This window comes from Rhinolophus sinicus, chromosome X, assembly GCF_036562045.2.
Source record: "Rhinolophus sinicus isolate RSC01 chromosome X, ASM3656204v1, whole genome shotgun sequence".
In the NCBI taxonomy this organism is placed as follows: domain Eukaryota; kingdom Metazoa; phylum Chordata; class Mammalia; order Chiroptera; family Rhinolophidae; genus Rhinolophus; species Rhinolophus sinicus.
This window is the reverse complement of record NC_133768.1, coordinates 30,002,021-30,146,199: the sequence shown is the minus strand read 5'-3', so window position 1 is coordinate 30,146,199 and position 144,179 is coordinate 30,002,021. Positions and strand designations below refer to the sequence as shown.

Below are 144,179 nucleotides of genomic sequence, written 5' to 3'. Positions count from 1 at the left end.
CTTGGGCTGGCCCAGTGGCTCAGGTGGTTGGAAGAATCTTAACTCACTGAATTTCCACAAAGAAGCTTGAGCATTAAGGCTAAGTGTGTTTACTTATCAAGAAGCTAGCAGTGGGGTGCAGATGAAATGTCATAGTTTATGCCTCTGTCTCAATTATAACAGGGCTCTACACTGGGTTCTCTAAATCTGTTACCCTTATCCTCATGGTAGGAAGGTGGCTGTCCTAGCACATGGCATCACATCCTCATACCCGCATCACAATCAGAATGACAAGACTGAGGGCAAAATGATTTCTTTTCATAAATCTCATCACTTTATCCAGCAAGTCAAATTTTATAAGAAATCCAGAGTATTTCTGTTTATATCTGAGGTCAAAACTCAGTCATGTGACCATTCCTATCAGCTGGAGAGACTATACAAACAAGCATCTTGAAACAGGAAAAACACTTTCATGATTGATTCAGACTGATTATAATTGGTGCCAAGGGAGCAGACACATTATCACTTCGAAAAATCCAGTGTTCTTTTAGTAAGTAAGAGGGATGAGATGGCTGTTGGATGAGCAATCAAGAGTGTCTGTCATACTCTCTTTGCTGAGGTGCTGGATTAAATCATAAGCACCTTAGACTCAATTAATTCAAGCAATTGCTATCTCTACTGTCAAAGGCTTGTATTGGCAGAGATTAATGGATGGTGAAACTGCAGTGTGCATTTGGACATACACAAACAGTGGAAATGGTAAAAATACTTGGCAGTTTTAGTTGAACTTAGGACCTGTTACTATGGACAAAGGTCAGCAAACATTTCAGTGAAAGACATACTACATACTAGTAAAGAGTTTAGGCTTTGTGGGACATATTAACTCTCTCTCTCTCTCTCTCTCTCTCTCTCTCTCTCTCTCTCTCTCTCTCTCTCCTACTAACTACGTTTGTAGTGCACACCCAGCAATAGGATATATGTAAATAATTGGTCATGGCTCAGCTCCAATAAAATTTCATCACAAAACATAGCGAAACTCACACAAAGTTCTTTTGTAGATGTCAGCAAAATTATTCTAAAGTTGGTATGGAGAGGCAAAAGACACAGAATAACCACCATAATATTAATGGAGAAGAATAAAGTTGGAGAAGAGACACTACCTGACTTCAAGACTGACTGCAAAGCCATAGTAGTGGAGACAGTGTGGTATTGGTAAACACATAGCCCAGTAGTCAATGGAACAAACTCTGAAAACTCAACAATAAGGAAACAAACAGCCTTGTTTTATAAATAGCCCAAAGACCGTAACAGACACTTCAGGAAAGTAGATACAAATATGTCAAATAAGCACATGAAAAGATGCTCCATATCATATGTCATTGGGGAAATACAAACTAGAACAACAATGAGATACTGCTACATAGCTGTGAGAATGGCCAAAGTTCAGAGCACTTACCACACCTAATGCTGACCAGGATATGGAGCAAAACGATCTCTCATTGATTGCTGGTGGGAGTGCAAATTTGTACAACCAGTCTGGGAGACAATCTAGTGGTTTCTTACAAAAATTAACACACTCTTACCATCTGACCCAGCAGTCGTGTTCCCTGGTATTATCCAAAGCACTTGAAAACTTACGTCTATGAAAAGACCTGCGTGCAGATGTTTATGGAAGCTTCATGCACAATGGACAAACTATGGGAGGAACCAAGATGTCTTTCAGTAGGTAGATGGATAAATCAGTTGTGGTATATCCAGACAATGGATTATTAATGAGCTCGGAAAAGAAAAGAGCTACCAAGTCATGAAAAGACATGGAGGCAACATAAATGTGTATTACTATGTGAAAGAAGCCAATCTGAAAAGGCTATACACACTGTATAAATCCAACCACATGACATTTTGGAAAAGACAAAAATATGGACGCAGTAATCAAAACAGTATGGCATTGGCATAAAAACAAACACGTAGATCACTGGAACAGGACAGAGAGCCCAGAATTAATCCCACACATATATAGTCAATTAATTTATAACAAAGGAGCCATGATTATACAGTGGGAAAAGAACAGTTTCTTGAATAAATGATATTGGGAAAACTGGACAGCCACATGCAAAAGAATGAGAATGGACCACTATCTTACACAATATACAAAAATCAACTGAAAGTGGAGTAAAGGTTTAAATGTAGGAGTTGAAACCATAAAACTCCTGGAAGAAAACCTAAGCAGTAAGCTCCCTAACATGGGTCTTGGCAATGGTGTTTTGGATTTGACACCAAAAGCCAAGGAAATAAAAGAAAAATAAACAAGGGGAATACGTCAAACTAAAAAGATCTGCACAGCAAAGGAAACCGTTGACAAAATGAAAAGGTGACCTATTGAATGCGAGGAAATATTTGCAAATCATACAGCTCACAAAGGGTTACTATGCAAAATATATGAAGAACTCAGTTCAATAAGAAAAACAAACAATCCAATTGAAAAAACGGGGGAGGATCTGAATAGGCATTTTTCCAAAGAAGAGGAACAGACGGCCAACAGGAACATGACAAGGTATGCAACGTCAATAATCATCAGGGAAATGCAACTCAAAACCACCATAGGATATTCCCTCACACCTGTTGTCAAAAGGACAGGGAAGAACAAGTGTAGGCCAGGATGTGGAGAAAAGGGAACCCTTGTGTACTGTTGGGGGGAATGTAAATTGGAAAACAGAATGGAGGTTCCTAAAAAATGAAAAATAGAACTACCACAGGCAGTTCATCAAGAGCGAAACCTAACTTAAACTATGGCCTGTGGGTGATTATGATGTACCAATGTAGGTTCAGCAGTTGTAACAAATTAACCACATTGGTACTGGATGTTCACAGTGGCACAGAGTGTGCCTGTGGGTGCAGGAGTTATGAGGGAAATCTCTGTCACTTTCTCTCAGTGTCAGTCAGCACCTAAAACTGCTCTAAAAAATAAAGTGCAACAAAGTTTGAAAAAGCAAAACAACAGATGTGGGCCTGACTTGGCTTGCAAGCCACAGTTTGACAACCCATGTTATAAGACTAACTAGTTAATGATAAAACAAAATGAGAAAGAATCTCTTTGTGTTTGTGTGTGTGTGTGTGTGTGTGTGTGTGTGTGTGTGTGTGTGAGAGAGAGAGAGAGAGAGAGAGAGAGAGAGAGAGAGAGAAAGAGAGAGATTGTGTATTACATCAAATGAGTGATTTCCAAGTCGCTTTGGATACTTGCAAGTTTGATCATTGTTCTCTGAAATAAACGAAGAAAGAAAACAGAAATAGACACATAATATAGAGAACATTTGGATGGTTGCCAGATAGAGGGGTTGGGGGTATAGGTGAAGGGGTGGGGCGATTAGCAAGTACAAATTGGTGGTTACAAAATAGTAATGGGGATGTAAAGTATAGCATAAGGAATATAGTCAATAATTTGGTAACAACTATGTGTTGTGTCAGATGGGAACTAGATTTATTGGGGCGATCACTTTGTAAGTTATATAAATGTCTAATCGCTGTGTAGTTCACCCGAAACTATTATAATATTGTATGTCAAGTGCAATTGAAAAATAAAACAATTATTTCAAAAATTGTACTTGTTGAAGTTAGAGTACGTTTTTATGATGTTTCGTTCAGTACTTACGGGGGGTATGGCCCAGGTATTAAAATAGAGGCATGGGTGTTGTTTTCCAGCACCCCACGTGATTCCAAAGTGCAGCCCTGTTTAACAACCAGAGTGCTAAAGGGTGCTTCTCAAAACTCAGTGTTCATATTCATCACTTGGGGTCTTGTGAAATGTACATCCTGATTCAGTAGGTCTGGGGTGGGGCTTAAGACTATTGTGCTTGTAACCAGCTCTCAGGAGAGGCTGAAGCCGCTGGTTCACACAACACTCTTCCAGAGGCTGGTTTTCATTGCCAGGGAAGCCTAGGTCCTGCCCCCGAGACTGATGTAATTGGCCCGGGTTGTGTCCATACCGAGAAGAGTTTTAAAAGGTCTGCAGCTGCTTCTAATGTACAGCGAAGCTTGAGAATCTCCATGCGAAGTACATAGTGATTTACGGATTGTAATGATTATTGTATCAGTGGCCGAATGCGGTCCCCTCCTCCCATTCCGCCGCACCCTGACTCCTCCCTCTCCTATTCAGGTCCCAACATGCAGATGATGGTGGGATCAGGATTAGCACTTAATCTGTTCACCCTTTCCCACCTCTGGGGAGTCGGATGTAGTTCCTGCTGGAAAGAGGAGGCTTAGGCATTTGGGCTTGGGAAGAAGAAACAAAAAGCGTTCTAGGGGGCGATTTCCAAAAAAAGCTGGTTGAAGCAGAATGGCGCGGGGATTACCAGGGAAACTTGTCACTGGAAAACTCGCCTCTAGTCTGGGGCCTGACTGTGCAGCAGTGGAAACAGTGATCTACACTCCTGGGTCCTGGCAGCACCTGACAACCAAGCAGCTGTGAAGGATTTCTCCTCCTCAATGGCAGGGCGACAACGTGGGTGGAAATGCAAGAGAGACCTCTAGTGGTAAAGAATAGACATGAAATCATCTCCCTGAAGCATAAACCCCACACAGCAATCCGGAGTAGATGATTATGATGATGACATGATGACAATAGATGTCCGCTTAGAAATAATATATGTAGTGTATGTGCCGGGCACAGTTGTCAGCATTTTAAAAATATTAACTCATTTAAATCCTTGGCAACCAAATGGTATTAACAATTGTATTATCCGTATTTTATGTGTGAGGAAACTGAGGCACAGAGACGTTAAATAACATGCTGAAATTCACGCAATTTAGTGAGTGGCTGAACAGGCAATGTGAGGTTCAGCAAACACCACATGAAACTGCCTCTCCAATACAGGAAAAAAGAGGATTGTCAGTCAATTTACAGTTATAAACACATAGAGGTGCTCGCCCTGTGCTTCCTCATATCTGGAGAAGAACAATAATTTATATATCTCAGAGGAAGTCAGAGAGAGGAGTTGTTCTCACTGCAGAGAAAGAGAATGAAAAGGTCAAGTCTGACTAAGAGGACGAAAGGGGCAAGAGCATTTTCTGGAAACTAAGTTAAAGGGACATAACCCTCACTTAAAAGAAAGTATTAAAGTACAATAATGGCAAATGTGAAAAGTAATTACTACTGTGTAGCTAAGCTTGTCTATATATTAGTAAATGTTCAAATCAATATACAAACTTTACACAGACTTAAGCTAGCCATGTGTCGGAGGTAAGTCATGCAAATGTGTAACTTTTTTTTTAATTTTAATTTTTTTTTTTTTTACAGAAGAGTTATTACAGATATGAGGAAGGTTGCCTGGGCAGTCTGCTGAAAACTACTGCAAACTACTTCCGCAAATCTGTAAGTTTTAACTTTTATGTTTGTAACTACACCGGGCAGAGAAGAAACCTGTTGTGACTTTTTTCCCAGGCAGGAACAATCTGGGGGTTTGTCGTGCGGGGCATCCGGCGGGGTCTCTGGTCCTACTCCCCACATAAGAGCGCAGGATGTGGCCAGGCCCAAAAGGAACACCCACAGAGCCACAAGTAGGGAAGTCATACCATTATGATCTCACTGGAGGCTGGATTCACATGACGTGCGACCTGCTGCCTGCTTTTCTGTCAACCGACCGACGACTCTCCTCCACTCTCCTCGACTCTGCTCCTCGACTCTCCTCCGTAGCCGCAGCAGTTATATTAGTGGCCAATGGCTCAATAGTTACACCTGACGGCCAACCAGCCACAGCTGACGGCCATCTACCACCCGAGCCAGCACCCCTCCATATGAGGCCGAAAGCCTGGAAACTGCTCTTTGGGGCTCTGTCCCCACAGGGTTTACAGGGGTTCATGTTTCATCAGGTGAAACAGAGTGGACAGTGAGAGAGGCTGAGTTTTTAAAGGGGAAGAGGAAGAAACAACAAGCACATCTATCATTACCTTAAGAAATCTTTTCAGTTTTTTAACTGAGAAATTATTTCTTTTTTTTTTAAATTTATTGGGGTGACAATTGTTAGTAAAATTACATAGATTTCAGGTGTACAATTCTGTATTACATCATCTATAAATCCCATTGTGTGTTCACCACCCAGAGTCAGTTCCCTTCCATCACCATATATTTGATCCCCCTTACTCTCATCTCCCACCCCCACCCCCCTCTTTCTACCCATAGCCATGAAGGGAAGGTAATAAGCTAACTCCTCTCCACATCCTGCAAGGAGAAACCAGAGGGCACACAGAGGTTAGGAACAGGCTGATTTCGAGATAAACTCTGAGCAGACACAGCTGGCCGTGGTCTGGAATGAGGTCGGGGTCCAGGTGGGGCCAGGAGTCCCCGGGCTGTTCCAACACCTCAACCCATCCTCTAATGGTAGCTGCCCTGGGCTTGGGGCTGGCTGGGCCATGCTCTCTCTCTCCACTCTTTCTGATGAGCTTATCCAGTCACGTGACCTCAACGCCCCCTATAGCTGATGTCTCCCATATGTGTATTTCTAAAGGTGACATCCCACTTGAGCTCCAGATTCATTTTTTTCTGGCTACCTGCATGACATTTCCACTTGGACGTCTAATGGGCACCTCAGATTTTACAGGACACGCCTCCCCACCCCTCGTGTCCCCTGCATATGTCCCCAGATTAATAAATAGCAACCCCTTCAACCCAGGTGTTCAAGTCAAAACACCAGAACATGCATTACTTTCCTCAAGTTCCCCTACTCACCTCTGGTCCATCAGGAAATCTTGTAGATTCATCCCAACTTCTCTAGAATTTGTCGATGTCTCCTCATTTCTTCAGCCTCCACTCCAGTTCAACCCCCATTGTCTCTCACCTGGACCAGCTGTATTATCTTCTAACTGCTCTTTCAGCTTTCACACACCACTGTCTACATTTTTCAAAGCAGCCAGAATCACTGACTTAACATTCAGGGAGATTTATTCTACTTAATATTCAATATTCAATATCATAATTTTGACCTCCATCCATGATTTTGTATTTTCAGCCCTCTGGTGATAATTTCTCATATTTGTTTTTGTTATTTTTGTACCCTGTTGCTTTATAGCAAGAATTGGTACCGTTGAACTAGAAATCTCACCTACCCGTATTCTAATACACGCCCAGCATTGGTGCCCACAGAAGTCACCCCCACATCTATGGGAAAGCCGGCCCTATCCACAGGTATGTTATCACTGCAGCCCAGGGTGAGCTTGCCGAAGAGGTACTCTGGCAAGCTGGCTTCCAATGCCTCCAATTTGCTACCTAGAGTTAACTGATAACATTTCAGATAAAGGGAAGAACCCCTTTATTTTGATCCCCGCCCAATCCCATTCCCTGCACTCTTCCTCCACAGGCCACCACAGTCGTGATTTCAGACCATTTTTTAATCAATTTACTCTGCACACACTTACAGATACCAGGGCCCCAGACCACCCATCTCAGCCCACCCCCACACACCACCTTGTTTATAATGCAAAGCTTAACTGTGCTTATCTGGGACCCACGCAATACCTTCTCCCTCCATCCACGGAGATCCGGAGCTGCATGTGGATGGGGCATGCGTGGCTGGAGATGTTCCTGGATACTTGTTTTAAACCTGAGACAGTGACAGTTTTGCACACACCAATCACCCGGAGACCTTTATTTGTTCAAGAACTGTTAACTTTATTGGAAAAAATGGCAAAACTTGAAGGTAAAGGTTAAATGTTTTGCAAGGGAAATACTGCAATGTGCCTGGTCGGCATGGTGACCAGGGGAAGTCACCCAGTGGCTATGGGGAAGGCAGTCCAAGGTCAGTTCTTGTCACTGTCACGCAGGGTGAGCTTAGCACACTGTTCCTCTGCCAGGCCGGATTCCGGGGCTCCCATGTTGCGCAGGTTGGTGATGTGGTCCCCCAGCTCTTTGATGAACTTCATTTGCTGTAACAGGTAGTGACTCTTGAGGAAGTCGCACAGGTTGGCGTCCTTCTCGGTGGCCAGCTGATGCAGGTCGAATAGGCTCTGGTTCATGCTCATCTTCAGGTGAAATAGTTCCTGAAATAGTTGTGTTTGTTCATCAGGACCTTCTCTTTCACTTTTCCTATAACACTTATAACTTTGTGCATTCATATTTAGGATTGAAGGGGTCATTTGTTTCGCCTAGGTAATTAGCATGGATCTCGTCTATTGTGTAATGTCAGTTTTACTATTGGCTTCTCCTCTGAATTGGAGAGTAGTTCATGTCAATTAGAGAGTGGTATTCTCTCTTTGTGGGTACCTGGCATGGAGCTTGCAGGTTAGCTAGGGACCCTTCCAAATGCTAAAACTTTGGCATTTTTCCGACATTCGAAGACTTCTGTGTATCTCCCTTTAGGTAGATATGTCCTTTTGTTTTGTTTCCCTTCTGTTTTCAGGTCTGCAGTTAACTCAAATCTGTTTTAATATGGGTTCCCTTCCTAAATCTTTGAATGACATAAGGCAAATATCCTTCCTATCACCTGCACCACCAATAGGCACTGGATCTTGGTAAGAACAAAAAAGAAAAATTTACTGTTAAGTCAGTAAGACTCAAATGGTTATTACAGCAGTTAGCCTACCCTGACTAATTACCCAGTCACATGATGTTCTGAGCGACTCCAGGTTATACCCACCAGGTCCCCAAGGCTAGAAAAGCAGATCCAAAATAAGAAAAGTATAGATAGCCAAGTCATCATGCTCCATTTCTTTGCTAAATTCATCAATAATACTTATCAGTCCCGCTCCCTTTCTCTCTCATAGAGAATGAAATGAAAAATCCCTCAAGGACATATGAAGAGCAAGGAATATGTGTTTTCATTTCCCTCAATTGTGGGAAAAAAAATCAGGCTGGTCCTTACGTGCCTGACCTTAAGCCAACAACAGAAGGCACGAGGGGTAGGGGTCATGACTGGCTAACCCCTGAGCCAGTCAGCTATGGTGAGGGAGATGTGGGATGTGTAAAAACAGGGGAGAACCCACAGAAAACACATAATTGGAGTTTGTGTTTGATGTGGGCCAGTTCCCCAGAAAAGTAAGATACTATTCCAGAATTGGTAGTGTGGCTAAGAAGACGGTAGAAGGGATAGTACCATTCGTCTTCCCTATTGGACTGTGAGGTAGACAGAGTGAGTCCCATATCTTTTTGTGCCTCCTACATTGTATAGCATGCTGGGCACTTAGCACTTCCTTCTCTGAGTAGTTCTTCACCTTTGGAAAAAAGTATATAGAGAAAGGAGCAACAAAAGTGGGCTCAGCAAACAAGGGAACAGCCTGTTTGAGACATGTGTGGGGAATGGAAAATGGCTTCAACTCCCAAATCCAGCTGCCAAACGTTCTCGGTCAGAGTTGCCTGGCAGTGTTCTCTGTGAATCTTGGCCACAGTGAGCACTGATTAATAAAGGCGGCCAGGGAGCCAGTCCCAGTTCTGTCACCAGAAAATAAATGACAGATTTGATGAGTCCTTACTAGACTAGGTAATTTCCTGTATTATCACTAAGCCTCACAATTCTATGAGGTAGGAATTGTTTTTATCACCTCCCATATGTGGAAACTGAAGTCCAGAACATACATTTCTCGCCCAAGATGTTATGGAACCTAAATTGAAGTCAAACCTGGCTCTCAACTAGACCCCTAGTCACCTCAGTTACCTCTTTATTAAACTGGTGTACAAACAGAACACTGGGTCGTGTAATTTCTTGAGGCCTCCCCCAGCTTCAAGTCATATGAGAACAAGAGGCGCAGACACAGCAGCAAATAGCTGTTAGGATTGTATAGCAACACGGTAACCCCTTCACTCCCCCATCCAGCTTTCTTGGCATAGTCCTCAACTTTGGCAAGGCCAAGCTTATGCTACTCAACTACACAGAACAGTCTCTCCTTGCTCAGTTTCTACTAGGAAATGAATTTCAGTAAATTTTTAAAAATCGCAAAGGGCCACAGTTTGAGATCGAACGAAACTTTTCCTCAGCAGACTGCCAAATCTCTGAGCATGAATGGGATGAGCGAGTGTAGGTTTTGTGTCACTCCTGTGATGAGTTGCCTAAACCTCCAGTTGGGTTGTTCTTCATTTACATTTTGCTGTTCTGTGTTACAAGCTCTGCCCATGGGGCTGAGCCAAGAATGCTGTCCTTGACTAGAGAGGTGCCCTAGGCTGGGTGGAATGCTGAGGCCCTACAGTGAGCTGCACTGGGTACAGTAGTAGCACTGCCATTGATGAAGAACACCAACTGCCCTTCCATCTCAGACAGTTGGTCCCAGTGGGTCCCCAAGTAGCCAGAGTAGGAGGAAGCAGGGGCGCCACTATCAATTCCATAAGGCTTTTGGGCCAGGGGTTGAGCATGGGGGAAGCTACATCTTCCTGTAATTTGGAAAGGCATTTGATGTCAAGTTTAAACCTCTCTTGAATGGACCCTTTCCATTTTACCAAGGAGACATCAATGGCTATCAAAGTAACTCAGGACATTATAGGAACTTGTGTACAGAGTAGTACTGGCTGGGGGGGCAGTTAAGGCCTCAGCTTCTAAAAGAGCCCAATAGGATCTCAAAAGCTGGCACTCAAGGGGAGTGTATTGGGCTGCCACTGGGGGTAGGGACTTAGTCCAAAACCCTGTAGGACGTCAGGTACTCGTGTTTGGTCCAGACTCCAGGAGGCATAGTTATGTGTGGCCAAGGACTAGACTCGGAATGTGGAGCCAGAGGGGACTAAAGGTAAGGATTGTTGGACTGCCTGCCGGGCAGCTTCCAAAGGGTGGCAGACTTAGAGTGATCGCATATATAGGGTGAAGAATTAGTGAGAAGTGAGTGGTGTGTTGCCTCCAAAATATTAAAAGACCTAGTACGTGTTGTGCCTGTCTGAGTGTAGTGGGTAGTTTAATGGTGAGCAACTGTTGGGGGAATTTCTCAGCATTTAGAAGACCAGATGATGCCCAGAAACTTGACAGATGAGGCTGGGTCTTGGATCTTGTGAAGAGCAATTGCTCAGCTGCTTGGTGTAAGTAGTCTTTGAAGGTTTGCAAATCTGTCCTTACTGCTTCTTCAGAGGGACCATTCAGCATCATGTCATGCATAAAATGTCAAAAATGGCACCTTTTCAATTGTGAAGTATTTAAATTCTGGCGGCAGAGGTCATGTGCAATTGCAAGATTGTTTAAATATCCCATAGGGAGCTCCATACATGTATACTGAGCTCCTTGCAAAGTGAAAACAAGTTGGGCCTGGGATTCTTCTGGGATGGGAACAGAATAGAACATATTAGCTAGGTCAGTGACTGTGAAGGACACTCCTTGGGCCCACAGTATCTCCTCAATCAGTCCTAATATTACAAATTGGAACCTTATTCAGGAGAACCTGAGTGGTGAGTTTTCAATAGTCAATGGTGAAGCATCATTCATTGTTGACTGGCTTACATACTGGCCAAATGGGGTATGGAAAGGGGAGATAGTGGGCTTAATGACTCCCGTTTCAAGCATGTCTTTAATGACAGGTCAAAGGCCTTCAGTGCCCTGTTTAAGTCAGTATTGGGGAGTGTTTATCATCTTAACCAGGGGAGGAGAGTCACCGGCGTCCATGTGGTGAGTCCCACCAAGAAGGCCAAAAATTTGGGCTTCTTCCATGTGGCATAGCATCGTGTCAGTGCAACCCTGCCTATAATAAGGAAAGAAAGAGCCAGGGGTGCCATCACAAGAGAAAGCCATTTGAGGTGAAAGGTACCCATAGTTACATCTGAATGGGTTTGTATACCTTTGATTGTTTTACTGGCAATGCCCTTTAGGTAGAAGGGCTCCCATTTCAGGAATTTAGAGGGATTGCTTGGAATGACAATGATTTGGATACTGATGTCTGATGGGGTAAAAAAGGACTGTGCATTTTTATTGTCCCAATGAATGAGCAGAGTAGTGTAGGCATGATTGTCCCAGGAGGTGGGACAAGCCCCAGGTAACTGCCAGTTTCCTAGGGTAGGGGCTTAGTTGGTTGCCAGTCTTGGGGGTCAGGGAAAGGGGCAGAAGGAGTAGTGGGGACTAGCTCGGGCAGGAGGGGTGAGAGGGCAGCTGTGTGGAAAGAGGATGGACTGCAGAAGGGGGCTGTATCTGGGAGACGCTAGTTTCAGGGCCTAGAGTTAAGAGACTGCCTATCCAGAGATTAAGTGGCCAAGAACCCCGGTATTTCACAACTACCAGTAGAAGTTTGCTTGTGTATTCCCATACGGGGCAAAATTAGATTGGGGTTTATTGGGGAATGATTGGGGAACCTTTTCTTTGAGAGAAATGTGTTCAAGGGAGAGCTATGGCAGCAGGAGTGCAAGGGCATGAGTCTGAGGTATCTGGGTGTTTGGGTGGGAATCTCCTCCATGTCTAGCAACCATGTCAATGCCTTCCCATGCCTTTGGATGGCTTTGGCATTCCCAATACAATGTAGTAGCAATGCCCTGAAATTAGAGGGAGCATCCTATAAAAAGAATTCTCTGGACTCAAAGTCAAATGGGGCCTCTTCAGTGTTGGAAATAAAAAGGGGTCATTTGGGTCACTATGGTCACGGAAATGATAGACACATTGGACCAGGCCAATTTTGCACAGCATGAGATGGGCCTCATATTAATATTTTCCAATTACTGTGAGCCTCAGTGGTGATCACTCTGATGGAAGGATGAGCACAGTGCCAGGCAATAAATATCCACATGAGGAAGACCCTGGTGTGAGGATCAGTGGTTCCAGGGGCCTTTGCCATCCTTTCTCCCTCTTCCTCCTCACTAGGTGCCTCGATAGCCCCATCAGCTTTTTCCTTGCTGACAGGGATGCCTCGTGAGATGCACTTCTTGGTTCTGTCCCATTCAGGGGAAAGCTGAGGGGGCCCAGGATCTGTGGTATCTCAGAGGAAATGAGCTTATAGCTCGGATGGAATTTAAGGTCTTTAGAGATATTGGCCAAGTAGCACATTTTGGCAGTGGTGGGTACCAGTTCAGAGCCTGTCCCACAAACCCACAATAGCCATTTAGCTCCCCTCTCTCCTTCCTGGCACACAAAATCTTTAAGAAAGATTTGAATTTCAGTTAAGGTATAGTTTCTGATCTTTTCCATTTCCTGATTTTATCCCGTTACCTTAACCTTATGTGTTGTTACTGGAAAACTTTGTGGATGATGTCACCATGAGACTTTTTCGTAGGTGGCCGCTTTCCTTTCCAGGGAGTCCCAATCAACCTCTCTGGGATTGGGATCTGCATCCACTAGCATGATGCACACAAGGTCTTTGGGAAAAGCCCAACACCTGTGGAGCATAATACTGGTGTATTGGCATGTTGGGATGCTGGGGCACCAAGCAATGCACTGGAAGCTTCCATAGGCTTTTGCACTTATCAAGGAGCTGGAATAACTGCAGAATTCTTAGGAGGCACTGGCACCAGATGTTAAGGACATCAGTATTTTTAGCAACATTGCACCAGGGATTGGGCCCATGGTATCCCCTTGGGTCAGGGGACAAATAGTGACAGCAGCAAGTGAAGTGGTGACACAGACCATAGGCCTCTTCTGTGAAATGGCACCTTTTCATGGTGCTATTAGTTTTCTGTTCCAAGGCTATTTCTCTCATCTGGGTTAGGACGCTTAGTCTAGGCACAACCCACTGACTCAGTGGTCACAGGAGGAAATCTCTTGTCCTCTTTACCTACGGGAGTATCCTCACATCGTGCCTTTAACCCAGAGCCTCTCCTTGAGTGGTGACAATAGCCTTGAGATCCAGTCTACCCTCCTTAGCTTTTATTAGGCTCGAGGTGGGGAGGACCTTCACATACATTAATCATCAAGTGAGGCCTTACTTGATGTAAGCAGTCTAATCATTTTGTTAGACCATATGACCTTGATCATGCTGCTCGGGAAAGACTGTTGAATTACTATGGCAGCAGTGATATTTTGGGATGATCGCACAGGCAAAACACAACAGAGGCAATATGTGAAAGCACATAGCAGCACGACAGACCTCCAGCAAGTGGTGTGCCCTTCCAACATGGGGTTAACCACCTGAGTTAGTCAGTTAGTAAGTCAGTTGCAGCTAAAATGCATTCCCCTTGCTTAACTGCAAGGGCAATCATGCAATCCTGCCAACTATGCCAATTTTTTTTGTACCAGTATCAGCCTATCGATAGTGATGCTATTGGCTAGAAATGCCTGGGGACACTCACCTGGCCTGAGGCAAGCCCTCACAGATATTTCCCGTTTCAGAGCCAGTGTTGTAGCTGGACCAGCCCTTGTGGTTCTTATGATTACAAGATGCACCTCAGCAACAACCATCAGGGGACTTTGGGAAAACAAACAAACACATTCATTACTCACAAATCCTGGAGGATACAGGGTATGCTGGACACACACAGACATACACACACACACACACACACACACACACACACACACACTCACACACACACAAGGAGAAGGAGAAAAAGAGAGAAAGGGAGAGGGCAGACTGGGGTTCTGTCTTTTTTGGGGTCTCGGGTTTTTGCAAATTCACTCTTTATAGGTGAATTTAAAAGATAAGAGTGGGAATTAAAACTTGGAAAGGGTAAAATAAGTAGTCAAACAATCAGTTATCTAAGTTAACTGGACATCTCTAAAACAAAGGAAACTTGAGGGGTGGGACAGCCTGGCTCTTTACCTAGTCAGGTAGCTGGCAATGTATCTATTTAAGATAGCTTTCTTTGAAGTAGATGCTACATCTTACAAGGACTGACAATTAAGTTCACAAACTTGTTGCAACGATGTAGCTAACCTTTTTTGTTATCAGAGGGATTATTCATTATGAATTTGTACCAACTGGACAAACAATTAACCAAGTTTACTATTTGGAAGTGCTGAAAAGGCTGCATGAAAAAGTCAGACTACCTGAACTTTTTGCCAACAATTCATGGCTCTTGCATCACGACAATGTACCAGCTCATACAGCACTGTCTGTGAGGGAGTTTTCAGCCAGTAAACAAATAACTGTATTGGAACACCCTCCCTACTCACCTGATCTGGCCCCCAATGACTTCTTTCTTTACCCAAAGATAAAGGAAATATTGAAAGGAAGACATTTTGATGACATTCAGGACATCAAGGGTAATACTACGACAGCTCTGATGGCCATTCCAGAAAAAGAGTTCCAAAATTGCTTTGAAGGGTGGACTAGGCACTGGCGTCGGTGCATAGCTTCCCAAAGGGAGTACTTCGAAGGTGACCATAGTGATATTCAGCTGTGAGGTATGTAGCGCTTTTTCTAGGACGCGTTCGCAAACTTAATTGTCGGACCTCAATATCCTGTAGGGCAGAGATTATCACAAAAATGGTTGAGGGAACAAATGGGGTCCTTCAAATGCCTAAGTGTCCTATATGATTTTTTTCCAGTTTTGTTGAGATAAAATTGACATATAGCACTGTATACATTTAGGGTATACAACATCATCAGTTGACTTACATATATTGTGAAATGATTACCGCAGTAAATTAGTTTAAAAAAAAAAAAGAGAAAGAAAAAAAATTTTTTCCCTGTGATGAGAACTCTTAGAATTTATTTTCTTAACAACTTCCCATATATCATAGAGCAGTAACTATAGTCATCATATTGTACATTACATCCCTACTACTTATTTATAACTGGAATTTTGTACCTTTTAATTACCTTCATCCAATTCCCCCTTCCTCTACATTCCTCCTCTGGTAACCACAAATGTGACCTCTTTTTCTGTAAGTTTTTTTAGATTCCATATATAAGAAAGATCATAATGTATTTTGTTTTTCTCTGTTTGATTTATTTCACTTAGTATAATGTTCTCTAGGACCACCCATGTTGTCACAAATTGCAGGATTTTCTCCATTTTATGGCTAAATAATATTCCATTGTATATATACATACCACAAATTCTTTATCCATTTGTCTATTGATGGGAACTTAGGTTGTTTCTGTGACTTGACTATTGTAAATAATGTTGCTAGGAACATGGGGGTGTGGATATCTTTATTATTTTCATTTCCTTCAGCTATATTCCCAGAAGTAGAATTGCTAGATCATATAGTAGTTCTAATTTTAATTTTTAGAGGACCCTCCATACTGTTTTCCATACTGGCTGTACCAATTTACAACCCCACCAATAGTGCACAAAGATTCACTTTTCTCCACATCCTCGCCAATACTTGTTATCTCTTGTCTTTTTAATAATAGCCATTCTGACTGGTGTGAGGTGATATGGTAGTTTAGATTTACATTTCTCTAATAATTAGTGATGTCGAAAATCTTTTCATGTACTTGTTGGCCATTCATATGTCTTTTTTTGAAAAATGTTCAGGTCCTTTGTTAATTTTAAATTGGATTATTATTATTATTATTATTGCTATTGAGTTGTATGAATTCTTTATATATTTTGAATGTAAACCCCTTATCAGATACATGATTTGCAAATATTTTTCCTCGTCCCATAGGTTGCCTTTTCATTTTGTTCATTGTTTCTATGGCTGTGAAGAAGCTTTTTAGTTTGATGTAATCCCACTTGTTTATTTTTTATTTTGTCATTAGTTCTTTTTGGTGTCATAACAACAAAAAAATCATTGCCAAGTTCCTTGGTAAGAAGCTTTTTCTTATGAAAAAATTGTTTTTTTTCTTTTAGTATTTTTATGGTTTGCAGGCTTTCATTTTAAGTCTTTTATCCATTTCCAATTAATTTTTGTGAGTGGTATAAGATAGGGGTCTAATTTCATTCTTTTGCATATCCAATTTTTGCAGCACAAATTACTGAAGGGACTATCTTTTCTCCACTGACTATTCTTGACTTCATGTCAAATATTAGCTGGTTATATATATTTGAATTTATTTCTGGGCTTTTGATTCTGTTCCATTGATCTATGTGTCTGTTTTTATGCCAGTACCATACTGTTTTGATTACTATAGCTTACAATATACTTTGAAATCAGAAAGTGTGATGCCTCCTGCTTTGTCCTTTCTCAGGATTGCTTTGGCTATTTGGGGTCTTTTGTGGTTCCACACAAATTTTAGGACTGTTTTCTTCTATTTCTGTAAAAAAAAAAAATGCCATTGGAATCTTGATAGGGATTGCATTGAATCTATAGATGGCTTTGGGTAGCATGGAGATTTTAACAATATTAATTTTTCCAATCCATAAACACATGAAACCTTTCCATTTATTTGTTTCTTCAATTTCTTTCATCAGTGTATTACAGTTTTAAGTTTAGAGATCTTTCACCTGCTTGGTTCAATTTATTCCTATTTTATTATTTTTATGCTATTGTAAATGAGATTATTTTCTTTATTTTATTTTCAGATAATTTCTTGTTAGTGTATAGAAATACCTCTGTATTTTTGTATGTTAATTTTATATCTTGCAAATTTACTGAAATATTTTATTAGATCGAACAGTTTTTTGGTGGAATCTTTAGGATTTTTCTGTATATCAAATCATGTCATCCACAAAGAGACAATTTTACTTCTTTTCTAATTCTGATGCCTTTTATTTCTTCTCCTCCTCCTCCTCCTCCTTTATTTTCTTTCTTTTCTTTTTTTTGGCCTGATTGCACTACTAGGACTTCCAGTATTTTCTTGCATAGGAGTAGTGAGAATGGTCATTCTGGTCTTGTTCCTGATCTTAGAGGAAAGCTTTCCACCTTTCACCATTGAGTATGATGTTAGCTGTGGGTTTGTCACATATAGCCTTTATTATAGAGGTAATTTTTTCTATACCTAATTTAAGAGTTTGTTGTTGTTTTTTAAATCATGAATAGATGTTGGTTTTGTCAAATGCTTTTTCTGTGTCTATTGAGATGCTCATATGATTGTTCTTTCATTCTATTAATATGATGTATCATATTGAGTGATTTGTATATGTTGGAACATCTTTGCATCCCAGGAATGAATCACACTTGATCATGGTGAATGATCTCTTTAATGTGCTGCTGAATACTATTTGCTAGTATTTTACTGAGAATTTTGCATATGAATTTATCACAGATATCGGCCTGTAATTTACTTTTCTGGTAGTGACCTTCTGGCTTTGGTACCAGGGTAATGCTGGCCTCGTTAAAATGAATTTGGGAGTGTTCCCTCCTCTTTGATTTTTTTGGAAAAGTTTGAGAAATATTGGTGATAATTCTTCCTTATATATTTGCTAAAGTTCAACTGTGAAGCCATATGATCCTGGGCTTTCCTTCTTTGGGAGATTCTTGTTCAATCTCCTTACTAGTAATTGGTCTGTTCAGATTTTTTCTTCCTGATTAAGTCATAGTAGGTTTTATATTTCCAAGAATATTTCCTTTTCTTATAGGTTGTCCAGTTTGTTAGTATAAAATTGTTCATAGTAGCCTCTTATGATCCTTTGTATTTTTGAGGTATCAGTAATAATGTTCCCTTTTTCATTTATAACTTTGTTGATTTGGGTCCATTCTGTTTTTACCTTGGTTAGTTTAGCTAAAGGTTTATAAATTTTGTTTTTCAAAGAAACAACTCTTAGTTTGGTTAATCATTTGTATTATTTTCCTGTTATTCAATTTCACTTATTTCTCCAATAATCTTTATTATTTCCTTCCTTTTGCTAAGTTTGGGTGCAGTTTTTCTTTTTCTAGTTCCTTAAGGTAGAGCAGGTTGTTTATTTTATTTCTTTTTTCTTATTTTATTACTGTTTTTTAAAATTTTTATTAAATTTATTGGAATGACATTGGTTAGTAAAATTATGTAGGTTTCAAGTGTACAATTCTATAATACATCATCTATATATTGCATTGTGTATTCACCACTCAAAGTCAATTCTCCTATCACCATATATTTGACCCCCTTTATCCTCATCTACCACGCCCTTCCCCCCTTTCCCTCTGGTAACTACTAAACTGTTGTCTGTGTCTATGAGTTTTTGTTTGTCTTGTTAGTTTGCTGCTTTCAGTTTTGAGTGAAATCATATGGTTCTCGACTTTTTCTGACTTATTTTGCTTAGCATGATATTCTCAAGATCCATCCATGTTGTCGCAAATGGCAGTATTTCATCATTTTTTTATGGTCGAGTAATATTGCATTGTATATATATACCACATATTATTTATCCAATCATCTATCAAAGGAAACTTTGGTTGTTTCCATATCTTGACCATCATGAATAATGCTATAATGAACATAGGGGTACATACATCTTTACAGATAAATGTTTTTAGAATTTTTTGGTAGATACCCAGAAGAGGGATTGCTGGGTTGTATCATAATTTTATTCTTAATTTTTTTAGGAACCTCCATACTGTTTTCCATAGTGACTGTACCAATTTACATTCCCACCAGCAGTGTATGAGGGTCTCTTTTTTCTCCACAACCTCTCCAATGCTTGTTATGACTTGTCTTGTTGATGACAGCCATTCTAACAGGTGTGAGGTGATATCTCATTGTGGTTTTGATTTGCATTTCTCTAATAGCTAGTGAAGTTGAGCATCTTTTTACATATCTGTTGGCTGTTTGTATGTCTTCTTGGTAGAAGTGTCTGTTCAGGTCCTCTGCTCATTTTTCAATTGGATTATCGGTTTTCTTGTTGAATTGTATGACTTCTTTACATATTTTGGATATTAGCCCCTTATCAGAGGTGTTGTTTGCCAGTATCTTCTCCCATTCAGTTGGTTGCCTCTTTGTTTTATTGATGGTTTCTTTTGCTGTGCAGAAGATTTGTCATTTTATATAGTCCCATTCATGTATTTTGCTTTTACTTTCCTCTCCCTTGAGGTCAAATTCATAAAATCCTCTCTAAACCCAAGGTCCATAAATTTAGTACCAATGAATTTTTCTGTGCAATTTATAGTTTTGGGTCTTATATTTAGGTCTTTGACCCATTTTGAGTTAATTTTGGTATATGGTGACAGCAGTGTAGTTTCATTCTTTTTCACATGGCTTTCTAATTTTCCCAGCACCATTTATTGAAGAGGCTTTCTTTTCTCCACTGTACGTTTTCGGCTCCTTTGTCAAAAATTGTCAACCCATATAGATGTGGCTTTATTTTTGGGTTCTCAATTATATTTCATTGGTCTCTGTGTCTGTTTTTCTGCCAATACCATGCTGTTTTGATTATTGTCTCTTTGTAGTATAATTTGAAGTTAGGGAGTGTGATACCTCCAGCTTTGTTCTTTTTCCTCAGGATTGCTTTGGCTATTTGGGGTCTTTTGTGATTCAATACAAATGTGATTATATTTTTCCTATTTCTTTCAAAAATGCCATTGGAAGTTTGATGGGGATTGCATTAAATCTGTATATTGCTTTGTGTAATATAGCCATTTTAGCTATGTTGATTCTTGCAATTCATGAACACAGAATATCTTTCCGTTTCTTTGTGTCTTCTGCAGTTTATTATAATGGTGTCTTGTAGTTTTAATGTAGTTTTTAGTCCTTCACATCCTTTGTTAAGTTTATTCCTAGGTTTTTTTTCTTCTTCTTGCAATTGCAAAAGGAATTGTTCTTTTATTTCTTTTTCTGAAATTTCATTGTTAGTATATAGGAATGCAATGGATTTTTGTACATTGATTTTTGTATTCCATAACTTTATTGTATTTATTTATTTATGGAGTCTTTAGGGTTTTCTATATAAAAAATCATGTTATCTGCAAAGTGACAATTTGACTTCTTCATTCCCAATTTAGATGGCTTTTATTTCTTACTTCTTTTTTTAAATTAAAGTTTATTGGGGTGACAATGGTTTGTAAAGTTACATAGTTTTCAGGTGTGCAATTCTGTAATACATCATCTATATATCATATTGTGTGTTCACCACCCAGAATCAGTTCTCCTTCCATCACCATATATTTGATCTGGATGCCTTTTATTTCTTTCTCTTGCCTGACTGCTCTGGCTAAAACTTCCAATACAATGTTGAATAACAGTGATGAGAGGGGGAATTCTTGTCTTGTTCCTGACCTTAGAGAATAGCTTTCAATTTTTCACCATTGAGTATGATATTAGCTGAAGGTTCGTTACATATGGCCTTTATTTTGTTGAGGTACTTTTCTTCTATACACATTTCATTAAGTATTTTAACAATAAATGGATGTTGTATCTTGTTAAATGCTTTTCCTGCCTCTATTGATATGACCATATGATAGCTACCCATTATTTTATTTATGTGGTGTATCACATTGATCAATTTGCATATGTTGAACCAGCCTTGCACCCCTGGAATGAACCCCATTTGATTGTGATGGATAATGTTTTTAAAGTATTATTGTATTTGATTTGCTAGTATTTTGTTTAGGATTTTTGCATCTGTATTCATCAGAGATATTGGTCTGCAGTTTTCTCTTTTTTTGTGTTGCCTTTACCAGGTTTTGGTATCACAGTAATGTTGGCCTCACAAAATGAGTTAGAGAGTATTGCCTCTTATTCAGTTTTTTGGACAAGTTTGAGAAGGACAGGATTTAAATCATCTTTGAATGTTTGGTAGAATTCACTAGTGAAGCCAAAAAAAAGTTTTCATCCCGCTTTCATTTCTGAAGGACAACTTTGATGGGTATAGATTTCTTGGCTGAATTTTTTTCTTTCAATAGTTTGATATATCATCCCATTCTCTCCTGGCTTGAAACATTTCTGTTGAGAAACCTGCCCATGTTCTTATGGGGAATCCCTTGTATGTAATTTCTCTCTTTTCTCTTGCTGCTTTCAAAATTATTTCTTTGTCTTTGACTTTTGACAATTTAATTATAACGTGTCTTGTTGTAGCCCGATTCAAATTCAACCTATTTGGGATTCTTTGGACCTCATGGATCTGGATATCTATCAATTTCTCTCCTCTAGTTTGGGAAGTTTTCAGCCATTAGTGCTTTAAATATACTTTCTGTCCCCTTGTCTTTCTCTTATCCTTTTGGAATTCCCATAATGCAGATACTGTTTCTTATGGTTGTGTCCCATATGTCCTGTAGGTTTTATTTACTGTTTTTCATTCTTTTTTCTTTTTTTGTCCTCTGACTGAGTAATTTCAAATGTCCTCTCTTCTAGATCATTTATTTTTTCTTCTGCTTTTGAAGATCTCTTGAATTTTTCAGTTCAGTCACTGTATTTTTCAGCTCTATTGCTGTTTTTTAATTGTTTCTATTTCTTTGTTGAACTTCTCATTTTGTTCATGCATTGTTTTCCTAATTTCGTTGTCTGTGTGTCCTTATAATTCACTAATCATTTATAAAAGGATTTTCTGAATTATTTGTCTGACAGTTCATAGATCTCCATTTCTTTAGGATCAGTTATTGGAGCTTTATTAGTGTCATTAGGTGGTGCCATATTTACCTGCTTTTTCATGATCCTTCATTCCTTATGTTAGTGTGTGTGCATTTGAGTAAGTGGTATCCTCTTCCAGACTTTATTGGTTTTGCTTTGGCAGAGACAGTTCTTCACTAGTCAGCTCAGTTTGGGGTTCTGGATGTGTCTGCTGGTAATGTCCTTGGGCAGGTGAGGCTTGCTATCAGGGTCTATTTTTAGGTGAGTCCACTACCTGAGCTCTGAGGTTGGGGTGTTTGTGCTGCTGGCTGTATACAGGTGAATAGGACTGCTTGCATGGTTCCTTGCTTCAGTGAAGGTTGTAGGATGGGCGATGTGGTTGTTTGGGTTCTCTGATCAAGCTTCCTATATGGTCAGGATTGGGAACTAAACAGTAGGTGTGGCTATTTATTAACATTATAGAATGGCAACTCTAGAAATCAGATTTTCCTTTCTCGGGGTTTGTTTTTGCCACTTGTTCTGGTTGTTGTTTATTGTTTTTAACGCATTTTTGTAGTCTGTATTCTTTGTCATGTGTGGCCAATGAAGTAATGTTTCTGTTATTACAGTGGTCACCTAGTGATTTGACAGAATTCTTTAAACTGACTGCACCACCCTCTACACCATCACCAAAACAGTGGTATCCTAGTTTTTGCTGATGGGCTTTGTGTGTTGGGGAAAACCTTTAACTTCCAACCAGAAAATATGCAACTCTACCATTATCTTTACTTCCTATTTACGGGGAACCTGAAAGTCAGAGAAAGCTGAGAGTTTAGAGACTTCTCAGAATTTTTTCGAGCATGAGGCCAGCTCTGGCTATGTGCTTGGCCTTCTCGATTCTTAAGACTTTGTGGGAGCTTTTCAAAGTCCTTATTCTTTTTATTTCCCGGCATTTCTTCCTAAGCTTTTCAATTTGTCTATTATTTACCCCAACTGTTATCCCTTGTCTAGCAGCTAATGCACTTAACTCTTAGTATTTTAGTATTTTAGACCCCCTGTAGCTGCCTCCAACTTGGGAGAGTTCCAAGTAAGGCAAAAGAAAGGCAAGCCCTTTGAGCTGGTACTTCAGAAAACCGAAATACAGGGCTAAAGAACCAACCTCAATTCTTTGAGAATGAGGTCCACTTTGATTCTTCTACAATACTATTAGAAACCTTTACCTGGAACGTGGGCTGTTGTCTTCCAAGATGCTACTGAGAAGTAAGCAGGGGATACAACCAGGGTAAGTTAAGGTTTTTTTTCTTGCCTGGTTGCTATAAACTTGAATTGCTTTCCAGAGTTCTGATAAAGTTGATTCTGATAGTTTTGCCAGTTTATTTGCTACTTTTGTGGAAGAACATGCCTTGGGAATTCCCTGCTCCACACTATTTTCATTGACATCACTCTATGCTTATTTTAATGTGGTTTATGAGTATATTAAAACCATGTCCTACAAATGCAAAAATATTTGAGCATTGAAAATATAGAAGTATGGTGATGGAGGACATGATATAAACAAAGAATCAGAACTATTAACATTCCATGGTTCTCTCTTCAAACATAATTTTAATAGATAGCATATGTTGGTGGCCAGTATGGTGTACATGTGAGTTAGGCATAATTGAACTAAAAAGAACATTTTCAACCCTAAGCATTCTGTTACTGGAAGATCCTGTAGAATATATATATATATATTTTTTTGGTGGAAAGATGAGGGACTATGAAATTGGACAATAGGAGATGTTATATTACAGTGGTTTTCCAATTATGTTCATCAAATTCTGTTTGCAGAGGTGACTTGGACTAAGAGGGATTGACTTGAAAGGTCACAGATGGTGAGGTTCCAAGCTTCCCACTTCTATAGTCAACAAAACTGTCTCATCTGCTTAATATATTAGAGATCTTTGAAAAATGTTTTGAAAGTAGGTTTCCATTGCTATAAACTTATAAAAACCACAACATAGACTGATATACATGACTGATTGTAAATACCATGGGACTTTGGACAAAAAGAGTCTCTGTGAGCTGGACTGGAATTAGGGTTACACTAAATTAGGTAAGGTTGTCCCAGTTTTAATCTGATTGCAAAATCCCCAGGGACAAGGGCTATAGGAACCAACCATTACTTTCAAATCCCCTTAGTATTGCACACAAGGTAAACACTTTGTAAATATCTATCATCTGAGCTTTGGAAGGAAATAAGGTTAGATAAGCCCACGGGACGAGATTATAGTGAGTTTTGAAGTCTAAAAAAATCATAGTTGATAAAGTGAATATAGTTATTGAGAACAAAATGTCATCATACCAAGTTTAAGGAAATAGCAAGTGGAAAGAATTGCAGCAGAAAGTCAAGCATTAAGGAAACCAGCCCAAAAGCCATTGATGTTTTGGTCAATTCAATCTTAAAAAAAAAAGCTCTCACTTTTAGGCATTTGATATATTTGGGGAAAGGAGGTAAAAGGATTAAACACAATTCTTGCCCTCAAAGAGCTTTAGGAATGTACAAAAGGCTTAGAGAGAATGAAAAGGTGATTTCAAGGAGGGCCAAGAGATAGACGAGCAGCTCTAACCCTTCTAGCTTGAACTTTTCTGAAATACCTTAAGAATTTAGAAAGGAAAAGAGGCAAGTCTATATGGTTACAGCCAAGTATGAAATTTTAAAAATTTAGTTACAATATATGTGAGAATAGTGTTATCTTTAAGGAGTGGGTTATGAGGGAGCCTTCTTGAGGTGCTGGCAATGTCTTCATCTAGGTGATGGGTTTCATGGATGTGTTAATCAATCTGTAATTTACGTAAGTTTTAGAAATTGCTATATATTTTTAAAAGTGCCTTGTTATATTTTGGACAACTCTCTGGGTACTTATGCTTAAAAAGTGGATATTTAGACTTATAATTAATACTTAAAATTCCTCCTTGAATATAAGTAAATAATTTAAAATTTTTTATACCATAAATAAATATCAGGTCATATTTACATTTTCTTGGTTAATGGCATGTCGCATCAGCTTTCAGTTTTTGAGGTAACTACACTTAAGCTTCCCCGTGGCCACAAATGTTTCTATCTTGTGCTTTCCTTTCTCATCTTCTAAATGTCAAATGCAAGCTGTTCTTCTAAGGAGGAAAAAACCAGTTTCTTGGTAGCTGCAGACACTATTCCCAGTTCTTGACAGACTACATTACAGCAGGGAGCTCAGTCAGTCTATCCCTTTGGAGCAAGTGTTCCCATTTTGTATCATACCAGCATCATTCAAAAGTAGTACAGAAATTTCTTTCTTGCTGAGAGTACCCTGACGTTTTCAGCAGATAATTTCTGATTTCTTTACTGAGCAATAGTCCCTAAATTAATAAGAAAAAATATAATTTTACCTTGTTGAAAAAACCACATAATTAATACAAACTTATGCAGCATGCTTATCACCTAACCATAATATAATTAACACATGGTAGAAGAAATCTCGTGGGTTTAAAAATAGCTTTATTTAGCATACCCAAAACATGGAAACATAAGAAAAACCTTACCTAGTATAAACATAAAAATAGTTAAATACCATAATTTAATGTAAACCAAGTGTTTAAAAATGTGAAATATTAAAATACATGCTATTTACACAGAACCAAGTTAAAGCTATCTCCATAGTTATCATGTCAGATCGTCAATCTTGAAGTCATCTTTAACAATGAATTAAACACAGCATCTGTATTTGTACCGGTCAATAGGAAAGGAAGAAATCATTTAATTTCCTTTAAACAGACATAATTCATCATGACATTCAAAGTAGGGAGGCAGAAAGTGCCAGTTCTAGGATTCCAGACACAACCACTGCAGGTGGAGGTTTGGAAACCATTCCACTGGAACACCATTAAGCCATTCTTTCATTTAAATGCAAACTGGTCGATTCAATTTAGTTATAGCTTAAAAAAGGTACTAAACATATCTGCAAAAATAAAGCTTTATTAAAAACGATCAAAGTGAATGTAATATCAATCAGGTAAGAAAGGCAAAAACATAAAAAATATATGTTATTCCAGACAAACCCCTTTAATTATAACAAATGTTAAGAAACTCAGTTTATAAAACTAGATGGGGTAGCAAAAGTTTTTAAAAATGTAAAACCCAAACCAGAATCCAACCAAACCAAACCAACAAACCTAAGAGAATGCTTCTTGAAGAAAGTGGTATTTTGTTTATCCTGTCATCATGACACGGATGCTGCCAGGAGACCTGTGGCTGACGCCAGTTTTCACTACGGGGTAGAGTGTTTTCTTTGACCAACACTCTAAAAAGCTGTAGTCGTTGATCAGTTTAAGCTTTTGGCTTTGTTTTATGGATCACTATTCATTCTTATACTGCAATTCAGGTGTCTCTAAGAGGCAGCAGTAATTCCAACATCAGGAGTTTAAAATATAAAGTTGCAAGAATATATACTTAGTAATAGCACATTCTACTCCTTTGTCTAATCCTGTAATTCTCAAGCTTTTGATCTTCAGACCCCTTTATACTCTTAAAATTTGTTGGGGATCTGGATGCCAAAGAGCTTTTGTTTATGGAGCTGACATCTGTCAGTATTTGCCAGATCAGAAAATAAAACTGAAAATTTAAAAAGTATTTATTCATTTAAAAATTAAGAAGACCATTATATGCTAACATAAATAACATTTTTAAGAAAATAGCTATATTTTCTAAAACAGAAAAGGATCTGTGGGAAGATGGCATTGTTTTACATTTTCAACTCCTTTTTGAGAGAGAGAATTACAGCGAAAAGACAATTCTTTGTAGTATTATGAAAATAGTTTTGATCTCACAGCAGGACTCCCAGGAGTTCATGGGCCACACTTTTGAAAACTGCTGGTTTAATTTAAGGCTTGATATTAATGACCTAAAAAACTCACACAAAAGAAGCCTTAATTTTCATTTAAAAATAAACCAAAATATCCACACATACACAAGTCATTGGATCAAACATTCCCGCTTTCAGTGTTAACTAGAAGCCAACGATCACCATGTACTCATGGCCAAATTCAGAACAATATTGTCATTTATGTTGTGGCCAGGGCCAAGATTTATTCATTTTTAGCCCACGAAAGCTACAAAAGCTATTAACTAAACACACACATCTTAGTTCCCTTTGTAACATCTGCTTCATCCTGTTTGTACTGAGCTGGCTGTTGTCTTTCAGTTGGCACAGCTTTGGTACAGACCAGAGAATGACATGATTTTACTAATAACCCACACACTCATGTTAGGAACATGTTAGCCATGTATGGAGCAGCCTACCCTATTTCTCACTATGTGAAAGCGCTGATAAATGTTAGGGAAACAGAAGGAGAAAATTCTCCCTTAAGTACAATAAGAACAATGGTATGGCCTTCCCGTAGATAACTCTTCACATCTTACAAGTTACGTTAGTGCACACCATCTCATTAGATCCTTTGAAGCAGCTGGAGAAGGGCAGGACAAAGAATCTTATCGCTGTTTCAGAGTTGAGGAATTTGAGGGTCAGTTATGGGTCTTTCCCCAGGTACCATGGCAAGCATGTTGCAGAACGGGATTGGAGTTCACGACATCTGACTCCTGGTTCAGGATTCTCCCCAGTATTCCTCCTTCCTTGGGTTCAAGGGCAAGACTGAGGGAGGGATTGGAGGGGATGGAGATGAGGCAGTAGGGTATGACACTTCTGAAATCTGCATTCCGTCTGCCTCATCAACCATTGTATCCAACGCTAAGGAGGCTTGGGAGTGGCAGAGACATTTCCCTGACTGACATAATGAATTTTCCATTGGTGCATACATTATGGAACTTCATAGGAAAACAACTGTGTTTCTTTCTGAGACAGTTTATGTTGTCAGTTCATTCATAGCCTGTTCCCTCTGCGCCAAGGGAAAAGTAAAAATCCTGCAGTTAAAAAAAAAATCTGATGAGAATACAAAAATGAAATAGCAACAATAATGAGATCTGTGTGAAGCTAATATAATTAGATTTATTGTGCACCTGGCACAACACAGACTTTGCAATCTTCCTCCACCAATTGGAGAGCAATATAAAAATCACAGTTTTCACTTAATGGAAAATTGCCTCCTAATCATCTTGATGCAAAGACTTCAATCTATACAAAAACATTAAGAAAATAATTTCAAGAATTTTATTTTAACTAAATTCTTAGGTGCTTGAAGATTCTGTGGTGGTAGGTGAGGGAACAGAGTAAAAGGCCATGGAACAGTGAGAAGAAAATAATTATTGTCACTAATGAGCAAAGGAGAAATCTTTATTCCCTGTCATTAATATATATATATATATATATATATATATATATATATATATATATATATATATATATATATTTTAGAAATTATTCTGTTGCCAGGAAATCATCTCCACCAAGATGTCAATACAAATAGCACGAGACATTCAAAGATAGTAAGCAAACACTGTTTAATTTTGCTGGGGGGAGGCAGTCAACAACAACAAAAAAATCCCTCCTACAAAACTCGCCAAATGCCACTAATGACCAATGATTTCCTTGCTATATACTATAGGCAAGTTATTGTTTACTGTGCCTTCCCTCTGTCTTTCTGAGACATTTCGAAAATCAAGATGGACTGCATGCATTTTTTTAAGGTAGATAAAGAAAAAGGAGGTAAACAAAAGCCAGTAATAATTAGAAAACATGCTAATTTCATCTTATTTTCAAAATTTAACAGCATGTTGCTATTACACAAAACGTTGGTGCCGTTTTCCCCCCAATTTTGGTGAGTAAGGTTCTCTTGCAGGATATTTAAACAGAAGTTAATGGCTTAAGACAGTTGCACATATGGTGGACTGATGTACACATACATACATATACATATATATACATGAATACATGTGTATACACACACAGACATATATATGTATAGCTCATCATATCACTTGAAGACCTCTTCATGTTTTTCCCTCTTCATGTATTTCCATTAGTAAAAATGAGCAGGGATAATGATTTTATAGTAGGAAACAAAACAAATAAAAATCAAATCAGAAAATGTGAAGTGGTACGCTGTCAGAGTCCAATACAATAAGTCAATACACATTTATGTAGTGGTAAAGTGCTAGAAAGTTCTTTCATTAGTATTTTAAAAACGATTATAGTAAAAAGAAGTCTGCAGTTTCATTTGATGGTGGTGACCACAGGCACCATAGCAATGGCACTGGCTGAGCTGGCGTTGATGATGTCCTCATACTCTGGGGGTGGGTCTAAATGAGGTTCCGTTTCACTCCTCTGAAGGTTCACCTGGCCCGTGGCTTCCTCATACGTTGGTGGAGGATCGCAGTTGGACAGGCGAGTCGAGACAGAATCGGAGCGCCCAACTACATATTCCAGAAAGCCTGGCGACAATCCACTGCTATCAAACACTTCATCTGGTGGAGGGGGCGGAGTGATAATATTAAGGTGCTGAGGGAAAGGGATGTGGCCTTCAGTCACTGTCTGTCTGCGAGTTTTGTTTCTGAGGAAGCATCTCCAGATTAGGAAAATGACAAGGAGGATAATGAAGAGGCCAAAGATTAACGGAAAGGTAAGGTAAAATTGAAACCAGTCACTTCCTCTGTTACTCTCTCCTTGTTTTGCTTTTGTGTAGGTGTTCCAAAACTCTTTCTGAAAATGAAAGACAAAATACGTTGAAGATCAGTATGATCAAAAGATGTGAAATACCACATGAAAAAATGTCTAGGTTCTATTAACATGGACACAAACCCAAAACTAGATTTGTTGGTTTAAATGACCTACAGTCTATATTATCTGTGGCAAGAGATTACATGTAAAATCATGGCCCTCACTCTGGATCCTTCCTAAGATAGTCACAACACAAGTCTTTCTCAAGACTTGGAGTTATTTATATTTTCAGCAATGACATTTTCCCCCCCTTATATAATTTTTTTTATTTTTCAATTACAGCTAACATACAATATATTAGTTTCAGGTGTACAACATAGTGATTAGACATTTATATAACTTATGAAGTGATCACCCCAATAAGTGTAGTACCCACCTGACACCATACATAGTTACTACAATATTATTGACTATATTCCCTATGCTGTACTTTACATCTCCATGACTGTTTGGTAACTACCAATTTGTACTTCTAAACTCCTTCCCCTTTTTCACCCAGCCCCAAACCCCTTCCCCTCTGGCAACCATCAATTTGTTCTCTGTATCTATGAGTTTCTTTTTGTTCATTTATTTTGTTTTTTAGATTCCACATGTAAGTGAAATGATATGGTACTTGTCTTTCTCTGACTTATTTCACTTAGCATAATACCCTTGAGGGTATTATGTTGTTGCTGCAAATGGCAATATTTCATCTCTTTTATGGCCAAAAAATACTCTATTGTATATATGTACCACATCTTCTTTATCCATTCATCCATCAATGGACATTGAGGTTGCTTCCATATCGTGGCTATTGTAAGCAATGCTGCAATGAATATAGGGGTGCATATATCTTTTAAAATTAGTTTTGGATTTCTTTGGGTAAATATCCAGGAGTGGAATTGCTGGGTCATAAGGTAGTTTTACCCTTAATTTTTTGAAGACTCTCCATACTGTTTTCCATAGTGGCTGCATACAATCCTGCCAACAGTGCATGAGGGCTCCATTTTCTCTGTATCCTCGCCAACACTTGTCATTTCTTATTGTTTTGATGATAGGCATTCTAACGGTGTGAGGTGATATCACATTGTATTTTTCATTTGCATTTCCTAGTAATTGGTGATAACTGAATATCTTTTCACCTGCCTGTTGGCCATCTGTATGTCTTCTTTGTAAAAATGTCTATTCAGATCCTCTGCCCATTTTGTTTTTTTGTTGTTGCTGTTGAAATGTATGACTTCTTTATATGTTTTGGATATTAACCCCTTACTGGATGTATGATTTGCAAATTATCTTTCCCATTCACTAAGCTGCCTTTTCATTTTACTGATGGTTTCCTTTGCTGTGCAGAAGCTTTTTAATTTGATATAGTCCTATTTATTTTTGCTTTTGTTTCCTTTGCCATTGTAGTCAAATCCACAAAAATATTGCTGAGACCAATGTCAAGAAGCTTACTATGTTTGCTTCTATGTATTTTATGGTTTCCAGTCTTATGTTCAAGTCAACACCATTTACTGAAGAGACTTTGCTTTCTCCATTGTATATTCTTGACTCTTTTGTCATAGATTAAATGACCATATAGGCGTGGGTTTATTTCTGGGTTCTCAATTCTGTTTCATTGATCACTGTGTCTGGTTTCCTGTTAATACCATACTGTGTTTTTTTTTTTTGTTTTTTTTGTTTTTTTTTTTTTTTTTTTTTTTTTTTTAACTATAGCTTTGTAGTATAGTTTGAAATGAGGGAGTGTGAGACCTCTGGCTTTTTGCATTTTTTTAACTCTCAGGATTGCTTTGGCTATTTGAGGTCTTTTATAGTTCCATAATATTTTAGGATGTTTTGATTCTATTTCTGTGAAAATGACATTGGGATTTTGATAGGGATTACTTTAGATATAATATGGACATTTTAACAATGTTAATTTTTCCAATCCATGAGTACTGAGTATCTTTGCATTTCTTTGTGTCTTCCTCAATTTCTTTCAACAATGTCTTATGGTTTTCAGTGTACAGATCTTTCACCTCCTTGGTTAAATTTATTTCCTAGGTATTTTATTCTTTTTGATGTAGTTGTAAATGTTAATAGTTGCTTTATATACTTTGGTGCTCCTATGTTAGGTATATACATATTGAGAAATGTTATATGTTATTGGATTGTCTGCTTTATTATTATAGAATGTCCATCTTTAGCTCTTGTTACCTTTTGTGGTTGAAGTCTGTTCTGTCTGTTGGCTACCATTTGTTTTGAGTGTCATCTTCTACTTCTTTGTTTTGAGCCTATGTTTGACTTTAGAGCTCAGATGAGTCTCTTGCAGACAGCATATAGTTGGGTCTTGTTTTTTAACCCATCCAGCCACTCTATGACTTTTGATTGGGATAATCAAAAAAATAATATAATATCTGGTATTATATTATATTATTATATTATATTGGACCTGGTATTATAGTAAATAAGACCGGGTCTTATATTAATTTTTTTGCTCCAAAAGATGCATTAGAGCTGATGGTCCAGCTAGGTCTTATTTTCAGGGAAACATGGTATTGCCATTTTATCTTTTGTTTTGTTTGTTCTATACTGTCATTGTTTATTTTCTCTTGTGTTTCTGTCTGCCATTTTAGTTTGGTGATTTTCTATGATTGTTTTTCTCTGTTTCCTCTTTTTTGTCTCTGCTCTACATTTTTGTTTTGTGGTTACCATGTAGTTTGTATAAAATGTCTCACAGATAAAATAGTCCTTTTTCTGCTGATAGCATTTTATCTTCATTTGCCTATACAGGTTCTGTCCTTTTATGTTTTTGTTGGAACAAATTGTTCTTTTTTCTGTTGTGAGTTTGTTAACAAATCGAAGTAGCTATAGTTATTTTTAACGTGTTTTTTTCTTTTAACCTTTATGTTAAACTTTAGTGATTAAATTGTATTCTGAAATGTCTTTGCAATTTTCTGATTCTTTCCATTCCATTACTCAAAGTTTTGTATACTTTTGCTTTTTCATTTCACGTAGAAGAGCTCCTTTCAACATTTCTCGCAGGGCAGGTCTAATAGTAGTGAACTCCCTCAGCTTCTGCTTGTCATAGAAAGCCTTTATTTTTCCTTCATATCTGCAAGATAACTTTGCTGGATATTCTTAGCTGGTGGTTTTTATCTTTTCAATATTTTGAATATGTAACTCCTTTCTCTCCTGGCCTGTAGAGTTTCTGTTGAGAAATCTGCTGATAACCTAATGGGAGTACCTTTGTAGGTGACTTCCCGCCTCCCAGCTGCCTTTAAAATTCTTAAACTTTTTTTTTTAAGGAGGGTGCAGCTCACAGTGGCCCATACAGGGATCGAACTGGCAAACTTGGTGCTACCAGCCTCACGCTCTAACAAACTGAGCTAATCAGCCACCCTTTAAAATTCTTTATTATTGACTTTTGACAATTTTAATATAATGCATCTTGGAGAAGGTCTTTTTGCATTGAAGTAATTAGGTGTTCTGTTAGCTATTATTTCTTTAATTAAGCTCTCTGCTCCCTTCTCTCTCCCTTCTCCTTCTGGGATACCCATTATCCTTATGTTACTTTTCCTAGTGGAGTTGGATAGTTCTTTTAGAGTTTCTTCATATTTTTAGGATCTTAGTTCTCTATCTTCTTCTACCTAAATCATTTCTAGATTTCTGTCTTTGAGCTCACTAATTCTCTCTTCCATACGGTCTGCTCTATTTCCATTGCTTTCTAATTTGTTCTTCATCTGATTTCCTGAGTTCTTCAGCTCCATAACTTCTGTTTGGTTCTTTTTTAGAGTTTCAATCTCTTTGGTAAAGTACTCCTTGTGCTGATTAATTTTATTCCTGAGCTTACTGAACTGTCTTTCTGAATTTTCTAGCAGCTTGTTGAATTTCTTCACGACAACCATTTTGAGTTCTCCATCAGATCGCAAACTTCCAAGACTTTAAATTTAGTTTCTGAAGAATTGGTGATACCATATTACTGTACCTTTTTCATGGTGCTTGATGAATTATTCCTCTTCTGGCATATCTGAAGTAGTGAACACCTTTCTGAGTTGACTCTATATTTCAGAGCTAGCACTTTGCACCCTCCACTGCCTTTGCCATTGGCATCACTGGTGCCTTGCTGTCGGTGTCGCAGGGCTGTGGGTGTCAACACTGTCCCTGGAGCCTCAGGTCTTGGGCACTGCTGTGGTTCCAAGAGCCTCAGGTCATAAGCACAATTGCGGCTGTGGGCACTGGGGGCTTAGGTGCAGCCCCCTGCCCACTGCTGGAACAGCTGAGGTTGCAGGCGCTGCCACCATGGGGTGGTACCTGGGTCGCAGGTGCTGCTACCATTCTTGGAACCTCAGGTCGTAGGTGCTGCTGCTGCTGTACCAGATTCTTGGCTGCAGCCTCCACTGCTGTGTGGGCTGAGGTTGCAGTCACTACCACTGGCATTATCTTAAAAACTGTCACTAAGGTATAGACATGTTGCCAAGAAACAAAATTATGCTGAGTATAGCGTCAATTCAACTTATTTTACAATAAGTTGAAAACAGTATAACTGGGGAATGAAGAAGAGAATACGATTTTGTTGGGGGGGGGGCCTGGATCTTGGGTGCTGCCATGGTTCCTGGAGCCTCTGGCCATAGGCTCTGTCACTTCTGCTCCTCTGGTTCTGCCCTGTCCAAGAGGTCCAATCTGCCCACCTTCAGATGTATGGACCTCTCGGGCATCCTGGTGCGTTATGTAAAGTATCCTATGTTGGGCTATGGATGTTCTACTGGTTGTAATTTAAAGTGGAAAGACAAAGGGAATGACTCACTTCTCCATGATGCTGACATCACTCCAGGGAATAACATTTTTAAGCATGCTTTTACGGAGAACTACCAAGTGCCTCATGTTTACTCAATTTTCTTTCATCTGCAGATGAGGAGTTCCCCTCTCACTTTTTAATCTCTCAGATCTCTATTTCCTTTCCCACCATTTAATCTTATCCACAAAAATGAACAAATATCTGATTCCAAATAATTATATAATGCTAACCTTAGATAAATACATTGAAAAGTGGCTCTTTTATATTATCTATATCACGTTGGGATAATCAAGCATCAATAATGCACATGAAAATGATTTTTTCATGGCTGGCTGGTATAATTCAATTTCTCTGTTTCACATGCTGGAAACAAAAAATTTGCAGACTAAAAGAAAATCAGGTTTTTATTTTGAATGGTTAAAACCAAAGCTTAGACAAAAATGGAATTACAAAACCAGATTTTCACTTTACCTATAGCAACTCAATTAATCCTCAACTCAATTCACACCCAATAATGAAGGTCTAATTCATCCCTACTTACAGATGAGGAAATGGAGGCTCAAAGAGGTTACCTAATAATAAATCCAAGGTCATTTAACACGTAAATGTTGGAGCTGGGATTTCAATCCAAGAGGCCTGGCATCAGAGCAAACAAAAAAGTAATCTGCCTTGATGTATAAGACATTTTGAACGGTTCTGGCTACTTTCCTAGAAAATTCAATCTTCCCGTCATATTAAATATGTAGTCAAAAGTGAGCTGGCTCATTTTATAAATTAAATGTTTTCAATTAAAATAACAGTGATCTGATAGAAAGGTATTTACTGAGAAAGGTACTTACTGACAGATTTCTTTGGGAACTAGACTTATTTTGTTCTCTAGGCCAGAGAATCAGATGAAAATTCACTTGAAATCAAGACTAATATAACTGTCATTCAAAAACATAAACCAAGTTTATGTCTCTAAAAACTAGTTCAATAGTTTTTTTATCTTTTTTTAAAATTTATTGCGGTGACGATTGTTAGTAAAATTACATAGATTTCAGGTGTACAATTCTGTATTACATCATCTATAAATCCCATTGTGTGTTCACCACCCAGAGTCAGTTCTCCTTCCATCACCATATATTTGATCCCCCTTACCCTCATCTCCCACTTTTTTTTTTATCTTACTGAAAGCAGCCAAAAGACACTCAAAGATAATCAAGCCAAATGATTCCAAAACTTGGTAAAGCACTGTTTTAGAAGGAATGAAAATTTGTTTAATGACGAAAAATTTCATTAAAGGGTCTTAGTAGTTTTAGATCAGGCTAAAATTATACAAATAATAAATGTAATCTGAATGTGCCAGAGAGGTCTGAAGCATTTCGGAAGGAAGAACCCCAAGAGGTAGATGTTTCATCACAGTAGGTGAGTTTTAGAACAAAATTCAGTATGTGCAAGATTCCATCAAACAATATTAGTTGCTCTTTCATAAAATAAGTGTTTTTCTGTTTTGAATTTTCTTACTGCCATTTTTTTTATTAGAACTTGAGTGACTCAACACCTGAAGGACTCTACTCATAATTCAGAGCAGAGCTGAGAATGTTTTACAATCTTTGATTAATTAGCTCAGAACCTACCTAGTGAAGCTGGAGAATGGTTAATGTTCCCAGTGAGTATGTGTTACTGAGGAGAACCCAGCAGCATTTCTATCCAGTACTCACATGGCTTCTCCCTTTCCTTGAATAAGTATGAAGGAAAGACTATCAGAGATGAAGGACAAAAACCACAGCCCTAATCCGAAATGTTGCCTGACTGAGAACAAGATGGGGCATTCCAACAAGAGGTTGTCCAAAATTTTGAAAATTCTTTATCAAGATGGATGTTCTGGGGAAAATGGGTGGAGTGACACAAGTCACTTAACATCTTTGTGTTAATTCCTTTGTCCACAGGGTAAGAATATGTGGATATCACTTTGAGAAAATAGATAAAATGTTTGTAAATTACGATACAAAATGTAAGGCATTATCTTGAAAACTGTCACTAGGGTATAGACATGTTACCGAGAAACAAAATAATGCTGAGTATAGCGTCAATTCAACTTATTTTACAATAAGTTGAAAATAGTGTAACTGGGGAATGAAGAAGAGAATATGATTTTGTTGGTGTGTCTTTTTACAAATAATTATGAAGATTATTATTTTGCAAGGTGACGCACAGCTTACATAAAGTAAACCTCTATAATTTAGATATAATTATTTAAAAACTGTTAAGGTTTGGATTCAGCATACTTGATGGGGGATTTGATAGCTGTACTGCTGTATGAGGCAGCAGGAGGAATCTCAAGTCCCAAAATATCCCTTATGACCACTACTAAAAACTGAATGCTAAAAATTCATTCTTTAAGGATTCTGGTATAAGACAGCAACATACAAAGAACCTGAACTTAACTCCTCTCACAGACATACTGAATCTACAGCTACATATGGAACAAATTCCTGTGGAAAAAACCTAAGAAATACCTGAGCAACTCCTATACATTGGGTGAAAACAAACAAACAAAACCAAAAACAACAAAATATTGAAGCAGGTAGGAGAGGCTGACATATGATCTCTCTATAAATCCAACCCCCGGCACAGGGCAGTGACCCATCATCAGGTGGAAACTCAAAACCACGAGCTTCTCCCTGAATAGCAAAGCGTTCAAATCCCATATAAGGAACCCCAACTTTTAAGATCTGCACCTGAGAGATTAGCTCCCAAAAAGTCTAGCTTTGAAAGCCAATGGGGCTCACATCCAGGAGACCCACAGGCTATAGCAAACTAAGAAACGGTTCTTAAATGGTTCATGTGAGCAGACTTGCCTAGCACCAGAAGCTGAAAGGCACCCAGACTTTGCACGAAAAAGGCTTACTTGCATACTTTAAAGCATTGGCCTGAAGCAGGCATTTAATTTAACATCCATATAGGGGCCTACTGAAGACTCTCCAGGAACAGAGACCAGTTGGTGCCATCTTTGCGCCCTTCCTCTGCTTTGCTCCAGGTTGCTGGTACCTCTCAGAAAGGAACTGGTATGTACCCTTTTGTGGCGCCCTGACTTTTGCAGCTGCTACAGGGGAAACCTCTATATCACCTGCTTCTGGTGGCCAGTGGGATTTGCAATGTGGTCCCACGGGGCACTGTATATTTGCATACTTTAAAAAAACTGCTGCATAAGGCTCTGAATTCCAATCAGCCTGAATTTAGGTGCTGACTGACATCTCCTTGAAGACACTGACACATCTCGGGACACTCTCAACTACTAGGAGACAGTCAAAATAAAATAGGCTGCTCGGACAATCACAAAGATTTGACAGAAAACCAAGAGCTAGGGCAGGATTGAATGATAACGTTTATTTCCTACAGGAGGCCACACCTTCAAGACTGGGAGAAGTGGCTGTTTTATCTAATGCACAGATACCAACACAGAGAGTCAAATGAAATGAAGAAACAGGAATATATTACAAATGAAAGAGCAAGATTAAACCTTAGAAAAAGACTCTTATGAAATGGAGACAGATGACTTACCTGATGAAGAGTTCAAAATAATGTTCATAAAGATACCCACTGAGCTTGGGAAGAGAATGGATAAACAAAGTGAGAACTTCAACAAAGAAAATATAAGAAAGTACCAAATAGAAGTCACAGAGCTGAAGAATACAATAACTGCACTGAAAAACATACTAGAGGAGTTCAACAACAGACTAGATGAAACAAAGAAAGGATCAGAAAACTCTCACACAGGGCAGAGTAACTCACCCAATCAGAGCAGCAAAAAGAAAAAAAAAATTGAAAAAAGTGAAGTTAGCCTAAATGACTTATAGGACAATATCAAGCAGAATAACATTTGCATTATAGGAGTCTCAGAAGAAGAGAGAGAGAAAGGGACCTCTTTCTCATAGTAAACCTCTTTCACAGAAAACTTATTTGAAGAAATAATGGCTACCTATGTAACTTTACTAACCATTGTCACCCCAATAAAATTTAATTAAAAAAAAAAGAAATAATGGATGAAATCTTCTCTGACCTGTGGAAGGAAACAGACATCGAGATGCAGAAAGATCAGAGCATGACAAATAAGATGAACCTGTGGGTAAAAAAAGGGGTTCTATGGAAGGTGACCTCGTAGGGTGATCTGATCATAAATTCCTAACTGGGCAGGTCACGGTGGGTAGTCACACCCAGGCATACAGCTTCTTTAGTAAAAGGCTTATCTTTGCTTTAAGCAAGCCCTGTCCATTGTTTCTGTGCATCTAGGTTAATACACCTTTGAAATGCCCCCCCTTTCAGACCTTTCCATCTAATGCATGACTACCCTTTCAGATGCCCTCCTTCTATAGCTGTGACCACCCTCAGGAGAACATATAATCTTGTTAACTATCCTGTAATCTGATCTCAGCTTTGCTTTCTCCCACCTTCATGTCTCCTTCCTTACATTCCCTCCTTAATTCCAAATGCATAAAAGATGATGCAAATTGCCCTTTGTTGGAAGCATTTTTCTCAGTCTGGTGAGATCTGGCTTCTAGGCATATCCTGTGTTTGGCTCAAATAAATTATTATAAAAATTCTCTACAGGTTTAGATACTCTTACATTGACATGTCCACACTACCCAAAGCGATCTACAGACTCAATGCAATCCCTATTAAAATTCCAAGGACATTTTTCACAGAAATGGAACAAACAATCCTAACATGTGTATGGAACCACAAAAGACTCCAAATAGTAAAAGCAATCTTGAGAAAGAACAACAAAGCTGAGCGTATCATGTTCCCTGATACTACAAAGCTATAGTAATCAAAACAGTATGGCAGTGGCATAAAAACAAACACATACCACAGATCAATGGAGGGATTGAGCCCAGAAACAAACCCATGCATACATGGTCAATTAATTTACAACAAATGAGTCAAGAATATATAGTGGGGAGAGGATGGTCTGTTCAATGACTGATGCTGGATAAACTGGATAGCAACATGTGAAAGAATGAAACTGGATGACTATCTTAAACCATACACAAAAATCAACTCAAAACAGATTAAAAATGTGAATGTATGACCCAAAACCATAAAATTCCTGGAAGAAAACATAGGCAGTCAGCTCCCTAACATGGGTCTTGGCAATGGTGTTTTGGATTTGACACCAAAAGCCAAGGAAACAAAAGCAAAAATAAACAAGTGGGACTACATCAAATAAAAAAGCTCTGCACAGCAAAGGAAACGATCAACAAAATGAAAAGGTGATCTATTGAATGTGAGAAAATATTTGCAAATCATACAGCTGACAAAGGGTTACTATCCAAAATATATGAAGAACTCAGCTCAGTAAGAAAAAGAAACAATCCAATTAAAAAGTGGGCAGAGGATATGAAGAGACATTTTTCCAAAGAAGACATACTGATGGCCAACAGGTACATGAAAAGGTGCTCAGCATCACTAACCATCAGGGAAATGCAACTCAAAACCACAATGAGATACCACGTCACCCTAGTCAAAATGGCTATTATAAAAAAAGACAACGAATATGAAGTGTTGGTAAGGATGGGGAGAAAAGGGAACCCTCGTGCACTGTTGGTGGGAATGAAAATTGGTGCAGCCACTATGGAAAACAGTACAAACATTCCTCAAAAAATTAAGAATAGAACTACTATATGATCCAGCACTCCCTCTTCTGGGTATTTACCTGAAAGGAATAAAAGCAGGATCTCAAAGAGATATCTGCATTACTATGTTCATTTGCAACATTAGTTATAACACAGTAGCCCAAATATGAAAACAAATTAAGTGTCCATCAATGGATGAATGGATAAAAAAGATGTGGTGTATATATAGACAAAACAGTATTATTTCACCACGTGAAAGAAGAAAATCCTGCCTTTTGCAACAACTTAGATGAAACTTGAAGGCATTATGCTAAGTGAAATAAGCAAACAGGGAAAGACAATACTGTATTATATCACTTATATGTGGAATGTAAAAAAGCCAAACTCAAGAAACAGAGCAGAATAGTAGTTACCAGAGGCGGGGGGGGGGGGGGAATGGGGAGATGTTGGCCCAAGGGTACAAACTTTGGGGATCTAATGTCCAGCATAGTCATTATCATTAACAATATTGTATTATATACTTGAATGTTGCTGAGAGTAGAGCTTAAATGTTCTTGCCGTCGAAAAGAAATGGTAACTATGTGAGGTGATAGAAGTTTTAGCTAATGCTTTGGTGGCAATCATATATAAGTGTATTGAATCAACATATTGCACACCTTAGAATTATACAATGTTATATCTCAAAAAAATTGTAGAAAAACAAATCAACAGTGACCAAATGAGTTTCATTCCCCCAAAAAATTCCATGTAGGGAAATGTATTAATATAATTCAGAACATTGTTAAGGGAGAAATATATATATGATAATAGTATTTGGATTGTAGTTACTATTTTTGTAAGTATTTCTAGATTATTGTCTCCCCTCTTTACAGAACCCTTTGTTTTCTCCTGGACTTTCTACTGAGTGGTTATTCGTTACCCTAGGAGGTCCGTCTATGACATAATTATTTCTCACAGGGAGCTTCAATCTACTATTATATTCATTATCAAAAATTTGACTTCAGGGGCCGGCCCGGTGGCTCAGGCGGTTGGAGCTCCGTGCTCCTAACTCCAAAGGCTGCTGGTTCGATTCCCACATGGGCCAGTGGGCTCTCAACCACAAGGTTGCCAGTTCAACTCATTGAGTCCAGCAAGGGATGGTGGGCTCCGCCCTCTGCAACTAAGATTGAACATAGCACCTTGAGCTGAGCTGCCTCCCGGATGGCTCAGTTGGTTGGAGGGCATCCTCAACCACAAGGTTGCCAGTTGAATTCCTCGACTCCCGCAAGCTATGGTGGGCTGCGCCCCCTGCAACTAGCAACTGGCAACTGGACCTGGAGTTGAGCTGCACCCTCCACAACTAAGACTGAAAAGACAACAACTTGAAGCACCCTCCACAACTAAGATTGAAAGGACAACAACTTGACTTGGAAAAAAGTCCTGGAAGTACACACTGTTCCCCAATAGTCCTGTTCCTCTTCCCCAATAAAATCTTTAAAAAAAAAAAAATTGACTTCAGAACTGTTACATTTTCAACACTTATATTGAGTATGGATTTCTTTTTATACCAAATTATTGGTAGAAATTGTAAAAAAAAGGCAAACATAAGTAGAGTTTTTATAATTGGAGCATGCATGCCTGGCACTGGTGAGCACGTGCAGTCACACCTGTGTCTATGGAGAAGCCAGCCTAAGGCACAGTTCCCATACTCACTGACAAGGGTGAGCCTGCCAAACAGGTACTCCACTAGGCCAGTTTCCAGGGCTCAAAGCTGTTACTGAGAAACCATAAATATTAACATTTGCATAATTTAAGGAGCTGACGTATTTCAGATAAAGTTTGAAGACTCCATTTATTATAATCCCTGCCCAATCCCATTTTTCATTTCTTCCCTAGAGGCAAAACCACTGTGATGAATTCTAGACCATGTTTTTTCTATACTTTTATCATACACATGCACCCACAGACACGAGGCCCCCAAATCACCAATCTCACACCACCCCACATAACCACATTGTGTATAAGAGGAAGTAAAGGTTTTTTAAGGACAGCACGCATGTTCTGAATGAGGGACCACAGGAAGCCACGCTCATGTCTATGGGGAAGCCAGCCCACCCTAAGGCTCAGTTTTCCCTTATCACTATTGCCCACAGTGAGCTTGTTAAAGAGATACTCTGCCAAGATGGCTTCCCGGGTTCCCTTCTTGCTATCTTGAATCAACAAATGTTGATATTTACATATTATGATAAACTAAATTTTCAGGTAAAGTTGAACACTCCTTTGTTTTAATCCGTGTCCAATCCCTTTCCCTTCACTTCTTCCCTAGAAGCAACTGCAATCCTGATGCACCCACATTCACCAGGGCCTCACCTCACCCCACCTCCACATACCACTGTGCTTATAAGGGGAAGATTTGTGTTTTCCAGGGTCCCACGCAATACCTTCTCCCTCCATCTACAGAGCCAGAGCTGTATGTGGATGGGGCATGGGTGGCTGGAAAGACTCCTAGATGCTTGTTTTAAAACTCAGAAGGTGAGGGTTTAGCAAAAGAATCAACCAGACACGTTTGTTTATTTAGGAACCAAATAACTTTACTGGAAGAAATGGCAAAATCGGAAGATAAGAATTTAAGTGAACGCTTTTCAAAGGCAATAAATACTGCAATGTGCCTGGTCGGCATTGTAACCAGGGGAAGTCACCTTGTGGCTATGGGGCAAGCAGTCCAGACTCAGTTCTTTTTGTCACTGTCACCCAGGGTGAGCTTGTCAAAGAGGTACTCTGCCAGGCCGGATTCCGGGGCTCCCATCTTGCGCAGGTTGGTGATGTTGTCCCGCAGCTCTTTGATGAACTCCACCTGCCCCTGCAGGCAGTGACTGCTCAGGAAGGCGCACAGGTGGGCGTCCTTCATCTCGGTGGCCAGCTGGTGCAGGTCGAGCAGGCTCTGGTTCACGCTCATCTCCAGGTGCAAGGCGCACTCCATGGCCTTCAGGCCGTTCTCCCAGCGGTTGCGGTCAGGCCTGCTGATGTTGCGCAGGCGGAGGTGGCCCCCGCGCTGGGTCTGCAGCTCCATCAGCCTCTCCGCGTGCTCCCTCTCCTGGCTGGACTGCTGCAGGAAGAAGCGGGCGAAGTGCTTCAAGGCCACCTCGTGGCTGCTGAAGTAGGAGGCCATGGACTCATACACGTAGGAGGCGTAGAGCTCCAGCACGATCTGGTTGTTGATGGCGGCCTCGCATTCGGGGTAGTAGCTCTGGCGCACGGACGAGGGCGGCGCGGTCGTCATGGCTGGTGGCACCACTGCAGCGGGTGCCAAGGCCAAGGCAGCTCGGAAGCAGGGGCTGAGGGGTGCAGCGGCAGTAGGGGTGCAGGCAGTGGCAGCGCAGCCTCGGAGCATTCCCAAGATGGTTGACCCGGGCTTTCTCAAGTGGGCTTGGGGGCCTGATGACAGCTTTGAGATGGGACTGGAAATGGGGTCCATAATGGGTAAAGAGGGTGAGGGAGGTTCCAGTGATGGTGGGTGGGCAGGTCCAAGTGCTGTGTTCCAAGTTCCAACTGAGGCTGCATGAGACAGGGCGAACCGCCCAAACACCTGGCATCTATTAAGTTTTTAATTTTGCAATAATATTTTTGTTTTTGAAATACTTTATCGTGTTTCTAATTGATTCCTTCTACTGCAGCCTGTTCTTATTTTTATAATCCCATCATCTGTTAAAATTCAGAATATGAATTTGATTTTTTTTGGTAAAGTTGTTTTCTGTTTCCTGTGTTTTTTAAATTAAATTTATTAGGGTGTCAATAGTAAAATTACATAGATTTCAGGTGTACAATTCTGTATTACATCATCTATAAATCCCATTGTGTGTTCACCATCCAGAGTCAGTTCTCCTTCCATCACCATATATTTGATCCCCTTTACCCTCATCTCCCACCCCCCACCCCCTTACCCTCTGGTAACCACTAAATTATTGTCTGTGTCTGAATTTTTTCTTCTTTGTTTGTCTTGTTCCTTTGTTGCTTTCAGTTTTATATCCCTCATAGGAGTGAAGTCATATGGTTCTTGACTTTTTCTGTCTGACGTATTTCACTTAGCATAATAATGTCAATATCCATCCATGTTGTAGCAAATGGCACTATTTCATCTTTTCTTATGGCAGAGTAGTATTCCATTGTGTATATGTACCACACCTTCTTTATCCATTCATCTATCGAAGGACACTTTGTTTCCATGTCTTGGTCACTGTGAATAATGCTGCAATGAGCAACTTTCCAGAAACAGTTCTGTTTGTTCATCATGATATTCTCTTTCACTTTACTCAAGTATTTTGCAAACCTTTGTCCATTAATATTTAGGAGTACAGGGTGCATTTAGTCAACCTAGATAATTAGCATGGATATGATCTACAGTTGTGATGTTCATTTCACTAATATGCGTAGGCTTCTCCTCAGAATATGAGGGTACAGGTAGGAGTGTGTAGGGAAGGCAGAGTGTGTCAATTAAGGAGTGGTGTTCTCCTTTGGGGGTACATGGCATGGTGCTTGCAGGTAGCATAGGGACCCTCCCCACTGCCAAAACAAACATGACATTTCTGCAATGGAAGACTAGTGTTTTCCCTTTTAGGTAGATGTGTCCTCTTGTTTCCCTTTTGTGCAAGTCTACATTTGTCTCAAGCTCATTCCCTGTCTTTGGAGTGTAGTTTGGGAATTTAAAGGGGTCAAATAATACAAGTACTTATTGCCCTCTGTAAGTAGGGGTCCGGGAAGGTCAGAGCAGGGTAGGGTAAAACAAATCTTCTGTTCACAGAGTATCTCTTTAATCTCATAGTTGACCTAGGACCCTCCACAGTGCTGCAATTTTGTTGACTGTTCTTGAAGTTTCTCCAAATGTGCTGGTTTTCTACTGCAGGTGTTTCAAGTTCTCTGAATTAACTAATCTGATAGCATCTTGCTTTTGCCATCTTTGCATAATTCCTTATCATTTCTGGTCTGCTAATGATATCTTTTGTGTGTGTGTGTGTGTGTGTGTATAAAATATTTTTTGTGTGTTTAGCCACTACCATAATTCAATTATCATTTTGTATTTCTAAAAATGTAAATAATTTTCTGAATAGGTAATATACTCACATGGTTCAAAGCCACACAGCTCTCCTCTTTGTAGGCAACTAGTGTGGTATTACTTGTTATAATCAGGAGAAGAATGAGGAAGAAAAGGAAGAAAGAATATTCAAGAGACAGAAGAGAAGAAATTTTAAAATACAGTTGACCCTGAACATCATAGGTTTGAACTATGTGGGTCTACTTATACACGGATTTTTTCCAATAAATACTGTAAATGTATTTTCTCTTTCTTATGATTTTCTTAATAACATTTTCTCTAGCTTTATTGTAAGAATACAGTATATAATACATATAACACAAAATATGTGTTAATCGGCCGTTTATGTTATCGGTAAGGGTTCTGGCTAACAGTAGGCTATTAGTAAAGTTTTTTGGAAGTCAAAGGTTATATGGGAATTTTCAACTGCATGGGGTTTGGCTCCCCTAACCCCCATGTTTGTCAAGGGTCAACTGTATATTCTTTAGAAGCACATTGTTCTCAAGTGCAAACAGAATATTTACCAAGATGAATAATATTCTGGGCCATAACCAAGTCTCAATACATTTCAAAGGATTCAAATCATACCAGATTAGAAAATGAAAACTATCTCAAATAAAAAATCTAACTATCTTCCTTAACGAACTAAATAAAAAAGAGTGATATACACCCAAATCAAGCAGAAGGCAGGAAATTATAAAGAAAGGAGAATTCAGTGAAATAGAAAAAAAAACAAAAAAACCCCAGAAAATAAATAAAACCAAACATAGATTCTTTGAGGTTAAAAATCAGATAACTCTCTAAACAGGCTGATCAAGAAACAAAGAGAGAAGACATAAATTATCCCTATCAATAATGAGAAGGGAATAATATTGCCATAACTAACTTAGACTAATTATGATTCACCTCGAGCAACTGGGTGTATTACATATTACAACTGGGCATATTATTACAAAATTGGGGATCTCTTAGCAAGAAGGGAGTAAAATGGTTTTTAGATCAGTAATCAACAGTGTCTGTAACTCTTCTCTTCATTAGCAACTTAGAATACATTAATTCAAGCAATTACTTTATTTTCTCTCCAAGAATATTGGTGGTAGGGCAACCCATAATCAAACTGCAATAAGCACTGGATTACTAGGATGATGGAAGTAATATAAGAGGTGGTAGAGTGGAGAAAGCAAACAGAATGATGTATGCTGGAACAAAGTATCTTTCTGCAGTAAATTAAGGGATACTAACATCCCTAGTAGATAATTATTTATCTCTGTTTTGTCTACAGTTTGCCCTGAAATTTAGTATTTTAAAATAGAAAACAGCAAAGTGGAATGTAGCAGTTTTAATGGAAAACTAATATAAATTCTAAGTTGATGGAAAAGTATTATTTTTATTAGTTTATCTCATTTTAGTTATTAGTACACACCTGGATCTTTATAATGTAATCTGTCTTTCTAAGTAGTAAGAATGAATCTCTGTAAGATTGAAAAGTTTCATTAACTTTAAATAGAACTAATTCTTTATCATCTCCTCAACCTCTTCAGACAACATAATGAGACCATATCAGTTTATTTGGCTTAAAGACAGCTCCCTTAAAAATGATCTCATCATGAAACCAAATAATTTCAAAATTGTCTAAAAATTCAGGTTGCCCCTTCTCAGGTAACAACAAGAAATCTCAGCCTATCCCTATATTCCTTCCTAATTGGCCCAATTATATTGGAAGTTCTATGAGGTTTTCTTCTCTTCAAGATATCCTGCCTTCTGCTCCAAGTGTGTCAGCTACAAGGTATGATGCTCTCGAGTACTAGATTCAGAATTAAAAGCCAGGAGTTTCAACTCTAGTCAGAAATCTGGCATATCATCAGTCTTTTATCGCACTCACAATGTTGGTCTAAAGATGGAAAGAATATTAACTGCTTTGACTGTCCCAATTGGTGTTGTTCTAAAGCGTTTTAAACAGTAAAAATAAAAATACAGCTGAGAGTAGGTACCAGCCACCAGTTTTTCCATTTCAATCATATCAGGGCTTTCATAAGTATGCTGTGATGTGCCTTTATTAATAGCCTAATAAGAACCAGCATAAGAAGCCTGGAGGTAAATAGTTCCATTGCAAAAACCCTGGCATGACTATCACCCGTTAAATTAGGAGGGAACTGTGTTCAATGCAGAGGGTGGGGAGGGAAAACACTGAAATAGGGTCCCATTTTGGGCTGTACCAATCAGTATCTAGCTATGAGAACATGAGCAAATCGACAATTTCTCTGTCATTTCCTTATTTGTGAAATGAAGAGCTTGACTTATTTGGTTTTTGTGGACCGTATTAGTTATAAAGATGATTAGAGCCTATTCCATCACTCTTTCTTCAACAATGAAATGGAAAGAAAAATCAGCTTTTAGTCTATTCATGATGAGCAATGACTTGTATCAAATATTAGATTTGGGAATGAGATAATATCTTAACATCCAAATAATAATGTATTTTAAATTATGACATTAGTGTGATCCTCTAAAGCAGGGGTGTCCAAACTTTTTTCAACTTTTTTCACCAAGGGCCATATGTGGTAAAATACACAAACAGCCGGGCCACTCACTCGAGGTGAAGTACGTATTGCCTCACCTGGTTTATTTAAGTAAACTAAATATATTTTTGGAATTTGCTGCGGGCCAATTGAAAATGGATTGCGGGCTGCAGTTGGCCCGTGGGCCGCAGTTTGGACACCCCTGCTCTAAAGCATACAATTTAAGAAAAGGCAGAGCCCTCTTCGCTCTGCTGGTTGCTGTATGTGCAGTGGGAGAACAGATCCCCTATTTCAGCTTGACGGTACCCAAGACCTAGGGCGGACAATATATGGCTATTGCAAAGTTCCAATTTCCTTTGCCACTGATTTTATTGTATTTTGGAAGTGGCTAAACTGAATCTTATTTCTATGGTTACTGGTACGCCAACCATGAGAGCCATCCATGCTCAGAAGCCTTGCTCTGGGGGCACGGTACCCTAGCACTGGGGCAAAGAACTAGTGACAGCTCCCAATATTGAAGGAATCAGCAGCAACCCACTGTAACACAAATTGATTTACAGTAGTGGTCCCACCCAGACAGGATTCTCTGAGGAGAGGGCAGGGGTGGTGACTGGTTGCTATATTTTATCAAATATGCCAGTGATTGAATAGCACACTATTTTTTATGCATTAAAAAAGAGGGAAAAAACATTCTTTCAACTAATCCATGGCATATCAGTGATTGCAAACTGTACCTCAATTTCAGAGAAGTTAAAATTGAATTAATGATCCGAGAATTAATGAAATATGGTAATATTTATTTGGTTTTGCCATCCACTTGCCTGAATACATTTATCAAAGTAGCTACTTTTTGTTTTAGTATTCATAATTATTTATACTTTTTGGTAATTTATTTGTGGTCCTGACTAATAGTCTACAGTACTATGTACAATGATAGAAAACATTAATAAAGAAAAATATTGGCATTTTCTGTTGGAGCCTGTGTTATTTTACAACACCCCAGCCTCATCTTAAAATGGATGTTTTCTGACTTTCTTATTTTCCTTTTTTTGGAGGAAGAGGTTTAGTGTATTAGAATAAAGAATGCAATTCCCTGGGTAACAGGTAAACAAACCCCTGTTCTCTGAATTCATAACTAACCTCCTCTTAGCATGCTATGGGAGGCATATGACATCATCTTTCAGATGAAATAACAGAGGCAGTAAACATTTCCCAAGCAAAGTTGCTGATCTAGGGTTCTACTCAAACCCCAACTTGAATATGAAGGTTTTATTCTCCTCAGTCCCACTGACTGACTGCAGCTCACTGTTGGGTAATGTGAACCATTTACAACAATGACGGTACTGCCTATGAAGCAGTCCAGGAGTTCGCAGCGGCAGCATGGCGGCCGATATGGCCACTAGGACCACTGATGCATATGCTAGGTTGGCTGCTCATACTTGCAGAGATTCAAAGTTACCATTTCAACCCCAAGACTTTGAACTACTGAGGGGAGCTCCAAAAAAGCCAGTGGTAGGGTACCTGCAAGAAGACAACACTGCCATTTCATTCCCCGAGTTAACATCCACTTCAGCAGTGGACTGGCTGATATGCGCCACTTCTGCCCCTGTCCCCATAGTAAGGGCAGGGGAGTCATGAGGAAAAGCAATGGGGTCAGCAATGGAACAGACGCTTTCCAAGGATTAAAACAAGGTATGAGAATCTCCCATAGGTTAGATAGATACTGTGGAAAGCTTGAGCCATGTTGCTGCTACTCTGCCCCAGGGGGCTGTTTGCCAGGCAAAGGGCCCCAACAACAAGAAAGTGAGCTGTGCATAGCAGGGTAGGAGCCAGCTGGGGAAGAAGGCACAGGAGGCCAACAGAGTCGTAGCTCCTATTCCTGGAACTGTGCTGTGGGGAGGCTCCTTCTAGGACCCCTTGAGGAACACGGTGCACCTCCCACTCAACATATAAGGAGGCCCACCAAAAAATTAGTGACAGTCAAGAGGGGCCACAAATACTATTTGGTGGTAAGAAAAGGTGAAATAGAACCATTTGTGACAACATGGATGGATCTTGAGATTATAATGCTAAGCGAAATAAGTCAGAAAAACAGAGAACCATATGATTTCACTGATATGTGGTATATAAACCAAAAACCACAGAAGAACAAGACAAACAAATGAGAAACAAAAACTCATAGACACAGACAATAGTTTATTGGTTACCAGAGGGTAATGGGGAACGGCGTGGTAGATGAGGGTAAAGGGTGATGGAAGAAGAACTGACTCTGGGTGGTGAACATACAATGTGTTTTATAGACGATGTAATACAGAATTGTACACCTGAAATCTATGTAACTTTACTAACAATTGTCACCCCAATAAACTTTAATTAAAAAAAAGAAGGGGCCACAGCAATACCAGTTCAGTTAGAGACATCTATCCCTTCTCTTCCGTTCTCCTCAGACCTCAAGATACCAGAGGGAAGAGAAGTGGGAAAAGATAAGGGTTAAAGAGCAGATCATGCCCCTCTCCTCACTCCTTGATCCTAAGGTCAAGGACCAGCAGGAGCTGGAGGACCGGAGGAGGAAAAGGTAAGCATGAAATAAATCCAACACTGAAGTTTTAAATGGAAGAGAGTGGCTAGGAGTTTCTATGCTCACAGTGCCTAGAAAGGTATGAGATCTGCCTGTCTCTAAGGAACAGAAGTTTAGACTCTTAAACTAGAGTGGCTACACAAGCCAAGGTCTTTTTTAAGCCCATGACTCATCATTTATGTGACTGTAAATTCTGGGGCCATATGGCCATGGAACTTTTGGGATTCCACCAGATCCATTAGAAGAACTCATTCTTGCAAATCAATTCTAATGAGGAGCACTGATGAGTTCTGAAATTCTATATGTGCCCTCAGTGCAATCGTGGGTAAACAGCAGCATATTTGGAGGTTAAACAGAGCATCACTGAAACTAGACATTTCTGTCCAGAATATGCAGAGTTACATTAAAGCTATGGTGTAGATGATTGTACAAGTGACCAAATATGGACCTGTCAGCCCCACCAGTACCCCATCTCTGAGGGCAAGTCTGAAAAAGATCACCTGGCACTGGGAGAGGAAACCGGCTGAGGTAACTTCAGGTCAAGGTTAACAGACAGCTGGCATGGGCAGGAGAGACCCACACTGGAGCCAAGTCCATTGCTTTGGGAATAGACAGCCTGAAACCCTCCAAATTAAGTTACTACCATAACCTGAAAAGAGTAACTGAGACTACATAGGACTTATAATCTACAAAAGAGCCCAACTGCCAGAGAATAAAGTTCACTATTAATTAAAAAATAACATCAACAATATAATCAATAAAAATTTACTAAGTGATCATATAACGGACAAAGTGATGCCTGCTGTAAATGTCAGACCTTCTTCATCTCTCCAGTAGCTCAGAATACCAACTGCACAAAATAATATATTTTGTCCTGTTTAATTTAAGAGATCCCAAAGAAGTAGTGAGGAAGCCTGTGGGAGCCCCAGGAAACCACCCCCATGTGGCTGAAGGGAAACTTCATATTTGACAGCAGGAGCATCTGCGATGGGTCTAGGGAAGGTGTGGGAAGATTTGGATGGACATGCATAGAGTATGGCTGGAAGATGACCACCGTGCTGCCCGTGTTTGCCCCCTATATGTCCATGCCCAGACTCAACTCCCACCTCCCTTCCTTCCTGAATTCCCTCATTTCTCAAAGGGCAAAGTTCTGAATCACTGGCTCCAGTGCCATTTCTAACACCGTCCCACAGTCAAAGAAACAGGACTCTTGGAGGAAATGGCTGACTGTAGGCCTGAGACAAGGAGAATACAAGATGAGCTGGAGCATATTGTAGTAGCAGAAAGTAGGGAAATATTAAAAAAAGAAAGAATGGGAGCATGTCAAAGGGACACAGGAGCCAGCATGAAGGAGCTGTCAATAGCCAAAGCTGAAAACAGTTTGGGCAAAAGAATAAATAATGCAGTATTGGATCACAACCCAAAGCATATGATAAATATGCAAGTCCATAATGATATAAATAAAAGAATAAATAAATAGGTGAGTGCCATCAATGGATCATGAGAGGTTATGTGAAATAAGAGTTTCCCTAACAATGCCGAAGAATTCTGAGTTTCTGCCTGCAAGAGAGATGAGTAATCTCCAGGAAACTAATGGTCAACTCTTGAATACGGGAGACGCTGAGCATCTCTTGGAATCACTATGTCTACCCACAAGTGACTACATGCTACCTCCAGCCATTGGCTCTGAATTCAGAGATTTCCAATGCAGTGTTTGTAACATATCCTAGTATGAAGGGGCACTGCATATCTCTTTATTCAATTTCTCTTTCAACAATTTCTACACAAAACAAATTTAAATGGCAACACTTTGGAATGAGGGAGCGGTATGTATTACCTAAAAAGTAATCTCTGGACTTAGATCTAAAACGCTTTGGATACCACTAACTCAGTTTCTAAAATGCAACCACAACTTGGGAGTAGAGCATGGAGTGCACAGGGAATAGGAGAAAGACTTGGGGTGATGCACCCAGACAGGACAGTCATCCATACCCCCCAAAATACCACCAAATACCAGCAAAGCTTTTTGAGTATTCTAATAAGCGGTTTTAGTTAAGTCCACTTGCTTTACAATCTAACAAAATGTTATCTGCTGATCACCTACATTAAAATCCCACGACTACTCATTAAGGCAGGTTCCCTGGCCCCATGGAGATCTGTGGACCCTGGACTGTACATTTTTAAAAATAATTATTTTTATTTTGGAATAATTAAGATTTACATCAAAGTTGCAAAGATAGTACAGAGAATTCCCTTGTAGCCCTCGCCCAGTATTTTCTAATGTTACACTGGTGTAGTATAGTTATTATAATTAATGAACTAATATTGGTTCATTACCATTAGCAACGAATTTGGATTTCACTAGTTTTCCCACTAATAACCTTTTGTTCCAGAATCTAATCCACCTTGCATTTAATCACCATGTCTCTTTATTTTTTTATTTTTTTAATTAAATTTATTGGGGTGACAATTGTTAGTAAAATTACATAGATTTCAGGTGTACAATTCTGTATTACATCATCTATAAATCCCATTGTGTGTTCATCACCCAGAGTCAGTTCTCCTTCCATCACCATATATTCGATCCCCCTTACCCTCATCTCCCACCCCCGACCCCCCACCCCCCTTACCCTCTGGCAACCACCAAGTCTCTTTAGTGTCCTCTGCTCTGTGACAGTTTCTCAGCCTTTTCTTCTTTTTCATGACCTTGACAGTTTTGAGGAATCAGATAATTTGAAGAGTGTCTCTCAATTTGGATGTCTTGGGTAATTTTCTCATGATCCCACTGGAGTCATGTTATGGGTTTGGGGGTGGGGGGAGAAGAAAACACAGAAGCGAAGTCCCTTCTCATCACATGATATACATGACCGACGCTGCTGCTCACCACCATCACCAGGTGTAGGCAATGTTTGCCGGTTTTCTCCACTGTAAGGTATTTCCTCCCACTTTCCATACTCTATTCTTTGGAAGCAGATTATTATGTCCAAGCCACATTCATCAGAAGCAGAGAATTAAGCTCTGCCTTCTGGGAAGGGGAGTATTTACATACATAATTTGGAATTCTTGTGTAGTGTAGATTTGTTTCTCCTCACCTATTTATTTATATATCCTTTTATTGATATCATTACGGACTTGCATATTTATCGTGTGCTTTGGTTTGTGATCCAATACTACATTATTTATTCTTTTGCCCAAATTGTTTCAGCTTTGGCTACTGACAACTCCTTCAGGCTGGTTCTTGTGTCCCTTTGACATGCTCCCATTCTTTCTTAATACTTCCCTACTTTCTGCTACTACAATATGCTCCAGCTCATCTTGTATTCTCCTTGTCCCAGGCCTACAGTCAGCCATTTGCTCAAAGAGTCCTGCTTCTTTGACTGTGGAATGGTATTAGAAACACAGGTCTGCACACTCAGTGGGATTATGCAGTTTTGGTAAGCAGTCAAGTTGATTCTTATGCACTTTAGAAGTTTGAGGACAGCCATTTTGGAAAGTCAAGCACAAATAAACTAGAAATAATTGGTGAAGAAAATTTCTGAAACAGTTGTTTTAAAAAATTACTACTATTGGGGGCCAGCCTGGTGGCTCAGGCGGTTGGAGCTCCATGCTCCTAACTCCGAAGGCTGCCGGTTCGATTCCCACATGGGCCAGTGGGCTCTCAACCTCAAGGTTGCCCGTTCAACTCCTCGAGTCCTGCAAGGGATGGTGGGCAGTGCCCCCTGCAACTAAGATTGAACACGGCACCTTGAGCTGAGCTGCCGCTGAGCTCCCGATTGGCTCAGTTAGTTGGAGCGCGTCCTCTGAACCACAAGATTGCCAGTTCGACTCCCGCAAGGAATGGTGGGCTGTGCCCCCGCAACTAGCAACAGCAACTGGACCGGGAGCTGAGCTGCGCCCTCCACAACTAAGACTGAAAGGACAACAACTTGAAGCTGAACGGCACCCTCCACCACTAAGATTGAAAGGACAGCAACTTGACTTGGAAAAAAGTCCTGGAAGTACACACCATTCCCCAATAAAGTCCTGTTCCCCTTCCCCAATAAAATCTTTAAAAAAATTACTATTTTCTTCATGTTAGCTCAAGATTAAAAGTTCCAAAATGCAAAGAACCCTCATGGTCCATAGAGAAGAAAAGAGAAAATAATGGTCGAGATAAAAAATTCATCCCTAAATTAAGTGGCCCTAATTCAGCACCTAAAAACTAGAATAAAACATGTTTATTGATGGCCTTCTCTGTGCTGAGCACTAAGGTAAGTGCACACTCCCAAACCTAATGCTGTAAGTATAATCTCCCCTGTAAAAGATATAGAAATTGAGGCCTAGAAAGGTGAAATATTTTACAAGCAATAGTCAGTAGGTGGCAGAGCTGAGACACCAAATCAGGTACTCACATGTGATTCTCCAAGCAGAGGATTTTGCTATGACATTCTGATAATTCCTGCGTATGTGAGTCTGCGTATGTCTGCTGTGTCTACCAGATCTCAAATGTCATGAGGGAGGGTCAGCTTATTCACTGTTGTATGTCCCATGTCTGCTACACAATAGGCACTCAGCAGATAACGTCTGATATCTGACCAAATTTCTACGTGGTGAAAATGAAAACTGCAAAGTACCATATATTTTCTCCCACTGTAGCTATAATTTGACCTGTGTTCCAAATTAGGTAAAACATTATAAGAAAAACCCCACATTACACTGAAAGCAGACTTCTAAATTCACACAGTTCAGATTTGGGGAAGATGAAAAAAATGTATAAGTAAATCTATTCTGAGTGATAAATTTTAGTAAACAAAAAGATAGTTAATAAGTAGTCTAAGAGATGAAAGAAAATCCCCAAAGCCCATCATTTTCTTTACTGGCAGAATTAATCCATCATGAACTTCAAAGATGAAACTGTTGTTCGATGCTTCTGAACACAGAGCAGATCCTTCTCAACATAAAACAAACACTGTTCTGAAATAGTTGTGCTAACATAGATCAAGGATCAGAATGCCATTTCTATTACAATTATTAAACCAAAAGCCCTTGGGCGCATCTTATTGTAAATGGTATGGATTTAATGGGATAAGCAAACTCAGATGATAGACTTTAAACCAAAACCCAACACCAACATAATAAAAATATTTTTAAATTAAGTCCACATCTATCAGCTAACTTGTGAACAAGTTTGAAATCACTTCTTCCTATGAATTAAATGTACTTCGTAATATGTCTATTCATTCATTCATCAAATATATTTATTTAATTCCTATTATGTACCAGCACTGTTTTACATGCTAAGGACCATAGCTATGAACAAAACAGACGAGAAATGGCTGCTGTCATAGAGCTAACAGTTCTGGGGTGGGGGGAGAGCAACAATCAACAAATACAGCAAGCAGATGTCAGGTGGTGATAAGTGCTGGGAAGACAAGGAATTCACAGAAGGGGCAAAGGTTGCAATTTAAGGTAGGATACCTCCTCACTGAGAAAATGCACTGGACCTGAGAGTGGTGAGGGAACTCAGCTATATCCACTGGGAAGAGGAAAGAGCAAGTGTCAAAGCCACGAGGCAGGACACGTGCTGTGTGTCAGGAGCCACAAGCCACAGCAAAGTGAATAGGGGTGGAGTGTCTCAGGAGATGTGGTAAAGAGGTGACTGCAGCTGTGGTGAAGTGTGGGGTGGAGAGGGATGGGGGCCGATAGTGTAGTTCCTTGTGGGTGATTCCGGGCACTTTGGCTTTTACTGAGGGAGATGGGTAGCCATTACAGAAAGGAGACTTGAAAGGATCACTCTAGCCTGCTGTTTTGGGAATCAACTATGAGAAGGGGGCTAAGAAATCATACAGTTGGCAAAGTGATGGTGGCTGGGATGTAAAGTGGTAACAAGTAGAGAGACCAGCAGGTGGCTAGATCCTCAATCTATTTTCATGTTAGAACCAACAGTATTGGCAGATGGGGTGTGGGATACGAAAAAGAGAAGAGTCAGGGATGACAATAGGTTTAGGGCTTAGCAAAGACATCGATAGAGGGAGTTCCTACTTACTGAGATCAGAATCTGCCGTGGTAGGAGCAGATATTTTGGGAAGAGGCCCAAATTTGTCTATGTATAGTTTGAGAACTGCATTCAATTCAAAGAGGTGATGTTGGGTAGGCAGTTAGTCATACAGGCCTGCAGTTCAGGGTAGTCCCCCAGGATATAAATAAATTTGGGGAGTCATTAGCATTTCAAGCCCCTAGACTAGTAAAACTCACTGGGGAATGAGTATAGAGAGCACAGAGAAGAGTTTCAAGAAATGAGATGATTGTTGGAGGGGGATATGGAGTGAAGACTTTTTTTTTCTAGAAGGTGTGTAGGCTAATGAGAATGAGTCTGTAGAGAGGAACAGGTGATGCTGGAGAGCACAGAGAATTGCTTGAGCAATTGCTGAAGGAGTAGTTCTTCTGTTTGTATCAAAGATTGATGAAATGCAGCCTCCTGTCCCTGCGGGCAGGAAAGGATACCTAGAAGCATTGAGATGCGTAAAGGCCCGAGAAGTAAGCATTGAAAACATTGTTCACCTTGAGAGTCAATAATAAAACTAACCCAAACAACAAAAGAGGTCAGTAAGGTAGTAAGATATACAATCAACACGTAAAAGCCAATGGCCTACAAAACACATATGTGACAGTGGATTTGTATTTAGAACATAAAGAACTCTCAGAACTGAATCGTAAAAAGAATCCCACACAATCCAATTAGAAAATGATGAAAAGAGTGGTTGCCAGAGGTGGGGCGGGGGTGGAAGTTGGCAAAATGGATGAGGGGGTCAAAAGGTACAAACTTTCAGTTATGAAATAAGTAAGTCCTGGGGATGTAATGCACAGTATGGTGACTACACTTAACAATACTGCATTGTATATTTGAAAGTTGCTAAGAAAGTAAATCTTAAAAGTTCTTATCACAAGAAAAACACGTAACTGTATGGTGATGGATGTTAACTAAACTTACTGAGGCAATCATTTTGCAATGCATACATATACTGAATCATTATGTTGTACACCTGAAACAAATACAATGTACAGCAATTATATCTCAATTTTAAAAAAATGTAAAAGAAAAAAAATAAGCAAAAGACATGAAGGGAGATTTCACAGAAAAGAATATGTAATTGTACAATAAGCACATGATAAGTTGTTCAACATCGTTAGCCATTAAAGAAATGGAAATTAAAACCACAATATGATATTCCTACATACCTATCAGAATGACTAAAATAAAACACAGTAACACCACCAAGTGCTGGCGAATATGCAGAGAAACTGGATCCCTCAAACACTGCTGGCAGGAATGTAAAATGGTAATTTGTACAATGACAAATTAGATTGTTAGTGTCTTAAAGAACCACTCATATACTTATCATACAACCCAACAATTATATTCCTGGGGAACTTACCCCAGAAAAAAAACTTATGTCGACACAAAAACCTGTATACAAATATTCATAGCAACTTTATTCATAATAGCCCCAAACTGGAAAAAGCCAGATATTCCTCAAGGAGTGAATGGTTCAACAAACTGTACTACATCCATACCATGGAATACTACTCACTAATAAAAAGGAGTGAACTACTGATATATACAACAAGTTTGATGAATCTCAAGAACATTATGCTGAGTGTAAAAAGCCGATATCAAAAGGTTCCATATTGCATGATTCCATTTATATAACTCTTGCAATGACAGAATTACAGAGGTGGGGAACAGATTAGTGACTACCAGAGGTTAGGGATGGTGGCAGGGGAAGGTGGGGTATGAATATTAAGAAAGCATTTTGTGGTAATGAAAGAATTCTACATTTCAATTGTAGTGGTAGTTACAGGAATGCACACAAGTGATAAAATGGCATAGAACTATACACACAGATTGTACCAATGTCAGTTTCCTGGTTTTGATATTGTAGTAAAATTACATAAAATGTAACCAGTTGGGGGAACTGGGTAAAGGCTACAAGGGGCCTCTGTGCATTATCTTTGAAATCTTCTGTTAATTTATCATTATCTCAAAATAAAAAGTATGAAAACACATAATGCAACCTTGAAGGTATAACTTCGACCAGAGGATTTCTTAGAACTCAAATCAAAATATAGTTCTCTAATTAAAAAAAAATTCAATAGCCTAGTACGTAAGTGTTCATAGCAGCTTTATTTGTAATAGCCCCAAATTGGAAACAACCCCAATGTCCATATACATACCATGACACACTACTCAGCAATAAAAACTAATGAACTATTGGTGCATGCAATATGGATACATCTGAACATAGTTTTGCTGAGTGAAAGAAGTCAGACAAAAGAGAGTGCAGAATGTATGAATTCATTTATAGGAAATGCTAGAAAATATAAACTATAGCAACAGAAATTAGATCGATCATTGCCTGGGGTGGGGTGGTGTTTGTGGGGAGAGGTGAGAAGAAGGAATCATGTGGGTCAAGAAGGAACTTTTGGGGATGATAAATTTCTTTACTATCTGATTGTGGTGATGGTTTCATAGGTATATATATATATATATATATACACACACATACACACACACACACGTCAAAACTTACCAAATTGTATACATGAAATATGCATGGTTAATGGTATGTCAATTATAACTCAATAAGGTTTTAAAAAAATCAATAGCTTACACATACACAAATAATAACAACTTAGAATATACCATGGAAAATAACACCCCATTTATAATAGCAACAGAGCAATACTTAAGAACCAACCTAGCAAATGTACAAAAGCTGGAGGTCTTTAATCTTGATCTTTTTCCTCTTACCCCTGGGTCCTTCTCTACCTAACCAGAAATCAAACACCCTTTCTTTAAAACTGCCTCAGGTGCTCCTGAGACGTATTGGAGATGCCTCCAGAACTTCTGACATCCCTTGGTTAGCACCTAGTGTTATTTTCATGGGAATGGATCTTTATATCTTTATGTAATGGCTACCTCTAGTAATATAACAGACAACAGCAGAGCACTTCCACAGAATTTACACCACAGCCTTGTGTGTTTCCCGTCCCTGCTCTCCTTGAATAGCATGCAGACCACAGTAAAGAGAGGTGAAGGGGACCGTTCTGACAGAGTTGGGAGGGGAGTTCAGGTTTTCTTTTCTTTTGTACAAGAAGCCAAACATTTAAAACAGTGTCAGCATCTATTAGCTTCCTCCACATTTTCTGTCTGATTAGGCAGAGTACAGGGATGATGTCATCTACAACTTTCGCAAACAAAGCCTCCTGTAAAACAAATGCTTCCCCTTGTAGGATGATAAATCTCAGCTCTACAGTCCTATGGAAATAGGACCCACAAAGACAGACCAATATTTAGGGACACGAACTTAGCGCTCCTACCCACAGGGTATTCTTTGTTAGATGCCACTTTCAGAGTTCTTCACAAGGGTAATTTTTAATTGCTAGCAATGCATACTATTTGGGAATGCAGATTGCAAACATACATCCAAAAGATAGGCAAATCTGAAAAACTTTTTAAATTGCCAATATACTTATACTTACAGTTTTTTCATCATTTTCAAAAGCTTCTCTTGCTTCTTCAAATGTGCAGACTTCTTCTTTGCATTCACGCTCAATGTTACCCTGTCTTATTTCTTCAAAAAGTCCATTAGCTCTTCGGTAGCGTTTTAATACTGAATTGGCTTTTTCTCCTGTGAGGAAAACTAAAAAGAGATGCAACAATAAGCATACAATTGTAATAAAAAACCATGTGGGAAATTAATATTCAAGATGAAAACTGCTAGATGCTCTTTAGAAAACAAAGCCAACATCCTAAACCTCTCCAGGAAGTAACATTTAACTCCAAACCACCACATCTGCTATCTTCCTCACCATGCGAGTGTGTCCTTTTAGTAGCAGTTGTCCTGGGCAGGGACAGTGACATAATTAACTATGTTATATTCAGCCAACCATGGGTGTTTAAGTATAGTAACACTGATAACCACTACTTATAGCCATTGCTATAAGTGGATACCCCCAGACACTCTGCAGTTAGAGAACAGCAAGCTCATGAAAATCCAGTCTCTGCAGTTTGGGTCTTTGTCCCTTAAACTAAATGCAAATAAAACTCCAATTAACCTAACAATGTAAACCCAGAGGACCTTTACTTGTATGAAATAAAGAGGTGACAAAACAATACCAAGAAATTAAGATAAATTTGGCCATAATTCATTCCAAGGAACACTGATAATAATTTTGTTCTAAAGTCACTTAAGTTAAATATATTGTGATACTTTAATATATTCAACCCCATTTCACTGTCCTTCAGAAAAAGAAACTTCTGCATGATTTACGGAGGAATTTCATATAAATATTCAAAATGCACATTTATGATACCCAATAAAATAAATAAGGCAATTGTTATATGCATAGTTATGGGGAATTATTTTCATTTTTACATATATATTCATTGAAAATTATACTTCAATTGCATTTTTCTTTTTTTATCACATTTATTGCAGTGACATTGGTTAATAAAATTGTATAGGTTTCAAGTGCACAACTGTATAATACATCACCTGCACTCGTATATTGCATTATGTGTTCACCACCCAAAGTCAAATGTTCTGTCACCATATATTTGACCCAGTTTACCCTCTTCTACCTTCCCCTTCCCCTCTTACCCTCTGGTAACCACTAAACTGTTGTCTCTGTCTACGAGTTTCTGTTTGTCTTGTTCGTTCACTGCTTTCAGTTTTATGAGTGAAATCATATGGTTCTCGAGTTTTTCTAACTTATTTTGCCTAGCATGATAATCTCAAGATCCATGCGTTTATCGCAAATGGCAGTATTTCATAATTTCTTATGGCTGAATAATATTCCATTGTGTATACGAGGTCTGACAGTTAAGTTCGTGAACTTGTTGCAATGAAGTTGCTAACCTTTTTGATATCAGAGGGATTATTCATTATGAATTTGTACCAACTGGACAGTTAACCAAGTTTACTATTTGGAAGTGCTGAAAAGGCTGTGTGAAAAAGTTAGACGACCTGAACTTTTCGCCAACAATTCATGGCTCTTGCATCACGACAACGCACTAGCTCACACGGCACTGTCTGTGAGGGAGTTTTTAGCCAGTAAACAAATAACTGCATTAAAACACCCTCCCTACTCACCTGATCTGGCCCCCAATGACTTCTTCCTTTACCCAAAGATAAAGGAAATATTGAAAGGAAGACATTTTGATGACATTCAGGGCATCAAGGGTAATAGGATTATGATGTATGAGGATTTCCTATGGCCATTCTATCTTTTGTTTTCTGGTAGCTCGGTGTCTCCATTCTTTCTTTGCCCTTGTATTTCTGTCTGTTATTTTGGTTTGAGGTATTCAATCATTTTCCCCCCTTTTCCTCTTTTTTTATGTTATGTGTCTCAGTTCTGGATTTTTGTGTGTGTGTGTGTGGTTACCATTTAGTTTATGCAAAAGGTTTCATATATACAGTAGTCCTTTTTCTTCAGCATGCATTTTTATCTCCATTCCCCTTTGCAAATTCAGACCTTTAACCCCCCCCTTTATGTTTTTGTTGTCACAAATTATCCCTATTTATGCTGTCAGTTCATTTTCAAGTTGCAGTAGCTATTGCCTTCTTTTCTTTTATGTTTTTACCTCCTTTAACCATTATGTTAAATAATATTTAAGTGTATAGTACCCTATTCTGAATAAGGGTTGCGATTTCCTGTTTCTGTCTGTCTGTTAGTCATTTACTCATAGTTCTGCATCCTTTTGTTTCTTTTGTTTCAGGTAGAATAATCCCCTTCACTATTTCCTGCAATACACACCTTGTGGTGGAAAATTCCCTCAGCTTCTGTATGTCTGGAAAGGTCTTTATTTCTCCTTTATATCTAAAGGATAACTTTGCTGGATATATGAGGTATGATCAAACAATATGGTGAATGCATAAATAAAAAAAATTATTACAGTAAAAGACACGTTACCATTAATCCCCCTCAAAATACTTCCCCATGCTTTGAACACACTTATCTCATCGTTATTGCCACTTTCTGAAGCAGTTCTGGAAGTCCTCTTTCGTGAGTGTCCTTAGTTGTTTTCTTGTGGCTGCCTTGATGTCCTGAATCATTTTGACTTTCAGGAAGAGACAGAAGTTGCATGGTGCCAGATAGGATGAATAAGGTAACTGAGGACACATTGTAATGTTTTTATTTGACAGAAGTTGCCATATACCAGAAGCTATGTGTGACACAGAGCCTTGTCATGATGGAGGATGGTTTATGGCACACTTTTAATTGTATTTATTTATCTATCTATCTATCTATCTATCTATCTATCTATCTATCTATCTATCTATTTATTTTATGGAGGGCACAGCTCACAGAGCCCCATGCACAGATCGAATTGACAATCTTGGTGTTATTAGCACCATGCTCTAACCAACTGAGCTAACCAGCCACCCCATACGTCACACTTTAAAACCCACCATCTCTTAACTGTAGCTCACACCCGACTGACTGCACTGAACAAGCTGAAACTTGTCACACACTGTTACTAAGGTTAGATGTGCCACTTCTGGTACTGAAGATCCCTGCCTTTCTGTTGGATGGCACTCGGCAGCAGCATTCACTGTATTTTGTGATCACAATGGAAAGGCTCCATGTCACACATCGCTCCTGGTATGGCAGATTTCTGTCAAATAAAAACATTACGGTGTGTCCTCACCCACCTTATTCACTGGATCTGGCACTGTGCAACTTCTGGCTCTTCCCCAAAGTCAGAATGACCATAAAAGGTAAATGTTTTGAATCAATACAGGATATCAAAACAGCCACGACAGCACAACTAAAGACACTCACGAAAGAGGACTTCCAGAACTGCTTCAGAATGTGGCAAGAACGGGGGCGGCCTGACGGCTCAGTTGTTTGGAGTATGAGCTCTGAACAACAGGGTTGCTGGTTCGATTCCCACATGGGCCAGTGAGTTGTGCCCTCCATAACTAGATTGAAGACAACGAGCTGCTGCTGAGCTACCAGAGGGGTGGCAGGATGGCTCAGTTGGCTAGAGCGTGAGCTCTCAACAACAAGGTTGCCGCTTCAATTCCTGCATGGGATGGTGGGCTGGGCCCCCTGCAACCAAGATTGAACTCAGTGACTGGACTTGGAGCTGAGCTGTGCCCTCCACAACTAGACTGAAGGACAACTACCGTGTTTCCCTGAAAATAAGACCTAGCTGGACCATCAGCTCTAATGCGTCTTTTGGAGCAAAAATTAATATAAGTCCCAGTCTTATATTATATTATGTTAGATAAGACCCGGTCTTATATTATAGTAAACTAAGACTGGGTCTTATATTAATTTTTGCTCCAAAAGACGCATTAGAACTAATGGTCTGGCTAGGTCTTATTTTCGGGGAAACACGGTACTTGGAGCTGATGGGTCTTGGAGAAACACAATATCCCCTAGTAACCCCCTCCCCGCAAAAATAAATAATTTTTAAAAACGTGGCAAGAATGATGGGACAACTGTGTTTGAAAAGAGGGGGCGTATTTTGAGGGGGATTAATGGCAATGTGTCTTTTACTGTAATAATTTAAAAAAATTTGAACAGTCACCATATTTTGTAAATCACATCTCATGCTATTCTTGGCTGGTAATTTCTCTTTTTCAATAATTTTAAATTTGACTGCACCCCCTCCTAGCTTCTAGAGCTTCTGCTGAAAAATCTGATGATAAGCTAATGGGATTTCCATTATAGGTTACCATCTTTTTTCCCCTGGCTGCCTTGAGAATTCTGTCATTAATTTTTGACAGTTTTAATACAATGTACTTTGGAGAAGGACTTTTAGCATTGAAATAATTAGGTGTTCTGTTTGCTTCTTGGATTGAAGATTTAGTTCGTTCCATGGGTTTGGGAAGTACTCGTCAAGTATTTGTTTGAATAGGCTCTCTGTTCCCTTGTCTCTCTCCCTTCTACTTCTGGTATACTCATTAATTCTTATATTGCTCTTTCTAATGGAGTCAGTTTTTGTAGAGTTCTTTCATTTTCTTTTTTACTCTGAAGTATCTCTCTTCTGCCATCTGTGTCATTTCCAGATTTCTATCTTTGATATTATTAATTCTTTCCTCCATCTGGTCAGCTCTATTTCCTATGGTGGCTATTTCATTCTTCATCTTTTATGGAGATCTTCAGTTTCAGAATTTCCATTGGTTCTTTTTAAAAGTTTCAGTCTCTGGTAAAGTATTCCTTTTGTTTCTCAATTTTATTTCTGAGTTCATTAAACTGCCTGAGTTTTCTTGTGTCTCACTGAGGTTTTTCAGAACTGCGATATTGAATTCTCTGTCATTTAAATCACATATTTCCATGTCTTTGTTTATTTTCTGGAGATTTTTCATTTTCTTTTTGGGCTGCCTTGTTACTTTGGTTGTTCATGGATTATTTCTCTCCCTAGGCATTTATGGGAATGAACTCTACTTTTTCTTTTTTTAAGGAGTGATATCTCTTTAGCAGGTTGATAAGAAGAGGTCTTTCCTTTGTTTTCTAGTAGGTGGCTCTGGAGCACAAGAGATTCATTTTCTCTTGCACTGCTCCACCTTCTGGGATCTCTGCTGGGCAGTCAAAATGCCTTATATTCCCCAGGGAGGTGGGTCTCTCCTCTGTTACCAGGTCACCTTGGTCTCAGGGCACCAATCCCATGAGAAAATGTGGTGGGCAATGAGGTTCTAAGCCTGTGAAAATCCCAACGCTGCCCCTGCAGCCAGAGGCAGTGCTGCACTGCCCAAGACGTCCTAGATGCCGTTGCTGGGATCAGCTGTGATGGATGGGGACCGAGTGCATTGGGAGAGTCTGCTTGTGCATTTGTGGCTTTGTTCTCTTCCCAGTAATGGCAACTGACAAACTTCAGCTGCCTCACCCCTGTAGCTCCACCCCTTCACTGGGATTAGCCTAGTGTGTTAGCAAGCGTCTGCCACTCGGGGACTGTCTCTCCAGTTCTAAGGGCTGTAGATGATGTGCTCTGTAACCCGACACTTACTGCTAGTTTGTTCTGGGGCCTGCTGTTATCTCTGGGAAGGTGTGGGGAGGTGGCCAGGCTTCCTGGCTTTGTTTTCTGCCTGGCAATGGAGGCTACTAGAACATAGCTGTCGCATTTCTGTGTTCTGTCTCCACACAGATCATTGGATTCAGCCATATCATATGCTGATCGCTCAGGGGCACAGACAGGGCACTTGCAGCCCGATTCCTCCCCTCTCCTGGCGCTGCAGGGAGCTCCTGGCTGCATCTGTGGCACCCATCACTGCTATTTCCCCTTCCCTCCTCCCGTTTGCTCTGATTCGCCCACCTTCAGATGTTACGATGTGTGGATCTCTCAGACATATTTGTGTGTGTATAATCTCTGAATTATAGCTGTTCAACTTGTTGTAACTTCAAGGCGAGAGATCAGGGGGACCTCTCGTGCTGCCATGCTTCCAATTACATTTTTCTAAAAGTATCATGATTGTTTGGAGCGATAAATACAATGATACCAGAAATTAATCTCTGCTAATGCAAAGAAATTAGAAAATTCCCTAATCTTACAGACTTCTGACTAGAAGAAGGCACATTACAGATCCTCCAAGATGTTTTGAAAACATCTATATTTGCAAAGAACATTTTGAAGTAAATGAAAAGCAGTAAATGCTCTTTTTAAAATGGCGACAATAGCAATGAATTTAAGGTTTACCTCATTGTAGAAATGTATTTTTCACTTTGTAGACGATAATGGATTTATTACTGAGGATTCTTTAAAGTATCCAAATTGATACCAGCTGGATGGCACCTATACTAGGCTGAAAACTGTAGTAGGCCTTCCATAAGTGTTTCCTTCCTTCTGTACCTCAGAAGGGTGACCATCTATAAAAATTAATCATAGAGTGATAAAACATCATTAGAAGAAACCTTATCAAAAAAATTATGGTAAGTGCTATGAAGGAAACTAAAAGGAAACTATTGAGTTGGAGAATACCAGTAGAATTTTCTAGCAGTGCTTCTCACAGTTTAGCACCATCAGAATCCCCTAGAGGACTTATTATCCAAAGATGCTGGGCTCAGCTCCCAGAATTTCTGATTCCATATATCTGGGTGGGGCCAAGAAGTTGCATTTCTAATAAGTTCCCAGGTAAGTCTCGTGCTGCTGGTTCCTCTACTACAGTTTGAGAACCACCCAAATGTTAACTTAGAAGACTAGTTCTGAGAAGGCGTTTATGGAATGCTGGGATTAATATATTTAAAAAAGATATTTTACTGTATGACTTTTTAGGGCCCTTAATCTATTTAATGTATATCTATAAATCTCCAGAAAAGGAACATGACACATGCATTTGTCGTATTTATTTGAGGACAGCACCTTTTTTTGAGGGATAGTTCACTGAATTAACAACTAACTAGCCACTGATTTTATTTATGCCCTCTAAAATGACATATGAGTCTCCTCTATATAACAAGGCCAACTGATACATGAAGACAGTAACTGATTTTGCTAGAGGCTTCTCTTTTCCAGGATAAACGTCTAGTTCCTTCATCTGTTGGTCATATGAAATGTATAGGAGTCTCTGCACCATCTTTAGCTCATAAAATACAATGTCCTACACTGAGTGCAATATTCTATGTGTGGTCTCACAAGTGCAAAACTGATCAAGACTGTCTGCTTCTTTGTTTTAAAATACAATAGATATGTTAATGCAGTCTAAGATATCCCTGGCTTTTGGGACAGCTTTCTTGAAGATAAACCAAACAAGTAACGCTAATGTATTTTTTGGAAGTTATAGTTTATTTTTAAAATTATTTTTTTCAGTTACAGTTGACATTTAATATTATTTTATATTAATGTCAGGTGTACACATGGCCAATAAACATACGAAAAGACGTTCAATGTCACTAATCATCAGAGAAATGCAAATTAAAACCACAATGAGGTATTATTTCACACCTGTCAGAATGGCCATCATCAATAAATCAACAAACAAATGTCCGCAAGGATGCGGTGAAAAGGGAACCCTCATGCACTGTTGGTGGGCTTGCAAACTGGTTCAGCCACTATGGAAAAACAGTTTAGAGGTTCCTTAAAAATTAAAAATAGAACTACCTTATGACCCAGCAATCCCATTACTGGATATTTATTCAAAGAAATCCAAAACACTAATTTGATAAGATATATGTACCCCTATGTTCATTGTAGCACTATACACAATAGCCAAGATATGGAAACAATCCAAGTACCTGTCAATAGACAGTTGGATAAAAGGGGGGTGGGGGGTGGGAGATGAGGGTAAGGGGGATCAAATATATGGTGATGGAAGGAGAACTGACTCTGGGTGGTGAACACACAATGGGATTTATAGATGATGTAATACAGAATTGCACACCTGAAATCTATGTAATTTTACTAACAATTGTTACCCCAATAAATTAAAAAAAAAGAGATGGTACATATATACAATGGAATATTACTCAGCCATAACAAAGAATGAAATCTTAACAATAATGTATTTTAAGCTTTTAAGAGAAAAAAACTAAATTCTCCCAAGATAAAATAGTTTTCTTATATGCTAGCTACATGGAAAAGGGGGAGTGTCAAGGAATGCAGCTAACTCTTGTAACCAGAAAGCAGGCTAATTCAGAAGGTTAAGCAACTATGAGGTAATGTAACAGGACACAGATCTTCTAATCCCAGCCTAATCAAATTACCAAGAGCATTCCACAAACACCTATTGTATATTTCTCACAATGAGAGGCAAGGTAATATAACAGTGAGGAATGCAGATGGAATAAGCTGGCAAGTTGAATTTATCTCACTTGTCAAATCTGGTCAATTAGAAGATACCACCTGGAGTAAGAATCTGACCAGTAGGGAAGATATTGTTATAGATTAGTTATACCTGCCATATAGTAGGGAACAGGAAGTTGTGGCAGAGTATTTGCCAGTCCTCACCAAAGTAATTTGGAAATCTAATGGATGATAACAGAATTAGGATATTTTCAATGTGGAAACAAAATAAAGGGGAAAGTGGCAGCTTGGATCTATAGGATTAGATCAGACTATCTCTTCCTGAAACACTGGGAAATTTCCATGATGCAAGGGCTTTCCATGTGTTTGGACTTCTAAAATAAAGCAATGATGTTTGAAACTGAAGTTGATCACTTCCCTCTGCCTCCTTCTCATCAAATTGTGTGAGTTAGCCAACAGCTGCCAGGAATCATGTGTATGCCTTCATCAGCGCTTACATGATGTGACAAGTATACAGAATGTAAATGTACTTTGAGAACACATCACTGAGGTGTTATTCAAAACATGTACTTTTCTCATTAAAAAGAGTAAAGACAAACCTAAACTGTTTTCTTTAGATTCAGTTAGGAAACATCCATACTAAAGAAAATATTTAAAATCTCAGACTGATACATAAATATCCAAAACATAAGTATATTTACTCAAAAACATAACTACTTTTACATAATTTCAAAATAAATAGCTGTCACCCATGCTTTCTCTTCAAAACAAAAGAATAAAAATAGATGAAATAAGATGGCTTCTCAAGGAACTCCCCAAATTACTGCCTGAAACCAGAATAGACAATTGTGTCATATATTTTTGAATGCACTGCAGGATACTAAAACTCATATTTTAATGCCAAAAATCTTTAGCCAAGTAAAATCATGCCCATACATTTGCTGAAAAACAGTAGATGATAAGGTATGAAAATTAACACCCACTTGGAAAAATCTCTAATTATCTAATTTTCTCACATTGGGTCTTATTTCAATAAAGGAGTCACTATTTAAAGTTGCAAATGTTTACATTTTTCTTTTAAGTGAACAAAACTCTTTTTCTTAGGACTTATTTACTAAACACAGGCTATGTACAATGACAACATGACATGTCACAAAGATGAGTAGCAGATGGCCTCTGCCCTCAAGATTCTTCAGTGCAAGAGATAATGAAGATAAAAGAGATACAAAGAGCTCTAAAGCAAGACTGAACATGGTAGATGTTTTTTGAGGTCAAAAGGCAGGCATATTTCTACAGGGTAGGCATGTTTGGGGGTGGGGAAGGGACGTGGAGAAAGACCTCTGAAAAATGTATTTGAGGTGGCCTTTTAAAGATCGGGTCATGCAAAGATGACAAGCAAAGACATTCTTGGAAAACAAATCAGAGAGTGAGGACTTCGAATTGAATAAAACAAGGGTCAAAATGAGGAACAGTGAGCTGGTTAGTAGGGCCGGAATATAAGGTTCCAAATAGGAAGAGTAGGAAATGAATCCAGACACAGCTAATAGCCATGTCATGACACTTACTGTTTTGGTTAAAATAGTTAAACTATTTGATAACATTCAAGATTTTAGACCAATACTTTAGGGAGAATAACCTAGAAAACTGTTATATATAAAACAGATTTGGGGGTAGGATGAGAAGAAAATGGAAGGCAAAAGGCCAGGTAAAAGGCTACTTACAACGGACCAGGTTAATATATGATTATGAAATAAATACACTGACAGCAAAGTTTCTAGTGAGACAGCACTTGAACATCCTTTTCTTATGCAAGAGAAACTACCTTTTGAAATTTGCAGAATACCTCTATTTGTGTTCCCCTTGGAGCAGACATTTTTTTCGTTCTGTAAGAACCATTTGATTTCCCCTAATAGTTGTGCAGAGGTAGAATAACTGAACACCTACTGTTCTGGGAAGAGGACATAGCCAGATGCTTTTTGGCTTAGCAAGGAACTAGCACCTTGATTCCCAAAGTGAATACCAAAGCCCCCCAGGTGCTGCAGCACATTCATAAAGAATGAGCAGGATATTTTACATTTTTGAAGGAAATATAGTGATACTAAATATCTGTTGGGCACCACACAAACTACTAGCTTAAGGTAGCTCACACTGTAAAAGAAAAACAGCAAAATGGAAGTGGATACTGTCAAGAGAGCAACGTAAAATGGAGCCGGGAGGCCTTTGGCAAGCTGAGCTAACTCACTGCCTTTTCCATGTGAAACTAAACTTTTAAACTGCGCTAAACCAAACAGCTACATCCTGATACTGTTCCTGGAACTGGCTTTGCATCAATGATCTCTCTATAAAAAAATAAATTTTTCACTTAGCAATAGACATAAGCAATTAATCACGTATAGCACTGTGTTAGTCTGCTTGCCAGCACCAATCAAGCCTTTTCAAACCAACTCATGTAATCCTTTCAAAAGCCTCCATTTTTTTGTCTTTATAAACTGTCTTTTTCTTTCCTCTTTGGCACACAGTTGGCATTTCTACCCCAAATCTGTGTCTCCCGGATTGCAATTCCTAAAAAAGATCCCCCAATAAAGCTTTTGTTTGCCTTGAAGTTCTTGGTCAAAATTCATTGACAACAGTTTTATTAGATAATTCTACATTCATTTCCTTTGTGAAGCTGGATTTTGGGCTGTGATAAAAAAAAAGTGCTGTGTGAAAAATCAATGTGGAATATGAAATGGAGGTAGTATCCTCCTGTATCTACTATCCTCCACTACCCAATCTGAAGCCAAGGTCTGAGAAGCTGTGCAGTGCCCAACAAGCACATATATCCCATTAGTAAATAACTGCAGGGCTACTTAAGATTTAAATAAAAACATTGTTTTCTTTCAATTTATGTATATTATTTTTCAAATGGCTACTAAGCTGTCAGGATATAAATATTTATTAAGTTGTTTGGACCTAACTACTTAATACATAGAACTATTAAGTATTTCTTTCATTCTACGGCTGCTACGAAAATCACTGTGACAACTAAAGGCACTGTAAACTCAGAAAATTTGGGAACCTTTGACCTAGAGATACTGGAGACAGATGGAGTCTTGCCATTCTCTCCAAAATCCATTTGGTACACCAAGCTTGAATGGGCTGGGAAGTTCCTTCTGCGAGAAAGGAGACCAAGATCCCTTTTGAAAGTTCAAAGTTACTGAAACTTGCCAGATGGATTACTGCTGTCCTGATAAGAGTTACAAATAGCTGGGACATTGGGAAATCAGCTATGATATACTGTATTATGGAGTGAGCACAGCTGAGTGAAATGCTGGGTAGAAAGGTGCTCAGCTGGGGCAAACTGCCTCAGTTATTGTAGTGATTCCCTGGAACCCGAAAGCCTGGTTTGGGTGCCCTGCTTTTGATGTGAGACTATATACCAGCAACAGTGGCAAGAACATCAAAAGCAAGAGAGAATAGGGACTTTCTACACGTGAACATAGTACTCCACTATGTTTTCTTTAATGCAAGAGTCAGGGCCTATTCCTCTAGACCTAACAGAGTTCTGGAATTTCTCACAGGAACAGGGTGGGTCACGGAAGGAAAACAAACATTCTTGCATCACCAAGGGACGTGGTTGTTTAATTTGAGTAACGAATGGGATCTTAATTGTATCCCAAGCTTGTTAAGTGGTACACATCAGCTACACATTTCAAAACTAAGAAAAAGAGTTGTTAGAGCAAATAGCTATGTGAGGCAAGCAAAAATCCTAAGCTTCACTTCTTCACCTGTAAAACTGTAGTAACAGTCCCAAACTCATAATTATAAATGAGGTCATGTAAATAAAATACTTTGTTCAGGACCTGGCAAAGAATGCATGCTCAATAAATGGTAGTATGACTTGTTGTCACTGTCATGGCTACAGTTCTTCCGTGAAAGGGAAAATGCGATTTACCAAGCTGATAATAAAAATGCCCTTAGAAAACATAAAATACATGAGTAAGGAGAGGGTTAATTGGCAGCGAGTCTGTATGCTTCACTCCAAGGATGCCAGGCAGTTTGGTCCACTTGGTTAAGTTTGAGATGAAATGTACTAGAGCTTTATAAAGTGCTCTTTAAAGTCTCAAACTCCCGTGGAGGTACTCGGTACTAGCTTGTTTACACTGCTTTGAAAATGTACAGACTGAGGTTTGCATCTGCTTTAATTGCATATGCAGCCTATTTTCAGCTACCTGACCAGTGGGGTATCAAAGATTCTCAGTGAACATGGCCGTGGCTTCCCTGAAACCAAGGTTATCTTGCACATAACCTTGGTGGTTCACAATTAGAAGACAAAGTGTGTCCTGTGTGACTAAAAATGGCCTTAGGAGCCATCTTTCTCCTGTTGCATTGTACCTTTAGCCATTATTAAAGCCTTATGAGAGTCTCATATGTCCTTTCAATTATCTAATGTTGCGTAGTGGCTACAATACACTTTGATGATTCATAAACATTTGAGGGAATATCATGAGATTTTAAAATTTCAGAAATTCTTCAGAAAGTAAATTAAGGCCTATTTCTGGTTCTTATTTATAAGAACCTGATATTTGTAACAAACTCATAAGGAAGCATCCTTTACTGTAACTTATATGCTTACTTTTATTAGCTTCAATTTTGGTCAAATGTATGTTGATAGCCTATCATTATTAGAATTTTAACAAGAGACCACAAAGAAGTTCTTAATAATAGAGTAAGAAATGAAAATTACATATATGACAGATATATATGTTTAAAGAAGCATGAATAGCTACAACAAAATACACTAAATAATTATTTTCTATTGGCTTTTAGGTTATTTGATAGTTCAACGTTTTACAATAATCATTCTGGATATCAATGATAGTAATACATCACTATGCAGAAGTCACTCAAATAAATCCCATCTCAGGAACTTATTAGGTTGGTGCAAAAGTAATTGCGGTTTAAAAGGTTAAAAATTGGGGCCGGCCCGGTGGCTCAGGTGGTTAGAGCTCCATGCTCCTAACTCCGAAGGCTGCCGGTTCGATTCCCACATGGGCCAGTGGGCTCTCAACTACAAGGTTGCCAGTTCAATTCCTTGAGTCCCGCAAGGGATGGTGGGCTGTGCCCCCTGCAACTAGCAACAGCAACGGCAACTGGACCTGGAGCTGAGCTGCGCCCTCCACAACTAAGACTGAAAGGACAACAACTTGACTTGGAAAAAAGAAAGTCCTGGAAGTACACACTGCTCCCCAATAAAGTCCTGTTCCCCTTCTCCAATAAAATCTTTAAAAAAAAAAAAAAGTTAAAAATTGGGGGGAAAAAACCGCAATTACTTTTGCACCAACCTAACAGAAACAAACAAGAGATGGCCAAAGTCACGCATTATAACTTATCTTGTGCTTTTACCTACAGAGGAGCCCCAGCTACCTTAGACTAATAGGGGATCAATTTATTCAACCTTCATCCACAAGACTGGCTGTGAGACTCCAAAGCCTCAGTGCACATTGTTGCTGAAAAGCAAAAAGGGCAGGAGTAGGCTGAACTAGATCAACACATTGACAATAACAAGAAGCGAAAGCTCATTTAATATGCAGGCAAGGGAAAAAAGAGACAGGCCCTTCCAGTTATTTAGAGAAGGCTCTAACCACCCTCACACTAAAACCTCCTGAAGTTGTAGGCATCAAGGATTATGTTTAAAATGGGGAATCTGAGCCACCAAGAAAGGACGATATGATGTTCAGGATATTGTTTAGGAAGGCAGTACATTATATGATTTTACAACTATTTCCATAAAATAGAGTTTTTAAAAAGCTTTTAAACACCTATTAAAAAGGTGAACATCAGCAATCTGCAAAATGTATTTATTCAAATGGAAAGTGTGTTCCTAGACATTACTGTGTAAATGTTGGTGTACCAGACGGAATCTTTAACGAACGAGTCCACATGCTAACCAGGAAGCTATTTTTCCCTTCAAATAGAAATCTCTAATATCCTGTTTAGTTGTGAATTTTTCATAAAGACTACAGAACATGGGAAGCTATCCCCTTATCTGAGCCTTCTGTTTGTCACGTGAAAACTGCCTTTTGAGACTATCTTGGTGAAGTCTAAGAAAGCCAACATCTGTTCACCACTGTCACCATCCCTGACTGAGACAAATGAAAGCACACGAGAAGAGAACAGTGTGGCATGGCGAAAAGGTCCTGACTTTGGAGTCAGAGTATGCAGGTACCTGTTCCAGCTGTGGCACTACACTGGCTGCATGAGTCTGCATTTGTTGCTTAATTTATCTGGGCCTGTGTCCTAAATTGTGAAGCTAAGGGGTTGTATATGATTGCTTAGGTCCTTTCAATTATAACTGTGAAGAGTTTTGTAACTGGAAACATGTTTGTTCAGTGGGAGTATTGTATCATATCCAAATCCTTTGGGGGTGTGAACACACTATTTTCCAGCCAAGCAACCAACATCCCCCAAACAACAACAAACAATAAGTAAACAAATAAGCAAGAAGAGAAAATCAACAAGGCACCCTCCCCCACCCAACCGTGTGCTCAGATTTACATTTAAAAAAACCTTATGAAGTGTCACACTCATAATTTCTTGTTTTCTTGCTTCTAAGCCATTTTGATACTACTATTTTGATACTATTACTTACTCAGTTGTGCATACATACAATGCCTTCAGTATTTTTTTCTGCTGAAGTAGGTACTAAATAGTTTGTTTTTTAAATCACAGACTGATGGAAATAACTTTCCTTGGAAAAACAAAGTCTCAAATTTTAGTGACATTTCACTTAGTAAAAAACAAAATCATACAAACTAAAATGATACTATTTGGATCATCCTCCTATTACTTAGGAAGGTAGAAAAAACAGATTATTTCTCAATGGTATTTCACCACGACAACCTATTTGTGGAAATGAAAGGTTAATTTTTTTGATAGCACGTAGATTTATAATTCAGAATTTGTTGTATGGTGGTGCTCACGTACCCGATCAGGTTGTCACAAACTTGCAGCTTAGTTAGAATGGCATGTAGTATATGTGTCCACAGCAATAGGGAGCTGAAATCCAGTCAAGAACTTAGATATTTAAAAAATAATTTGAAGTTACAGTATTGAGCTAGTGTCAGTGAGTAGTCACAGGGTTTGGGAGAAGAAATAATTGTTATTAATAGCTTTCATATCCTGAACCTGCTTCTTATTGACAATGTGGTAGTTATGATCACTCCCTAAGACTTTAAAAAAAGACATCCTTATGCTACCGGAGGTATGCAATGAAATGCCAGATGGTAACAGGTAGGTTTCCGGGAATAAATGTGGAGAAAAGGCCAGAAATGGATTTCTATAAGAGAGAAGACAAAGAGGTAATGCACATCTATAAAGTCAATATTCTTTAAAAACAAAACAAATATGGTTCCCTCCAGAGTGAGTCTTACTAAGTCAATATGGTTTGCTTAAAAGCCAAATTTTGGATTGCATATTCAGATGTCTCTTGTCTAATGATTTTATGCTTCATAAGGAACGAGATACAGAGAAATGGTCTAATAGTTTCTCCCACAAATTGTCTTTGAAAAAGTCTTACAACTTAGAATTCCTTCTTATCAAAAAGTATGCTTTATGAAATAGGAGATGACAGCAATCAAGCTACTACCAGTGACAACAATTGATTTAAATGTATGGTACTCTAACACATGATATTTATGGACTGGGGTTGTGTCTTACCCACAAGAAACAAATAATTCAGAATTTGTTGTATGGTGGTACATTAGAAAAATCGTCTAATTTGCACAAAATTAAGCATACAATCAGGTGGAACCATGAAAATAGGAGAATTTCAAATATGGGTATTTCTGTCACTAGTACCTCAATTATATCAGCAAGAAGGTCATTAGTCTCAGTGTTGACAGTTGTTACAACCATAAAACTTTCTTTATAGTTTATGGGCCCTAGCTACACTGATTACAGTTCTGTCTGGAAATAACTATAACTAATAATCACTATTTAACGGGAAAAAGGCAGGTGAATAGAAATCACCAACTATGAAATACAGTTTTAAATACATAACTGTGTTATAGTGAATGCTTTACAACTTGTCAACACACAGCGTGATATTATCTATATTATAGCTAAATTAGCTGTGATCTAGACCCTAGGAGTAGATAAATGTCCTGATAGAACACATACTATATATAATCAAAAGGCCACATTCCCGAGGTGGCTATTCTATTCAGACAGCCTTCAAAGATAGCATTCAGCTTTCTCTCCTGCCCACAACAGCAGAGCATAATAGATTTAAGAAATGGAGTCTCACTGACAAATTAGTGACTTTGTTAATTAACACATGAATTTCAGAAATGACTATTCATTGGTGAAATCAATGTTGTTTATACGGGAACTTGCTCTAGAAATGATGGCAGAATTCAAACTTTTGCTTGCTCTGTCTGAAGGGGAGGTGCTATTCACCAGAAGTACCTCGTTTTCCTCTCTTCCTTCCTGGTGGCTCCTAAGACCCCTATAGAAATCCTAGGACATCACTGAACACACTGGAAATCACTGAACCACTTCAATCCCTTCATTTTACTAATGAGAAAACTGATTGCAGAGGTTATCTGCCTTAGCCAAGGATATAGCTGCTTTATTATAGGACCAGACTACACCTTGGTTTCCAGAACCATGTAATATCCTCCTTTAGACTCAAATTACTTCTTTGAAAAACAATGTAATATGTGAATTCCAGCTTATCTCTAAAGATTTCCTTTCCTTTATTCTAAATCAGTGGTTCTCAACCTTGGGCAATCTTGTGCCCCAGGGAACATTTGGCAGTATTCCAAATGTTTGGCCAGATACATTTTTGGTTGTCACAACTTGGAGGGGTGGGTGCCAGTGCCATCTGGTGGGGAGAGACCAAGGATGCTGCTAAACATCTTACAGTGCACGGGACAATCCCCACAACAAAGAATTACCTGGTCCAAAATGGCAATACTCACTCCCAGGTATATAGCCCTAAGAATTGAAAACAGGTATTTAAACAAAAACTTGCACATCAATGATCATAGCAGCACTATTTATGATAGCCAAAGGGTGGAAACAACTCAAACGTCTAGAAACTGATACACGGATAATCAAAATGTGGTATAGGCATACCAGGGGATATTTTTGAGCTATACAAAGGAATAAGGTACTAACACAACATGGATAAACTTAAAAAAACATTATGCTAAATGAATAAAGGCAGACACAAAAGGTCGCATATTGCATTCTTTCATTTCAGTGAATATTCAGAATAGGTAAATGCGTAGAGACAGAAAGCAGACTACAGGTTGTCAGGGCCTGGGGAGAGGGAGGAATAGCGAATGACTGCTTAATGGATACCGGGTCTCCTCTGGAGGGGATGAAAATGTTTTGGAACTAGATGGCTGCATAACACTGTGAATTGTACGCTTCAAATGCCTCTGAATTGTATGCTTTAACATGGTCAATTCTATGTTATGTGAATTTTGCCTCAATTGAAAAAAATGTCAAGGTGTTGAGGTTGAGAAAACATTCTAAACGTATGTAGCAAAGGTTATTTTTCTCTTAAATAGATAAGTCAGAGAGAATTGCACCAAAGACAAAAAGCATCAAGCCCTATAATGAGTTAAAAAAAAAGTAGCCTGACCATTAAAGAGTTAGCTCAGTTGTTTTTTTTTTAATTGTTGTTGTTGTTTTTTTTCCTGGTGAGAAAGACTTGCCAGGAAAAAATAATGGCTGATGTCAGCCCCAAGCAGATTTGTATTACTGTTATAAAATTAGGAAGCTAAGGATTTATGATAAATTGGTGACATCATCTAAACTGCAGAGGCATGAATATGCTACTGTAATAAAGAGACTCTCAGATTTAATATAGGCCAGAAAATGAAATAATTGATCGTCTTTAAATGTGTGCCTACACTTGAACTATAAAGCAGGGAGCTGTCAAATAAAATTAGGCAATACATTATGAGATAGTCACTTTACAAAGCTTGTCAGTGTGAATATTCATTCCCCATTTGAAAATATGGAGCTGTATGCTCAGAGTTTAAGTTTAGGATTGGCCGTAACTGAACAGTAGCTTGGCCGTGAATCAAAGAGCTTAGAGATTTACTGTGGTAGCTATAAACCATTTTTCCTTCCACGAAGTCTTGATAAGTGACGGGACATGTTTGGGTTCCTTGGGCTAAAGGAAACAGGGACCCAAAGGAATTATGCTGCTACGTTGTCATAAAAAACAACGACTGTACCTGGCAGCACTGCCACTGTTTCTCTATAGCATGGCACTATGTTCACACATACAAGAACACCAAGGGCATGTTACCATTAAGTATGGAAAATGGAGATGGAAACTGACTTTTCAGATTAAGATTTGATAGACCTGGGATTTTCTTCTAGGCTAGGTAAAAGCTATTTCTGAAGACTAAATACTGGAAGAGGAGAAATAGAAAAAATGCTAAAGTATCTTCATACTTTTATTTTAACTATTCTCCACAAATAAGACCTGTCTGCTGGCTATCATTCAGCTATTCCAGATAGTTTTCTATCTAACAAAGTAAAATGAATACTTTTGAAGACTCATGGTGAAATTTTATTCCTATTTTGTAAAAAGGGAGTAGGAGCATCATGTGGTTAGCTATTATCGAGACAGCATGATGAATTTTTTCCAGAAGCTCTGTTCCTAAAGTACACAGTGAAATTAGCCATCAATAACTGCATATTAGGCTAATAAATACCATCAATTGCTGCTATAGCACTTAGAACATGCAATAAGAGAAGTGTGTTCTGACATAGGAAAAAATTCAGATGGAAAACAGCTATGTTTTAAAAATCAAATTCTACTCGAACATTGTAACAAAACAATAACCCCAAAAGTTTTCAGCAAGAAAACTCCCAAGAAATTGCTTTGTGGATTACTGCAATTTTTGTCATTTTGTCATGAATATACCATTTGCTCAGGGGCAAGGGGAGATGAAAAGGTAGTATAAAGTTTTAATTTCCATCTGAAGATGATTAAAGATAAAAACTCAAGTATTACATGTGTAATATTTTGTGGGCCTATACATACTTGTACACATTTGTAAAATCCTCACATTCTCTTTTTGTAAAAACGTTAATTCTCTACTAAATCTTATATGTAATTTTATTTATGCTGCTCTTTTTTTTGTAACAGCATCTCCCCTTGTTGTCTCGTACTATTCTGGTGTTCCATGATGTATTATATATATCCTTTGTGTTAAGAAAAACCATAAAGATAGAAATCTGTCGATCAAGAAGAGTGACTTTCACCAAATAAGTGGCGTCTTAGGCCCCTTACTTTAGGTACTTCCCAGTGTGGGTTGTAGACAGCAAGCTTCTGAGTTGAACTATCTTACTACCTCCCTTGGTGACCGCCAATGAGTACTGCTGCCTTTGCAGCCATTGATCCCCACTGCTCAGAGGATTTTGATATTTGAGGAGCTCCACTATCTGATACACATGTGTTTTAGCTGTCATGACAAATGGTGAACACAGCCATTTCTCTTTGCCCTTCTATCCCGTCCCCTATGCTGTGAAAAATATATGAACATCATCATAAATCTTAGAAAATATTTTCTTCCACTCCTGTCACAGCAACAGATAGCTCCCAGGACTTTTTATTTTTGTTGTTGGTTTGTTTTTTTAAGGAGGGCGCAGCTCACTGTGGCCTATGCGGGGATCGAACCGGCAACCTTGGTGTTATCAGCACCATGCTCTAACCAACTGAGCTAACTGGCCACCCTGGCTCCCAACTATTTCATTGACTTTTATACACTGCTGATGACTAGGGTATTAAGACCATGGTTTATTGAAAAATAAAAGCTAGACAGGATGTCATCAAAATGGGGGAGTGAGGTGAGCCTCTGTAAAGCTCCCCTAGAATTTACAACTAATCGAACAACAATCACTCCACAAAGGACTCCCTGCACAGCAGACAGGCAAGACGAAAAGGCCCACTACTGAATACACCTAAAGGTGGGCGAATCGCACGAGCGGGGGAGGAGTGAAGGGAGAAGTGCGGAGACGGGGCCACATGGACGCAGGATGCAGACCTAGCTCAGGGCTCCGAGCTCGCTGCACCCCGGAACTATCGCAGCTGCAGGACAGGGAAGAACTCGGACTGCTAGGGCTCCGCTTATGGCCCACAGGGCTGAGGGGACAGCATATAACACGGCTGAACCCAACGCACATGGCAGAGAGCTCGGAGAAAAGACTGAGGGAAGAAGGCTGAAGACGGTGGTTCAAGCCCTCACTGCCGAGCAGAGAACGGAAGCCTTAGGTACTGAGACTAGCCGCCCCCTCCCACCCCTCCCAGAGCTCGTCCCGCCCCCACCTACCCGGTGCTAGAAGCGGAACAGTAGCAGTGTCAGATCAAAAGAACAGAATATTTGCTGTTCTGAGAACTGTGGACCGCAGATGCATATTCGCAGCCCAACTAGTTCCAGCAAAGGGGAGGGAGCTGTGGAAGCAGGACCGGCTGTGGTGGTGGTCACCACCATTGCTCTGGGCCACCTCTCACAACTCACCCCACCGCTGGCACCACCTATCTGGGCGGATCCCTGCAGGAGTAAACAGAACTGCTGAAACATACGGGCTCTGAATCTGGTGCAGGAAGAGCTTTGAAACTTCAAAAGCTCTCTGCATACCCACAGGGACACTGCGCCCTGTGACTCAGGCGAACTATTAACAGAGAAGCCCGTCTCCCAGGGAATCCCCCCATTGTGTGAGAAGGTGGAATAGTGCAGAGAAAACATAGCACTACCGTGTGGGAGAGAGAAAAAAGGCTGCAGTCAGAGAGAAAATCAAACATTCTACTAACAAGTACTGGAAAACAAAAGAAAGACCTCTTCCTATCAACCTGTTGCAGAAGCCACTCCTGGAGATGTCGAGGAAGAGAAAAAATAAATCAGTAATTGCCATGAATAACCAAGGCAACAAGACAGCTCAGAAAGAAAGTGAAAAGTCTCCAGAAAAGGAACTTAAAGATATGGAAACATGTGACTTAAATGACAGAGAATTCAAGATTGCAGTTCTGAAAAAACTCAACGAGATGCAAGAAAACACAGAAAGGCAGTTTAATGAACTCAGAAACACAATCAAAGAACAACATGAGCATTTTACTGAAAGAGATTGAAATTTTAAAAAAGAACCAAATAAAATTTCTGGAGATTAAGAACTCAATAGAAGAAATTAAGAATGAAATAACCAGCTTAGGTTGTAGAGTTGACCAGATGGAGGGAAGAATCAGTGTCATCGAAGATAGAAACCTGGAAATTGCACAGACGGAAGAAGAAAGAGACTTGAGACTTAAAAGAAATGAAACAACTTTCTGACTCCATCAGAAAGAGCAATATAAGAATAATGGGCATACCAGAAGGAGAAGAAAGAGAGAAGGGAACAGAGAATATATTCAAACAAATTCTTGATGAGAACTTCCCAAACTTGTGGACAGAACTAAATCCTCGAATCCAAGAAGCAAATAGAACACCTAATTACCTCAATCCCATCAGGCCTTCTCCAAGGCACATTGTATTGAAGCTGTCTAAAATCAACGACAAAGAAAGAATCCTCAAGGCAGCCAGGGAAAAGAAGACGGTAACCTACAAAGGAAAGCCCATTAGATTATCATCAGATTTTTCAGCAGAAACTCTACAAGCCAGGAGGGATTGGAACCAAATATTCAAACTATTGAAAGAGAGAAATTATGAGCCAAGAATAATATATCCAGCAAAGATATCCTTTAGATATGAAGGAGGAATAAAGACCTTTCCAGACATACAGAAGCTGAGGGAATTTTCTAATACACGACATGCATAACAAGAAATACTAAAGGAGGCTATTCGACCACCACCAGCAGGGACAATTTGTGGCAACCAAAATATAAAAAGGAGGAGAGTAAAGGCCTGAACCAGAATATGGGAATGGAGTCAGAAGATATGCTGAAAAAAATGGAATATTGTAAATATCAAACTTTCTTTTACATAAACTTAAGGGTAACCACTCAAAAAAAAAAATCCAGAACTGAAATATATACTCTAATAAAAGCAGAAACAAAGGGAAACATCATAGAATACCACCAGACAGAAATAATAGACAACAACAAAAAGACAACGAAACAATGGAGACACAGTCTTAGCAGAAAACTAAAGATAGAATGACAGGAAATCCTCACATATCAATAATCACCCTAAATGTAAATGGACTGAACTCACCAATAAAAAGGCACAGAGTAGCAGATTGGATCAAAAACTAAACCCAACCATATGCTGTCTCCAAGAGACACATCTCAGCTACAAGGACAAGCATAGACTCAAAGTGAAAGGGTGGAAATTGACACTCCAAGCAAATGGTACCCAGAGAAAATCAGGTGTAGCCATAATGATATCAGATGAAACAGACTTCAGGGTGAAAAAGATAACAAGAGACAAAGATGGACATTTCATAATGGTGAAGGGACTATACAACAAGAAGACATAACAGTCATCAATATTTATGCCCCCAATCAGGGAGCACCGAAATATACCAAGCAACTACTAACAGAACTAAAGGGAGAAATTGACCAAAACACAATTATACTAGGGGACTTAAATACATCATTGACAGCTATGGATAGATCATCCAAACAGAAAATAAATAACGAAATAGCAGCCCTAAATGACACATTAGATGAAATGGACATAATTGACATATATAGAGCACTTCATCCTAAAACATCAGAGTATACATTTTTTTCTAGTGTACATGGAACATTCTCAAGGATAGACCATATATTGGGACATAAAATCAGCCTCAGCAAATTTAAGAAGATTGAAATCATACCTAGCATATTCTCTGATCACAAGGGTTTGAAATTGGCTATCAACTGCAAAAGAAATCAGGAAAAACAACAAATTCATGAAGATTAAACAACATACTTTTAAACAATGACTGGGTCTAAGAAGAAATTAGAGGAGAGATCAAAAGATACATAGAAACAAATGACAATGAAAATACATCCCACCAAAATTTTTGGGATGCAGCGAAATCAGTTTTAAGAGGGAAATTTATATCATTACAGGCCTATCTCAAGAAACAAGAAAAATCCCAAATAAATAACCTCAAGTTACACCTTAAAGAACTAGAAAAAGAAGAACAAATGAAACCTAAGGTCAGCAGAAGAAAGGAAATAACAAAAATCAGAGCAGAGCTAAATGAAATAGAGAACAAAAAGACAATAGAAAAAATTAATGTGACAAAGAGCTGGTTCTTTGAAAAGATTAACAAAATTGACAAACCCTTGGCTAGACTCACTAAGATAAAAAGAGACAAGACACTAATTAACAAAATCAGAAACGAAAAAGGGAAGTAATCACGGACACCACAGAAATACAAAGGATCATCCAAGAATACTATGAAGGACTATCTGCCATCAAATTCAATAACCTAGAAGAAATGGACAAGTTCTTAGAAGCATATAGCCTGCCAGGGCTGAACCATGAAGAACTGGAAAATCTAAACAGACCTATCACCAGTAACGAAATTGAATCAGTCATCCAAAACCTTCCCAAAAGAACAAGTCCGGGACCAGATGGCTTCACTAGTGAATTCTACCAAACCTTCAAAGAGGATCTAATACCAATCCTGCTCAAACTCTTCCAAAAAATTGAAGAAGAGACAGTACTCCCTAACTCATTTTATGAGGCCAACATTACCCTGATACCAAAACCTGGTAAGGACAATACAAAACAGAAAACTATAGACCAATATCTCTGATGAATACAGATGCAAAAATCCTAAATAAAATTCTAGCAAATCGAATACAACAATGCATTAAAAAGATTATTCATCACGACCAAGTGGGGTTTATCCCCGGGGCACAAGGATGGTTCAACATCCATAAATCCATCAATGTGATACATCACATAAAAAAAATAAAGGACAAAAATCATATGATTATATCAATTGATGCAGAAAAAGCATTTGACAAGATACAACATCCATTTATGATTAAAACACTTAATAAAATAGGTATAGAAGGAAAATACCTTAACATAATAAAGGCCATATATGACAAGCCCTCTGCTAATCTCATAATTAATGGTGAAAAACTGAAGCCCTTTGCTCTACGTTCAGGAACACGACAGGGCTGTCCCCTATCACCTCTGCTTTTCAACATAGTGTTGGAAGTCCTTGCCAGAGCAATCAGGCAAGAGAAAGAAATAAAAGGCATCCAAATTGGGAATGAAGAAGTTAAATTATCACTCTTTGCAGATGACATGATGCTATATATAGAAAACCCTAAAGACTCCCCCAAAAAGCTATTAGAAACAATCAACGAATACAGTAAAGTTGCTGGCTACAAAATCAACGTACAAAAGTCCATTGCATTCCTATATACTAAGAATGAAATCTCACAAAAGAAATACGAAAAACAATTCCTTTTGCAATTGCAGCAAAAAAGAATAAAATACCTAGGAATAAACTTAACCAAGGATGTGAAGAAACTATATTCTGAAAACTATAAGACATTTTTGAAAGAAATTGAAGAAGACACAAAGAAATGGAAAGACATTCCGTGCTCATGGATTGGAAGAATCAACATAGTTAAAATGGCCATATTACCCAAAGCAATATACAGATTTAATGCAATCCCCATCAAAATCCCAATGGCATTTTTAAAGAAATAGAACAAAAATCATCAGATTTGTTTGGAACCACAAAAGACCCCGAATAGCCAAAGCAATCTTAAGAAAAAGAACAATAATGGAGGTATCACACTTCCTGACTTTGGCTTGTACTACAGGGCTACAATAATCAAAACAGCATGGTATTGGCAGAAAAACAGACACATAGACCAATGGAATAGAATTGAGAACCCAGAAATAAAACCACATAAATATGGACAGATAATTTTTGACAAAGAAGCTAAAACATACAATGGAGCAAAGACAGCCTCTTCAATAAATGGTGCTGGGAGAATTGGATAGCCACGTGCAAAAGAATGAAACTGGACTGCTATTTGTCACCATGTACCAAAATTAATTCAAAATGGATCAAAGACTTAAGCATAAGACCTGACACAATAAACTGCATAGAAGAAAACATAGGTACTAAACTTATGGACCTTGGGTTCAAAGAGCATTTTATGAATTTGACTCCAAAGGCAATGGAAGTAAAAGCTAAAATAAACGAATGGGACTATATGAAACTTAAAAGCTTCTGCACAGCAAAAGAAACCATTGACAAAATAAAGAGGCAACCAACTGAATGGGAGAAGATTTTTGCAAACAGTGCCTCCGATAAGGGTCTAATATCCAAAATATACAAGGAACTCATGCAACTCAACAACAAAAAAACAAACAACCCAATTGAAAAATGGACAGAGGACCAGAAGAGACATTTCTCCAAAGAGGACATACAAATGGCAAATAGACATATGAAAAAATGCTCAACATCACTAATCATCAGAGAAATGCAAATCAAAACCACAATGAGATATCACCTCACCCCAGTCAGAATGGCTATCATCAACAAGACAAATAGTAACAAGTGTTGGAGAGGCTGTGGAGAAAAAGGAACCCTCATACACTGTTGGTGGGAATGCAGACTGGTGCAGCCGTTATGGAAGGCAGTGTGGAGGTTCCTCAAAAAATTACGAATAGAATTGCCATATGACCCAGCAATCCCTCTCCTGGGTATCTACCCAAAAAATCTGAAAACATTTAGAGATAAAGACACGTGTGCTGCAATGTTCATTGCAGCTTTGTTTACGGTGGCCAAGACATGGAAACAACCAAAATGTCCTTCGATAGATGAATGGATAAAGAAGTTGTGGTATATATACACAATGGAATACTGTTCGGCGGTAAGAAAAGATGATATAGGATCATTTGTGACAACATGGATGGATCTTGAGAGTGTAATGCTGAGTGAAATAAGTCAGACAGAAAAAGCAGAGAACTGTATGATTTCACTGATATGTGGTATATAAACCAAAAACAACAAAAGAACAAGACAAACAAATGAGAAACAAAAACTCATAGACACAGACAATAGTTTAGTGGTTACCAGAGGGTAAGGGGGGTGGGAGATGAGGGTAAGGGGGATCAAATATATGGTGATGGAAGGAGAACTGACTCTGGGTGGTGAACACACAATGGGATTTATAGATGATGTAATACAGAATTGTACACCTGAAATCTATGTAATGTTACTAACAATTGTCACCCCAATAAATTTTAAAAAAAGCTAGATATGACATAATTAGGCCTAGGTTTGCATTTTTGCTCTCCATTTACAGGTTGTGGACTTTAGATAAGACTTTCACAACTTTCCGTTTTATAATACACAAATTAAAGATAATAACTCCTATTTACATCACAGGCTTGTCTGACAACTCAAATAAAATAATGTAGGGGAAATATCTGTGAGTTATGAAGTGCTCTACAGATGCTTGTTAATATCAAAAAAGTTACATATTCTTAAGTGTCCTACATAAACACTAAGCCCTAGCTCAGAACTCATATGTAGTAAATGGGATTTCCATGCCACAAACAATGAACACTGGTGGTGGCCTAATAAGAAATTAAATATACAAGTCTGTCCTCATCCCACCTCCACCATTTTTTAAGACTTTGTTCATAAATTTTTTTCATGTGACATAAATAAAAGAATACTTCATTTAACACATATTTATAATTTCTTCATATAATATCAAAGAATACCAAGAGAAATTCAACTCAATTTTAATTTCAATGTTTCACCTATACTGTAAGGTTTTCCAGCTGTGTTCTTTGTTTTCATGGCTCCTTAATGAATGAGGCTCAGTGCCATGTCTTTGTGATATTTTCCTCTGTTGCCCCTTTGTATGACACATTGAGCTATGTTTGTGAGAAGCTTTGCCAAATCCAGTAAAAACTTCATTGTACATTGCCAGAAAAGAAAAAAATGAGCTCACAGTAGCATCTTTTCTTTTTTCACTCACAATGTCAGCAATGAACAAGAGTAATCAGGCAAACTATGTAAAGCGTGGAGAGTAAAGGATAAAGACTTTGAGATTCAGGATGTTAAGGAGGCTTTTAAAGTGCTCAACACAAACAGTTGACCACTTTACAAGCTTCCATGTGTTTATAAAAGTAGCATTTTTTGAAGCACTTCCCTTATCCCATATCCAGGCTGGAAACATGCCCATCTTGCAGATTACATTACCAGGCCCTGTCCTTTAGCAAGCCCTCTATTAAATGCCTGACCATTTAAACAAAACCTTGCTGAGGTCCCTCTGAAAGTCAGTACCTAATGATCTTGCTAACGACCTGATGATCATTCTGAAAAGGAAGAGAGGAAACAAGAAGCAATGTCTAGTCCTGTCTTGGTGCAGCTCTCTTCTCCATATGGCCATGATGAAATCCAACAAGCAGAACATTTCTCCAAATCCACCAGAAACTTGAGATTAGATGAGGACCAAGCCACGATGAGTTATTCTGGAAGCTTCTGTTGACAACTGACTTGCGGTTAGGACATGGCATGGACTAGTCCCAAAACTTGGACAAGATGTTTAAAATTTATTCATTTAAAATTTCTCAACTATCAGAGATTGGTATCTTTTGTGAAGGTTGGGAAAGAATCAGAATCCCTGGGGCTAGTCAATCTCCAAGGGAAGCTCTGGAGAAAACAGGCAAAGTCTGACTCAACAAGGTTCAGGAAGACATTTTCTATGATTGATCCATTATCCTTGGGGCTGCCTACCAGGGCCCACACTAAGATGGGGCAAACAAAGTGCCTAGAGCATATACATAAGGAGGCACTCTCTGTTACTTGCACAACCCTAGTCCCAGCCCCGCTGATCAAATAACTTCATTTTAACTGTTAAAAGACTGAAGCAATGAAGATATACTTATTCAATATGGACAGCAATGAGCAGATACAACTGCTCTCTTCCATTATACTTAGGAGTTCTCAACACACTTTTCACATGCATTATCACATTATGCCAACCACAGCTTCCTGAGGCGAGAAGTGCAGAATATATTAATCCCACCTCAGATATGCATAAACACGTATAGGGGAGCTCTAGGATTTGATCAAGGTTGTAGAGGTAGAAGTTGAATTCAGGCCTCTGACTCTCTACAGTACTCTTCTCTCTATACCACGTGACACCAAGTCTCCCTGTGAGGTCCTTTACAGCATCTAATTTTATGGTCCACACTGATTAGGATTATTTATGAAGCCATTAGTGGTTGGTTAATATTAACTTAACAATGAAATGATGTTAAATTTGTCTATTACCCACTAACTATAAATAGCCTTATGAGAAAGGAAAAATAAAAGAAATTTTAATGGTTTTTGATGCTAGGCTTTAACATTTTAGGGGAAATCGAAAGCATTTACAAATCAACCTCATGGATGAATTTTTTTAATGCTGTCATTTGTTGCACAGTAGAATCATGTTTTTTGTTTATGCTATTATCAACAAGGCTTAGAAACCACTGGAAGCATATGGGTAACTTTGCTAAGAGTTGTAAAAAAACTGGGATTAGGGCAGGTCTGTATACCGTATTAGGTTGGTGCAAAAGTAATTGTGGTTTTTACAATTATTTTTAACCTTTCAAACTGCAATTACTTTTGCACCCACCTCATAGTATCAAGTTTGAGCCTTCTCTCCTTATACTGGGAGATGTCCAGAAAAGAGTAGCAGTAAATAAAAAGACCCTTGCCAGTAAGCAACATGTAGTCTGTTGGTCTTTCTCTGCACAGACCTGCTTCAGACAAAAACGTTCTAACATTAACCAGAAATACAATATAGGTGTGCACAAAGAAACCCTTTGAGTTACAAATCTAATTTCCCGGATATAATGGATTAATATGGAGAGTCAAATTATTTAAAAGCAAAGAGAAACTTACTCCTTCCCATGTTTGCTTGTGGTCTCCGGCAGGTCCCTAGACAGTGATTCCCTGTAAAAATACAGCAGATACACACAGTCAGTCACAGAGGCTGAGTCACTACATCAGATAAGTTCCACTGAAGCTGATCAGGTCCACATGAGCATTTCTTGTCAGTGCATTCCAATCTTACCCCCTTACATAAATATTTTCTCCATTGCAAACAGATATCTAACCTCAGAGAACAGAAACAGTATTCTGGAAGCATGAGCTCTACGTAAACTTACTATGACCTTGTTTATCTAGCATTAGTTTCTGCTCTTGCCAAATAAAAGTCATCAAATTGGTCCCATGTGTATCTCTTAGGAGAAAGCAGTGATATCAATAAAAAAAAACGGTGGACAAAAACTCCAAAAGGCCCAATTTTAATAACCAGGCTAGCATGTTATTAGTTTGCCTATCACTGACTTCTCCTCAATGTCATTCTGTGACAAATCCATACCCTTTATAGTGTAACATTTCCCTGAATGGTGTCAAACAGCAGTACCCCTAATTAAAGTAGCCCATAGAGTTATTCCCAATAAACAGTATGAATCAACAACCATGAACTACTGACAATGGAAACTTTGGAGGAAAAAACCCCCATAATGCAAATGCAGGAATGCATGGAGGAGAGGCAAGTCTGTTTTTAAAAGACGAAAATACATCCACAGAAGCTAATTCATACCATACTGCTTCATTTTCTTACAGGGTTCAATCATGGAATCACCACAGATTTATTGTTCACCTGCCACATTCCCAATGCGGAGCTAAGCACCAGAGAGGCAAAATTATAAGAAATAATGTATCAGTCCATTAAAGAATGTATAACCTATTTAAAGCTAAGCACATACAGGAGAGTTATGTCATCAAGATGGCCACATAGATCATTCTGGATTTCAGTCCCTCTCACAGGAAGATCAACTATCCACAGAACAAACACCATTGTGAAAATCCCACCCTAGAAGGGTAAGAGGACTACACACACTCTGAAACATCACCCCTTCTCCACACTGACAGTGCCAAACCGAGAGGGCCCCTTGGGCCTATAGTTTCTACAGTGGGAAAACAAAGGCCCAAGGTGGACATTCAGCTCCCCAAGCTGGGGGACGCTTCCTAGGAGGCCCACTCAGGTCTTGCTTCATGGAGGTCACTGGAGGACTCTGCAGGGCTTTGATGGAGAAGGGAGGTGGGGCTCACAGCAAACAGTGCTCAGTCAGGTCTTGGCACAGGGCATTTCTGCTTGCAGCAGTGCCTGAGCAGAGCTCCCAGCCAGCTGCTCTGGCCATCTGCAGAGCTGAGCCACTGGCTCCTCTGGCTAGGGAGCTCAATTGGCAGTTCTGCCTGATTTGGATCCCTAGTCAGTGGGCCATATGGGCAGTGGAGCCTGTTTTACCAAACAGAAAGGGAAGAAAATTCCCAGCCCTGCCCGTGTTGAGCATAGCCTCCAGTCCCACCCACCCAGGAGGCCCAGCGAGAGAACTAGAGCAGCCGTGGAGCCCAATCCCATACCCCTGCTTGGTCAGGGAGACAAGTCAGCCACCCCCCTCAACTGTTAAGCATAGCATGTGGCCCAGCATAACCAGGGAGTCTGAACAGTGACCCTGGGCAACACAGGAGCCCAGCCTATGGTACCGGGAGAGGCAGAGCCCAGCCTACAATCCCACCCAGCCAGACAGCCCAGCCTACAACCCTAATAAGCAGAGGAAGTCAGCCTATGGCCCTGCCCAATTGCTGAACACAGCCTGCAGCCTTGCCTAGACAGGAAGTCCAGCCAGTAACCCAGCCCAATCACGGAGCATAGCCTATGGCCCCACATGAGACGAAAGACCAGCCAGTGACCTTGCCTGCCAGTTGAGCACAGCCAGTGGCTTAGGTGATCACGAAGACTGACATGCACCCCGCTCAACTCCAGGGCACAGTCTGTGGCCCTGCCTGATCCCAAAGCACAGCTTGAGGCCATGTCAGACTACTAACCCTTGCCTGCAGCCCCATCTAAACAGAGTCTGGGCAGTGGCACCATCTGGTTGTGGAGCAGTCTGAGATCCCACACAACCAGGGGTAAGTACAGAGCATAGCCCATAGCCCTGCTCAATTACGGAGTTGAACTAGTGGTACCATCCTGCCAGGGAACACAGCCTGAGACTTTACCCAACCAGAGTGATCAGCTAGTGGCCCCATCTGACTTGCAGAGCACAATCAATAGTCCCACCCAAAAAATATTATTACTTAGTGGTCCTGCTTGAACATGGAACCCAGCCAACAGGCCACCCCACTGCAGAGCCCAGCCAGAGGCATCCCCCCAACCTCAGAGCATGGGCAGTGGCCTCACCCAACTACAAACCCCAAGCACCAGCCCTGCCTGCCCATGAAGGCTGCCAAATACCTGTCCAGTACCCCCAAGCTGTAGTGACTGGTGAAGGTCTTTCCCTGATGGAGTGAACGTGCAAAGTTTGAATGAGGAGGCCACTTAAATCAATGCAGATACCAACGCAAGGAATCAAGGATCACAAAGAAACAGGTAAATGTGACACTACCAAAACAAATTAATAAAATTCCAATAACTGACCCTAAAGAAATGGAGATCTATGAACTATCTGAAAAGGAATTCAATGCATGAACAAAATGAGAAGTTCAACAAAGAAATAGAAACCATAACAGAAAAAAGAAATGTTACAGCTGAAGAGTACAATGACTGAAGAATTCAATGGAACAAAATGCCAATGGTAAGTGCTTATCTACCAATAATTAGCTTAAATGTAAATGGATTAAATTTTCCAATCAAAAGAAACAGAATGGGGGTGGCTGGATGGCTTAGTTGGTTAGAGCGTGAGCTCTTAACAACAGGGTTGCTGGTTCGATTCTCACATGGGCCAGTGAACTGCACCCTCCACAAATACATTGAAGACAACGAGCTGCCACTGAGCTGCGCGAGCTCTTAACAACAAGGTTGCCGATTCAATTCCTGCATGGGATGGTAGGCTGCTCCCCCTGCAACTAAGATTGAAATCGGCAACTGGACTTGGAGCTGAGCTGTGCCCTCCACAACTAGACTGCAGGACAACGACTTGACTTGGAGCTGATGGGCCCTGGAAAACCACACTGTTCCTCAATTAAAAAATTAAAAACAAAACAAAAAAAACAGAATGGGTGAATGGATTAAAAACAAACAAGAAAACCAAGATTCCCAACCATATACTGCCTACAAGAGACTCACTTTAGCTTTAGGGATACATATAGAATGAAGTAAAGGGATAGAAACAGATATTCCAAGCAAATGGTAACCAAAAAAAAAAAAAAAAGGAATAGTAATAATGACATCAGACAAGATAGACTTTAAGCTAAAAATCGTCAAAAGAGACAAAGAAGTTTATCATACAATGAAAAGGGGTCAATTCATCAAGAATATAAAGCAAATACTACCACAACTAAAAGGAGAAGTAAACAGCAATACAATAATCCTTGGGGACTTTAATACCCTACTCTCAACAATGAATAGGTCATTCAGACAGACTTTCAATACTGAATAGATCATCCAGACAGAGAATCAATCAGGAAATAGTGGATTTAAACAATACTATAGACCAAATGGACCAAACAGACATATGAGGTCAAACAATTAAGTTTGTGAACTCATTCTAGAAAAAGTGCTACATACCTCACTGCTAAATATCACTATGGTCACCTTTGAGGTACTCCCCTTGGGAAGCTATGCACCAATGCCAGCGCCTAGTCCACCCTTCAAAGCAAGTTTGGAACTCTTTTTCTGGAATGGCCATCAGAGCTGTTGTCCTACTACCCTTGATGTCCTGAATGTCATCAAAATATCTTCCTTTCAGTATTTCCTTTATCTTCGGGTAAAGAAAGAAGTCATTGGGGGCCAGATCAGGTGAGTACAGTGATTTGTTTACTGGCTAAAAACTCCCTCACAGACAGTGCTGTGTGAGCTGGTGCATTGTTGTGATGCAAGAGTCATGAATTGTTGGCGAAAAGTTCAGGTCGTCTAACTTTTTCACGCAGCCTTTTCAGCACTTCCAAATAGTAAACTTGGTTAACTGTTTGTCTAGTTGGTACAAATTAACAATGAATAATCCCTCTGATATTAAAAAAGGTTAGCAATATCATTGCAACAAATTCGTGAATTTAATTGTCAGACCTTGTACAACCCACCAAGATTGAATAAAGAAATAGAAAATCTGAACAGACCAGTAACACATAGGGGTATTAAATCAGTAATAAAAAACCTTCCAACAAAGAAAAGCTCAGGACCAGATGCTTTCCCTGGTAAATTCTACCAAACATTTAAAGAAACCATCCTTATCAAACTCTTACCAAAAATGGAAGAGGAAGGAACACTTTGAAACTCATTTTCTGAGGCCAGCATTACCCTGATACAAAAGCCAGTTAAGGACACTACAAGAAAACTACAGGCCAATATCCCTGATGAATATAGATGCAAAAATTTGTAACAAAATACTAGGAAAACAAATTCAACAAGACATATACAATATAATAAAGGCCATATAACTGAAGCCCACACCTAACATACTCAATGATGAAAGGTTGAATGCTTTCCCTCTAAGATTGGGAACAAGGTAAGGGTGCCCACACTCACCACTCCTACTCAACATAATAGTGGAAGTTCTAGCCAGAGCAATCAGGAAAAGAAATAAAAGCCATCTAACCTGCAAAGGAAGAAGTTCCCTATTTGCAGATGACAAGATTTTATATATAGAAAATCCTAAAGACTCCACCAAAAAAACTGAATAAAAGAATTCAGTAAAGTTGCAGAATACAAAATCAACATACAAGAATCAGTTGTGTTTCTACACACTAACAATGAATAACCTGAAAAAGAAATAGACAATTCCATTTATAATACCATCAAAAAAAAATACTTAGGAAAAAAATTTAAGGAGGTGAATGATTTATATACTGAAAACTGTAAGACACTGATGAAAGAAATTGAAGGAGACACAAATAAATGGAAAGATACCCCATGTTCATGGATTGGAAGAATATTGTTAAAATGTGCATACAACCCAAAGCCATCTATACAGTCAATGCAATCACTATCAGGATTCCAATGGCAATTTTTACAGAAATAGAAAAAAAATCCTAAAATTTGTATGGAACAACAAAAGAAAGACCCCGAATACCTAACACAATCCTGAGACAAAGCAAAGCTAGAGGTATCATACTTCCTGATTTCAAACTATATTACAAAGTTATAGTAATCAAAATAGTATGGTACTGGCACAAAAACTGACAAATAAACCAAAGGAACAGAATCCAGAACCCAGAAATAAATCTATGCACATAATGTCAACTAATATTTGACAAGGAAGGCAAGAAAACCCAATAGGGAAGAGATAGTTTCTTCAATAAATGATGTTGGGAAAACTAGATATTCACAGTAAAAGAATGAACCTGGACCCCTACCTTATACTACTGACAAAAATGAACTTGAAATGGATTAAAGACTTAAATGTAAGACCTGAAACCATAAAACTCCTAGAAGAAAACAAAGGAAAAAGCTTCTTGACATTGGTCTTGGCAATTATTTTTGGAAATGATACCAAAAACACAAGAAACAAAAGCACAAATAAATAAGTGGGACTACATCAAACTAAAAGCTCTGCACAGTAAAAGATGACCAACAAAATGAAAAGGCAACCGAAGGAATGAGAGACTATATTTGCAAACCATATATCTGATAAGGGGTTAATATCCAAAATATACAATGAACTTATACAACTCGATAGCAAAAAACCCAAATAACTAAATTTAAAAGTGGGGGATGGTGGAAGAGGGTAAAGGGGGTCAACTAAATATATGGTGATGAAAAGAGAACTGACTCCGGGTGGTGAGCACACGATGTGATATACAGGTGATGTATTATAGAATTGTACACCTGACACTTATGTAATTTTACTAACCATTACCACCCTAATAAATTTAATTAAGAAAAAAAACCAAAAAAGCAGGAGAAACTTTGAAACATAAAAGGGCAATGGACCTGAGTAGACATTTTTCAAAAGAAGACATACAAATGGCCAACAGGTACATGAAAAGGTGCTTAACATCACCTGATCTGCATCAGGGAAATGCAAAGCACAACCATAATGATATATTACCTCATACCTGTTAGGATGTCTATTATAAAAATGACAGACAACAAATGCTAGCGAGGATGTGGCGAAAAGGGGAACCTTTGCACTCTGTTGGTGGGAATGTAACCCGCTATAGCCACCACAGAAAACACTACGGAAGTTTCTCAAGAAATTGAAAACACAGAACTACCATATGATCTAGCAAGTCCACTTTGGGGTATATATCTAAAGGAAATAAAATCACTATCTGGAAGAGATTTCTGTACTACCATGTTCATTGCAGCATTATTTGACTATTGTCAAGACAAGGAAACACTTAAATATCTACTGATAGATGAATGGATTAAAAAATGTGATATATATGTGTATACACATCTATACATACCCACACAATAGACTATTATTCAGCCATAAAAAATGACAGTTCTGCCATCTGTGACAACATGGATGACCCTTGAGGGCGTTATGCTAAGTGAAGTTAAGTCAGACATTGAAAGACAAATACTGTATGATCTCACATGTAGAATCCAAAAAACAAACTCATAGAGACTAAACTCGTGGTTGCCAGCAGTGGTGGGAATGGGCAAAATAGGTCAAAAGATCCAAACTTCCAGTTTTAAGATGAAGAAGTTCTCAGGATATAATGTGCAGCATGGTGACTACAGTTATCAATAGTGTCTATTTGAAAGATGCTAAGCAAGTAGATCTGAAAAGTTCTCAACATACACATACGAAATTCTAACTATATGAGGTGAAGATCTGTTATCTAACCTTATTGCAGCAGTCATTTCACAATATATACTTGCATCAAATCATTATGTTCTATTTTATATACCTTAAACTTACACAATGTTACATGTGAATTATATTTTAATAAAGTTGGCAAAAAGAGAAGCACATATGAAAGTCAATCAGGGAATAAATATGAGACTAAGAACTGATAACTAGTTGTGTGACAATAGAAAATCATTTTTTATCTCAAATTACTTGCAAAAGGAGGGGGATGATCTCAATGAGTGTTTCCCAAATTGACATCCAGCAGGATGTTAAAGGTGTATTAATTAAAACCAGGGCTCTGATCAAATAAATGTAAGAAATGCTGTCTTAAAGTTAAACAGGTATCTCCATTAGAAGAGTTTTCAGAGCCTTAAAAATGCTAATTAGCAATGAGCCAAAAGTATAGTCTCTCAATGTATTTGACTACATAATCCTTTTTGTGAGTAATCAATATTTCTCAGGAGTCCTATTAACTGAAGCTCAGTTTGGCAAAACTGGACAAGCTAACTGCCGAAACCTCTTGAGCTCTGAAATTTCATTATTTTCTAACAAGGTATTAATTGTATGGAACAAAGTTAACATAAAGTGAATCAAGAAAGAAGTGAAGGGGGCTGGATTCTCAGAGCATTTTGGAGCCAAAAGGAACTTTAGAAATCATCTAATGATTTCTCATCACCCCACCTTTTATTTAAAGCAGCAGACCACTCTCAAATCTCACGCAGAACACCAGTACACAAAATGGGTTAGGGCTGAATTCTTCAGGTGGATTTGAGGTGGAGAGTTATAGTCCCACCCACTGGGAAGCAGAGTTTGAAATCCAGTAGGGACCCCTGACCCTTCAGATGAAGCTTTTCTGGGAAAGTTTTATGAAAGAGCTGGAAGACTCATACATATTCGTCTTTCACTGTTCCTAAGTGTCATCACAATTTTAACTAACCCACCTAAGTCAGATAAATAAAATAGGCAGTATGTAAAGAGAAGTATAAAATCTTTCTCACCCCAGGAAAATTCATAAGAAAGTTAATGTACTAAAGTATAATCCCTTTATAAGTGAGAAGCCATGAAAGAGTTAAACAAGGGAGGTCATGGCTAAATCTGGATTTTAAGGATATTCTCGCGGCAGTAGGGAAAAGAATTTGACTGGTGAGAGAGAGTACAATGATATCAGTGATGCAAGTAAATCTGGTAGGACATCTCGCATTTTGTTTTTTTATTTTTAATCAAGTCTTTTTGAAAAGAATCAAGCCATTCTCAGTTGTGTCAGGGAACCACAAAGGAAAGGGTTGTCAGGTATGGGCCAAAATTTTCAAAAAGGACTTGTCTCTTCAGCGGTCAACATGGTGGAGAGAACAAGCAGCTCTCTTCCAGGGGAAGATGAAATGGAGGAGGCAAAAATCAATATTATCTGTCAGCTGCGTCACCCAGTATTCCAGTAGTAAACTTCCAAAGATCAGAATCTTGTTTTAAAGAAGACAACTTTCTTAGAGACATGGGGTTCACAGCATACCGCCCATATCACCCCCAAACCCTGAATTCCCCACTTCCAGGTTACCTCCCCGCTTGCTCTTTCCATTCTGATCCTTTGTTGCTCTATTCTCTCTTTTTTGCTCAGCTGGTGTGTGTGTGTGTGTGTGTGTGTGTGTGTGTGTGTCTGTGTATGTGTATGTGTTTTCATTCTAGTTAAGAAAAGATTTTTATCAAAAAATAGCTAACATACAATATTATATTAGTTTTAGGAGTATGCAACAGTTATTCAAAATTTGCATACCTAAAGTCCAGCAACCATCTGACACAGTACCACGTTATCACACACAGTGGGAATATTGACTATATTCCCTATGCTGTACATTACATCCCCCATGACTTACGTGTTTTATACCTGGAAATTTGAATCTCATTCCCCTTCACCTTCCCCTCACTTTTTAAATTTTTCAATTACAGCTGAAATTCAATATTATTTTATATTAGTTTCAGGTGTACAGCATAGTGGTTAGACATTTATACAATTTAAGAAGTAATCCCCATGACTAGTCTAGTACCCACCTGGCACTATACATATTTAATACCATATTATTGACTATATTTCCTATGCTTTACTTTACATCCCTGTGACTATTTTGTAACTACCAATTTGTACTTCTGAATCCCTTCACCTTTTCACCCTATCCTCCAACCCCTCTCCCATCTATCACCCCAATAAATCTAGTACATATCTGACACCATACATAGTTATTATTAGAATATTATTGACTACATTCCTTATGCTATATCCTACATCCCCATGACTACTTTGTAACAAGCAATTTGTACTTTTTTTTTAAAGTTTATTGGGGTGACAATTGTTAGTCAAGTTATATATATTTCAGGTATACAATTCTGTAATACATCATCTATAAATCCCATTGTGTGTTCACCACCCAGAGTCAGTTCTCTTTCCATCACCATATATTTGATCCCATTTACCCTCATCTACCACCCCACAACCCCCTTACCCTCTGGTAGCCACTAAACTATTGTCTGTGTCTATGAGTTTTTGTTTCTCATTTGTTTGCCTTGTTCTTTTGTTGGTTTTGGTTTATATACCACATATCAGTGAAATCATATGGTTCTCTGCTTTTTCTGTCTGACTTATTTCACTTAGCATCATACTCTCAAGATCAATTTGTTGTCACAAATGGTCTTATTTCATCTTTTCTTACCGCCGAATAGTATTCCATTGTGTATATATACCACAACTTCTTTATCCATTCATCTATCGAAGGACATTTTGGTTGTTTCCATGTCTTGGCCACCGTAAACAAAGCTGCAATGAACATTGGAGCACATGTGTCTTTATGGATAAATGTTTTCAGATTTTTTGGGTAGATACCCAGGAGAGGGATTGCTGGGTCATACGGCAATTCTATTCGTAATTCTTTGAGGCACCTCCACACTGCCTTCCATAACGGCTGCACCAGTCTGCATTCCAACTAACAGTGTATGAGGGTTCCTTTTTCTCCACAGCCTCTCCAACACTTGTTACTATTTGTCTTGTTGATGATAGCCATTCTGCAATTTGTACTTCTTAATCCCTTTCCCTTTTTTACCCATTCCCAATGTCTCTCCCCCAGCCCCATCTGGTAACCATCAAAATGTTCTCAGTATCTATGAGTTTGTTTATGCTTTGTTTATTTTGTTCTTTAGATTCCACATACAGTGTTTCCCAGAAAACAAGACCTAGCCAGACAATCAGCTCTAATGCATCTCTCAGAGCAAAAATTAATATAAGACCTGGTCTTCTTTCACTATAAGACCCGATCTTTAATATAATATAATGTAATGTAATATGATATGTAATATAATACCGGGTCTTATATGAATTTTTGCTCCAAAAGATGCATTACAGCTGACTGTCCATCTAGGTCTATTTTTGGGGAAACAGGATATAAGCGAAATCACATTGCATCTGTCTTTCACTCTCTGACATATTTCTTTCAGCACAATACTCTCCAGGTCCATCCATGCCATCCCTGATGTCAAGAACCCATTCCCTTTCCTGGCCGAGAAATATTCCATTGTATGTAATGTACCACCTCCTCTTTATCCATTCATCCATTGACAGACACCCAGGCTGCCTCCACATCTTGGCCATTGTAAATAATGCTGCAATGAACACATGGCTGCACACATCGCCTCGAAGTAGCATTTTGGGTTTCTTTGGATAAATACCCAGAAGTGGAATTACTGGATCCTTCTTTGTCTCTTGTTATAGCCTGTGTTTTAAAGCCTATTTTATCTGGTATAAGTATTGCTACCCCAGCCTTTTTTTTGTTTTTTCATTTCCATTTCCATGAAGCGTCTTTTCCCCATCCCTTTACTTTCAGTCTGTGTATGTCTTTTGATCTGAAGTGAGTCTCTTATAGGCAGCATATGTAAGGGTCTTGTTTCACTGCTCTGGATTTATCCAGCCTAGCATTAAACACTCTCTACAACCAGGTTCTACCTTCCGTTTAACAGTTATATAGCACAATCTACTCAAACAGGACTCTACTCATCCTTTAAACATGTTTTACTGTTGCAACTCTAAGCCTCTGCTCTTTTTCTCTGCATTAATCTACATCTGCTAAAATTCCATTCACCCTTCAATATCAGTAGTGAAGCTTTCCTTATTACCCGAACAGGAAGTAACCGCTTTTTCCTTTGAACTTTCATACGTGGAACTTAAGTGCTATCCCCATACAGACGTGCATACTTTATAGTATCTCTCACTGCCCAGTTCTCAGAGGGTAAATAATTTGCCTTCCACATTTGTGTCTAGTTTGTGCAGGGCACTATAACATTCCTAATGAGGGTTCTAGTGGCCTCCACAAACCAGAATTAGGGGAAGCTCTCACACAAAATGTGTTCAGGCATACGATGCTTGCCTATGTTTCCTTTAGTATAGATCAGTGCATCAAACTCCCGTCATTTACCTATCACCTTAATCAATTTTATCATTTTTGCTAAATGGCTCTGTCTATAGTTACTTAATGTTTCTTTATGTTTTTCAATTTCAGTATCTACTTTAGCCTTGTCCTATAAAATAGTATACGAAAGCATGTGTTTGGTACGCTATTAATATATTTTTCTAATGCATATAAAATGCATAACTATTAAAGTCCTAAAATGTTTTCAAGGTTCCCTCCAGTTGTTTTGCATATCACAAGAAGTATACTTTGTGGAACACTGTTTATTCCTGTCTTCAGTCAATTCAAAACACTTGGTGAGTGTCTTTTTAGTTGCCAGCCACTGTTCTATTCTTTAGGAACACTTGTTCTCAACTGGGGGCTATTTTTTTCCCGAGGGGACATTTGGCAATGTCTAGAGATATCTTTGTTTGTCACAACTGGCGAGGGATGCTAGTAGCATCTAGTAGGTTTGGGCTAGGGATACTGCTGAACATTCTATAATGCACAGAACAGACCCCCACAACAAACAATTATCCACTCCAAAATGTCGACAGTGTCAAGGTTGAGAAACCCTGCTTTAGAGAAATAGTGGCGTACAAGAGAGACAAATTATCTGCTTTTTTGGAGCTTACAATCCAGTAACAGAATGGTACAGATGATGCTCTCTTTCATAATATTCAAGTAAGATTCACCAGTATACAGTTTTCAGGATTTCTTCTCTGTGGATTTCTTACATGTGGAAGGCATGTTGGCACTGGGCAAATTTCGCAGTATTATGGCCTCTTAAATAACGGCAGGTATACATACTCTGACATGAGTTCCACCAACAGGTCACAGTACGGGCTTTGCCATCAACATAGCAGGGTTTGAGGCCTGCCCTGTCATTACTATCTGACCTTGGGAAGTTATTTAAACTCTTTAAGCCTCAGTTTCTCCATCCATAATAGGGTTATCAATGGTAGCCTTAATTTCACAGGCTTCAAAGGAGAATTAAATGAGAATAGTGAGAACAGTTCTTGATAATAATAAATGCACAACAAGGACTTACAAGGATATCAAATATTTTCTTTTCCCAAAATGTCTTGCTTCAATCTAGTTCTGGAGGTTTAAGGTTTAGTTTCTAGTTGGTCCATCTGGTTCAATACATTAAGTGTAACTATTACTACTTAAGACAAAAGTAGTATAATGTATATTTTTGTGAGCTGAATTTTTGAAAATAAAATTTGATTTTAAACTTTTAGCTTCAGCTGCATGTACTATTTAAGTTTGAAATGTGTGCTGTCAGTTCTGTAAGAGCTTCTTTCCCCATTTTTGATGTCCCTGACATGCACTTGCCTAGCCTTCCAGTGACAATTATAGCCTGGAGACTCCTAATCCTGGTAATGATTCTTCTTCCAGTAATTCTCTGAGATTCGATTATATCTAGCTCCTTATTAGTTTTGAAACACTGCAGGCTACATTTTAATTTGTAGAGAAGCACTTCAATGTTGGCTTTATTTTTCAGCCACACGGCTCTCTCATGGCTGGTTAGGTAGGTCAATCACTTCACTATCCTCCACTCTGCTCATACTGTTACAGTAATTTGCCGGCCCTTAGTCTCTTGCTCTTCTCTTCCCCAAGTCCCTTCTCCGTTTTAAGGGTAAGAGGGCCTCAGGGCCCTGTGGCACACTCTAGAGATGAGATGGAGTCCATTCTTTCTTCAATGGGTGTCTCTTAAAGCCCTAGCTCTCTTCAGTTGCCTAAGGACACTTATGTAAAAGATGGGTTTATTTCACGAGGTTTCTGAGTGCCTCCTCTTTGCACCGTCTCTTCTACATCCTTCAAATAATATTCACCTGTTCTATGTTGTATGTCTACAACAATTAGGCACTTTCACATACATCATTTTATCAGTGCTTGTAACAGTCTTACGAGGTCGGCACAATAATACCTACCGATAAATGATAAAACTAAATTTCAGAGAAATTGACTTATTCATGTTCACATAACTAGTAAGGACATCCCAGGATTGTTGTTTTTAACTTATCAACATATTCCCATCAAAAGTGCTCATGTCATAACTGTAACATCAAAATACCTTCACAGACACACCTGTGTAACTGACATCCAGATGAAGATTCAGAACACATTCCAGGATTTTAACCTAGTGTTTGTGACGCCAAGTCCAGTTCTCTTCCAGTCACGTATGTAGTCATTCAACAAATATTTACTTACTGCTCCATTTCAGTAATTTTGCTAAGCCCTGGGGGTTTGATGGTGAATAAGACAGATGTGATCCCTGCCCTAATAGAGCTTAGAAACTATAGGGGAGTCATAATTTTTAAAATTATACATAAAGGATCTTAAGGTATTAGAGGGAAATAAAGAAGTTCAGTATGGCTTCAGTAAGGCAAGAAAGAGAAACGAGAGGTTGGAGACAGACAAATGGTCAAATCCTACAAGGATTTCTTGGGGGGAAAGTTTCGATTTTATTCTAAATGTATTGGGAAACCATTAAACAATACCCCTGCATTCATAAAACAACTTATTCCCAAAGAGCTTGCTTAATTCTTCAATTACTCTAACTTTTAGGTACTTAGGATGTACCATTCACTTTGCTAGGCCCATTAACCTCAATGTATAAACATAATAACTGAAAGAGAGGCTTGAGAAATACATATCTCAGCGTAGAAATATTATGTACTAATATTATAAAAGAAATGACAAAACCATATGATACCAAATATTTTTTAAAATCAATACATGTATATGTAAATATAAATATTTATAGATGCTACAGATGCTGTTCCGCCCAGTGATCTATACAAGGCAGCAGCAGCATACACAGCGCTGTCATATGAATTCCTTAGATACTCAACTTTTAGAATGTGGAGAGTCAAGTTAAACAAGTTATGCAAAAGAAGAAAGTACATTTTGTTTCAATGTGTTGTCCAGTTATGCTCAGATTTGGGTGAAGTAATATGTAGCAGATTCAGCACAGTCATCTTTTCAATTAAAAAAATATATACCATTCAAACACACATTGTGTTTCTACTACTGTGTTTCCCCGAAAATAAGACTGGGTCTTATATTAATTTTTGCTCCAAAAGACGCATGAGGGCTTATGTTCAAGGGATGTCATCCTGAAACATCATGCTAGGGCTTATTTTCCAGTTAGGTCTTATTTTTGGGGAAACAGGGTATATACCTAGGTGCTGGGGATATAGCAGTATACAAAAGAGACAAGAGTCCCTGTCCTCATGAAAGTTACAATCTAGATGAAAAGAAATAATTAACCAGTGCTTATTTATTTAAACAAGCAAAATATCTAGCATGGTAAATCGTGATAAATAGCAGTACATACCAAGGAGAAAAAAATTAAGACAGGAAAGGACAGGAATTATTTAAATGATGATTGTTTAAGACAAGCACTTTAAAAAAAAATACTTGTCTTTTAGTAGTTCATCAAGGACACATCTGTTGGTGTATATCAGGAGTTAGCAAACTTTTTCTACAAAGGGCCAGAGAGTAAATATTTTAAGCTTTGTGGGCAATATGGTCACAACCAATCAACTCTGCTGTTGTAGCACAAAAGCAGCCACTGAAATGAATTTGTATGTGGCTACATTCTAATAAAGCTTTGTTTATGGATACTGAAATTGGAATTTTACATAGTTTTCATTTGTCACAACATTTTCTTTTAAAAATGTTCAGCCATTTAAAAATGTAAAAATCATTCTCAGTTCGTAGGCTATATAATAACAGGCAGTAAGACATTATTTGCCAACCCCTGGAATACTCAGTGAAATGGCTTACTGAATTTTCATTAATCAACAAGTCAAAAGAAATGTAAGTAAGCCTAGGATAAATATTAGTGAAACATAGAGATCCAGCACTATCAATAACAGCAGTTAGAAAATTCTCTAATAACTTTAAAGTTAGAGATATTAATTTTATATGATAGTGGGGCTTACAGTTCAAGTACACAATAAAATATTAAAGATAATGGTGTAACTATCTAAATAAATCATGCTAAAACTATAGAAGTATTTCAGTGAATAAAAACTAAGCCATTGCAAACTATATCAAATAATCTAGATGCTTATAAAATCACTTGATGAAGTCACTATATTCCCTAACAGAAACACTTTATTTCACCCAGTTAGGTTTCAATTATCACTTCTATCCCAATAAAACACTAAGCTATATACCTGGCCTTGACCTTTCCTCTAACTTCCGCAATTCCAAATGCCTTAGAGAAATCTACACCTTGATATTGTGTCACCACCTGAAGCATCATGAATCTAAAACCAAATATTTTCTTCATTACATATATAAAGTAGCTTCCCCTCTAAATTCCATAATTATTGCTAATGATATCTTCATTATTTCATTCAACCCAAGTGTTGTGGGATATTTTTAAAAATTTAAAGTTTTGTTTCTCCCAAAGAATTCACTTTTTTTGCCTTCTTTCTTTACTCCTTACCTACCACTTCCCCTCAAAGTAGCTAAGCCATTCCATGAGCATTACTTCAAACGAAAGATAAGCTTGGCTCAAAGAGAAAAAAAAAAAAGTTTTCCTAACTTTGTGTTCCAAGGTGCTTGGGGAGAAAACAAAAGGTCTTTTAGCAGAGACATTATGATGGAAGAAAATAATGAGAGCAAGGATCCCCCCTTCAATCCCATCCACTCCTTCCCTCTCTCAGGCTAGAAAGGCTCCCTGGGTTAAAGGGAGGAGAGAAGTCAGTGGGGCCTAGCATAGAAGGGCCAGAGCTGAAGGAACCAAACACATTCAAAACGATGGGCCATTTTTAGTGAGGGGCATTGCTCGAATGCCCAGAAATCCCTTAGAAGTGGATTTAGCATGAACAGCCCTTAAGAGCAAGCATATGGGCAGAACCTTTCCTGGTGGTGCGTGGTGAGGGCTCCTCATGGACAGCAGTCATCCCCGTGCTGATGACCTCCCTGCTACTACAAGGATGCCTATCCACGCCTCAGGCTTTATTCAGTCCCCATCCAATTTGCCCCAGGTAGGAAACCCTCTTTGCAGCTTCCTTGCACTGAAGAACAACAGGGCCCCAGACACTCCATGGGGCTGATGGTGATGAAGGCAAGCCCTGTACTTGGAATTAGCACGATGAGGGAGGATAGGTACTAGTAGCTACTAGCCTGATTTCTTACACCATAGATGAGTGCTGTATGTTTTTTGATCTTCATATAAATGGATTCAAAGTGCATACTCTTGGGGTTCGCTTCTGTCGCTCAACTTTGTTCGTGAACTTCATCTATATTGTCGCATGTGGATGTGGTGTATTCATTCTCACTGACTCTATATTAGATACATATCCCTATTTATTTATTCATTCCACCACTCATGGACATTTGGGTTGTTTCCAGGTTAGGGATAGTAAAACACATGCCAATTACATGGGTTTAAAACAGAGGCAGCATCTTCAGCTCAAGCTAACATAACCCATCAGTAAAACCTACTCACTCCTCCCAGCCTTTCAATAGTCACCACTACAAAATCTAATCATGTTTCTTCAAGTTGATGAACTTCCCAAGGACAGGCAATATCTCCATTCTTTGGATCTTTCATAGGATATACACTTAGTACGTATTCAAGGAATAGCTATTTTACATGTATAATCACTACTATCAAAGTGATCACTAATGACTTTTAACATAGAAATGCAAGTGGCATTCTAACATCTTGACTTATAAGGTCTTGGAATTTTTTAAAGCATCCTATTTTGGGTATCTCTCAGCATATGAAAAGTCCCTAAGATATTACCTAGGTAACAAAGAACCTAGCCTTCAAAACGTATCTTTCCTCGCGGTTAGCAAGGAGCTCAGCGGAAAGTGATGCAGAAGTAGGAGTAAAAGGAAGAGGTTAAGTGTTCGTAGGATATTTGAACACGGGGCCCTATCAACTCATAGCTGTACTATCATCAGGAGAGACTGAGAGCCGAGGCTTTTAGCATAACAGGCCAGGAGAATTAACACATTGTTTGTGGGAAACAAGTCAACTCGTCATATCGCCTCTAGTTGGAACCGGCAAAAATTTTGCAAAGTAAATAAATAGAGACCTCTTTTTAAACTAAAACACTGAAAGTTTCATAGAAAAATATCAAACAGATCGAAAGATATGAATATTTTACGGAAAGTCTAATTTTGGCGAGAAAATGTCAAAAAAGCCCCACGTTACGACGCGATTTGGGGGGAAAATGCCCGCTTACAAAGTGAAAACACAGTGCTTTGTTATCAGACTATGTATATTAATTCCTTTACACTTTGTAATTTTATGAGTTAGGTATAGGACTATTATTAGTGCTAGAGGCACAGATAAGGAATTTGATACAGAATAGTTAAGCAATTTGTCCAAGGTCCTACAGTTTGTAAAGTGGCAGAGCTAAGATTTTAACCCAGGCAATCTGGCTTGCATATTCTGACTTGGGGCGGGGGTGGGGGGGAGAGGGCTGTTCTTCTTCCAAATGTGGGAGAGTTCTAGAATTTAAACAAAAAATTAGATTGAGCTATCTGTGAGCATACGTAAGTATGGATTTTGAAGGCATTTTATATGTATAAATAAAGCTTTTCAGCCATTTAAAAGGATGAGAGGAGGATTATTATAAAGGAACAGGAGGAAACTTTTTGGAATGATATTATCTTGATCGTGATGACAATTTCATGGGTGTATACACACATAAAAACCTATCCAATTGTACACTTTAAATATGTGTATGCATGTCAATTGTATGTCGATTACACCTCAATAAAGCTATATGCAAAAAGGATGATAAAGATCTATAAATGAGCCAATCATAAAAAAAAGGATGCCGACAATGTAAGTGGAGAAAAAATTATGACAATATGCTTGATATAATTTGCTAAATACATATATACACACGTAAACACACAAATGTAATCTGTGGGTTTTTTGTTTTGTTTTAGCCTGTGGTAATACAAGGAGCTTTCACTGAGGTGTCTGTCAACAGGCCCAGCTGACATCTGGATAGCAAACTCATGAGAGACCTTGAGCCAAAAACACCCAGCTTAGCTGCTCCTGGATTGCTGACTCTCTGAAACTGTGTGAGATAATAAATGTTTATTATTTTAAGCTGCTTGGTTTGGGGTAATTTGTTATGTAGCACTTATTACTCTTTTATATGAAGTATTAAAATATAGCATATATACAGAAAAGTGGACAAATCCTAAGTATATACCTTACAGAATTTTCATAAAGTGGGCACACCCATGATCAGTAGCCAGATCAGGACACCAAACAGAACACTACCAGCACCCCGGAAGCCCCCCTTGTGGCCCCGTCCAGTTACTACCACTCAAAAAGGATAGCCAGTAGCTTGATTTCTTACATAATGGATGAATTTTATGTGATTTTGAACTTCACATAAGTGGAATCACAGTGTATACTCTTGGATCTAGCTTCTTTTGCTCAACATCATGTTTGTAAGATTCATCCATATTGTTGCATGTGGTTATAGTTCATTCTCACGGTCGATTCCACGTTAGGTATATATGCCTGTTAATGTATTCATTTTATCATTGATGGACATTGGGGTTGTTTCAAGTTTAAGTTTATTATAAACAGTGCTGTGAACATGCTTGTACATGTCTTTTTATGAAACTATGTACCTATTTCTGTTGTGTATGTGCCTAGAAGTGGAATTATTGGGTCATAGGCATGCCTATATTCAGCTCTACTCATTACTTGATAAACAGATTTCCAATGTGGTTGCACCACACACCATCTGAGCAGCAGTAGAGTGGAGTTCCAGTTGCTCCACATCCTTGCATTCTCTTGGTATTGTCTTCTTCATCTTTGCTATTCTGGTGGGTGGTAGTGGTATCACATTGTATATTTTCCTCATGAGTAATGACGTTGAACACCTTTTTGTATGTTAATCAGCCATTAGGACATCTTTTGTGAAGTGCCTGTTTCAAATATTTTGTTCACTTAAGAAAAGATTACTTGTAAGGTAAGTAAAATGCCGTGATAACTTTCTAAACTAATGGGTTCTCTGTGATACTGTGAAAGCAAGTGCCTTCGAGCAGCAGTCCACAGTCATCAAAAATAAAAAGATAGAACTAACAGCAGGAATATGGTTAGACGCCTCTTCTAAATCTAGAACTGCTTTGAGAAGATAAACAAGGAAAACAGGCAGAAGGAACCCGCATCGTAGGAATGAGACAAGAAGGGAGAGGCCATTATGAAGATGATGCATGTGGGTAGGATTTGCATCGTTTTGGTGAATGGTACGTACAAAACACACAGGATGTAGCTCAAGAATCATGTTAGCCATAATCACTGTCCAGAAAAGCTTTTCTGAGAAAAACAAGAACACAGATCAGATGGGCTTTAACCCTATTATATCGTGCTATATAAATCAGGGCAGTTCAGTGCCAGTAGGAATAACAGTAAATATTCTGCAAATGAAAAAGTATATCACTGATAAGTGTGGTCACATTACATCACACTTCTCAAGAGAGGAAAATCAGTAATTTATATATACCCTAGAATAGCCAATAAATATATACTCACCTTCCTTTAACCTCACAAGCCTACATTAAGCTTTATTTTTTTTACTTTTATGAGTTACCAGAATGTACTACAGCATTAGCTACTTATTTTTAGTTTACTGATTAAATTTTAATAAGACTCTTCAGATAGCAGAACAATCTGTTAAAGAAAGTTAATACTGCTGGACAAGATCAATGCATAATGGATACCATGTGTGAGTGAAAAAGTAGAAGAAAAAACAAATGTGGCTTTGGTTGTATTATCTTAGGTATACCATAGCACAGAATTTTAGCCCCAAATGTAACAACCTGGTATTTTAAACGTAATCATATAAGAAGCAAGTTCAGGTAGTATAATATTTTTAATTAAATGAAGTCCGATATACTGAATAACTTTAAGAGCTCAATGTTTACAAGTCTACCAGGAAAAAACAGGTTCTCACATTTTTAATACTCCCATTGCCCTACTGTACACGCACATCATAAAAAATGGCATTGAGAAATCATCACAAATAGTACATGGAACAAATCTGATACACCTCTCAGGCTTTAGAAGGAAGAGTTCTATGACATGTAATAATGTTGCATCAGTACCTAACAAAGCATATCACTGAGTGAACCTGTTTCAAGGATATTATATTAAAGCTACTAGGAGAACCAAAATGTAATGGTCTGACACAGACAATTAAAATATTAACCTCAATTCTAAAGAAGGTACATTTTGCAGGATGAAGTTCTTAAATAAACAAAATTTATATCTTCTAAAAAAACTATTTCTGTGTAAAGGTCCATTTCCTATAAGTATCACTCAAATTTTTTAAAGGAAATTTGTCTCAAGAACGAAATGCTAAGTGAAATAAGTCAGACTGAAAAAGTCGAGAACCACATGATTCCACTCATATGTGGGATATAAAACTGAAAGCAACAAATAAGATAAACAAGCAAAAATTCGTAGACACAGAGAATAGTTCAGTGGTGACCAGAGGGGAAGGGGGAAGGGGGAGGTACAAGAGGGTAAAGGGGATCAAATATATGGTGATTGAAGGAGAACTGACTCTGGGTGATGAACGCATGATGGGATTTATAGATGATGTATTACAGAACTGTACACTTGATTATATAATTTTACTAATCAATGTTACCCCAATAAATTAAAAATTATAAATAAAAAAATGCAAACACAAAAATGAACAAAGTTAAGGTGATAATGCTACACAGATCACATTGTATAAAAGCATCAGTATAGATTTGTTTGTAAGGTAAAATAAAAAGGCCCATGCAGAAACATGTTTTTTTCCTTTCCAAACTAATATCTTCTAAGAAGAGTCCAGACAAAAGTCATAAGGATGGATTCCTAGGAGAAGCTATTACACTGATGTTGTTGGGCAACACTGACCACATAGGTAAAAAAAAAAAATCTGAAAACAGAGAACGCTAGGCTTGCACTGTCTGTTGCTATTGTTTTTAAACTCTACTGATCAACATAACTGAACTGGAGAACTATGAATGCTCAGACAAAAAGCAGATGAGAAAGAAACCAAGGTCCTGGAGAGTCCAGAAACCAGAACATGAGTTTAATCACATTTGACTAGGAATCGCCCATCCCCAAAGGGAGATTTAATTTCATAATTATGTCCTATTTTGTTTAATGCTGGCAGGGATCATGTATATATTGCTTGATGCTATACCCTACTACTCATCACTATACTCGACACATTCTAGACATGCACAATTTCCTGAACAGAAATTTCTTGAATACTGTATTTTAACAAGTTGAGCTCATATGATATTCCATTTTTTTCAAACCTTTTTCATTAATACATTGTAATAATCTTCCTAGGAAATTGAATATTTCATAAACATTTTTCGATTGTTTTTTATTTTTACTTTTCAATTACAGTTGACATTCAATATTATTTTATATTAGTTTCAGGTGTACAGCATAGTGGTTAGACATTTATATAATTTACAAAGTGATACCCCTAATTAGTCTAATACCTACCTGACACTATACATAGTTATTACAGTATTATAAACATGATTCTTAATGGCTGAATTATATTCATATACCATAATTTAACTATTCTCTAAATATTCAATCATTCAAAAATAAACATTGTTACATCCATATAATAAAAAATATGTAGTCATTAAATCATAATTGGTATCATAATTTTATTTTTTTAGTGTCATAAATAATGTAGCAGTATATCTTTTTAAATATAAATTATTATTCTCATGTCTGATTATTTCCTTGGAACAGATAAATGGGAGGCATGAATTTAGACATCTAGAGATACAGCATTCTTATCCTTTGGGGAAAACAAGTATATATTACTGGGAAAATTAGAGGAGGTTAGCAGCTCTTCACACATGTGTAAATTAACTTAATCAGATTGCTTCTTAATACCTCGCTGAAATAGATGACAAAAACTGGAGTTTTCCTATGGTAAAGAAGGTATAGTTACATGAAGCAGAGTACAGCATTAGGAATAGAGACAGTGGAAATGTAATGGCTGTGTGTGATGTCAGAGGGCTAGTGGATGGGGGGAGGGGGGTTCACACAGTGTGAGGGATACAAATGATAAACGTCTAAGTATTACTTTGCTTTGTGCACCTGAAACTAATAATATATATATGTGTGTGTATATATATATATATGTGTGTGTGTGTGTGTGTGTATACACATATACATATATACACATATACACACACACACACACACACACACACACATATATATACATATAAAAGAAGAGAGGGTATGGCAGTGAAAGAGATGGATCATATAAGGTGGGTGGTGGGTGTGGGAGAATTGATCCTGACCAGGAACCAGGCTAGTCCTTCATTCTGTTACTTCATCAGCTGTGAGACATTTCTGAGACTGTTCCTTTCCTCTCCTACAAAAGGCTGAAAACAACAGGCTTGGACAAACATGAGAGTAAAGGGCCGAGATATAACTTGTGCACACCTTGAGGGATTCATTGGAGGGATTATCATACGCATATGATCACTTGTTGCTTTACCTCTCATGCTGTCTTATCTAAAATTTCAACTGTTATAGATTCTGGACATCACCATATTATACTTATAAGTAGGCCAATGACAACATAGCACAGAAGCAATGTACCCTACATTTGTAATAATATATTTAGAAACTGACCCACTAAAAAGGTTTCTTTCCTAAAACTGCTTAGATACAGTCGAAAACACACCAGGCCCAGTGCAATGCCTGTGCCAAAGGAAACTCACTGCACCCGCCTCATCCAAACAAATATCCTCATGGCCACTCTATAAACAAAACTTAAAAGATCTGACTCACTCTGCGGGCCCTGCTCCAAAAAAGAGAAGCAGCCCTGAAAGAAATGCTGATAAGCAACCCCATAGACCAAGAGAATTTAGAATATTATTCCATTCTAAATAATTAAGGGTGAGGGACTCTAGTTCATCTGGGGGAGCCTTGGCCCCCTAAGAATTACTACTCCCCAGAAGAACATTGTGGAAAGCTTGCCAAGTTGGTTTACCAAATCAGTATAGTTCTGGGATCAATCAGCCAAAACAAAAGAGGATGTTTATTGTGATATAGTGATAGCTAAAAAGTAACCTCAAAACCTTATACTGGAGGCCAACTGTCTGGGGACAAAACACTAAAGATTCTGCTACTTGGGTGGAAATAGTCCATTTTTCTGGACTATTGTCACTGCAGTACTCAATTTTCAAGTGGGTTCAAATTTCTGTATAAATCCTTTTTTCCCCCTAATACACAACTATTTATCAGAGTTGAGGTGAGAGAGAAGAGGGTACAGAAGATTTTATTCTATTACCCCAGCGCTGCATCAAGAGGGATCTTTACAGCATTTTACTTTATCTGCACATTAGGAACCCTGTGAGTTCAGTAAGGTGAATAATATACTTGTCAAAGCTTGGTTTGGTTACAGAGTGGCTACTTAGTAGAACCTGTAGCACATTCCAGGTCTAATTCTTACTCTAATGCTATCCCCACTAGAGTACGAACCAAGAATGTCCCACATTCTTAATTTCATATTTCCCACAGTGGATTTTCTAATATGAAAATGCCAGTTTTTGCAACTCGCAATTAAAAGCAATAAATACAACTGCATGCAAACTTGAATCAGAGGTCCTAAAACAAGGTTGAAATTCTAGGTTGTATTCTGGCCCCATTTATTTGCTTTTCCACTCCAACAAGAATCCTACAAATGAAGTCAAGCTAGCTCTCTACAAATGCTATATATTTTCCCAAGACTTTGTTCACACCATTTCCCTTAATTTAAATATGATGTCCTTTCCTTTTGGCTTCTTTGAATCCGAATGCCATTGTTAATGACGGTATAATCCCCTGCCTCCTTAGAAATATATCTCTATCAGCCCTGCAGGACATAATCTCTGGGTCCTTTGCATTTCTATAGCATTCAAATGTGTAGTACTCATTTGTCAAATATTACTCTCTCTTGTTTGCTTACCAATTTTCTAACTGAGTGTGTATTGTCTCTCTCTGACTGCAAGCTTCTTGAGCGATGAGGCCATCACTTGGCCTTTCTACACTGGATAGCATCCAGCACTCAGCTGACACAGAGAAAATACTCAATAACTGATGGCTCCGATACCAAGTTCCCTGAACAGCCTGAACAAACCAGCTGCCTACCTCACTGTCTTTCTTTCAATATAAACCAAACCAATCTTTTCATTTCCCATTTTACACTTTAACTTTCTTTTTTAACTTTAACTGTCCATAACACCAAACCAAATGACATGTTGTAACATTGGACTGACTACAGATTCTTGCATGACATGTATGGGGAATATTTTCTATTTGTCAAACTGATATATTCTGAAGGCAGACAACTTGGAACACGCATAAATGTTCATTGCTGCTTCATAATCCATTATATAAATGTTTATCATTTATTTAACAGTTTTTATTGGCATTCAATTTCTTTATTATAAATAATGTTGATAAATGTACCTACCTACATTTTAATGTACATCTCATTATTTTCTGATTAAATTTCTAGGGTGATTGATATATATTGCTAACTTGCCCTCTAGAAAGTTTGAAGCAATTTCATTTCACCACCAGTGTACAAAAGTGCTTGTCTACAGAGAGTGGTTGCCTTGGGTTGGTTTTAGGGGGTTTGACAGTGATAGAAGAAGAGAAGAAGAAAGTGAACCAGATTAGGAAGGGTTAGATCTTTTAAAAAGTGGACATTCCTGAAATCTATGTAACTTTACTGACAATTGTCACCCCAATAAACTTTAATAAAAAAAAGGGGACATAGACATTTTTATTATATTGGCCTCACTACTTTTTGGTATGCCTAATCTTTTAAAATTTAATAACAAACTTTTAAAGACTGCATATTCCCCATACTCATCAGCAAATATGAGCATTTTGTTTTTCAAATTTGTGAATTCAATAGATAGTTTACAATTCTTTGATCACAAGTCAGGTTGAATAGATAATATATGATGCATGGTATGAGCTCACTATATTCCTTCTCTTGTGAACCTACAGCTTTTGGTTAAAATATTGTGCTCTCTCCTCTTTATGGGTGTGTGCACTCTGTTTTTAACTGCATAAAGAACAGTTTTTCTTTCTACCGAAAAGCACTACCCTCTAAATAAGATCTTTATATGTGTGGCCCTTATTTGATCTCTTCCTTCTTATACAGTATGTAGCCCTCAAAGGAAGAAGTTTCTCCACTATCTAACTGGATATAAATTTCCTAAAAGCAATGAAAACATAGAGAGGCATACAGAAAAGTTCCTGCCTTTCCTAGAACAATTAAATGGAAGGCCTGTGGAGGAAAGCTTGATCTCTGAGGAATGGGATTTGTCTAATAGATATGAACTGCAGGGTGTCCCTGTTGCTGTGGTAAGCACAAGGGAATTTATGGCTAAAAACAAATGCTCTCTATTCAGATAAAGAAAGAGACATTAAAATTCACAACTATCTATCTATAGTCATGGGATGTAAAGTACAGCATAGGGAATATAGTCACTGGAATTGTAATAGCTATATACGATGTCAGAGGGGTAACAGACTCAGGGCGGGGGGTTATCGCTTTGTGAGGGGTATAAATGTCTAATCATTATCTTGTTTACTACACCTGAAACTAATATAATAAAAAAGGAAAAGAGAAGAAAATTCACAACTATCTAGAGAAAACAGGAAGGAGGTTCCTAAGAAAGCAATAGAGAATCAGAGCAGGGAGCAGCAGTAAAGATTAGAGGGTCCTAAGGGTCCCCAGCCGCCCTCAGCTTCAATCCAATCAGCTTAAAGAAGAGGATACCCAGGAACTCTTTGTTGATAAGGAAATTAAATAAACTCACACTACAAATACAGAGACCCATCATGTGCTGTAGCACCTCTCTCTAGCAAATGCAATTCACAAAAGGAGGGAGGAATTGCATGCTGAAGGACATCTAGAAATCACAGAACCCTAGGAAGCAGAAAGATGATTCATGGAGTCCATCACTTACAGAGTTAAATTGTTTCCATACTGCAGGGGCCAAGTTCCTGGAACCACATTCTCTTGTACTACCGCTGATTTCTATCTGACCATATCCTACATCTTAAAAATGGCCAAAGTAAGTTTAATCTGAAACCATGAGCCAGACCACACTTTTAAAATAGATACAAAGAATCTGAAGAAATAGCAAAGAAACGTATTTTTGTCCTTGAGACTTAAGATGGTAAGCCTATTGCTAAAATATGTTCAATGTGGGACATAATTAATTGGACATGTGCTAGGACATTTTTGAGGGAGACCTCAATCATGAACATGACATTGTAGACTACCTACATAAAGGCCATCCACAATACCTTTGCTTCCTGCCTTTTTGTAGTAGAAGGGCTGGAAAAGTTCTCAGACTCCCTTGCAACTACGGGTGGCCATGTGACCCAGTTCTAGCCAATGTGTGATGTAAGGGGAAAGTCTTTATCAAGGACACACTTCTGGTAAACCCTTCCGCCATTTTCCCTCTTTCTTCCTGTGTGGAATACAGATGCAAGGTGTGCAGTATGGCCATCATACCCTCATGAGAAAGAGAACCACATGCTAAGCTTGGTCAATTGGAAAAACTGAAAAATATGTGTCCTTGAAGACATCCACCCTGAATTGCCTACCTCCAAACTAACTTTATGAGATAACTACATACTTGTCTAAGCCTCTATTAATTGTATTTCCCATTACTTGCAGCCAAACTCATTCCTAATAAGGTACCAGGAATAGACAGACAAATAATACCATTTCCCCGAAAATAAGACCTAGCCAGACAATCAGCTCTAATGCGTATTTTGGAGCAAAAATTAATATAAGACCCAGTCTTATACCATATCACATCATATCATATCATATCATATCATATCATACCATACCATACTATACCATATTATATTATATAAGACCTGGTTTTATATCATAGTAAAACAAGACCAGATCTTATACTAATTTTTGCTCCAAAAGACGCATTACAGTTGACTGTCCGGCTAGGTCTTATTTTCAGGGAAACACGGTAATTGAGCTCTCAACTGTGGTAAAAAGAGGCAGATACACATAAAAATGCAGTAAAAATGTCACAGATGCTATAAAAGAAGTAAAGGATACATTAAAGGAAGAGTGGTTAGGTGAGTTGCACCCAGAAAAGATATGAAGTCTTCCTAGACAAGGCAACACTTGAGAGTCTAGAAATATGAAGACGTGTTTGCCACGAGCAGTAGGGAAAGAATATCCTGCCTTGCCCTCTGTCCAACATGGCTATCTCTATTCCCATGCTAAAACAAGAAACCTAGGGCATGGCAATACGATGTAATTCCCATCCTTCCAACAAAAATGTATAAGGATTAACCACAGCCAAGCATTGCGCCAGGATTCAATGATTACTCAAATGACATAAAACCTCCCCTCATGTTGCTTACATTATAATGGAAACTTTCAAGGCTATCTCAATAAAACAAGTAGTCACAACTCAGTGGCTGCATAACCGTATCTTAGATATGCTGCTGTATTTGGCCTCTCAGAAGTCTGATTTTCCAAGTCTTCCAAACTAAAACCTACTCTTGTTCCATATCCCGTAGGAATTGTCTCCCTTCTAGAGTAAAGGGAAAGACATCATGTTGTCATTTGTGATCCTTAAAAATCTCAGTGCAATTACAAACCTGGCAAAGGTCCCAGGAGATCAAATAGTTCTATTTTGTAACTCACAGCTTCAAAGCCTCCAGGGACAATCAGGATCCAAGTACTTAAGAAAATTACCTCACCATCTAATCAGCAGCTTGAAACTGCTTCTGAAAGGTCTAGCTGCAGCTTTAGCTACCAAGAAAGTCAATCTTAGGGAAGGCCCCTCCCATATACCAACTTAGTTACTAATTTGAAGAGAAAATTCTGTTTGAAAAAAGATTTCACTCAATTTCACGTAGGATTTTAACACCGCATGTCGCTTACTCTGAAACAGACTTCCTCTATGTCCTTTTTATAACACAGACACTGAGAAACATGAAAAAAATACCTTGAAAATACAGTTCCTAAGCTCCCATTCAATTGAAGCATTCATCTACCTCAGAGATATGAGAGTAATGAATGTGGTCTGGTATAGAACCAAAAGGAATGCAAATGGGTGCTCAGAAGAATCATACAAATTTGTTAAATTATAAATGAATCTTTCAGAATCATCTGGAAAAAAACTGAATCCTGCTGGCAACATGCATGAATATCCATAAAAACATTCTTTAGCCTTACTTTACCTTGTTATTCTGGTCCATGATTGTTTTCACATTTTTAGTGTGCAATCATGCAATTAAGGCCTCAACAAAGCAGCTTCAGGGCACTGGATTTCAACCCAGGTTACCTGAGTAAGAAAGAGGGGACATACAGGGGGATTTGCAGCTATGAGTCACTTGAGCTAACAGCAAGAAGTCCTAAGCCGGTCCACAGCACTAAGTAAATGCAGACCTAGAACAGAGAACTGAAGGAAGTTTCTGAATTATGATGCTGAATACTTGGATTACTCTCAGCAAAACAATTCCACACTATATCGCCTTTATAATAATCACACTGACAAGTCAGTACCAAATCTTTAACTTCAGGGATAGACCAGCATGGCTGCTGTGATCTCATTCCCATTTGATAGTGACTAGCACCTACACTACAGCCTGTGATTTACTGTGATGATATCAAGACCCCATGTAACCTCTTAGATGTGAATTAACAAGAGGGTGATGAACCAAAAGTATTGTGAGTTGTATTTAGATGAATTTTACACTTTGTGTGTAGACATACTCTCCAGAACACTTTAACCTTGATATTAGGGGAACTTTCTTTGCTATTCTATAGCCTAAATTCCTTGATGATTTCTATAAACCTCCTAATTACTATATATATACTTAAGGTGTTCAAGTTAATAATCTCATTTACTTTGGCTATTGTATGAGGTAGAAAATACAAAATGAACTTTAACTACCTAGCTCACTATTCCCTACGTCCTTCAACAAATGAATTGGACAGAAGTAGGAAATAACCATTACAGGGATTCCCCCCAAACAATTCATTTATACAGCACTATATAAAAAGTATATATGGGCAAATTAAGCTTTTATTTAAAATGGCTTAAAATGTATTAGCTGTGTATCTATTTGGTTGGTGCAAAAGTAATTGCAGTTTAAAAGGTTAAAAATTGCAAAACCACAATAACTTTAGCACCAGCCTAATACATGAGTACAAGAAGAAAAATACACAAACATTTTTCTTTAATCATCTTATTTCTGAGATAATCAAAATGTTCACTATTAGCTAATTTATTAATAGTGAGTAATTTATTATGGTGAATCCATAATTAATAGTTTCAAATATTTACTAAATACCTATGACAGGCATTGTACTAAGTAAAGCAGAATCTAGCATCTGGCTCAAAACAGTCATAACTAGGTTTTAAAAAAATCTCCAGGCTTTGTGAAAAGTTATTCTATCTTTAACACAACTTGGTGTGGTGGGATCATATAGGCTGCCCATAGCCCCCAAAGGATTCTGCTTATCACTAACATGTCCCCCTCCTCTATTCCCATTTGTATGGAAAACAAGAGGCCAGGACATCACAAGATTCTATCTTATTAACATTCACTAAAAACACATGGTGTTGATTTCTAAAAGGTTACTCAGTAATTTTATTTTTGATTTAATGGAAATATTCCTCAAACCTTTCTATTTCTGGGTATGATAAACACAGAACCTATAGGACCTTCTCCCTCCTCTGCACACATACACACAGAAAACAACTATAAAATCTGAGTATAATAGAAAGAGAAATTAAATTAAGGTACTGGGCAGTAAACAAAAGCATACAGACTCTCAGAGGGAACTCAAAATTGGTAGAAGGAATAGAGACAGGGAGCTACACAGATAAGTTTTCATGACCATGGCTTTAACCCTGGGGCTAAGTGCAGCATTTGTGGTGAACAACAGCTAGTGGAGAGGGGGCCCACATGGGGAAAAAAAACACATTATTCTGGCCTAGGGAACCAAAAAATGGAGTTGGTGAAATGCTGAAGGAAGAGGGGGAATCACAGAAGGAAGACAGCTGGAGAGAGAATTCCCAAACTCTGTCTACCCACATCTCTATGTGAACCCTGAACCACGATGGTAAAGAATAAATGAAAAGCAAAAGAACAAATTCTGAATTGAGACTAGAGCTGCAACCCAGAAGGTGTTGGTGAGTGAAGAGAAGCAGACAGACACCGGTAGAGAGTGTGCACTTACTCAGAGAAGGTGAGATGGTGTGCCTTTTAGTCCAGGACTAGATGCAGTCCAAGTGCTTACAGCACAAAATATCAAAAATCCAGTCATTCAGGCCTGGAAAACCAGATACAAAGAATTCAGGAAATCGTGAGAATTGAAGAGAAAGAGCCAAAGAGAAGATGCCTGAGCACAGATTAGCCACAATGACTAAACTCTGAACAATGCTTGCACAGACTAGACTCTTAGCAACTCATCCAAAAACAACAGATCTGAACAAAGACAAGAGCTACTGCACAAGAAAGAGTTAGCTGTTCAAACCCAGCCAAGAAAACTAGCTGTGAAAACAAAGGAAATAATGCTTATTGGATAAAAATAACAGTTCAAAATCTCAATTCAACTTTTATAATATTCAAAGTATACTCCCAAAGTGCCCAGCATAGAAAGACTCCGATAAGGGGTTAATATCCAAAATACACAAGGAACTCATGAAACTCAACGATAAAAAAACAAACAATCCAATTAAAAAATGGGCAGAGGACCTGAATAGACATTTCTCCAAAGAGGACATACAAATGGCCAATAGACGTATGAAAAAATGTTCAACGTCACTAATCATCAGAGAAATGCAAATAAAAACCACAATGAGCTATCACCTCACATCAGTTAGAATGGTAATCATCAACAAGACAAATAGTAACAAGTGTTGGAGAGGCTGTGGAGAAAAAGGCACCCTCATACACTGTTGGTGGGAATGCAGACTGGTGCAGCCGTTATGGAAGGCGGTGTGGAGGTTCCTCAAAAAATTACGAATAGAATTGCCATATGACCCAGCAATCCCTCTCCTGGGTATCTACCCAAAAAATCTGAAAACATTTATCCATAAAGACACGTGTGCTCCAATGTTCATTGCAGCTTTGTTTACTGTGGCCAAGACATGGAAACAACCAAAATGTCCTTCAATAGATGAATGGATAAAGAAGTTGTGGTATATATACACAATGGAATACTATTCGGCGGTAAGAAAAGATGATATAGGAACATTTGTGACAACATGGATGGATCTTGAGATTATAATCCTAAGCGAAATAAGTCAGACAGAAAGAGTAGAGAACCATATGATTTCACTGATGTGTGGTATATAAAACTGAAAACAACAAAAGAACAAGAAAACAAATGAAGAAACAAAACTCATAGACACAGACAGTAGTTTAGTGGTTACCAGAGGGTAAAGGGGGTCAAATATATGGTGATGGAAGGAGAACTGACTCTAGGTGGTGAGCACACAAAGTGATATATAGATGATGTATTACAGATTTGTACACCTGAAATCTATGTAACTTTACTATCAATTGTCACCCCAATAAACTTTAATTAAAAAAGAAAAGAAAAAAGGTGAATGAACTGAAAATCAACAAATCTTCCTAGATCCAGCAGAGGACTGAGTTCACAGGGCAAACCATTGCCCCCCAAATTGTAGAGATGACAGGTGGCTACAGAAAATCCAAATTACCAAAGCAGAAGCCCAGGAACAGAAAACTCCAGAACCAGTACCAGGGTATGAAAACCTAAAGTGTAGTTGATCGCAGGAGGCTCAGTGTGGACAAGTTTGAGAGTTAAAATTTCCAGGGGAGACCCATCTTAGGGGGACCTTCACACTTTTGTGACTTTTATCTCCAGAAGCCCTACCAGATCTCAGTGAAGATCAAAGAAAATTCCCTTAGGCTTTCCGCAGGAAGAGGGGAAAAGTAGCCATTTTGTAATATACCCAGAACATTCTCTTCTTCACAATGCCTGCCCTCAAAAGAAACTATTTACCAGAGCCTAACCAACCTTGGGAAGTGAAATACCCAAATACCCAGTTGGCTCTAAACCCCTCTAGCCTTCTGGGTGAGGTAAATACCCAGTTCCAGCCACCCAGTTAGCCTAAGGGGGAAAAAACCAAAACAAACTGAGAAGCAGTTGTGAAGGTCACAGCCCATGGGCACAGGATCACAGAGACCCAATATTAGGATTATAGAATACTTCCTCTCGCCCACACCTTACCACCACACCAATAGGACTCATGTATAGTAACAGGGGGATACAACTAAAAGAACTGCACATCTCAGACCTTAGTTAAGAAGAAATCCCTAGGAGAACCCAAAGACAACAGGGGAGTCAAAAACAAAGACACTAGAGGAAATTTTATCCTCAAGGCCTATCTTATTTACTTCAATTTATTTTACCCAGTATATCATGTCCAGTTTTCCACAAAAGTATCAAGGCATAATAAAACAAAACAAACAAAAAACCCCAGTGATGAGACAGAGAGAGCATTTAGAACCAGACTCAATATGGCAGAGATGTTAGAATGATCAATTCATGAAAACCTCAGTAGAGAAACTGGAAGTCTCATCAGAGAAACAGAAACAATAAAATGAAAATTTTAGAATGAAAAAATATAATTTCTGGGAAAAAAAAGTCACTATATTACCTTAACATCCAAATGGACAAGACAGAGGACTGAGTTAGTGAACTTAAAGATAGATCAATAGAAATTGCAGAAGGTGAAGAATAGAGAGAAAAATTGAAACAAAATGAACAGAAGCTCAGGGACCTGTTAGGTGATATTAAACAGTCATAAAGAAGTGTAATTAGAAGAGCAGATGAAGAGGAGAAAGAGAAAATATTTGAAGAAATAATGGATGAAAATTTCTCAAAATTCATGAAAGAGAAATTCATAGATACAAGATACTAAATAAATAAAAAGCAGAATAAACACAGAGAAGCCCAGCCAAAGTACATAATAAACCACTGTAAGCTAAAGATAAAGAGCAAATCTTGAAACCAACAAGAAAAATGACATATCACAGTCAAGGGAACAATGATCTAATGATTAGCTTCTCATCGGAAACCATGGAGTACAGAAAGACGAACAACATCTTTAAGGCCTTGAAGAAAAAAGAAATGTTAACCCAGAATTCTATAGCTAGCAAAAATATCACTGAAGAATGAAAACAAAGATATTTTCAGATAAAAGAGAATTAAAACCATTAGTCACTGGCAGACCTGCTCTATAAGAAGTACATTTGCTGGCAGCAGACTTACACTGTAAGAAATGCTAGAACTTATTCAGATGGAAGAGAAATGACACCAGATGGAACTGGAATACTCGGCATATGAATGAAAAGCATCAGAAATGGTAAATGGCTGAGTATATGCAAAAGACTATTTTTTCTTGTTTCTGAGGCAGGATAAGTAGCCTAAGAAATTGACCACTCCCTCCAGGCTACAACATGAGGCACCTCACTGGTTATACAAGTAACAAGTGACTATATCTGGCACCTGCAGCTGGAGAAAAACAAGAACCAGTTTCATCCAGCAAGGCTAATCCCTATGACCAGGACCTGAACTTTACCTAATTTTAATGTCATTATAATCTCATTTACATTGCGATTAGTACGACTCCCATCATGCAGCTAACTCCATGATAATTCTGGAAGAGCCAAATAAGGAAGAGTGGGAAACTGAGGATCCCACCTACTGGGAGGAAACTGACAAGTCAGGTCAATGGGACCTCATCAGCTTCAGGCCCCTGGAGGTAGAAATACCCATGGTCAGGACTCCTTCAGGAATGCTCATTCTCTGAGTTTGCCCACACTTCCCTCTCACGTGTGTACTTTCATTTCAATAAACTCCCTGTACTTTCCTGCATCTGTCTCACTCTTGAATTCTTTCTTCTGCACAGACAAGAACTTGATCATTGCTGCTCTGGGTTGAGTCCTCTCTTGGACATCCCCATGGGCCTCTGGTGACATCTCCTCTAAATTACTTTATAAACTAATAATCGTTTAAAACCAAAATAATAACAGTATCTTGTGGTGTGTGTGTACATATAACTATAACAAAAAGGACAGAAGTGTGGGCCTATAAGTTTGTAAGATTTCCATGTTTTACTTGAAGTAGTACATTATTAACTGACGTACTAAATAGTACATTATTAACTAATTAAGTGGACTGTGAAAAGTTATGTTTATATATTGTTACCCCCTTGGTCTGCCACTATAAAAGTAATATGGATTAAAAAAGTAGAAGAAATAGATAAAATAATAGAAAAAATAGAATAGAATTATAAAAACATATTCAAATACTCTAAAAACAAGGCTGGAAAATAAAAGAGAGGGAGGAAAAACAGAGATGTGTAGAAAATAAAAAATAAAACCTTAGGCCTATGCCCAATCACGTCAATAATTACATGAAAGATTATTGGACTAAACACTCCAGTTACGAAGTAGAGATTGTCAGAAGGCAAAAACAAAATAAACACACACATATGTATACAATGTTTACAAGACACTCATTTTCAATATGAATACAGATGAGTTACAAGTGAACAGATGAAAAATATATACTTTGCAAAGAGTAAACAAAAGGCTGGTATGGCCGTTAATATTACAAGACAAACTTCAAAACCAAATGCATTACCAGAGATAAAAGAGGACTCTTCATAATGTAAAAGGGTCAATTCAATAGGAAGGCATCATCCCAAATGTGTATGTACCCCAAAACAGAGTTTCAAAATATATGAAACAAGAATTGACAGAATTGTAAGGAGAAATAAATAATTCTTCAACCATAGTTGGGGACTTCAATGCTCAGCAATGGACTGTACTGGGGGAAAAAATCAGCAAAGACAGAAAGAAGATCTGAACATTATCAGCCACTTTACCTAATTGTTGTTTATAGAAAAATATACCCAATAATGGCCGAATATACATTCTTTTCAGGTTTACATGGCATACTTTGCAGGAGAGACCATATGTAGAATATAAAATAAGTCTCAATAATCTTTTAAGATAAAAGGAAATCACACAGAGTATGCTCTCTGACCAAAATAAAATTAAATTAGAATACGGTTTTAGGGCACATAGGATCACTGTCAGTTTGATTCACCAGAAGGACTCAACAGTAGGTTAATATTTATTTATCACAGCAAAGGGTACAGAGAAAAAGCAGCAGGAAAAAGATATGCATTGGGTAGAATTCAGACAGGTCAGACACAGGCTTCTTATACATGCTTTCTCTCTCGTAACAAAATACAGAAATATGTACAACATATATCTGCCCAGGGAAGAGCACAAAGAGCATTTGAATCTCAGTGTTCATGGCTCATATGGAAGGCTGGTCATGTAGGCATATCCTGCTATGGTAACTGAAACTCAGGACCCCAACAATGAAACCAAGTACACATAATCAATCTGGATGTTTGTACAAAGCAATTCTGACAAATGGGTACATCATGGTCTATTGCTCCTGGTGTACAAAATAAAATCAACCATTAACATTAAATCATCCAAAGGGCCACATTCCCAGGGGTTGTCCAAGAGTCAATCATGTTTCCGGGTTCCCTTAGAGACACGAAGGAGTTAGCAACCAGACCTGCTGTGTTAACATTTTCCTCACAGATACCAATATAGAAACCAGGAAAACCATACATATTTGGAAAGTAAACAGTAAAACTCAGTAATCATTGGATCAAAAAATAAATTACAGGAGAAATGAGACAATAGTTGAACTAAATGGTAATGAAAATACAACATTAAAATCTGTGAAATGTAGTTAAAGTAGTGCTTAGAGTGAAATGTATACCCTTACATGTCTATGTTAAAAAAGATCATAATACAAAATCAACAAGTAGAAAAAATTTCAAAAATATGTAAGTAGAAATTACTCTCCATGTTGTCTTCTATTTTTCCCAGATTTAATACCAGAATAGGAATATTTTATGGATGCTTGTATGGTGAAACATTTATTTCCTTGGGAACCAAAACGCCATACACCAATGCTACCACAGGATCTATGAGCAGAAGGCAACCACCTCCTGAGCAGCAATGCGTCATTTAAAGTACACCATTCTGAGTAGGCCCAAACACTGTGATTTTGCTTTGTTTCCTACCACACTTAGGGGTGTGTGTGTGTTTGGGGGAGAATGGGGAGCTTCAGAATTTGCGGGAGCCTTCTCGTTGTATACATAAGACTTTCTAAGAAGCAGGTTTTAGCATATTCCTTGGCCTGCAAAGGTGAGAAAAAGATAATTCCAATAGAAAGTCCTGGCTTCTGTCCCCCTGCAAACTGGGGTCCCATTCTTCCCAGAGACAAACACAGGTCCCAAGAGTATCCCACGGTTCAGCTGAGTGTTTGGCCAGTGGAAGCTCCACTGTGTCACATAGTCAAACATTCCCAAAGCAGCCACACAGTGGCTCACAGGGCCACAAGTCTTATGACTGCAGCTGTTTGGTTGGCTTATCATACTTCCATAGTTTCGGCTGGTAAGGAGACAGTCAGCTCACATGGATTTGAACAGTGTATTACTTACGTAGACAGCAAAAGCAAAATCAGCATGGTGTCAGCGCACTGAGTCTCTAGTCCCACACATGACATCAAATAGGAGTGACGGGAGAACAGATAGTCCAAGGGACGTGGCATGGTGCTGTCAGGAGCACTTCAAACTAAACCCAAGCATTTTTACGGACTTTCACAGATACCTGCCGTTATACCCCACGAGGTACCAGGCAGAGAGTCCTGCGCTCAACTTAAACTACAATACGGGGAGACATGGCCTTATGGCAGTTTCCCACAAGGTATGGGATAAGAAACTGTGTCATGGCAGCTCTTCACCAGTCCACTTATCTCCCCTTGCTCCAGGAGGAATCACAGGGCATTTTGCCAAGACTTGAGTCAAACTACGGTCAAGCATTGCCCCTGGGGCCTGGATGAAAGCGTGCAAGGTTGCCAGATGCTGTACAGAGAAGCTTTTCCATAATATGCTGAACTTATCTGCTTCTCTGGAAACCAGAAGTACTAGAATGATATTCCATGCCAAGATTTCTGAAGCACTTACTAAAAGGGGACACTGACTATTCCAGCAGGGCCCTGAATTAGGTAAAAGAAAGTGATGGTGGAGTAGGGTGAGTGTCAAGTTTTTAACAGAATATCCTCTGTCATCTACCCATACAGGCTAATGGAATTAACCACTCCAAATACAGGCACCCTTGAAGCAGGAGGCCTATTTGTGGGAAGTATGTTTAGCGTACAATGAAGGACGTGCTGTACCAGCTACAGGATGTCTGTAACCACTCACCTTTGGTCCTACAGAAGGATACTCTCAGGGTCTGGTAACACCCCCTGGAATTAAGGCTCCTGCTTCTAGTCACACAGAGTAAGGTCAGGTCAAAGGCTCTGGTTCTAAAACAACTGTAATCAGAAACATCTACCCCAGACAATACTAGAAGCTTGAGCTGTAAACAAACCCGTATCAGAGCTCTCTGAGACAGTGTGCCTTAGCCCTGGCTGGACAGACAATGAGTGATCGCACAGCAACTAAGATTTTCCTATGTCGAAATGGAAGCTAGAAGCGCACTAACTTTTGGTTTGCTTAATAGAATCAATAGCTTCCATCAATACTACATAAGGAGTTATATTAGACATTATTAAATAAAAAAATTAAAATAATGAAATACTAGTTATAAATTTCTCTTTCATATCCCTAAATGTACAAGAGGAATGCTTAAATTTCTTTGCCAGCATTATACAGAAACATCTGACTTAATGAAGGCTGTTTGAAGATAATTCATACACTGCTTTAGACAAATAGGTCCCACCCAGTGTGTGATGAAGGAAAAAAGAAGAAAAAACCACATGTCATTGTAGTAATGTAACAGGAAAGAACGTAACACTATTAGTTGAAGTCTAGTAACTACAGCACAAAAAGGGGAAAGCATGGACAGTCCTAGAGAAGTAGGTAAGAGTTAACTACACAGCCCTCTGTGAGTACTGGACTGGAAGTAACAAGAAAAATAACTCACAATACACCTTATTATCGTTACGAAAGAAATGGACAATGGGGGAAGGTATCCATACAAACTTTGAGAGAGTTCTGTAGATGGAAAACCGCAATGAAAATTCAAAATAACAAAATTATTTTCACTAATTAAGGGCTATAGACAGACACTGGGATAGCCAAACCTATAATGCAGTGTAAACTCTCAATGTAATTTACTAAGCCATAGGATTATTATAGCCAATTAAATGTTAGATGAAAAGCAATAAAATTTGAATCCCAGGACTTGTATTTTAGGAAAACTTTGGAATGAGACTTGTTATAAATGATAATCAGAGTGTATTCTCTCCTATGTTCTGCTTGAGAAAAGGAGGTAATGAGAAAGAGGCCTCCTTCTCTCTCTTGCCATCCCTGCTTGCATCAGTAAGGAGGAGCAGAAAGCCAACTGGCACTGAAAAGGAAGGAAAGAGAAAAATCTTCTTTGGGGGGGGTGTGATGCAGCCTACTGTTAGCCCCTTCATTTAGGGGCCTTAACTCTAGGACAAGCACTATGAATTCTCCAACGAAGTGGCAAAGAGAACCCCGTGTGGTTACATTAGTGCTTATACTTAGGCTGCTTTTTTATCCAAAGGTCTTCATTCTGAATACAGAGCTCCCTTCCCCTTTAAAACTATGGGACACAAAGAAGCAGCAACGGATATATTTGTCGGGTAATAGGCAGGGAGAGAAGTTCTGTTTAAGACATTTTAGTTTAAGGTAGATAGTCTTTTATATGACCCTGGATCTTCAAGGAAAAAATATGACTGGGTAGAGCTATGGGAATTGTCCGTGTGCAGAATGAAACTGAAGTCATGGGAATGGATGGCATTATCCAGGGAAAGGGCAGAAGTCAAGGAAAGATTTTTAGGGAGTAAATGACTAAGAGGTCCAGTAAGATGAAGTAGGTAAAGGAGGACTTCTTCTGGTAGAAGAGTTCATTGTATAATATTAATTACTCGATGGGGGACCCAAAAGAAAAGGCATCTATTAAAAATCTACCTTTTCTTCACCACAACAGTAGGTCTATGACTCAGATATTTGTATGTATCATCATGTGTGAATAGTACAGTGGCTAACCTAATGAATTCAATATTTGAATGGATAATCTCATCAATTCAACAAATATTTTTTTGAGAACCTACCATATGCCTGCCATTTTGTTAAGAACAGGGAGATTACGCTTTCTAACTAATTCATATGGTTATCCTCTCATTTATTCATTCGTTCAACATTTATTAAGCACTTAATGCTTACTAGACCATGTTTGATGCTTGAAATACACACATAGTAAGTGTTCAATATATATTTTCTCTTCCTAAACACAGAGTTTCACTGTGTGTTTACTGTGTAAAACTGAGAATGGGAAGAGGCCACCCAAAAGCATGCTTCATGCAATGGGGCCTCCTGCTAAAAGTTCCAAGATTTCGTGTCAGAGAGACACAGATTAGAATTCCAGTTCTACCACATGCCCCAAACTGACCTCTCTGAACTGCAGTGTTCTCCCTATAAAGTGGGGATGTTATATACCGTACAGGGTAAAAAATTAAGGAAAGAAAAATATCTGGTACAACATAGAAGGGCTATTGTCATTGCTGTGTTATTAAGGAAGATAATCCATGCGTTGCAGTTGCTTGATAGGTGGGAAGAAAAAATAACTTGGGCAATCTTCTGACTCATGCACTCACTACACTCCTGTGAAGGGCAGATCTACCGAGAGTGGGTTTGAGTTTCTGAGAAAAAAACAAAACCCCATTCTACACAGAATTTGCCCCAGTCCTCTTCCTGGTCTTCAGAGGGCCCCTGTATCTTCTTCCTCTTACCAGCCCTGTTGAAGTAGACTGAAATCCACCCACTCTAGTGGCAAGAAGTCTAGGACTACTCAGTATCCTGATTCCTGGTGCTGGAAACCAAGTAGATAAAGACAATGTAGATGCTTTGACCCCTGACTAATGAGGCTGAGAATCTGGCAGAAAGCTATTGTAGCCCCACTCAAATGGTTAAGAACTGAAACGCAAACGAGGAACTCAAAAAAAGTAGACTCCAACTCAGAAAGGTTAGGCATATACAACCTTTGAGAAAGTGAATAGTTGGGTCTACAGAGGTAGTTGGGGCTTTCTAGAAGCACTTTGAAGGGTGGTGCTGGTAAGCTGGAGGCTTTTAGTATTTGTAGGTGGGCAGATCTGGCTTAAGGACTGGTAATTAATGACAAGGGAGACTAGTAAAAAGGACATGGTTATGATGTTAGGAAAGAAGTAGTAAACCCTAACCTAGGACAATAGCAGTGGGAATGGACTATTCAAAACTTTGTAAAGGTTAATTCTATTAACCTGGTGAACATTCACAGTTTAGAGAAAGAAATATAAAGTAAATGCTAATAATAAATATTAATGTCTACATTTGCATTTTAAAGAAACTGTAAAATTCAAAGAATATACTGATTTTTGCAATATAGCTCATATTAATGCAACAGAAACATTTGTATTTTCAGAATGACTGCTTATGAGCCTAAAGAAATTGTTTTTTACTTCTATATGTAATAATATTTTCTTGACAAATCCTAGGGAAAAATGAGTGAGATACTGAAGTACGATAAAATTACACAAGAAAGTAAATATATCCTTGCCAAAATCATTATTCTGATCCCATGAGTAATACTAACACCGAGAAAAAAAAAACTAGGAATATATTCCATTAACTTTTTTTTTTTGCAGTGACAGCAAATTTTAAAACTAGTCATATGTTTCAAACTTTGCCAGCTTTCTCCCTGAAGCAAACATGTCAGAAAGGATTACTGTGGCAAGTTAGTCATATGGATTTTTTCTTTTTTTTTTCTTTTTTGCAAAATTGGAATGCGTAACTTTAGAAACCAAACCACAAAGAACAGGCACACTGGAGACAGACTGGAGCAGATACACGGAACATACAGTGCTTTGAATAATAAAGCTTTCTTTGTCAGTCAAAAAGGAGGAGTTTGGTTACCTTGGACTCCAGAAAATAACACGTCTTCTAAAGATGCAGTTTTAGAAGAAGAGAAAAAAATAGAACACAAGGAACTTAGTCCAGGTCAGAAATGTAAAATACAACAGATTTTCCTAAAGAAATCCTAGGTTCTAAATTCTGAGACACTGAAAAATGTACTTAAGAAGTTCAAATCCTTATTTATATTCTGGCCCATTTAACTGCCCAGCCTATCAAGAAGAAAACGAGTACTACCAAAAAAGTCATCATCAGTATGTGAATGACCTTGAAAATAAGTATATCACTTATCATCACCCAATAATGGAGAAAGTAAAGCAACCATTGAGCATTTTTAAGAGTTCTGATTATCCCTGCTTTGTGGCACTTCATTTCACTCTCACTTCATTGTGCTCAATATCATTCTTGAGAAGTAGTTTTCTACTTTACAAAGGGTAAAGCTAGTACACACACCCTTTACACAGCAAAGGTGTTCAATAAATGCTGAATTAAAGCTTGACATGTCTCGTATAAAGGCATTTCCTTAGGAGGCTCTAAAAGTCAGCTTGCACTGACAATACTATTTCTATGGTCCCCAAGGTTTTCAGGATAACCAAATCACTGTGTTATTTGTGGGAAAGGTGTTGCAATACTAAGAGGTTGTCTTATAAGCCCTATAAATAGGGGGGAAAATCTAAACAAAACACTGTAGCTATTATTTCCTGTCAGAAGCTCTAAAAGAAAGCCTTATATCTTGTCTGCTACTCCCATACATATCCAAGTGAGCACACACATGCACCAATGTGTCCTTCTTAATCTTGCCGTACCTAAAAATTACCTGTACAGAATAGAGTTGACAAAACCTTACCTACAACTAAAGATGCAATGTGCAAACTTTTACTGGACTATGTTGCTAATACATTAGTCAAATACTATCTTTAACTTACTATATTGATGGCAATAGCCATTGTAAACGTGAAATAACTTGTTTCCTCCAATTCTGGAAAATGATATTGACAGACAATTAAAGGACGGTTTTCCAAATTTTTCCTCATCCAGGAGAAAACCTAGATAGTAAATTCCCAACTATTCAAAGCATATTAAGCAGTTGAAAATGGAACAAACGAATGCCTTATGATTACTCCAAGTATTATCTATGGAAAAGAAACATCAGCATCACATGGGAGCTTGCTAGAAAGGCAGAATCTCAGGCTCCACCGCACACCTCCTACATCAGAATCTGCATTTAAACAACATCCCTAGGGGATGCATGTGCACATCAATTTTTAGGAAGCGTCAAACGAATGGATTTATCCCACAACTGTAATGACAAGCAAAAGAAGTATGTATATATGGATGATCCCATTTATATGAAGTTCCAAACAGGCAAAAACATTTAGGGCCAGTTAGGTGGTAAAGTCTCAAGAAAAGAAAAGGGGGACTTAAGGTTCCAATCTAGTGTGTAAGGAGCTTAGAAGTTGCAATTCTCTCCTAACAACAAGAAAAAAGGTGACCAAACTTAAAAAACAACTCTTCCTAAATCTATCAGCGATATGAGGACACAGGGTAAACTCTGGCCCCCCAAACTGGAGACAGACAGGCAGATACAGAGAATCACAAACTTCACCAAGCAGAAGACCAGGAGCAGAAACCTCAGAGGGAACCAGTGCCAAGGCAGGAACACCTGAACTGTAATTGATTAGTTGCAGGCACAGTATAGACAAGTCAGAAAGTTAAACTCTTAAAGTGGACTCAATCAGTGTGTGTGGGGGGTCACACTTTTGTGAGATTTACCTTCAGGAGCTGGACCTGGTTCTCACATTAAATACTGAAGAAAAATCCCCTTGGGCTTCTGACCGCGGGAGGGGGAAATGAACCATTTTGAAATATGCCAGAGCATTCCACCAGAGCATTCCGTTCTTCTTAATAAGGGCTGCCCTCAGGAGAACCTATTGTACCAGAGCCTAACAAATTAGGGTTTTATCATAGCCTAACCTACCCGGGAGAAATAAAATATACAACTCCAGTGCCCTCTAGCTATCCTGTACCACTTAGAGGGGGGAAAAAACTGAGAGGCACTGGTAAACTTCACAGTCCAGGGGCACAGGTTCACCAAACACTGAGACCAAATCACAGGACTAAAGAATGCTTCCCCTACCTGCACATCTTACCACAACATTATTAAAGACCTATTTACTGCAGTTCCTTTTATTCAGTACATTGTGTTCACTATTCAACAAAAAATTGCAAGACTACAAAAAGGCAAAAAACAACAACAACAAAAAAACCCAAAAAAACAACAACAAACCACCACACACACACTTTGAAGAGCCTGAACAAACATCAAAACCAGAGTCAGATATGACAGGAATGTTGAAATTATCACATCAGGAATCTTTAAATACCAGGATTAGTATGCTACGGGCTTTAATGGAAAAAGTAAACAACATGGAAGAACAGATGGATAATATAGGCAGAGGGATAAAACATCTAAGAAAGAATCAATCAGAAATACTACCAATTAAACATACTGTAACAGAAATAAAAATGCCTTTCAGGGGATCATGAGAAGACTGGACATGGATGAGGAAAGAATCTCTAAGCCTGAAGATATACTAGAAACTTCCAAAACTGAAAAGAGAAAACTGAATATCCATGGACTATAGGACAACTACAAAAGCTGTAAGATATATGTAATGAAAATACCAGAAAGAAGAAATAGAGATAGGAAGAGAAGCGATATTTGAAGCAATAATGGCTGAGAATTTTCCCAATAAATGTCAGAAACCAAATCACAGATCCAGGAAGCTCAGAGAAGGGAAACAGAATAAATGCTAAACAAACAAACAAACTACAAGGTGTGATCAACAAACACAGTGAATGTTTCAATAAAAAAAATTATTACAGTAAAAGACACATTGCCATTAATCCCCCTCAAAATACTCCCCCTTGCTTCAAACACACGTATCCCACTGTTCTTGCCACTTTCTGAAGCAGTTCTGGAAGTCCTCTTTAATGAGTGTCTTTAGTTGTGCTGTCCTGGCTTCCTTGATGTCCTGAATCATTTTTACTTTGGGGAAGAGCCAGAAGTCACAAGGTGCCAGATGAGGTGAATAAGGTAGATGAGGACACACTATAATGTTTTTATTTGACAGAAATTGCTGTACCTGAAGCAACGTGTGACAAGGAGCCTTTCCGTTGTGATAGCAAAATACGGTGAATGCTGCTGCCGAGTGCCATCCAACAGAAAGGGATCTTCAATAGGGGAAGCGGCACATTGAACCTTAGTAACAGTGTGTGACAAGTTTCAAATTGTTCAGTGCATTCAGTCGGGTGTGAGCTACGGTTGAGAGAAGGTATGTTTTAAGGTGTGCCATAAATCATCGTCCCTCATGACAACACTCCATGTCATACATCGTTTCAGGTATACAGCAATTTCTGTCAAATAAAAACATTACAGTGTGTCCTCATCTATTTTATTCACTGTATCTGGCACCTTGCGACTTCTGGCTCTTCCCCAAAGCCAAAATGATTCAGGACATTGAGGCAGCCACGACAGCACAATTAAAGACACTCATGAAAGAGGACTTCCAGAACTGCTTCAGAAAGTAGCAAGAATAATGGGATAAGTGTGTTTGAAGCAAGGGGGAGTATTTTGAGGGGGATTAATGGCAATGTGTCTTTTACTGTAATAATTTTTATTCAAACATTCACTGTATTTTTTGATCACACCTCGTACTTCTAGGCATATCATAGCTAATCTGTAGAAAATCAAAGATTAAAAAAATCTTTAAAGAAACCAGAGGGAAAGCGAACACCTTACCTATAGAGAAATAAAGATAAGAATTACAGCCAACTTCTCTTCAGAAACCACACAAGCAAGACGGGACTGAAGTGAAATATTTATAGTGTTGAGAGAAAAAAAATCTACCAACCGAGAATTTTGTACCCTGAGAAATTATCTTTCAAACAGGAAGGAGAAATAAAGACTTTCACACACACACACACACACACACACACACACACACACAAATGAGAAAAATTTTTTTCCAATAAATCTGCTAGCAAGATATGTTAAAAGAAGTTCTTCAAAGAGAAAGAAAATAATATAGGTAAGAAGCTTGGATCTACATAAAAGGAAGTACATTGAAGAATGAATAACTAAAGGTAAAATTAAAAAACTTTTATTTTACTTATTCTTACTTGATCTAAAATATGTTTGTTCAAAATAACAAAAACATATTTAACTATGTGTACACACACATACACACACACACATATAATATGCTTAAATATAAGTGAAATGAATGACAATGATACAAGGAATGGGAGGGAGGTATTTGCAATATTTTGTTATTATGAGGTACTTGCATTACCTATGAAGTGGGACAGTATTATTTGAAAGTGGAACTTGATTAGTTGGAAATGTATATTTTGCAAACACTAGAGAAATCATTAAAAAAAGTAAAAAAAAAGCATAATTGTATGCTAAGAAATGAGAGAAAATAGAACCATATAAAATGCTCAATTAAAACCACAGAAGGCAGAAAAAGTGTGGAAGACAAAAACAGGAACAAAGAACAAGGGCAATAAATGGAAAACAGTAAACAAATATGGTAGATATTAATCCAGCAATATCAATAATCCTTTTCATGTCAATGGTCTATATTCATCAATTAAAAGACAGAGACTGTCTGAGTGGGTGAAAAACAAAACCCAATTACATGTTATCTACAAGAAAATGATTTTAAATATAGACACATATAGATTAAAAATAAAGGGATGGAGAAAGATATACCATGCTAATCAAAAGAAAGCAAGAATGGCTACATTAATATTAGACAGAGCAGACTTCAGGGCAAGGAAATTGATCAGGGATAAAGAGGATCATTATGTAATGATACAGGGGTCGATTCTCCAAGAAGATATAATCCTTAATGTGTATTCAGCTAACAACAAAGTGTTAAAATATATGAGGCAAGAACTGATAGAACTGCAGGGAAAAATAGATGAACCCCTTATTATAGCTGCAGACTACAGCATCCCTCTAACAGAAATGGACAGATTTGGTGGCATAAATTCAGTAAGTACACAGCTGAACTCAACAGCACCATCAATTGGATATAACTGATATCTATAGACTACTTCATCCAACAAGAGTAGAATTCACATTTTTCTCTACCTCAATGGAATACTCACAAAGACCACATTTTGGGACATAAACTACACCTTAGCAAATGAAAAAATAAAATAGAAATCATGTAATGTCTGCTCTCAGACCACAATGGAATTAAACTAGAACTCAGTAACAGTAAGATAACTGGAAAATCCCAAAATACATGGCAATTAAACAACTCACTTTTAAAATAACAGGAGTCAAAGAACTCTCAAGATAAATTTAAAAATATTTTGAACTAAATGAAAATACAACTTATCAAATGCTGATGGACGCAGTGAAAGCAGTGCTAAGAGGGAAATGTATAGCGTTGAATGCATATATTAGAAAAGAAGAAAGATCTAAAATCAACAATCTAAGCTTCCACCTTAGAAAACCAGAAAAAGACAAGCAAATTTAATTCAACATAATCAAAAGAAAAAAATTATACAAATTAGAGCAGATATCAATGAAATTGAAAATGAGAAATCAATAGAGAAAAATCAACAAAACCAAAAGCTGATTCTTTGAAAAGATCTATAAAATCGATAAACTTCTAGTCAGGCTAAGAAAAAAAGAGCGAAGACCTGAATTCGTTTTTCTCTGCTTCCACTTCCTGACCACGATTGCGCAAATAAGTGGTTCTTAACTAGGGTGCCCATCAAAATCTCCTAGAATTTTTTCATGCTCAGGTTCCACACTCTGAAATTCTGGTTTGATGGGTTTACATTGGGAGGAGGGACACTAAATATAAGCATGTTGGTGAAAACAGCTCCTTAAGAGAGTCTAATGCATACCCCAGATTAAGAACAACTATCTCAAATACCTGTCATATTTTTCTGGTGATGATAATGACAATATGCCACCAACTGAAGTATATAATTAAATAAACCCTCTGCACCTGACACACACCAAAAACAAAAAGGTTCCTGGTCACCAAATCCAACTGTATTCTCTTAGACCCATCCTTTCCAAACTGTACATGATACATGATAAAACCAACTTTATGCATAGTCGTCTCTTAACTTTGATAACTTTTTGGTCTTTTGGTCTCCCCTCCCTTTCTCTCTGCCAACTTGTCTGAATGCCATCTAGATCAGTGCCACTCAGTGTGACCTGAGGGCAAGCAGCATCATTATCATTTAGAATTTTGTTAGAAATGAAAATCCTCAGGCCCCATCTGACATCAGAAACTCTGGGGGTGGGACCCAGAAATCTGCGAATTCTTGTGATTATTGTGCACACTGATGTTTGAAAACCATGGTGCTAAGCCACCCATTGAAGATATAGGAGAGGAATCTACAAATACAGGACTGGAGCTCCACCAGGGTAGTTGATGTCAATACATCCACATTTTGAAGTTCATTGCTACTGAAATTGTTTCTCATCAGAAACAGCAATTACAAATAAAACTAGTTACTATTTTTAGGGCAATTTATATGTGCTAGATATTATGGTACGCTGTTAATATACCTGATCTCACTTATCAGATAAGTATTATAATTGTCATATTACAGATGAGGAAACTGACATTTAGAGAAAGAAGTCTAATATGTTGCCTCCAAAGGCATGCCCTTGACTACCATATTATTGTTTCTTGCATAGATTTAGTGGGAAAGAAAGTCTTGGACAGACCCTAAGAAGAGGACTCAGTGGAAATAACTGAGGTTGACTGGTCAAAGAATTCGAAGAAATATGGGAAGGAAGTCTAAGTGAGGAAAATTTTAAGAAGGAAGCTATAATCAGTGGTTTGGATTTTGGGATTTTGTTTTTCAGTAAGTGAGTCTAAAGACCAAAGAGAATGTAGAACTTTTTTTTGAAAAAGTGCTTTAACATTTAGGTGGAGAGGGGACAAATGAAGTGAGGGGGGAAAAACAGAAGTTACTAATACTTATCTGTTTTGTAGGCACAGACACCTGGACTAATTTTTAAACTAACCTATCAATTCCATTTACGTATAAACCCAGTGATCATTTGTTTATAATATTCTCTCCAATGGGTAAATCCTTTCAGGGAGTGAAATCTAGGTGTGGGAATGATGAGCTTGAGTGCTAAGGAGCAAGAGGAAGATAATTCTTGTTAAGAGCCAAAGGTGATTGGAAGGCCAGTGATCCTGGTGGAGTTCAGAGAAATGTTCAAACACAGGCTGGCAAAAATAGGCCAGGCCTACCAAAGGCACTATAACATGAAGAGACCCATTAGCCATTAGCTCAAACCACCTTAAGATTTAGAAAGACTATAATACAACTGATTAGTCTCTATAATTGGTCTAATAGATTACAGTTTCTTTAGTTATACTAGCCTTCAGAGGATACTGTCTGCCCAGCTTAATTCACTTTTAAATTCCTTAATTCCAACAGCACCCTACGTGTGTCTTTCTACAAATGATTACTCTGTTTCACGTTACCTTTTCACTAGTTTCAATATGAGAAGTTTACCTTTTTTTAAAATTTGGTCTTTTTCTGATGCTTATTTTGCCTATCTCTGCAAACTTTTGCACCTTTTTTAGAAGGATAAACCACAAACTAATACATGGGAACATATTTTCATACTTATTTCTTATCTACACTCCAAAGAGTGTTATTCAAATATTAAATATAATTTCAGCATTCTGAATTTCTTCTATTATCCCATGAACTTTACATGATACATCTTTCTAACAGCACTTGTTAACCTCTAATTTTAGGTGCATTTATTAGGCAGTTACTACATACCTAGAAACTCTAGGTATTGGTGTAACAGAGAAGACTGAGGTTCTAGTAGCAAGTGAGAAATAAGGCCAGAAGTATCAGTTTAACAGAAATGGGTGTGATCAATTCATTCTAGGGAGTTGGCAAATTTTCCCAAGAAGTGAATTTGGCTGAGTCTGAAAGGGTGAATAGGAGTTCATTAGCCACTGGAAAGGGGGAAAGGCATCCGTGACACCTCCTTCTCTAAATTTGGTAATGTTGGAGGCATTTAATGTAAAATAACAGGAAAAGAAAGAGCAACATGACAATAACACAAGAAGAAATCCTGTTCACTTCATGCACGGGTTGGAGAGGAATTGTGCCTTTAAATATATTTCAGATCTGAAAGTAAATGTTTATAAAATGGGATTCACAATCAAGGGAAACGGGTGGAGGAGGAGGAAGTTCAATTTTTGTTGTATTAACTTAAACAAATGAGTAAAAATATCAACATCCATGCTTGAGAACATATATTACTTTTCATAAAGATCCTAAGTTGTTGAAAATGAAAGCCTTGGAGCCTTATCCAATGTTACAGTATTTGCTCTAGTGTTTTATATTACCAGTATCATTTTTAAGGGTTCTAAAATGGGTCTCCCCAAGAATTTGGCAGCGCGCGCACACACACACACACACACACATCTACTCTTGACTGAAACAATCAACAGCACCCTAATCAACTTTTCACTTATCCTGACTTGTGCGCCTTCACATCCTGGCTTTATTTATACCAAGGCTAGCTATCACACGGCATTAATTTAGCTCTAAGTTTTGAAACTCCACCTCTTCACCCTTTCGTTCCATTATTTCCTCTTAAATACCATTAGTTTCGCATTTCTCCTGAAGGAACACTTAAATACATCAAACAGACCAATTACAAAACCAACGGCTGCAGCCAGAGTCTGAACACACACACTCTAATTTCATATCATATCCCTTTCAAGGCTGTTCCTACCACTGATCAAAAAAACTAAGAGAGGAAGGTTGTTCCCTTCCTTTCACTTCCCCCAGGCCTGGCCCCGCTCCCGCCCCGTTCCCCCGCCCCCGGGGCCGCACCGCGATCTCGTACGACACCCCCTCCACCGACCCGCCCCCGCTGTCACCCGCCACTGTCTAGAAAACAGTCCTAGCCTTTGTTAAAATGTCGCTGAGCACAATGGACCAGAAGACGGACACATTCTCTGGGGCCGGGTGAAGGAAGGTCACAAGAACGCCACGCTCTCCTTGGCACTAGCCTCGGGAGACAGCCCACGTCCCCGAAATCCCCTCACCCGCCACAAGAAACGTTCCTGGCAACTCTATACTCAAGAGACGGTAGCGCGGGGGAAGGGATGGCCCGGGACGCCGCTCAGGGGCACCAAGCGGAAGATACTGAACTTGAAGCTGGGACACCCTCCAGCGACCTAGGCGATCCAAGCCTGAGTACAGACGCCAGCCTCTTGGAGCCCTTTCCTTCAATTTTTCGTCTTACATATACCCTCACCCGCTCCCGCCACCACGCACTCAGCTCTCCACGCGGCGGGGCCGGACACCCTCAGGCAGCGCGGCCAACACCGCTGCCGCTCCTCTGGCCGGTTTCCTTTTACGGGACCGAAGGCTCCCGGGGCAGTCACCCGCACACACCCCGAGCCCTTCCCGGACGCAAGGCTGGAACCTAGCTCCTCAGCTGCGAGCCCCGCTTGGCCACCTCACTCACCCAGCGCCCGGCGCCGCTATTCCTCTCCCTGCGAGCCGCCAGCCGCGCCTGCGCTCCCCCACCTCCGCCAAGCCGAGTCGGAGCCTGGAGCGGAGAGCGTTTGGGCAGGGCTGTGGGAAGTGGAGGGGCCCGGGCGGGGCCAGGAGAGGAGGGGCGGGGCAATGATGGGTGAGAAACGGGGGGGCGGGGCCTCCGCCGCCTAAGTCCGGAAGACCAAGAACTCGGAGCGACAGGCTGGCCAGTTCCACTCTTGAGGTCTGTTTATAACACTGGCGGAGAAGTCGTCGAGGCTGCTTGGTGCACCCCTACACTCACCCTCGGGAAAGCCCGCTTGGCCCCGCCAAGCTAACCAGCCCCCGGGGCCACCATGCCTTTCCCTGGAGCCACCCTGGATCCTCGGCAGCCTTTCAGTCTTCTGCAGGCCTATCTCCCCACACTCACCCGCCCACCCCACATTTCTCCTTATCGCGCGCAGCCGTCAGCCCTCCAGAAGTGAGGGGTTTGTGCAGGGCATCCCACTTAACCTATTTGCTGTGTGGGAGCCCAGAACGTGACCGGTGCCCACAGTTACAACTCAGCCCTTTCGCTGAGAACAAACTCTATTGCTGCTGTTTCTAGATTCTTAGTAACAACAATTTGCTTTTTTTCTTAAAAAGATTCTTGTACAAACGTATCAAATATCTTGAGAAGAAGAACACAGGTTGTCAAATAAAACCCATCTTTGACCCTGCTTTTTAGGCCACCTTAGAATTTGAGCCTTGTAAAAATCCCTCTGAGAAACAGAATATTCAGTCAGTGTTGTTGTGTGGACTTTGCCCTAATGGTCTCTGGTTTTCTGGCATTTAGCATTTTAAGAAGCCAAACTTGATTATTATTCCATGCTGCATGCGTGCTTAGTTTTAAATTCTGTGATTTTCTATTTAGAATCTGGTCAGCTGTGGGATCTCACATACCTTCAGATCAGCTATTAAAAGAAACACCTGAGTGAATCCAAAGTGATTTGGCCTGTGGGCCTGAAATGATTTATTCCAAATTATTTTTCCTTTCTTCTTCTTTTTACTTTACTTATGATGGAATCGAGAAACATTTGGCTTATTAAGAATAAAAGAGTTGTGACAGAGCTACAGCAATAGTCCTTCCCAGCAACTTTTTTGACTGTGACAGGAGCATTTTTGGGAAGAGCCTGGTAATCACCCTTAGAGAGCTTAATATCATGAAATTCTTCCCATTAACTTTTTTGGTTCTTCCATTTGTATGTTTTATAAACCAGACATTCTTCAACTCATTTCTATTTTACATTTGTCAAATAAGCATAGGGGGATTGTAGTGAGGACATTGCAAGAGGGTATGTATATTGGTAAATGTAGACACAGACTCTGGAGGATGATGAATCTGTCAGTACCAGGATGTAGGATCTTGTCCTATTCATTTCATTAATAAAATGTTTCAGATACAGAAGATGCTTAAAAAAAAAACCCACTGGGTTAATAAAGGTAATTTTTGCATTCATAATAAATGTGTATATGTTTGTTAACTTTCATTTGATTACTGGGTTTATTTCATGTTTGAGTTTGTCAGGATGTTTTGTTTGAAGTGACTGAAAGTAAATTGAAGTGGCTTAAGCAAAAAAAGAAAGTTATTGTGTAACCCAAGTTGCAAAAGGCTAAATCTATGATTGGTCTTAGGAATAAATGGAAGCAGTAACTGGAATGCTTCAAATTCCAGCTTAGGCTCTCAACCCTGTCTCTCTCAGACAGGGTCATTCTTTCAGAACCTCTGAAAGTCATGTTCTGTAGGCTTAGAACCATGGCCTCTGACGAACTGTGTGTGGGCTTATACCTACCAAGTTGTTACCAGATGGAATGTGCCTCTCTTCCCTCAGTTCTGATTTCTACAACACCAGATAAAGAGCACAGTTGGGTGAGATTGAGTAACATAAACATTCTTGGAGAGAAAGTGCATGTATGATATAAGAATGATAGCCCTTGTGGAACCACATACATGTTGGAAGAAAAAAATGAAGAGAAAATTCTAAATGAAAACAGAGGGTAGGGGGATATGCTTTTTAGAAAAGTGCTGGACAAAAAAAAAAAAATGTTTGACATGGAGCAGCTGTATTTAAAGAATACAGCCTTGGAATTATCTTTTATTTCTCTCTCTCTTATTCAAGTATTAACCAGTCTTCTTAATAATGTCTCTGTAATGGTTTTCTGTGGCTGCTGTAAAAAAAAAAATTACCACAAACTTAATGGCTTAACACAATACAAATTTATTATAGCTCTAGAGGTCAAAAGTCTGAAAGGGTCATACTGGGCTAAAGTCAAGGTGTCAGCAGAGTTGAGTTCCTTTATGGAGGCTCTAAAGGAGAATCCTTTTTCTTGACTATTTCACATTCTAGACACCATCCACTTTCCTTGGTTCATTGCCCCCTTCCATCTTCAAAGCCAGTAATGACATTCACTCTAACAGTGACAATTGTGCCTACCTCTACTACATTTAGGGACCCTTGTGATTACATTAGGCCCATCCAGATAATACAAAATAATCTTATTTTAAGGTCAGCTGATTAGCAACCTCAATTCTATCTGTAGCTTTAATTCCTTTGCCATATAATATAATATGTTCATAGGTTCTAGGTATTAGCACACAGACATTGGGCTAGGGGGCATTATTATCTCTACCTCAGTCTTTATTTTCATAAAAACAACAGAGTGTAAGGCATTGATTCCCAAACTGGAGCACTTGTAAAAAATACTGACTGATGTCTAGAAACTACCCCAATATATTATTTAATTGGCCTGGAGTCCATTGGCCATGTAAACACACACACACACACACACACACACACACACACACACACGCGCGCGCGCGCGCGATTAGATCAGGATGGAGAATCTCACTATGCTGGGCCCATCAGAGAATTTCCCTGGAGATTTAGAATGCGGAGGGGGAATTGGTAACACTGGGTGTCTGGACCTATAACATATCAACTCAGAAGCTATGACATCAGGAGAAGAATAACAAGTCTGGAGGATATGGAAGAGAGAGGAGACAGAAAGAGAAAAGAGGTAGACAAAGTAGAGCTAAACCTAAATCTTCAATTGCTATCTGCCACCTGGTTACAGTAGCATTTTTACCCTAGGCTTCTATGAGGTACCACTGCATTCTTAATAAGTCTCTTATTTTACTGAAGCTAGCTCAAATGGTTTTCTCTTGCACAAACCCCAAAATGTTTTAATTAATACATAACGTGAACTTAATTTCCCCCTAATTACTTTTTTACAATATGCCTTAAGAAATAAAGCCAAGTTTAAGAACCAGACTGTCAGAGTTGGTATTCCAAATATCCACTTCACTGGCACCCCATTTCCATGGTATCCCATGTTATTTCACTCCTTTTTCCTCTTAGTAGTTACTCAAAGGCCCAGAGGGGGTCTCACAACTTACCTTAGCCTAATCCTCATTCAATAGTCCGGTCTCCCTAAGGAATACCAGTTGGGGTTAGATCCAGTTCTCTGTTTGACTGATACCAAGGAACTATTAATGACCTGCAAATCAAATCTCTAGTCATCATCCTTCTCCTAATCTTTAGATCTATAGTTGCAACTGACTAATGGATCATTCCTCCTCAATTTATAACAAACGAAATTCAATTTTTCCTTGAAATTGTACCTTTCCTCCTGCATTTTCTTTCCCTCCTAATGAAATCATTAAGCACCCCATGACAGATTAGAACTGGTAAGTCACTCATGACCTCTTCCTTTCAGTCCTCAGTTGTTCATTAATTCTACCTCATACATGTCTCTCATAATAATTCCTCTCTCCTGCCTTACTTCAGATTCATTATCAATCACCTGACCTATAACATGGTCTCCCAACCAGTTTCCCTGTCTTCAGTTTCTCCCAATTCCAATCCACCCTTCTCAATTCTGCCAGCTATATTTATAAACACAAACATGATCAAGCCACTGTACTTCTTAAAAACATTTCAGGACTCCAACCCACTTTAACATAAAATACAAACCCCCTAAGCACAAATTGTCTAATTATCTGGCTCTAGCGCATCTTTGCAAACTCATTCCCTTACCTGTCATGTCATGTACATCCTAAGCTATTCTCTGTATTTGCCTTTTTCATGCTGCTAGGACTTTTCTATTCTCTCTGTATGGCAGACACATTTTTTTAAGGCCAATTTT

General features: G+C 38.6%; 1 protein-coding gene and 1 pseudogene across 3 annotated transcripts; both read right to left on the bottom strand.

Moving 5' to 3' along the window:
* Nucleotides 1-25,642: 25,642 nt before the first annotated feature.
* On the bottom strand, nucleotides 25,643-140,134 carry PRRG1 (proline rich and Gla domain 1). 3 transcript variants are annotated; one of them, XM_019718199.2, is made up of 4 exons: nucleotides 139,984-140,134; nucleotides 88,985-89,035; nucleotides 59,893-60,053; nucleotides 25,643-29,813 (listed from the first exon to the last, which is right to left on the bottom strand). In XM_019718199.2, exons 2-4 carry the CDS (start codon nucleotides 88,992-88,994, stop codon nucleotides 29,328-29,330), a joined length of 657 nt encoding a protein of 218 aa, XP_019573758.1. In that variant the 5' UTR covers nucleotides 88,995-89,035; nucleotides 139,984-140,134; the 3' UTR covers nucleotides 25,643-29,327. The 3 variants fall into 3 exon arrangements, with proteins under 3 accessions (XP_019573758.1, XP_019573759.1, XP_019573761.1); XM_019718200.2 differs by lacking the exon at nucleotides 139,984-140,134 and adding an exon at nucleotides 139,791-139,928; XM_019718202.2 differs by lacking the exon at nucleotides 139,984-140,134 and adding an exon at nucleotides 119,612-119,691.
* LOC141569650 (ferritin heavy chain pseudogene) lies at nucleotides 41,946-44,055 on the bottom strand (annotated as a pseudogene).
* Nucleotides 140,135-144,179: the final 4,045 nt, after the last annotated feature.

What these genes read in the sequence shown, in the direction of transcription:
- PRRG1 (XM_019718199.2), bottom strand. An exon ending in TTGAAAATGATGAAAAAACT is followed by an intron (nt 29,814 to 59,892) that starts GTAAGTATAAGT and finishes TTTCATTTTCAG; the next exon opens with AAAGAGTTTTGGAACACCTA.